A 144179-nucleotide genomic window follows, 5' to 3' on the forward strand; every position below is an offset into this window, starting at 1 on the left:
TTATTATCATGAGGATCAGATTTTAGAAAAGGCGTACATCAAAAATTGTACAACAAGAACCTTCTGAGAAATGCAGCAAAGTTAAAGGTACAGCATTAGTCTATTCGGTGTAGTGAAGTAAATGTACTTTGCCTATCGCTATCACTGATTAGTTTTATAAACAGCATCATGTAACTGCAGCTTTGTGTCTGTTAGCTGCATCTTCACAGCTTGTCTTTGAAAGATAAATGGTTTATAATTAAATCAGGATTTCCCAAACTGTGTGAACTCTCCTCCTCATACTATCTGATTCTGACTACCGCTGATAAAAAGACATGCTGCTAGGAAGAAAGTTCTTCACGCTGTTGATCTTCTGCAAAGGCTGCTCAGATTAGTGCAGCACTGAAGCAATCATCCACAATATTCAGCTCGTATGGCGAGAACACGCTGGATGATGAATGTTTGGAGCTGGTTCAGATCCTGCTATCTGTAGAAGAAAACAACGATTGATTCTCAGTTTGTACAAGTGGTCGACACACTCAAAGGAAACTAATTTTAAGAGGAGACTGTTGCCCTTTTGTTGCTGTCAACAAAGGTGTAGGAATGTACATTAGATAATACTGTATGAGTCACAAACTTACAAACATCTGCTGTGGAGCACAGTGGGCTCATATATCAGGTCAGGAAGAGGCTTTTATTAAAAAATGGGGGTTCCATGGGACTATAAGAGAAAAGGGCAGCAGCTCATTCATTTTCTGTAACAGATCTTTCAGAATACAGAGAACTTTTTGTAAAGAATAAAACACAAAACAATCCTTTCATATAACTATGATGTATCTTTAAATATTATCTCTACTACTACTGAGCCCCAAAAACATCATCAGCACCAGCCCTCAGAGATCTACCAGCTATTTAGAAATCATTGTAATTATAATTCACTAACCGTCACAACAGACAGCCCTGAAGGAGAAAGCAGGAGCTCCACAGTGACACTTATTTTCCATGTAAGTCAACAGCTGCAGACTCAATCAACAAACCGGTTTGAATGTGATTACAGAGACGTATGAGGGTTAAAAATAATTAGCAGTAAAATTCAAGTCGTGCAGCTTAAATAAAGTCTTTGGTAGATTCACAAAGAGTAAACAACACAAGAAAACTCAATATGGTAAGTTTTTAAAGGACTGTGTGCCTGGAATAATAAGTGGAGAGTGAAGATGTCCAACCTTCAGTTACTCTTATTTATTTAAAAAAGAAAAAAAAAGGTTGTACTTTCTTGTGATCTCAGGTTCTTATTAAATACAGAAAAAGGAACAGCAAGTAAGTGCACCACGTGGCACTCCAAAATTTTTGAATGATGTCTTGTAAAAAAAGAAAGAAAATATTAGCAGCACAAATGTTCTCCTCTGTAATAAAGTTTATTTCTCTGAAGGATTTAGTGCTTCAGAGCATATTCAATGAAAAAAACATGAAGACCAAGGACAGAAACATAAAGACCAAAGACAAAAATCATTGAAGACTGAGAACAAAAACATGAAGATGAGGAACAAAAATATAAAGAGACTAAGGAATGCATTTTCTAAGCACAAAGAAGAAATGTTTCTGCACAAACAGGTAAGAAATGTAATTGAATTTGATTAAAACTGTACACTGACTGAATATAATAACTCATATATGTTTTTTGTTTTTTTTTTAAATTATGGAAGAAAGCAACTTTGATTGATCTTAATGAGTACCCATTAACAACAAAGGCAGTCCTCATTCAACCTGGAGAATAAGGGATTTGTAAAGAATATCTATGTCTATATCTATATCTATATCTATATCTATATCTATATCTATATCTATATCTATATCTATATCTATATCTATATCTATATCTCAAGTTTAATTAGCCCACTACCCTTCTGTGCTTTGTGCCAGGGGTTCTTGAACCACTCAAGGATTAAAACAGGACACAGTGTTTTGCGCATGCGCACTGCTTCAAAATAAGGAAGTTGACGTCTTTTGAAACTACTTTGTAGATGTGGCACCGTAGATGAGCAGGCTACGCGACATTAAAACACATTCTATACCTCATTTTAAGGTAAGAGGGAAACGAGGAGAAAATACGAGTCTGTATTTACTGGAGATGAAAGTCTGACGTTATTTCGAGAAGCTTTTTTTTAAAGAGGCGAGTGCTCCGGCTAATTATACAGAGGAGTTATTAGCTAGTCATGAGCAACCAAAGCAGACTGTTTACTCAGCAGCAGACGAGTCATGTAAATGCGTGTTTGCAATGCGAAATCCACAACTAATATCGTGTATTCATGCACAACAGCTATTTTTGCACTGTTATAACGTTTGTTAATACAACTGAATGTTATCGTCAGTGGGTTAAATCCCTGCCAGACATGGCTCTTTGCTGCTCACGTATTTAATAAACAGGCAAAGTGGAGGGCACGCTGCTTGGGAGGATGCAAGCTGTGTTTTTAAATGTTAATGTCTTGACAGTTCATATTTTTTTTTACTAATATATACTGTTTAAACTGAAAGAGTTACGGTAATTGAAGCATAACCCAGATTCAAGCTTTTTCAGGGGAGCCATTGTAGTCAGGAGTTTGGATTAAACATTAGTGCATCATAAGACCAAATTCCCTCAGTAACCCTGCCCTCTACTTTCCAAGTTGTAATCCTCTGTTTCTTTAAAGGGGACATATCATGCTGATCCCTGATTTAATACTTACATATAATATAATACATTTGAAAACAAGACCTTTCACCCCCTGAATTTTCAAAAAATGAGATATTGTATTTTTTCTGATATCCTAGAACGAGATTTGATGCCTCTAATAATAGGTCATTGCCATTTGGCCGCGAGATTTCGACCTTCGTGACGACACGAGGATCCTTTCTTTTTATTGGAGTGATCTGATAAAGCAGCTCCTCCTCTGTGATGTCAGTTAGTCACACAACGGCCACCGAGGGATACACCCACCAAGAGTATCACCACAGAGTATCCCCCCTCAGATGCTGGATGCAGGGACTCTGCTCTGCTGAGCAGCTCGGCTTTACATGGTGAATTAGCAGTTAAAACACTGTCGTTTTAGCAGACATTGTAATACTTGTGAGACTGTGATATTTGCATGCTTGTTCTGACATGCACTGTAAACCTGGACCACAATAATGCTGCGGTAATAACATAGTGAGGAACTGACGGTAGAGGCGATCTTTAGACTACACTTTCAGCATGATGGATAAAACAGACAGAGAAAAGTGAAGGAGCAGGATGGAACCCTGTGATAGAAATAGTTTATTGGTGAAGTCTGCCTATATTTCCACGTATAAACTATACATGTTACAGTACCGGTTTGACACTACACTGAAGCGTCCTGAGATGATCTGTGTCGAGGTGGATTTTCTTCCTCCTGAGCTGCAGAACCGTCCGGGTCTGACTTGGGGTCCAATACAAAAGGATGTATCCTACACTCTGCCATTTTATTACTGCTATCAATGCCTTACGCGGAAGTTTTGGCAAACAGCAAACTCGCTCGGTCTGCTCCATTCAATGTGGCGATTTTGTAAATACTGCTGTGCTGCGAAAACCGCCCCCTGGCTCTACCCCCTCCGCCCCTCTGATAGAACTGACCAATCAGAGCACAAAGGGCTGTGACGTTGCGAGGTTACTGGAGGTCATTCTCAAAACAGAGCGTTTCAATGAGATCTGAAAAGGAGAAACAAGCATAATATGTCCCCTTTAAGACATTTTTAAGTGTAAAAAAAATGCTGGATTAAATTGATTTTGCAGAAAATACAAAGTCAAGAATACATTTTATCTGCATTGTAGAGCAAAAATATAGGAACTATACTAGAGATATCTCCACAGTGTTATCCTTGGTAGTTGCAGCTCTGAGAGGAAACCAAGTTAAATGAAAACTTATTTCTTTATGTTGGCTTACCAGGGATATCAAGTGTAGATTTATCCCTGAAAACAGGAATTCTTGCAACAAAACCAAAACCACTCCAGACAAATAATATCAGTCCCTCCCACACATTTGTTTATAATCCTGCATATGTTCCTCTGAAATACCAAGAGGACATCCCTTTCAATGCGTTTCTCCATATTTGCTTGCTCTGCAGAATTCCCTTGCTGTATTGCAACATTACAATAACTGTAACGCGGAGCTCTCCTCATCACTTCGGCTTTGTGGGAAGTTGATGTGACAACTGCCAGCAAAATACTTATTTCTGAGAGCGCCTTCATCCTCCTTTCTAACGCGAACAAATGTTTTTATTCATGGATCCAGTCCTCCGTGGGGGGCTGTTGTACGCAAATGCGTCAAGCCAAAACTAAGGAAGATCATATCACACCATCCAGCTGTCGTGCTTCTCTTTACTGCAGATCGATGTTGTGGTGCTTTATTACACCTTCCCTGTTAGTGTGTGTATTGGCACACCAGATAAGGCTGTGATAATCTGTTAAACAACATATCTGTATTCATGCTGGCTGAGGAAATGTTAGACGCTGTCCTCTGTGGCTTAAAAAAAGAGTAGGAGATAATTACTGATTTCACTCAATCAGAATTTAATTTGCAAATATCTTCCCCTGCAGTGTGCACACAGGTTGCTTGAAGAGAGGGAAAACATATCTTTAATTTCCATCAAGACTTTTACAAGGAAAGTTACATGCAAAAACAAGTCTCAAAGAAAAAAGATAAACTTTATCCGAATTTTGGAGAAGGGTTGTTGATGATTTGACTTTAAAATACCTGGGTGATGATTAGGGCCCGAGCCTGCCATCCACAGGTTGGGCGAGAGCCCTACTGAAACCCTTGTGATTATTATTCCGCGGCTTTCTTTATTATTTGTTTCCGCCAAAACAACCCCAAATTGCATGCCTTTCGCTTGGAAAAAACGTGAACGCGCCTAGCCCCAAAATTCGCATGCCTGTGAAAATTTATAAATCTGCAACTTGCACAAAAATGAATGCCCCATAGCGCCCCCTAGGAGCTTTAAACTGCAGCCCCTCTGGCTACTTTCTGCTACAACCCTGAAATTTAGTGTGCATGCCCAGCCCTACAAGAAAGTCTCGTACGACTATTGTGATTTCTGAACACGGGCTTCGCTATTTGGCCCTAAACATCGTAATTTAGCGATTTTGGGCTACGTATTTGAACTAACTAGTCCTAGGTTTTTTCACTTATCAACTCCAAACTTGGCCTGAGTATACTACACATACTGAAGATCAATAATCATAATTACATTTTTATAATTATTTGCGGTGTGGCTACGACATGGGCTAAAAGTTTGGAAATTTTAAACTTTGTCTGTTCTGCATGAAAACAGACACACATTTTCAGTGTTGCACCCCGGACGCAGCCATGTCATTACTTTTCCCAGAAAGTATAGCGCCCCCTAATGGCAATGGCCTGAAATTGCCAAAAAATGTGTTCATAGAGTATGTATTTGAACAAACTAGTCCTAGGTTTTTTCTCAGATCAACTCAAAACTTGCTGTGTGTATACAAGACACATTGAAGATTAATAATCATAATTGGATCGTTATCATTTTTTGGGGGGGGGGGCGTGGCCACAAATGACCGCCAAAGTTGACCAGTTTGCCGCTTTTTGAAAATTTTAATAGCTCTCCTGTACAATGTTGGATCAGGACCAAAATTCACACACAAGTTCACTGTCACATTCTGATTCCAATTCAACCACTGGGTGTGCAAACAGTAATGCTCCATAGCGCCACCAAGGGGCTCAAAATTTTAGCCCCTTCGGCTACTTTGAGCTACAGGCCTGAAATTTGGTGGGCATAACAATCATGCCAAGACCTACAAAAAAGTCTATAATGACCATAGTAAATTCTGAACAGGAAGTTCACTATTTGGACGTAAACGTCGGATTTTGAAGATTTTTAGCCGCAGATTAAATAGATCAATTCATAGGCTTTTCATTCGATCAACTTGTAAGTTGGTTAAAGCATGCTACTCGCATTGACAGTAAATACTGCCAAAAGGATTTTTGCTATCTCAATGGGCGTGGTCACAAATGTATGTCAAAGTTCACCATTTTGGCTGCTTCATGAAAACCTTAATAGCTCTCCAGTGCAGAGTTGGATCAAGACCAAAATGCACACAGAGGTTCAGTGTCACAGCCTCAGTGCATTTCTATCACTGGTTGCCATAACATAAATGCTCTGCAGCGCCACCCAGGGGTGCAAAACTGCAGCCTCTCCAGCTATGACCTGCACGCATGAAATGTGTTTTAGCCATAAGCCTCACCCCCATAGACCTATGGCTTTTGGCTGAGCCACATTTTACTGCTTATGCTGCTTGCAGCTTTAATTATCTTTGTCTCTTTTTTTCCTCCACACAGCTCCTATGCCATAATGAAAGCAGCCAGAACCAACATGTTGGCTGCAGGAGCTTCCAACAACAAGGTCAAGTATTCGAGGCTGGCTGCCGACGATGATGGTTACATCGACTTACAGGTGAGAAACTTGCTCTGCAGTTTGGTAAACCTGATAGTATCTCTAATGTCTCGTGATGCTGCTCAGGAGGCAATTAGTGAACCCAATTAATTTTAGTGGAAATCCCTGGGAAGATGCAATATGTTACTTTGTGTGTGTGTAACAGAGCTGTAGCAGTTTGCAGAAGAACATTAACATCTTGCTTTTGTTTAGCTCTGTTAATTTGTTAAAACAAGGCTCGTTAAACTTGAATATGAGCTTAAATAGTCTAAAAGAGTTAACTTCTTTAATGATACGTAACAAAAAGGTAATGATTTGTATTCTGTCTAAATGATGTCACCTTTTACAGTTCAAGAAAAGCCCACCAAAGGTCCCCTACAAGGCTATCGCTTTGGCCATATTCCTGTTTCTGATTGGCTCCTTACTAATAATCTTCGGGGCTCTCCTCCTGTCAGGAACGATTGAGGTTGAGGTGAGTTTGATCAGCTAATGTTAACACATTTGTTTAGACATCCACATGAGGTGGATCCCCCCCTCAGGCTTCTTGTTTTGGTGCTTGTATTAATATTCATATGACTTTTTTGTTCTGTTGCACAAAAGCTTATTGTGAAGCCACTCACATTTTACTGTGTGTTTGTGTTTGTGTTACAAAGACGTGACAGTAAAAACCCTGTCAGGCCTGTTCCCACAACGCACATCTCCTGAAAATCCATTTGTGACAGATATGTCTCTGTCTAAGCTGCCTGCCTCCTGTCTGTCCTCAGTGGAAATCCTGTTCGGAGCATTTTCTATGTCTTCTTTTTTGTTTTGCTTCATTCTATATGGAAACCAAAGAAGCTGTACGTTGTTCTCCATCACCACAGTGAAATTTAATTAGTCTTGTTTACAAGACACTGAGATTGAGATGTTGGAAGTTAATTAGTTTTATCTTTTTATTTTGAGTTAGATGAGAAGAGCTTGTATGGTCTTTACAAGAATTGAATGCTAACAGCTAGTTAGCTCACTCTAGCTTAGTGTACAGCTGTACCTCTTTTATATATTTACACCCCTGCAACATTTCACCACAGTAGGTTTGTCACAGTGACACAACTGTGGATCCAAGTTGTCCCACCTCTGTGCCAGCAGGGGAGGAAGTCACAGAGGGGTTATGGGGTGGTGTAATAGCACTGTGTATAGCCCCGTTTCCACCCCGTTTCAGTTCTGTTCATCTCGGTTCAGCACGCATTTTGTGGCGTTTCCACTGACTAATCCCTGGACGGGTCCCCAGATAGACAAAAAGAACTGGTCCCTTCTGTTGGGGTGAAAACTAAACCAATCCAATCTCAGAACATGGAGCGGCTACGCTGCAGACTGTTTAATCGAAAGAAAAATCTAAAGGATGATGTATTTCTGGATGTCTTTCATCGTTGGTCTTTGTTTATTTTTCCAGTTTTTCTTCTTCGTTGGATTTATTAGTAGATTATGCTGTGTCTAGCTGCTATGCTGTAACGGTATTACGTAACTGACTTGACTACCAGCATCCGGCTTACCGAGACGGGGCATCGTGGCTGTGGAAACGTAAACAGAATCAGGCTTAGGCCCCGTTTACACGACAACCTTTCACCCCAAAATGCTGAGGGACTAAAAATGCCGTAGTAAGCATCCCAAGCCTGTAGTTGGCGCTATAACTGTCTTGTCCAGAAGCAGCTTTTGGTAGATCTCCACTGAAGTAGAGTTGGGCTGATCATCTGGTGTATTGGTGAATGCTTAGAGCAGAAGTGGAGCAACGGATGCTCATTTTGTTGAAAGACAGTCAGCAGATTGAGCAGCACAAGCACAACACAGTAGTCCGTGATGATCTTAACAAAGATATTGTTGGACTGTTGTATGCACATGCACGTGATGTTGGCATTTCTACCAAAAACCCTTGCTTGCTGTTTACGCTGCACAGAGGCGGCAGCATTTCAGGAAGAATCCAGTCTGAAGGCTGTTTTTAAAAGTTTGCATTTTGGGTCGGCTAAAATGTTCTTTCTATGTAAACGCAAATACTTTGCGTTTCATCCTAAAACCGTTGTTGTGTAAATGGCCCCTTAACCAATCCATCCTGTAACAAACTGTACTGATCTAAACCAGACTGCTAGGTGGAAACAGGGCTTAAGTATTCATGTCTGACGCCTGAAATACGCCAGCTGCGTGTTCAGTCCGTCAAGCCACATGACTGACAGACAGCTGGGGTCACATACCGAGGAGTTCTCGTGCTTCCCTTTCCATTGATAAGTCTCTCTTCATTCATGTTGGGCTGTAAAACCTCAAATCTGTTGACTACTGATCTGGCTCCGCTCCTAATGTCCATTTATCATCATAGTCAAGCTAAACACAAACTGATTTTGACACAGTTTGTTTTAGTTTGAAAGCCACTGGGTGTTTTTAGGTAGTTCCTAGTCACAAATTCCTGTCCTGCTTGATCTTCCCTGTGCTAAATTTATGTGTTGTAGCTTAGCATCCGTCAAAAATAGGCCGGCTGTGCATTACCTGCAACATGACACAGCTAGACACAAATATTTGGGTATCACTGTAAAAGCAGAAAGGCATGATGAAGCCAGAAGCCATCCCAGCTCAGGTAAAAGTTAAAAAACTATTTGTAATAGGTAGTTACCATGCAGCGGTTTTGTTACATTATCAGTAAAGGAAGATGTTGAAGTCTCTTGTCTAGTATACATAAAATAATGGTATGATGATGGTCAAAGTGCTGGCATCCAAAAATCAAATACTTTCCTCCATAAGTTTTATGGAAACAACACACTTTATTGTGATACAGATTCTCTGGACGAATTCTTGCCCTCACATAAACACCCGTCACACTACCGTCATGTTTTGAAGCTTTGGGGCCTCACACAGCAACAGACTGGAAAGAAAGAGTCATGTTTCCCCTCTCCCTCTTGCAAAGCTAAGCGTGGTCTAAAACCTAACAAGCAAATAAAGCCGAGCCAGCCTTCTGCTCCACTGGTGGCTTAATTTTCTCCATACAAACATGATGATGGATTCGATTTTCTCATCTAACTTGAGGCAAGATTGGGCAAATTTACAAAACTGTGCTGTCTAAACATAAGCAGTGATCAAAGAACAGGCCTCCAGTGAATATCCTGCAAAATATCCTGCAAAATCCTGCAGTCTGGATCAAGCTGATGTAGGAATAAGTGAACGTGACAGCTCATCTGAGCTGACAGTTACTGCCAGTTTCTGATACTTGGCAGTATCGGGACACTTGATGATACAGTATGAAAATATTTCAGTCAGTACCAAAAAAGTGTTGCAGTGTGATATCAGCCTCTAATTCTGCTCACACCCGGAGCCAAAAAAGCCTCCAAAATCTCAACTAAAGCAGTATTTAAAACACTCACTCTCCTGTGAAACGTATCTTTAAATATCTGTAAATGAACACTCGTCCTGACATTACATCGCTTTGCTGCCAATTCTCACTGCGCACTTGTGTTTTCTGGCCAAGAAGGTGTCTGTGTGTGTTCAGATCCCACTAAGGATTTTGATATTCCATACCTTGGAGTGCCAATTTGATGGATCCTCTGCTATGGTTTCTGCTTCCTCAACTCATGACTGTGCGTGGGTGATGATGAAGTTGACGTATATTTTATATGTATATTTAAGTTTGCAGAAAATTTGATCTGACATAAAGGCAGCATTGGAGCATCCAAGCCCTTTTCTTGCCAATTAGCCCACGTTCGTCAAAATAGCATATTTAACACTTCAAATTACACAAGCTTCAAGACATGAATAATGGAAGGATGGGCTACAGGTAGGTTTATGCAAGAATTATGCTTCTAAAAAATGTGGTGTCATTATTCTTCTGACTCATCTTTTCTCTCACAGAAGTTTTTTTTGGGTAAACTCAGGATAAGTCAAAGTCTTCAGCAGACAAAGTTTGTCAAACTTTACTGTCAAACTTTACTGAAACTGCTGGTAGTGATTTTTTTATTTATGCATCTGTGATAACTTTAAACTTGTGTCAGTCTTAAACCTTATAAAATTTGCAATCACATGCTTCGGTTTTGGAACTTTTAGTTTTTGTTTTTTTTGCAAAGCTGACTTAAGTCTGCAGCTTAATATTTTTTTTCCTGTTTATTCAAGGATTTGTATGAAATTGATGCTGTTTGCCACAAAAAGGTATCTAGGGATGGTTACCAAAGTAGGTACTTTTATAGGTACGGACCAAAATCCATCTGTAGTACCAAGTACCGATTCATGTAAAATCAAGCACTACCATGTTTGGGTACCTAACACATCCTTGTGACTGTGAGGGAGTGATAGAGTAGGCAGTTTTCAATACTGGACATGAACACAGCATTGCAAATTTCTATAATGAAGAAGAAATTTGTTAAATTGAAAAACTTTTAGATTTGAGCAAATTAATATTTATTACCACACAAAAGTACCGAAAATTGGTACCGTTAAGTACTGACACCGATTGCCAGGCACCATGCATCTGTACTGTATCATTTCAAATGTGAAAGATACCCATCCCTGAAGGCATCCAATGCATTTCAGTCCCCTAATATGATTCCATGCACATTTTAAAAACTGAACTATCTTCAACTGATGAAATTTCAATGCTAAAGAAATCTGTTGTTAAACCATTTAAAACTCCTCTGATGGCTAAAAATGACAACACTTTGCACATTAAAATTGGGGTAAGGACGCAGGAATAGTGATTTCAGTGGAATTTTGGGAGGAAATTTGCAGTTTTCAGTGTTCCTCAACAAGCTGTAATTTGGAGAGAGCATTGCTGGAAAAATATTAGTAGATACTTGAAGACGCCATATCAAGAAAAATATGAGAAACCAAGTCCAACATATTGGGGACCGTGTGGTTCTGGGGCTGCCCCAAACTGACCTCGGATTGGGAGAAAAATCCATAAAACACTTGGAAAAATTATTTAACACTCAAACACTACTATATTTTAAAGGTCTTTATCCAGGTAATATAGTTTCCATAAAAGAGAGGAGTGGAAAACAAAGTTATTGAAGACCCTCTTGGCAGCTAGCAACCCAAAAACGGCTCAATCTTCTACCACCTACAAGAGACCACTGGTTCGAAATAATCTTCAAAATCTTTAAAATGGAGAAGCTGACCTCCAACCTAAGGATTCAAAACGACAAATTTTATCCCATCTGGAACAAGTGGGTTGAATCTATTACCCCATCAAGAACAGACTTAACTTGACTCCACTATCAGTCACTCTCCTTCAACCTCTGAAGAGACATTTCATTCATTTAATGAGTGATGTAACATATGTGGTTGTTATATGAAGATTTCAAATGTCAACAGCAACAATGAATGCATAAAATGTATATATGTGAAAATTTAAAAGATTGGAAAAGGACTTTGTATAAGAAACATCTAATTATATATTGATAAAAATTTATTTAAAAAAAACAAACAAAAAACCCCAAAACAAACAAAAAAACCCCAACAACCTTCATTTTCTGTTGGTGAAGATAATGAGATATGGTCTGAAAGTTATCTTATCTCCTTAGACACACATTCTGGCTTTATATACACTTAAAGACATCCTTGCATAAATTCCTGTAGATATGTTGCAGCTATTCGGTTTAAAGTTTGAATTACTGGATGAAGATGAAAGCCAAAGCACATTGAGGGGGCTACAGTAACTTAGTGCACAAGGCTGCCATCTGGTGTTGAAACCAAGCACTCCACTTGGCACAGAGTGAGCCTGCACCTCCTGGTTGTTCCCCGCTGTGGATGACATGGCTTATGATTTACATGTAACCAGATCTCCGACAGATGAGGTCATTATGTCTGAGCGCCTCTTGCACAGCCTTTCACTCGCAGAGGGTTGTGTGGGGTTGACAGGCGACAGGGAGATAAGTATGTTAAAGCCTGATGAGCACATTAAAGACCCTGTTCCACTCCTCGCAGCAAGTTGTTACTGAGTAAAACTCTGATATGTGCCGTCTGTGAGTGAATCGTGGGTGTGACACAGACCCTGAGAAGATCAAAGACTGTGAACATGATGACACGTCTTCTTGTAACTCGTTCTCACATGAATCATTTTTGTGTTCTCAGCACCCAGACCGCACTATCCCTGTCATCATCATAGGACTGCTGGTTTTCCTTCCTGGATTTTACCATCTGAGAATCGCCTACTTCGCTGCTAAGGGTTACCGTGGTTACTCCTATGAAGATATCCCAGATTTTGGTGACTGAGCCAAACGTCAGCTGCTGATTGGTGGAGAATTCCTCCTCTTTTGTTGCTTTTGTACTTTGAACCTTCGAATGTATGTAGCAAATAAGGCAAAACTCAATCACTGAAGCGATCCTGCCTTAGAGACTTTGTGTTTGTTCACACGTGCACTGCTGCAGGATCGAACATGTTCAGCTCAGATTTTATAATCTGTGTTTTATTATTGTGCTCCTAGAGGCTTTAAGAAACCTTAGAGGTTGTTTTTTTATTGTATTCAGCTTATTAGCAGTGACTCAAACACTGAATGACTGGAGGATGACAAACTGTTTGCAGGAGGTCAGGAAGTGTTGCTCTTGAACACTGAGTTCCCATTCAAGACTGCAAGAAACTAAAATCTTGCCAGTCGTTTTTGACTCATTTGCAGTAGAAAATGTATTTTTAGACTTAACATGAGTCACATTCACCTGACCAGAACAGACACATGTTTTATTTCAATGTATTTAAAAGATGGAACAAGAGAAAAGTTAAGACATTATTATAAGTTCAAGCAAGTTCTTGAGAAAATTTTTCTTGTTCCATTGGCAGATTTTTTTTTACTTGTTACAAGCAATTCAGACCTCATTTTTATCTTTAAATAACTTGAAATAAGACCTTTGTCTGGGCTGGTCAAGTAAATATGGCTCATATTAAGTCTAATAAGACATTTTTCTCTGAAATAAGACAAAAAAAAACTTGGTAAGATTTCATTTTTTTCAGTGTAATGAGTGGCGAACATTTTCTCGAGTCCACACAGAGCACTTTTACAAACTTCTAAGTCTGTACAATATAAGAGTGAGAATCTCTGTGTTTATTTGCACAGCTATTTTGTAGTTTACCTTAAACAAGTATGACAGTGTTACTGTAGTTTAAATGAAATATTGAAGAGCTTGGGGACGGGGGTGGGGTATTAATCACCATCATCATACATGATGCAGATTTTACTGTCAAAGATTGATTACTTTGTCGAAGTAAAGTTTTTAATGCTTATTACTTATTGTATGAAGTACTGCTGTTTGTGCATATTCAAGAAGTTTCTGAAAATTCAGAAAATATGTATTTTTTACATACATTTGTTTGGTTTAAATGAATGAAATAAAAGTAGGAATTTGATTTGGAATTTAATGATCTGAGTTTGTCTGCTTCATTTGAGTCCTTTGAGGCATGATTGTGATGGCAGAAACAGTTGAAGGCCCATGTCCTGATGAAGAAATAGAAAAAAGACTGAGCCATCTTTGTAAGCTTAGAAACAACTTTTTTTTCTTTTTCAAATTTCTTTATTGATTTTTTTATATGATATACAAAAGGTTTATATTCACACACCTATATCCACATACACACACCTAAATATACATGCGTAACTGGTGTGACTGTTGCGTTTTTAATTTGCCAAAGATGACCGACACAGGATCCGGCGTTCTCCGTCAGCATTTAATCTGCATACAAAGAAAGAGTCTCTCTCAACTTTAAAGAACGCAAATGTAGCTCGTCTCCACTTCATTCCCCAAGCACGACACAGAAAAGGTGAGAGGGCAGGGGTCAAACCAAATATGAAAGACAAGACACCAACGAAGAAGAAACTGACAGGAAAACGAGGCTGTGCATAGAAACACTTAATACAGAACGTACAGAGACTATAACACAGAAACACAAGTACACAGGCATATTTTTTGTTCTTATATTATTGAGAATTGTAATTATTATCATCACGACTTCAACCCTGTTACACTTGCATACATATATGAATGAATGAATGAATGAATGAATGAATTTTATCTCAAACATGCAAAGAAAACGGAAAATAGGTCGTCACCATTAACAAACACATGCATACTAAAATTAAAAAAAAAAACGAAGACTGCAGCAACAACCTGCATGTGTTACAGATCTACATGCTCGAAAAGGAGTCGGACGAAGTTAAACTTATTTAATCCTACCCCTTTTATCCACACCTCCTACAGTGATATTTTAACTTTTACATATTCATACTTTTCATACACAGTCACAACATAACATTTCCCTTATATAATACTTCATTTCTGTATATGTTTTGTTTGTTTGTTTGTTTGTTTATTTTTAAAAGACTCTGTCATTACTGCCCTGGGTCAAACTGCTGTTCTTCATCCCGATATTTATGTAAAAGTTGTGTTTTAAATATTCTTTTAAATATGCCTTTGGTTTTACTTTTCTTTAATTCATCTGTTAAACTGTTCCATAATTTAACCCCTGATATTGACCAGCACATACTTTTTAATGTTGTTCTAGCATGGTGTATTTTAAAGTTCAGCTCCCCTCTTAAACTATAACCTCCTTCTCTTTCTGCAAACAGTTTTCTTATGTTGTCTGGAAGTAAAACATTTCTTGCTTTTAACATTATTTGTGCAGTTTTAAGCTGGATCATATATACATACATTTATACATGCACATATGTTGAATTGTATAAATACAAATATATACACATAGATTCCAATAACAAATTACACAACAGTTGTAGTAGAACTACAGATTTAACAAAAAAATAAAATAAAATAAAAAGGAAAGAAAAGAAAAGGGGAGCCCTGTTACACTTCAAAAATGGAAAATTACAAAAAAAATAAAAAATAAAAAAAACTAAATCAGAGACAGCATCCAAACTTCAAAATTCTGAATGTGGTGTGTGCCTTATAACACACCATCTAGTATCATAGTGTGTTAAACTTTATAGAGCCAGTCACAAACTCCTATGGTCTATCAGCTCTTTCATTACAATGCTTGTAAGTCTAGAACCAATATATTTAAAAAATGGGGAAATATATAGATATTTTTTTATGCCACAGTTGGCATACTTAATTTTCCAGCAAGAGTAAGTTTTGCAACTTTTTCTCCTGGTTTGGCCTCAAACATCAGGTAAAGGACACCCTCTTGTGGTTAGCATTAGCTGGATATCATCAGGGATCAGGGGGAGAAAAAAACAGCTTTTCATCCTGTGCCTGCACAAACAAACTCTTTCATTAAAGCTGCATTGGCTTAAAACATTAAAGAGCTTAAAGGGCTGTGGCACTGACTTCAATTAATGTGGTTTGAGTCTTTTGAACACAGTTGAGCAGCGGGGGGAGGTGTGGGTGTGGGTGTGGGTGTGCGTGGAGGAGGGGGGAGGGGGTTGGACAGCTCTGAGTGGGAGCAGCGTAGTGCACCGATGCTTCACTGTCACCTGTACGTGAATTGAACACCTGTTGCCGGCGGGGGTTTGCTACAGAGAGGCGCTCACATTTCATGTAGCTTGAAACGCCAAAAAGGAGAAAAAAGAGCTGCTTCACACAGAGTTCAGCACAGTGACCTGGTCCCCACACGGAGAAAAAGTAACGCACAGGTTGGATCTAAGAGAAGCTTACGAAGGATGTGTTTTTAAAAGAGGAAGTGCCAGAGCCGCTGACAGTCTCCAAGCTTCAGGCACAGGTAGGATAAGTTACAATTAGGACCAAAGCAAACTCAGAATTCATCCGTTAATGACTCTGAAATTGTTTCTGACTTCCAGCCGCTTTGGATAGAAGAGAAATTACAACTCGCTCGCTGAATTTCCTCCCAATCCTCTGAACTGTGTCATGCATTTAAACGTCAGTAATGAAGTTTCTGTGGAGGCTTTTTTCATTATAATGGGAAATGTAAAACTTGGCAGGAAGTTTGTGGAGCATGAATGCAGCAGCAGCAGCAGTCTGTACTTTCCAAGGCCAGCTAAAGCCACTAAATGCAAACCAGCTCTGAGTTAATCATTAGCTCAACCTATGTTGTTCTTTTTAATCTAATGCTGCTGTGATCATGTTGTAAAGATATGACCCATATAAAAATATGTTTCAAGAGCCTCTGACCCCTTTCTATCTGGGTCACGACAAGTCAAATGAATATCTCAAAAAGCTTGCTAGGTTTTGTGAAGTTGCACACACTACTACTAACAATTATCCACATTTAGCCCTAAAAATAAAATTCCATGTAGATTTAGAGAAATATATGCGAAATATATATTTGTCAAATATAATATATGAATGTTGAGTGTTTTATCTAAATGTTAAATGTTATGTCTAAGCGTTATAAATAAATGTCTTGAATCTAAACATTTAACTATGTTTCATTTATATTTAGAAATTTTAGAGAAATATTTGGCTAAGATTTCTAAATATTTAGCTAACACTAAAAATTTCTCTAAGATTTCTAAATATTTATTAAAAAACCCTAAACATTTCTCAAAGATTTCTTAAAATTTAGCTAACAATTAATATTTAGCAATGATTTCTAAATATTAAGTTTAGGCAAAAAAAATCTCTAAGATATCTAAACATTTAGCTAAGACTAAAATTTCTGAAAGATTTCTACATATTTAGCTAGCACTCAATATTTAGCTAAGATTTCTAAATATTAAGCTTAGGCAAAAAAAAAAAATCCCTAAGGTATCTTTAGCTAAGACTTAAAATTTCTAAAATATTTCTACATATGTAGCTAGCACTCAATATATAGCTAAGATTTTTAAATATTTAGCTAAGATTTCTAACTATTCATAAAAAACTAAAAATTGTTCAAAGATTTCTACATATTTCGCTAGCACTCAATATTTAGCTAAGATTTCTAAATAGTATAGCTAAGACTAGAAAATTCTCAAAGATTTCTAAATAGTTAGCTAAGACTTAACATTTATGGAAGATTTCTACATGTTTAGCTAACACTTAATTTTGAGCTAAGGTTTCTTAATATTTAGCTCATACTACAATTTTTTCAAAGATTTCCAAGTATTTAGCTAACACTAAATGTTAAGCTAGGATTTTTTAAAAAAATATTTAGCTTTGATATCCTAATATTATACGATGACTTCTAAACATTTAGCCAATATTTGCAAATCCTAAGCAAAGATTTCCAATATTTGCTAAGATTTTTTTTAATATGAAGTCAAGATTTCTAAATCTTCATACAATTTCTCAATTTTTAGCAACATTTTCTAAATATTAAGTTAATATGCAAATTCATACTTTCGCCCGCCAAAAGAAAAGCACCAAAAGAAAAGTTGGAAGAAGTCAAGTGGGATTTTGAGAATTTCAAACACAGTAGGCTAAATCAGCTGTTAGAAAAGAAATGTACCAAGTGCTGTGATGGCTCTGTTGAAGATCCTGTGGCTAAAATTGAAGAATTAGAGCTTGACCTTCTCATCAACCCGCTTGGCTGAATCACTTCCTTGAACTTTCATTTTGGTGCTTCCAGCAGGCGGGAGCGTAAATTTGCATATTTTCTAAATATTTAGAAACCGTAACTTAGGATTTAGAAATCTTGACTTCATATTTAGAAATCATTGTCAACTAGTAAAGCACTCAGAGAGCGCAGACCTCCGCCAAGCATATTGCATTTTATATTCCAGAATATTGCCAGGATTTTTTTTACATCTGTCAGAAATTATAGTGACCTTGTCTTGTATTGTTTTGCAAAGCAATCTGACCATTTATGGTGGAGTTATATATACATATGGTGAAAACGACCCTATCTCACAATGATAAAGAATCCTTTAAAAAAGTCCTGGATCCAGGCGGTAATCCGGATCACCTCCAATGTTTAATCAGTTCTTCCTTATCCCATTTTGAAAATTTGCTGAAAATTTCATCAAGATCCATTTTTTAGTTTTTGAGTTATGTTGTTCACAGACAAACTCCCCCAAAACATAACCTCCTTGGCGGAGGTAAATATTTGGATAAAGCTGAATATTTAGAATCACATTTATATTTATCATTTAGATAAAACATTCAACATTAATATATAATATCTGACAAATATATATTCACAATTTTTTCTCTAAATCTGCATAAAAAGTGATGTTTTAGAGCTCAATGTGGAGAAATGTTGTTATTTGTAGTGTGTGCAACTTTACAATCAGCGCCCCATATTTGTATTCATCACTTTTAAGGCTGCAGAATATTGTTATCAACAATTTCGTTTTGTTTCATGAAATTCACTGAGGTAGAAAATTAAATTAGTTTTACCTTGGATAAGCACACTTTTAATCATTTGTGGTTCAAATCAAGGTAAACCAGGCTGGCTGTCTTTGGTGTCTGTCCTATTACATGAATCACAAATCTGAATCTTACAATTAATAACAGCAAGAACCAGCAAGAATATGATTCCCCTCCTTTTGTGTTATTGATGTTACACTGAGGCCAATTTCTATTTTTATTATATATTCTCATGGCTCCCCCCAGACTGGGCCCATTTAATCATTTCACAGTCTATTTCTGATTGAGTCTGTTAAGGTGCCAGATGGGCACCGCTTCCTATAATATAATACTCCCCATCATCACTGGATGGTTGAGTGGAAATAAATTCCTGTACTTGTCTTTTTGAAGGACAAGGACTTGTCTGGCACAGTATGAGTGAAGCCTACACACTTTAGATCTGATAGTTAAATCAGCCAAGTCGACGCAAATGAGTCTGTGGAAAACACGATTGAGCCCATACCAGTGTTTTTGCATGTTTACACCATTCCATTACCGATGAGTCATATCTGCTGCGATGTTGACGTCGTTCGCAAGGGGAGATTCATTTAGACTTCACCTGACAATGATGCTACTTTTGACAAGGACTAAAGAAGACGTGATGATAACTGAGATGAATTATCCATGTCCAAAAAGCCTCCAATGTGCTGTGATGACGTGGAGAGAAGGAGACAGCTGACAGATTGTGGGGAAATCACAATTAAAAGTGGCAGTAATGTAAAAAGCGACGTGTATCGTCAGAACTCTTGAAAAGCTTGGCCTCAATATTTCAAGCTCTGTGTACAAAGACGGTGAGGACGAGTCAACAACTGCTTTATCAGGACTCTTTGGGAGGAGTTTGAGCAGATTAAGCCCCAGAAGGTGCTTGTTCAAATGATGCTTGATGCTGATTGGTTGAAGATATATGACCTCACTTGAGCTCAGTTTACTTTGTGCTGATAAGAAAAGACAGGGAAGGAAAGAAAAGGGGTTCTCCAGGTGAAATAATCGAAACCTTTGCAGATTTTTACTAGGTTTTCAGAAGGAAGAATCTGATTAAGAAAACATTTAAAGGCCTTTAAGATTAAAATAAAAACTGAATGTACAGGCGTGGCTGGCTGTGAGGTGTTTAACCCTCTATGGTACCAACACACCCATTTTTGGCTTTTAACACTCACATTATACATCCCAGTTGTCATGAAATACTTTTAAAAAAGAGAAAAGACCTTAAGGAACCAATAACAGTGTTTGAATTTGTCATGTGACCCTCTGGAGGTCGTAGAGAATCTCTTTCTTGCAGACTTTCTTGCAAGGACCACCTCAGCCAATTTTCTCCTCAAAACTGTCCCATAACTTTTTTACCATGTCTTTCTTAGTCTGGAAAAAATAGCTCGTATTTAAAGACAAGTAAAGCTTAAAGAGTTTAATTTACTTGATTTGATTATTAATTTAAGGAAACATGTGAAAATGCAAATCCATGACAGCAATTTGGTAAACTGTCTTTGGGTTTACAAGCTGTTCAAAAACAACTGGTCAGTATTTTTTTTTGACCTCTCCAGTTTTCACCTGGATAAATTTGATATTGTAAAGTTCAGACTAAAACTGTAGGCTTTGGTCTACATGAGTGAACTTTGTGAGCCTCCTTTACAGAGCACAGGCTTCTGTTCGTCACACATTTTTCCCCACAATAAATTTTTTCCTGAAGCCACGGAAGTGAAGTCTTAGTTAAATTGTTCATGTAAAGTTTGATAAAATATGTTGAGACTCCTTGACCCATTCATTCAATGGTACAGTGTTGCCTTTTGGCAACGTTTAGACATGAAATCTGATAAAAAGATTTTTTTTTTTTTAAGTTTTAACACTTTTAATGGCATGCATTGTAAACTGTTAAGGCCACCGAGTAATATCCAGGTGTTTTTGAAACAAATGTGTTGAAATATATATAAATAACGCTTTTTTTTTTCATGTCTGATCATTATAGCACAGTGTTGCCTTAAGGCATAACCCCCCCCAAAAAATATCTATATAACTATTTTGTTTACAAAATTTCTTTAAAGTATGTTTGTTTGATCTATTTTAAGACCAAATGAAAAAAAGAAAAGAAAAAAAAAACAGTAAAAAAAGAAAAAATTTAAGAAAGAAAAAAAGAGAAAAAAAAAAGTAAAAAACAAACAAACAAAACAAACAAACAAACAAAAAAACAAACAAAAAAAACCCCTCAAAACATTTATTTTCTAACTGGCATCTCTATGCGTACCATAGAGGGTTGACATTTTGTGATTGAATCCTTAACATAAAATGATCCTGTGTTTAGACTCAGGAAGGCACCTTCTCATATCCCTGACAGAAGACATACTTTGAATCATCTTGACAGGGATCAATCACATTGATGGAGCTGCAGGGAAAAAAGACTCTTTATGTTGTCAGAAAATATCAGATGACATGCAAAACATTTGGCTTAGGAACAAAGAATTGTTGCGCTGAATGGTTCAGTCACTCTCAGTTACACCTGGATCTTAGGGTTTAGTTTCCTGATGACCTGAACCACACAGTCAAGGACTTGGACTTCAGAACTTTGTATTGTTGAAAACAGACTTTATCTCATCTACACTGCATCTCTTTTATTTTCTGAAGTGTAAACTGTGTATTAGACCAAAAAGAAAGAGATTGCTTCTTTTCATCTGTATTTTTTGACTGCTCTCTGATTCACTGAAAAGTTACCTTACGTGTGAACTCAGAAGCATAGACATGTATACCCACACAGCAAAACCTCGTTACAGTTTCTTTTTTCTCTTCTTTTCAGCCCGTCCCATTTTCTCTTTAAGTGCACATCAAACAGAACCGCACGGAGGGTCTCTTTTGTGATCAGAAGCCAGTTTCCGAAAATGAAAATTGGCTGTTTTTTTTTTTTTCTAAAGCCATGTGTGAGTTGTTGAAACTGGAAGTTGTTATAAGAGGAAGGTGCAGGAAAAAATAATGTAAGTACCTTGTGGAGAAGAGCTTAAGCTCTGCAGTTGAAAAAATCACAATGACATCACTGGTGCAGAGGTGGGTTACAGCAGCTTGACTGTCAATAAGCGGAATTTTTAAGCTGTGAGAAGCATCTGGCAGGCATCAGTCTGATGTGAGGGTTTAAAGCACATCAGCCCACAGAGAAAACCTCCAAAGCTTGCAGAGGAAAAAGCAGTGAGAGTTACAAGTTGTAATGTCAGATTGGATTGGAGTTTGCAGAAATGGGAGTATTTGATATCAAACTAAAAATTACTCCGCCCTCCTGTCAGTGAAGCGGCAGTGGCCTCAGAGGATACGAAGCTAATGTGATGTTTGATGAGAACAGTTTTTTAATTTGTTAAGATTCTCCTTCAAAAAAGTTTAGTTAAATCCTCTTTTGCACAAAACACACTCTTTTCTTCTTCATCCCTGTGACTGGTGCATGTTTCTTTTACTGCAACTCACTGACAATAATGTATCTGTTTCTAGCATAGACTGTATAGAGCATGAACCTAGTCTTGACACGGCACCAATGCGGTGCCCGGTACCTGGCAATCAGTATTGGTACTCAACGGTACCAATTTTTGGTACTTTTTTGTGTGTTTGTAGTAAAAAATATCAATTTGTTTAACTATAAATTTTTTTTTTTTCCCCAAAATATTAATTCTTCAATATATATATCCTTTAAATGCTATGTTTATGTCCAGCATGGAAAATCTCCTACTCTTCCACTCCTTCACAGCCACAAGGATGCATTTAAGTACCTAAACATGGTACCTTTTGATTTTACCTGATCAGTACTCAGTACTTTTGACAGAATTCGGTCGCATACATCTTGACTTCAGAAGCAGCGTTTAGCTCCATTCATTCTGACAATTTAGCGTTTATTAAACACTAAATTCAACCTGTTAGCAGCATCAAAATGTATGATTGTTCTGTAGTCAGTTTTCAGAAATGATACTATAAAACAGAGGCAACGTCTATCAAGTTTGGACTGTCACAGAGCAACCGGTGTTTTGTAGTTAATAGCGACCATGCTAACTGATGACTCTCAGCAAAACCATGCCAAACCGTACTGAACTCAACCGGACTGCTTGGTGGAAACGCAGCTTATCAGTCACACTTTACATTGAAACACCATCGACGTCTGCGGGTGATTAATTAAATGTGCTGTCTTTATCTGATTTGGTGCAGTTCTCTGGACGTAGTTTTCTGGTGCTTTTATTATGAACCGGGTCTCAGACTCAACAGTCTGTGTGCTTTTTTTGGTTTTAGAGGGTTTCTGATTTATTGGCACATGTTTTCAACCTGGTCTGTCACAGTCTGGTAAGCGTCCACGGATAATACAGTCATGAGCATCGAGTGACAGTTGTATGTTTACATTGCTCTCTGTCCACCTAATATCTGTCCACTTTCTGATCTCTTGTGTCCTCTCACTGCTATTTCAAAAACCTGGGGGCCATTTACGATCTGTAAAAGTGATTATATTTAGTTTCAAAAAGCATTTATTGTTGGTTAGCTCCGCCACGTCAGTTGACAAACCCTTATACTCAGCAGTGCTTCTGTACCCAAGTTGCACACTCATCTGGCATCGCTGAAAAACAAATAATCCCTCTATTAAAGTACCTAATTGGGTACCCATCCTTACATTGGCTGTGACACCGGCTTTGAATTGAGAGCTTTGTAGGTGGTGAGCAGGATCTTGAAGATGATTCGGTGTGATGTGGGAATGTAATCGAGCGGCTGAGTTTTGAACATACTGTAGTTTTTGAAGGTCTGTGGAGAGGAGGCCATAAAGGATGCTGTTACAATAGTCCAGCCTTGAGGGTATTAAACCATGAACCTATGATGTGGGTCTCTGTAATCCTTTCGTGGTGCAGAGGCTTTTGCACATTTAGCCTGAGGTGCTCCAGTGAAACAAACGTTGTGTTTGACCTGCTGAGTGTGATTGTGTTCCCAGTACTTCAAGCGTTTCTGTACATTGACCACACATTGACTGTACATTTAATCTCTTCTGATGTCTCATCTCTATCCTTACAACAGTTACTGTATGACTGCACCATGTAAGGCAACATAACAGGCCCAAAATTGAGTTGGCGACATCATAGGGTAGGCACAGACGTGTAAACCAGGCTTCAGTCAACTTAACTTTTTATTCCTTATGTGATTAATACGGTGTTGACTTAAACATTTAATTAATAAATTCTATTTTTAACAAACTTTTGCAATGCAGAGGGCCTATTTCTGAATATCATGACTTAAAAGGAAGCTGTCTCACTATGCAGATTCTTTATGTCACAGCCTTAATTGCTTTTTTTATTTATTTACTTATTCAGAGTTGTTGAACTCTCACACTTTTGGCTCGACAATTTTTATACCAAGTCTCAATTTGAGTCTTATATTCAGATTTTTGTGACTTGTGGCCTCTACACGGGAACAATAGCAAAAATAATAAGTCTAACAGAGTCTTGAATTAACCAGCAGAAATAATTGGTTGATGAAGCTACAGAAAACGAATGGGTACGTATTTTGACATTTTGATTTTTTAGGCAATGGTGCAAACAAGTAAATTTGCCTCTTTTGTTGTAAAATATATATGCAGGAACAGATTGGTCATCTCCTAGCACAGTTTGTCCCTGGCATATATCTTCCTATATGTACTTATGATTTCCTCTTGACAGATATTCTTTGTCATTTCTACATTTCTGGGTGAGTTGCAGCTATGAGTCACATAAAACCACCGCTTTGTCATTATCTAAACGTAACTTTTAGACTGCTGAAGTTTGAGTAGAGACAGCATGAGTCAAAGGTCTACCAGAGAGCGGGTGGGCTTGTCTTTTTAGAATAAGGACTCAAATATTGTAAATATTCCTCTCACAGTTTGTCAGCTGTGCTTTGGGTCCATTCAGTCTGACAGCAAAGAGGCCTCAGGTCCACATCCGCTGCTCTGTGGGAAGTTACAGGGTTACTGTGACATGAAAAAAATGCACTTTAGATACAGCTTACAGATCTCAGGGAGGATCACTGCGTGGGTGAATTTGAATAAATCATTTTGTCTTTTCATATCTGAAACATGACTCGAGTGAGGTCAAATAAGGTTGGTTGAGACTGCAGAGATTGGTTGTGTAGTCAAAAGTAAGGTAAGACTTTATTTTGATTGTCCGCCTGTTGACACCTAACAAGCTATCGGTGGATATTCAACAAAACATTTTCAACAGACAAGTAAGATGCATTCATGTAACTATTAGTAGATTATGAGGTGTATTTCAAGGTGCTACATTATTTTACAGAAACTGACTTATACATAATATAGACTTATATTTTTTTAACAGGTTTGACATTTGACTAACTTTGTGTGGAGTGTCAAATTCTTGTAAGTTGACACTCTACTACTCTGAATTGATCTATCAGTTCAAAGTCAACAGTATAATGTCAACATTAGGGGTGCCCAGATCACAATTTTCTGGCTGATCACCAATCATCGATCTTTAAAAAGCCTGACCTGCTGATACCAGTTTAGGATGATACCGATTTTAGTTTTATTTTTTATAACTGACAGTGTATACCTTCAATGTTCCAATCTTATTTGATTGAAAATCATTGAACAATACCTGTGAAACAACAAAATCTTCATGTTTTAACTTAAACAACCAATAAAGTGTCCTGAGTTTTAGGTCTCAGAGGAAAAAGCAACAATGGCTGTCAGACCTTCCTGGAAGTAAGTAAGATCAGTTTCATATGTGAGGATAAGTCGGTCACCGATCACCGATCTGAGATCCCCCAAAATTAAGGAAGTCGGCACTGATCGATTGGCAGACCGATTGATCAGTGCATGTCTAGTCAACATATCTCAAACGGTTCTCACCCATCAAATGACATTGTTGATACTCTATTTGTTGTCAACTACTGATTAGATTAATTTACTAACATTAGATAAGATTGAAAATCACATCTTTTGAGAGATAGATAAGATAGATAAAAAGAAAATTAATAATTAGTCGACTACATGTTGATTGTCAACATATATAAAGATAAGGATCAACATACTATCACATGGCGTTCTTGACTAAACATTTGTAGAACTTGGTCAGGACTAGTGCTGTCAGGCATTAAAAAAGAAATCTGATTAATCACAGGATTTGGAATTGATTAATCTAATTAATCCTATTTTAATCACATATCTGCTTATGGTCCCCATGTAAAAAATCTAAAAATTGTAGTGCATGACCAATCAAATGAATACATGAAGAAGATATGTGTAAATCCACACTTTTTCAACTGGCCAATATTAAAATGTCCATCAGTTCGATTGCAACCATTTACTGCGTCTAAAGAAGTAAATTGTGTTTTTCAGCAGGGGGAGGCGGGATCTGGAGGAGCTTGTCAATCAAAATCCTGCTCGTAAACTACTGTGGGTGAGAGCGGTGCGCTCTTTGGATGAGAGCTCAGCATGGATATGAGGAGAAGATGTGAGATGACAGAGACATAGCCAGACGCTGCGAGTCAGAAAAATTTAGGCATCTTATGCTCCAACTGAGGATAAGTCGCGGTAGTTCAGAGAGAAAGAGCGGTGTGATCGTGAGAAAAGACGACGGAGAAACATAAAAGAGGAGAGTCCACTCATCTTAGGTAGTTTTGGTGTTTACATAGGACTATCCAATTAAAGTGAACAAGAGTTGACAACAGTACAAACTCACAGCAAGTTTGCACAACTACATATCAGAGAAGGAAAGCTTGTTTATTTGAATTACAAAACAAACTCAGTAAAATTACAGTAAAATTTCAGTAAACTAATTCTTTCACCAAAACAACTGTATGGTTGTTTTCTGAAAAAGATCCCATGAAAAAAAACCCAACAGAGGCAGCTTGACTTTGTCTTATCTTTGGTAAGTGATTCAACTGACAGATTGCTGAGTGTCATTAAATATAAACAGATAAACTGTTGACATGAAACTATACAGCTACTAATAATGCACCTTATAGGCTACTAATTGTTGGTTGACTGTATTTGATTTGTCTGTTGACCAGGGTTTCTATCAGAATAACACGTGATCTAAAGGGATGATAAAATACATCTAAAAAAGAAGTTAACAGACCTGCTTTTGCCAGCCACTGCAGCTACACTTGGTTTTGAAGCTGTCGTCTTCTTTTATTATTATTTTGTGGTAGTCAACAAGCAGCTTTGGGCTGTAGCTGCCATTTGTCAGTTGTACTACTATTCAAATATTTATGTTAAATCATGACTCATCCCCGGCTCGAAGACTGTATAAATAATGAGCATAGTCACCATTATGTCTCCCATTACTTTCTGAAGCCAGAAGTAACCACGTCTGGATGAGCTTACTCACTCAGGATGTAGCTAACTGAGTGAGTGGTTGAGCTAATCTGTCAACACTCATGGGTCATTTATTACTGGCTGAGCCAGATTAACATTTATCATATTAGAAAGATGCTCTGGTGTTTATTAGAGTGGCTCTCCACAGCTGTTTGTTTACCGAGTAAAGTCATAGAGTCTTGTTAATGTAACAAATCTGTTGTTGTTTTCTTTAATTCTTGAGTGAACGAATGGCAGGTGTCCTGAGCCAACAAACCCTGTTTGGTTAGTGAAACACTCAAGACTTTTATTGTGAAAACATCAACACAAAAACACTTGAATTTTAATTGCTATTTTGCAAAACAGCTTGAGCTAATAAGCATCCATTTTGTGCCAAAACACACAGGAAAAACAACCAGTAGACTTTTTCTGAGTGGAAAAGAAAACAGTTGCAACCAAACCTTGTTGAATCAGTGGGCAAACATGTTTATCTGCAGTAAAAGAAAAAGCAAAGTGAGGATTTTTCAGCTCTTGGTTCAGAAGCCAAGTGGTTACTGGAAAAACACAAGTTTTGTTTTTTTCACTTGCAGAAGTATTTGGTCAAATCCTGGTGGTTAATTTGCTTCGCGCAGTTGTTGCAGATTTGTCGGCTGAACATCCATGATGAGAATCTCCTGTTCCACCACATCCCAAAGGTGCTCTATTGGATTGAGATCTGGGGACTGTGGAGGACATTTGAGTGCAGGGAACTCATTGTTATGTTGAAGAAAGCAGTCTGAGATGATTCCAGCTTTATGACATGGAGCGTTATCCTGCTGGAAGTAGCCATCAGAAGATGGGTACACTGTGCTCATAAAGGGATGGACATGGTCAGCAACAATACTCAGGTAGGCTGTGGACTTTAAACCATGCTCAGTTGGTACTAAGGGGCCCAAAGTGAGCCAAGAAAATATCCCCCACACCATTACACCAGCAGCAGCAGCCTGAACCTTTGATACAAGGCAGGATGGATCCATGCTTTCGTGTTGTTGAGGCCAAATTCTGACCCTACCATCTGAATGTGGAGCAGAAATCCAGGCTCATCAGACCAGGCAACATTTTTCCAATCTTCTATTGTCCAGTTTTGGTGTTGCTGTGTGAATTGTAGCCTCAGTTTCCTGTTCTTAGCTGACAGGAGGGTCACTCGGTGTGGTCTTCTGCTGCTGTAGACCATCTGCCTCAAGGTTGGACGTGTTGTGTGTTCAGAGATGCTCTTCTGCAGACCTCAGTTGTAACCAGTGGTTATTTGAGTTACTGTTGCCTTTCTATCAGCTCCAACCAGTTTGTCCATTCTCCTCTGACCTCTGGCATCATCAAGGCCCACAGAACTGCTGCTCACTGGATATTTTCTCTTTTTGGGACCATTCTCTGTAAACCCTAGAGATGGTTGTGGGTTAAAATCCCAGTAGATCAGCAGTTTCTGAAATACTCAGACCAGCCCGTCAAAGTCACTCAAATCACCTTTCTTCCTCATTCTAATGCTTGGTTTGAACTGCAGCAGATCGTCTTGACCATGTCTACATGCCTAAATGCATTGAGTTGCTGCCATGTGATTGTCTGGTTAGAAATGTGCGGCAAGCAGAGAGAAGTATCCTTGAAACCAATCCAAACAACTCAACAAATATCCTGTGTTTCACATTTCCTTACGGTGTGAGAATCAGTGTCGGTCTGTGCACATGTGCTCTGTAAACAATACTCATGCGAGAAATGAAATGACCAGGAAACAAACACGTTGAAACCTTTTTTATCTTCAGTTTGCCGCTGTGCTGGGGTGAGAGGATGCAGCTCTGCTGATAAATCTGTTACTGTGGCTCGGTCATGATTAAGCAGTGGGTGCCTGTTCCTTTCCATGTGTAGATTAAAACAACAACACAGAAATTCAGCAGCATGCCTGTCACTGACATTTCTATTTCTGTCAGCTGATAAATCTGCGTGGCACAGAGCGCTTTCTTTTGAGAGCTACTGGCTCATTTATTTTAGCTTTAACGCTTTTCTGAGTGCCATGCTGTCAGGGTCCTTATGTTTATGCATGTCCTCGGTGTTAGCAGATGAGGGAACACGTCTGAGGGGAACTGTCTGGAGACCATCTGTGTTACCACGGTGGAGGGTTTCACCTGCGCAGGCCACTCTGTCTGGCTGCTCTGTGTGACTTTAGCTCAGATTTAATGACAGAAAATGTCCTGCAGTTTAACAAGACTCTCTTTTTTTGCCAGTCATCTTGTCCCTTGTTGTTTCTCTGCTCTATTTCTCTCCATAACAGTTTTTTTTTTACCACTCCTTTTCTGCTTTATTGCTTCACCATTTTGCCTGACTCAAATAAGTTGCACCTTGTTAGAGCAATAAAACCATAAGCAGTGAATACTTTTCAGTCGAGAAGAAGTGTCTGCTTATATATCTCCATCAGTGACATGATGAATGCTATTATTGGATACGCGCTCCTTATTATCCACATTTTTCTGAGTTAACAAGAGACGGATGATGAAGAATAAGAAGAAGCTCTGCATCTTTTCATATTATGTCAAACAGAAAAGAGCCACTGCTGCCTTCTTATGTGAACAGTCTAAATAAGTGCTTGTGTGTAGCTGTTTCCAGACTTTCATGTTTTGTGAAGTCTAGAAATAAAAGAATCATAATGCGCAAGTTTTACCTTGAGACATTCTCAGCACACAGTCAACACTAATTCAAATGTGGAAAGCCCAGGATCAAGCCTCTGTTGTGCTGATTTGCATAAAGCCAGCAGGGTGAAGGGCAGAGGATGGAGGCAGGCAGAGGTCCGCAGCTACGCAGCAGATTGAGAATTTATTTTTCTTTTTTTTGTCTCTCGCTTTGATTTGAGGCATTTGTGTTTGCTGTGCTGTTTGCTGAAGCAAGGGAGTGTTGTTGGAACAGAGGCAGCAGCTGGGGACAGGCTGCTTGATAGTTTTCACCACTTTAGACTTTGTCCCCACTATCACATGAAAAAAGCAGATAAAGTGTGATGGTGAGAGACGGTTGATATGCACATGTGTGTCATACTGGATGAGGTGCCAGCTCATACCCAGGATCAAGGACATTTTCTGAAGGAGCACCTTAAATCTTATTAATCATTATTGACGGTTTGTTATTTACACTGATGATGACAGAGACATGAAACTGGGTGAATTGAACTTGTGCACAATAAACTTCAAATACCTTCCTATGACCTAAGCTCTCATAAAAACTAGTGATACTGAACACCGATACCACTAGTACTATTACAAATGGCTCTCTCTGAGTTCACGATTTGTTTTTTCAACTTCTAAATCACCAAGTTAGAAAAAATTCACCCCCGCGAAGGGTTGTGCCATTAGCAAAATCAGTGTTTCAGACCCAAGCTGTTTTTTGAACCAGGCTGTAAGTGTGCTTTTTATTAATAATTTTTTAAGTCTTTTTTTGGGGCTAGGTGTGTGATTAGCAGTCTTTCTGAAACTTTTAGCACTTCTGCAAAGACTTCATTTTTCTAAACCAGATGTTGCCCCTTGGTCTGAACAAGACCTGATGCAGTATCAGCTGCTGAAATCAGTAGCCTTTGCAAGTATCAGTACCTTAAGGTCAGGCTGGTATTGGCCAGATAACAGATACCGATACCAGATTTTTTTTCCTTGTTGCTAGGTGCCGCGCAAGTGGCTGTCTGTTTCGGCAGCTCTCTCTTCCTTGTACGTTTCTTGCAATTTTTTCATCATCTTTGTATGGCTCATTCATTGGTCATGGACACCAAGCTGGTTGTGTCTTCGGCAATATTTACAATTTTTGCTCCTGTGTTTGTCTGGAGATACTACATGTAACCATGGCAGCATTGTTTACATGTGAGATCAGCTGTTAGCAGCCTGTAGCATGTCAATGCTAACTGGTGCAAGGTCAGATGTTTCCCACAAGGTGTGGAGAAGGAGGTGAAGACGACGTGCTTGTTCTCAGGTGTGAGCTAAGAAGTGTCGACATCAACCTGTCTACCCATCCATCGTTACTGGGAACGTAAGATCTATCTCCAATAAGATGGACAAGCTAGCCGTGCTAACCCAGCAACAGAGGGGGCCAGAAGCATCATGCTATTCACAGACATGGCTAATGGAGCTAGCACCAGACACCAACACCACATTGGAAGAGCTTCACCTGCTGTGAGCAGACAGGATCCAGGAGACAGAGACTGAACAGACTGCTGAAGAAGCTCAGTCCTGGACCCTGTGGAGGTGGAGGCTGGCTGAACTGGACAATGATGGACAAACTGTCAGCATCTATTTTCTTATGGAGCTTTTTGCACTTTCTATACACTTTCTTACTTTGTTTTCTTGATTGCTGCTGTGACTCCTTCCAAAGCAGACAGTATTCACTGCTTTGCATATGTACATATCATTTTCACTGGTTGCGTTCATACTTTAAGTTTTACAATACATGCTTCACATCTATGACTCAGCTGTATTGATTCACAACAGTAAAAGCAATTAGATATTTGGATTGAAAAACAGGTTTTTGCACAGCCTGAACCATTTCCTGTATTAGTGACTCAGTCAAGTCTATGCATAATATAAACTATTAATCTAAAATATATTCATAGTTTTTTGAATAACTCCTTCTTCAGACTCGCGCTCATTCTTCACCTTTTCTTTCATCTCAGCGAGTCGGAGGAGCTTTTTACTTTCTTGTGTTTGGTTTTGAAGTCGCGCGAGTATCTCTTAACATCTTTTCACTGCTGTGTGATGTCCTGCCATGCTCGTCTGGTACAATGATACAGATCATGTCGTCCCCTCAAAGGTCATTAGGCCACTGCTCAGTGTCATGAAAAAGTGATGTGCCCATGATATGTGTTTGCATATTATAAGGATGTATAATCTTGGTATATTTTGACTCTTTTTTTTGATATTTTTTCTTCAAATGTGACCATGCAACTTTTATAAAATGATAAAAAGAAAAACAAAAACAACATGAAACGTTGACCTGATAAGCATTGCAGCAGCATTGCCCTCATCTGGCCCGTGTTTTGATGGTTGTTATTGTGAGTGGACGGACTCACACACGTGCCTGGAGTATGAGTTAAGGGTGCTGCCACCCAAAATTAGTTTCAGCTTTTCATACCATGGAACCAGGATAATTAATCTTCATTTAATATATTTACGAATGGGGGGCCCAACTGTCAGCCCATTTCCTGTCAAACGTGACCTTATAACCTGGAGCAACAGCGGACGACTGCACATGACCTCGGTGAAACACGGTCAAACGCGTTGGAAAGATGTCCTTACATGACTTGTTTGTGGAGCAATTTTTGAAAAATATCACATTGTTAACGATGTTGATTGACAGAAAAGTATCAAGGTTTGTTTATTAACTCTTGTTTTTTCCTGTCTTAACTTTACCCTGTCGCTAAAATGAAGGTAAAGATGTTGTTTTGACTCCACTGAAGCGGTCACCATGTCTTGACATTTACTTGCGCTCCATGATGCCTTATGCTCCCATCAGCTCAGCTTATCTCTGTCCTTGAGTGCTGAGCCTCCTGGCTGCTCCAGCCAACCATCTCTATTGATGTGCTCCGAATAAAACACTTAGATGTCACTCTACACGTGACACTCAGAAGATTTATGTGACATTTATGACATTTACTTTCAGGAAAGGATATAGGGCCGTGAAGTTTTCTGGCAGCAGGGGCAGCTCTGCCCATTTGTGTAATGATATGGGATGAATTCCAGTTATTGGAAAGCTGTATAAAAATCTGAGAGCTCCTCTCCCCCTGTCTTTGAAATTATGACAGAAGCGACAGCTCGGCTGTAGCCTTTTAAGTTTGGAAATCTGTCACAGATGGCTGTCTCTTTGCATGCAGCCAAGGAAGTAATGTGATTGTGACAATTGTATCTCCTTTGCCAACAGATTGAACATGCTGCAGGTTGTATGAGTGACAGATATGGGATCAGCAGGATCATACATGCAGACTTTCGCTCTGGTGGCCATTTCTTGCCTGTTTTGTAAGTATCTGATAATTGACATGCCTCTCTTTTTAAGCTGAAATATTCACCTGACGTTTTGCTTCTCACACACTTGTCAGTCACCAGTGAAGGAGGAAGCCCGGAGGTGAAGGGGAAAGCAGGTGGTGCAGTGGAGTTGGAGTGCAGTTTCCCTCCATCAGGTCCCCCTACTGTGTCCTTGGCATCCTTGCATGTGGTGGAATGGGTTCGGCAGGGGCTGGACATCCCCGTCCTGATTAAATTCGGATCATACGCCCCTCGAGTGCATCCACAATATGAGGGTGAGTGTCTGTGGGAATGATCACATACACACAAGACATGACTCAATTAAAGACTATGTTACAGGAATCCCTTGTGATTAATTAGCATTGGTACAATATGTATGCTCTCCATGTAAAGTACTTCTGCTCTTTCTTTTTACATTTTAAATTTTTGACCTTCACCTCGTTTTTGTGTTGCTGCATAATAATTCGTGCTTATGCTCAAACTTGTAAACTTTTCTCACTTCGATATTGTCTCACAATGAGGGAGGAGAAAAGGGATTCTATTGTTTCAACGATCTTTAAAAAGCCTGACCATTTATTTAAATAACTGACAGCATATACCTTCAATGTTCTGATCTTATTTTATTGAAAATCATTGAACAATACCTGTCAAACAATAAAGTCTTTATGTTTTAAGTTAAACAACCAATTAAGTGTCCTGAGTTTTCGGTCTCACAGCAAAAAGTGACAATAGCTAGCTGTCAGACCTTCCCGGAGGTTTACAAGATCAGTTTCATATGTTAGGTTGGGCCAATCACGGATCCCCAAAAATTAAGGATATCAGCACCGATCGATTGGTGCATGTCTTAATTCATTATCACTCATTTATAATCATACCCAGTTTTTCAGTTAATTAAAGATAAAACCGTATAATTTTCATAGAGGTACGTACAAAGAGACTGCAGAACAGGAAGTCAGTAGGAAATTTAAGTCCACTGATTTTTGTTAAGTAAATGTTTTTTTTTTTTTTTTTTTTTTACAAATATCTGTATTGATTTTTTATATGTGTTATATAAGGTATATATTTACACACATACACGTGAAACATGATACATGATACATATATACCCATAACAAATTACACAACAGTTATAGTAGAACAACAGGTATAACAAAAACAAAACAAAGCAAAACAAAACAAAACAGAGGGGCCATGTTGCAAATCAATTGATCCTTTCAACTTGAATGATTTTATGCTAGTTTAACCAAACACAGCCTACATGCCACCAGCTATAAAGGAGGATCTGTTTTAATTGGGCTCCCTCGCCACCTTCTGGCCCGGGGTCTCACAGACACTGTTGTAAATCACTTTTAGTGAGGCGTGTGTTTGTTTTGGAATTAAATGGAGATTGGATCGAAACAAATTTTCTTTGTCCAAGACAACTTTTACTTGATACACCGTGCCGAGGTAAGGTATTTATACAGTACAGTTATGTAGCACTATGGTTTGAAACATGACATCAAGCAAACTAGTAGTAGCTGGCTATATGTAGTGCTATTGGCAGCCTGGTGCTCCGATGTATCTGTAGGCTAATGTGACAACAAGTTAACACTGTCAGTTTGTGTGTAGTTTAGCAGCTGTCTATATTTAGCACAGCTGACAGCCCGAATCCTGTTTAGCTATGTCCTGCCAGTCATCTACCAATCAGAGCTAACGTAACCTCACTCTTCTTTTTATTGATAGACTCTCAAGTTTGAACAGACCACTGCAGAATAACTGCTGACTGGAATCAACATTAGCACAAACAGTTTAGCCCCTGTGTTAGCCTTTAGCTCGTGGTCTATCTCTCTCCTGTTTATCTTTCTTCTGCTCTTCTGTCCTTTTTCTGTCTGACAGTTAGGCTCCAGTGTCCATCACTACAAAAATAATCACAGAAATAGTTTTCAACATAGAAAAACACAGGTCTCTCTTCTCACTACTAAACCTAGTCAGCCGGCGTGGTGTTGTCATAGAGAACTGGATGTGCTGTCAGTCAATCTGGTCTTGGTCGACCCGACCTGGAAGCTAAAAATTAGCAATTTAAAATAACCTGTAACTTGTTATATTGGTGCTCCTCTTTGAAAACTGAAGCTAGTAGCAGATGACTTTACCACATTTGAAACCTAATGTATGAAGTGTAGTTAAGGCCTATATATAAAAATTCTGTGTAATAAAAAAAGATAGATTATCCATTTTAATGACTTGTGAGGGTGGTAACACCTCTATTGTAAACATGCTGTAAAAGTTCAACCTCCGCGTGATTTCAGTTGTGTTACAACTCCAGTGGAAAACGACATCAGCAGCAACATCCAGTATCAAAGGGATGCAATCCTGAACTATAGATCAGAGGAAATTTTATTGCGGTCCTTCTTCTTTCTTTGTGACCAAAAGACAGTTAGTTTTGGTGATATTTCTGTGAACCTGTGTCTCAGAGATTCTTTCCCTTTTTTTTTAAGAATAGAAACAATTGACCGTCAAAACTGCAAGAAAAAAGTGATTAAGCCCCAGGATATAAAAGGAGCAGTATAAATAGAAAAAAGGACTTTGTTGGAAGAGTGAGTCTGTTTTTTCCAACTGAAAGAATGTAACCAGTATCTGGGTCTGGGCGTGTTTTCAGCACCACACCTTGATAGCCTTTCAAATCAGTCTCAGTGGGAGCTACTTTTTCTGTGGCTGAAACTCTCACATTGCATCACGGCCCATTGTGCTCTTTCTGCCCACAGCGCTGGGAACAAAGAACATCTGTGGGGAAAAATATCCTCAATGGACCAAGAAAACCTGTGTGTAGCTCCTGTTATCCTTTAAAGCCACAAACAATGGGACTGGTGTGGACAAAAGGAGAGCATGTCTGGGTGGCTCAGATCTTCCTTTTGTCAGAGGAGTTCGACAGCATAGAATTTTACCCTGTCCACTTTTCCAAAGGCCATTTTAACTCCAGCAAGAGGGCCATGCTGGGTTTTGACTAAGGGGTACTTGAAGAGAGAAACTATTTGAACAAGCTTTTCGACGTCTCCTTAAAGTATAGCATTCATCTTTATGTTTAGTATTCAGGGGACAGCACACAGGTAACCTCTATTTGTCATTTCCTTTTAACGTAAACGCTCATAGATGGTAGATAACAACACTTCATATTAAAACGGCTCAAACATTAGACATTCAACCCCTTAAACACATCTTACTCACTGTTGCATCAGTTAGTACAAAGTCATACTGCGCAGCAAAATATTGTTCAAACCCACCAAACTTAATTTGGAATTCTGGTGGAGATCCGAAACATTTTTAAAGATATCAAATATCTCAGGCTGGTTTTTTGGGGGAAGGTGGATCCACAGAATATATCATATTTTAAAGTATTTGACAGAGGGAGGAATATATCTCCCTGGGTTAATTTAACCAGCTTCAATGAAAATCTGGAACAAGATGATAAAGTAGAAGTGACTATCAGCAGTGTGGAGTGGGAGGAATTTCTCATTTGTCAAGAGTAAATAAAGCGGGGTCAAAAAGCAAAGAATTAGTTCAGGACATAAATGGTAATTTGTGGAATCTGATAAATAAAAGATGCGGCACATTTTTAGATAAAAGCATCACCACTGGGAATATTTAAAACTGATTTCACTCACACATCATTATCACCTCACTGCCTTTGTATTATTTCAAGCTTTTTGAGGACAAAGTAGCAATTTAATCCGACACCTTTTGGCTCTGCAAACACGAGACGGGCATGCAACTTTATGTATGTCAGCAGTTCATCACCCTCTTACCATAAAGGTATCCACGGGCTACAAACACATTGGATGTGTTAAACTGTAGGAATGTACGTGTTTTAAAGTCCTAATACGGACATTTCATCTTTGAGTCAGAGAATGCACAGTTTGGGGTCACTGAAAAGAGCACACTATAAATAGCTGCAACAAAGACCATGTCATGTGACAAATAACTGATAATGTTTGTTGCCTTAAACAGTCAATACTCCAATCAGACTAAGTCACTTCCAGTTCTGAGTTAGAGCCTAAATTATTGACACCAATGTAGATTTTTTTTTAAGCTCTGACTATAAATATATATATTTTTTATATTTCTTTAAGTGATGCAAGTACAATACAAGTGGTCTCTCTCTCTCTCTCTCTCTCGCTGTATATATATATATATATATATATATATATATATATATATATATATATATATATATATATATATATATATATATATATATATATATGAAAATTTAGGGAAATGAGAACAAAACTAATAAAACAAAAACTAAACAGTCAAAAACAACGTCAGCAGACTAGCACAAATTGCGTGTTTCAATTGTGTGTGTGCGTTTGTGTACATGCGTATATGTTAAGGGCGCACAGACATTTTTGAGAAAAAAAAAAAGAATAAAAATAGTTAATGAAATATTGAAATAATTCATGGCCCTGAGGGATGGCAGTAGCAATAGTTATTACAATTACAATATTTGTAATTATAGTAAAGAATTCAAGATTATCTAGCTTTAGTAATAATACTTTGCAAACAAACCAAAAAAATAATTATATTAAAATGGATTTTAGAGCAAAATCCAACAACACACAATATACAAAAAAATGAAAATAATGCTGATAATAATAGCAATAATAAAAATAATAATAATAATAATAATAATAATAATAATAATAATAATAATAATAATAATAATAATAATAATAATAATCAAACAATGAGTAAATAGATCAAATAAAAGTTGAAAAAGAAGGGAGGAAAAAAAAGAAAAGAAAATCTTGAATATATACATTTGCAGAAATTGATAATAACAAAGGAGAAAACCAATGTTGGTTATTGTTTCATGGCAGATATATAGAGGGATTATTTGTTTATCAACAAAAGCAGATGTGCACGCAACTTAATGGCAGAAGCACTGCAGAGTATAACGGTTTGTCAACTGACTTGGAGGAGCAGACCACCAGAAAGCACTTTTGATGGTTGTGTGTTTCAGGGTTAATTGACTGGTTAATGATTTCATAATGTGTAATTTTACTTTAATCATAAATGATCTGTTTCCGTCAATCGTAGTTAATAGGTTCACTTAATATTTATCTCTATATTGAGTTCATGTTTGGTCATAACCTCGGCCCCAAACCAAGTTTTTCATTAAATAAGCAAAGTAAAATCTGTATTCTGAATATCAGCAGTTTGTATTGCCTGTTTGTGGTCAAACCTGGTTAACAGAAGTTGGATAAAGTCGGCACATCATATTACACACTGGTAGACGTTGCCGGTGTTTCAGTGTAAAGTAATACTCTTGGCTGTTAATTCACTTATACTCTCAGGTGAGAGTCACCAGTTAGCATGGTTGCTATTAACTCCAAACCACTGGTTGCTCTGTAACCATCCAAACTCGATAGACATTGCCTCTGTTTTATAGTATTGTTTCTGGCAACTAACCACAGAACAACCGTAAAGTTTTATGCTGTTAACAGCTTTAATACAGTGTTTAAAGTAATGTAGCTAAACGCTGCTTCGTCTGGACTGATAATCCCTCTATGAGACACACTTCTAATACATTTTTTTGTCATCAAATGTGTGCTAGGTCCTTTTTGGTGTTACGTTTGTTTATTTGCAGACAGTGGGTTGAAACATACCTCACTACAAGTAAAGATAGCTGGCAGGTTGAATATAACAGACACTGGACAGAGCTGCTCATCTGCACAGAAACTGCTTATTGCTGAATGCATTCTACGTGAAGGGTTTTCTACTTTTCCAGATTCTATGGTGATACTTGAAAAATATGGCTTAGCCTGAAGTCTGCTACTTTTAAATTAAACCTGAGGATGGTCTATGTAAAGGCTGGAAATAAACAACTGTGCACATGCTCAAGGTAATGAAGCAGCAGGTCTCCTGGTAAAATGGTGTGACACAGTGACATGTTTTAAATAGCTTCCAAGCTAAATGTCAGAGAAAAAAATCAATACTTCTGGCTCTGCCTGAGCTGAAAATACTTGTTAGCGGGATCAATTCATTGTTTGTTTTTTGGATTTGTCGACAGCAAGACAAGCAGGGAATATTGCCAGCCTTATCCTTTGCTCCTCTATTTAAACACAACCTGAAGAAGTCATTGGTTGCACAGATTCATTGGTTGTTCTGACACATTAAAGAGCAGTAATTGTTGCATTTAGGTATTTGTTTGCCAAAGGATCAGAACCTGCTTTTAACTGAGCCAAGGCCTTTCTCATTTGAGTTGAATGCCACTCCCTCGGCCGACACAAGGAAATACGATACAGACATTTACATAGCAATAAAGTCAGGCTGAACCTTGGCTGATGAATTATTGGAAGTGGGAGCGGGGCAGACTTTAATTCCAGCCCGGGCTCATAAAAGACAGTAGCCTTTTGTAGCTGACTCTGAAGACGATCCTTCAACGCACGCTGATGTCACACTTCATTACACTGGATGTTAGCTGAAGAAGAAGCGAGGCAATATACTGGCAGTAAAACTCTAAAGTTTGCCTACCCTTTGGCCTGTGAATCACACTTATTGTACACTGAACCCAACCGTAAAGCTTCCTGCATAGAAAAACACCTTCTTTTATAGAGACAGGTATGTTAATCACATGCCTCTCAAGTAACAAACAGAAAGCTGCTGTTCTACACAAAAGGTTTGAATAAAGATGCTTTGTCCAATCTGATGCTGGGCTTTCCCACAGGCACAGGCTGGTGTGGAGGTAACAGGTGCAACATTGGAAGCTAACACTTTAGAAATGGAAGGACAGGTGTGGGTTTCACCTCCTCAGGCCATGAATGTTCTCAGGTGTCTCAACAGTTTGGTTTCAAGAGCTGGAGCCCAACTGTTGCTTTGGTGTAGTGATCCTTGCAGCCATACAAGTGATTCATTCTGCTGAGGTTCAGTTTTTTGTCCCACTGTTCTTCCCTCTTTGCCAACTTAAAAGGATAAAAACTGACCTTTCGTGATTGCAGGCCATCTCTCCCATCAATACTCTTTGTGGCTGACCTTGCGTGGAGCTTCACAGTGTGTAAGATACATTAGATTTTGGTCAGATTGCTCCCCTGAGAGTGTTAAGAGCTAAAAGGGTTTAAATGTATTTGTTGTAATAGAGCAGTTAAGATCAGAGGATTAGTGTCTGATCTGTGAAGAGGACAGAGAGTCCCTCTGTGCCCCTACAGTTGCTGACTGTATTAAAAACACAGCTGTATGAGTCAAGCGACACCCTCCAGTCTCAAATAATGAGGCTAATTTTGAAGCGCTAAAAACTGAAGTTTCTTTGGTGCACACGGGGCCACTTCACACACATTCAGTCTAAAGGCAGTGAGTTTTTTTGTAACTCATTACTTTTGCATGGTTTCAGGCCTAGCTGAATTGACTGACAGTTGAGCAAACTGCAGCGGTTAGCCAGGACACTAAAGCCTCGTCTCCACCAAGCGGTTCAGTTCGGTTCGTCTTGGCATGGCACACATTTTATGCAGTTTCCACTGACTAACCCTGAGACAGATCCCCAAATGACAAAGATAAGCTATGCCATTTTGGGACCTTTCCATAGGGGTACCAGGCTTAACCAATGTGATCCCAGAAGAGTGAGCTACAACATTGTAGACCGTTAATTAGTTGAAGGAATCGTTGTTTACTGTGCGACAGTGGTTGTATTTTTCCTTGAAGCACACAGCCTTTTCTGAATAAAACAAAAACAAAACTTAATTGCGCTTTGTATCCAACAGCCACATGGAAATCACAAAGGTAGCAAACTGCCAGATGTCTCCCATAACTGATCTTTTTTTACTCTGTCATCTTTTTCTTCTTCATTGGATTTATTACTGGAATACACTGCGTTGCGCTGCTATGGTGTCACGCTATAATGTTACTGATGCAGCCATCGGTATCCGGCTTACATGCTTAGAATATAATTAAAATATAATTTTATGTAATATAATAGAATTTAATGTAATAGAATTTAATATAATGGAATAGAATGGATTTTTTTTTTTACCACAGGAGCTCACAGAAAAAGTGCTATAATGCAATAACAATAATAAAGAATAATGATAATACAAATATGAAATAAGAAATTTAAATAAATATAGAAAAAAAGAAAAATGAGAAGTTACTAAAACAAAAATATAAATATCAAATATATAAAAATAAGAAATATATATAAAAAGAAAAAAAAATAGGAAAAATAGAAAAATAAGAAAAATAAAAAAACAAAAATATAGAAATAAGAAAAATATAAAAATAAGAAAAACAGAAAAATAAAGGAAATACTAAAATAAAAAGAATACATTAAATTGAAAAATAGAAAAATAAAGAAAATGGAAAATCACATAAATAGAAAAATAAGAAAAATGAGAAAAAATCGAGAAAAATAGGTGGGGGCATGGTTGGCTGTGTAGACGCAAACAGGATCAGGCTTATGGAGCACACCTGTACCAAACTGTACTGATCTAGTTTGGTGGAAATGGGGCTTAAAGGCCTCAACTGAAAATGACCCAACTTTTCCAACATGGCAACACCCATCAACAGGCGTCAAAACACAGCTTTAGGACACAATGAGTGACATCGCTGAGACTATGTCTGTGTATTGTACCGTCTATGGGATGAATACTGCAAAAGTTCTTTATGAGTAAAATCTCAATACATCTGTGCAGGAACACAGTACATACAGCCAATATACCTACTGTACTTACCTTTCCCCACACGGACAAACATGAAGGTTTGCTCTGAAATTGCTCATCTCTCTTCCAACAGCAAGCTGATCCCAATTCAAATTCCAAACCATCACACACTCAAGTATAATGGAGCAGCAAGCTGCGACCTCATGTGAAACCTTATCTGTGCTCGAACCTGAATGTCTCTGCGAGGTTTGTCAAAAGCTGACGACATCCTTGAAGATGCTGTGGGCGCTCTGCCTGTAAATATCACATTCTCAGGGACACGAAGGTCCGTGTCGTGAAGAGCAGTTTTGAATTTTTCATACAGAATCCTGTGGCTGAACCAGAAGCTCAGTAGGAAATCCCCCAAAAGACTTTTTTTATCATTTAAAAACTTCATTTCTGAAATGTTACACGTCCATTTTTGGAGGACAGAAAATCAATATCTCTGGGGCCTCTTTCACTCTGAATGCAACAGAAAAACAAACACACTGGGTGGCCTTTGAAGTCTTTTTTTGGCGGCTAAAGGCCTGCTTTGTTGTGAATTAATCAACTTCCTGATCCTGATTCACATCCTATTCCTTTGTCCTTTACAGACAAACAAAAACCAAGTGCTTATGAAGTGCCATTAGTCTACTAAGTGATTAGGTGTCATTATATCATCAAATGACAAATTTTGTTGTTGGCACCAGAATTACTAGCTTTACAGATAAGTTCCCTGATATCTCTGTCACTGCAGCAGGTTGCTTGTAGCAAAGCAGCGTTTGCCAATATCTGGAACAAAATAAAGAAATAGATAAAGCTGTTTGTAAAGCAATCTTACATCGTTTAGACAAGTGGTTCTCAAAGTGGGGTCCTAGGACCCCTAGTAGTCCCCGAGTACTCCCCGAACCATATCTTGGGGGTCCACAGGATAATTCAAAATTGATAGTAAAAGCATGCTGTATCACTAAAAAACAAAACAAAACTGTGATGCACCAATAAAATCAGCTATACCCCTGCTCATTTTTTTCTCTCCATGAGATCAATTCTGATATGACAGTGGTGTCTATCACTTAATAGTGTGCAACAACAGAAATGAAAAACACCTTGGAGCCAACATTTTCTCAAAAATTAAAAAACAAATGACTTAAGAAGTATGAATTTAGCCTAATTCTATCGTTGCAAAGTACTACATAGTTCATAGCTACATAGTATTATATTATGCTAATCAGTGTTATGCTAATGGGATCATCCTTTGAAAAGCGCCACAACTGAAAGGGGTCTGCGGTCTAAAAATGCTTGAGAACCCCTGGTCTAGATTGTTGAAACATCCCTAAGAACTATTTTAAAGGTAGAGACTGCAGGATTTTCCTTAAAAATAGGTTAAAGTCAACTTCAACAGGAATAATCCTGCTCAGTCGTCTCCTACGGGCGCTTATACATGTGTGTTAGTGTCTGTGTCTGCCTCAAACCCTCTCTTCTGCCTGTGTGTTGATGTTCTGGTTGTTACGGGACGTTTCTGGGTGGAGAGTGGACATGGCCACCTCAGCCAATCACAGGGGGCCTAGTATGCAGGTGACTTTGCGTGGCGATTAGCTAGTTGAAGAAGCTTTCCAAAGCGGCTAGGATAGCAGATGTAGCACTGAAAAAAGGAAACACAATCCAAGCTAAGCAGATAACAGCCAACTAGATGAAGCTTTTTCCTGTGCGAGGGTGATGCTTGGCTTGATTTTCACTCGCTTTAACACTAGAAGTCCCAGGGTTTTCTTACCCCTGCTGCAATGCCCAGAGGACAGCCAAAAGGCTGCTCAGTTAGAATGTACAACTGAACGGCCTTCAATTAGCCACCATTGTTTTGCAAATGCAGCCATTACCTGACAGATTGGCAGTCCACAGATGTGATACATGATCAGGGGGGAGGGGTGTGCCTGAAAAGAGCCTGGAAGCTTCCAACATCTACAGAAACTTTTTGCATCGGGCTGATGGGAGTGTGAGGCAAGTGTAGCTGTAAATATCTCTGATATAATTAGAAAAAAATATTTCTTCCATAACCCATATTAGAGTGCCCTTGTCCAAAACAGCTGTTGACTGTTTAGTTTAAGTTTACTATATTTATTTTGAAGTTTTTTTTATAGCTATACTATCTCTATATTCTTCTTGATAGAACTTTGTTTATGTGTGTACAGTCTTTTGTGCAACTGTGAACATTGTAAGCTGCTACATAAAAGAAACCTAAACTGAACTGACTGCCTCTGTCACAAGCTCCCATCAGGTCCACTGTTAGCATGGCTGCTATTTTTTTTGACAATATATCTGCTTGTATAACTGTTGGTTCACATTTCACAAATGCACACACACACACACACACACACACACACACACACACACACACACACACACACACACACACACACACACACACACACACACACACACACACTGGTGCCACCCAAAGATCTAACTTTGAAGACATAGAAAAAGATCCAGTGTTTTTTTCCACTATAATAGAGTGTTGAGTCTCAAGCATGCAAAGTTGACATGGGGTGCTTTGAGTAGCCTGGATAAAGGTTATCTTCATCTACCCATATTTGACATTTACTCCTGAGAGACACAGAAAATCCTAGTTAAAACAATAGAATAAGAAAATAAATAGTTAGAAAGATGGATGGAAAATGTAAAAGCAGGCCAACTGGATGTAAGGTGGAAGGGTGGGTGTGGCTGTGACCGATGGCTAAACTAGGGACCCGAGGTGGATAAAAATCTCACTCACGGCCCATGATAGTTCATTTACTCAACCTGTGCATCAGCAATAAATCTCAGAAAGAAATAAAAATCATAAACTGTGTTGACCTCATACTGAGAAGGGAGGGGAAAATAACTTTCTGTCGTGATCACAAAAGTGGACTAATTATAGCTTGTTGAACATAAAATGAAGTCATTAACATTTTATACTAAACCTCTACCTCTCTCTCATAACATTACAACACATTGGTTTATTCAGGTAAAGGCATAGCAACATCTTTTCCTTTTTCAGTAGTTCAGGAGAAAGTAATTGCCTCATTTACAAAACAATAGTGATCCGATGGCTGTTCACACCTAAAGTAGAGATGTTGATTCCAGACTAATCCAGCCACTTGGCTGCCCCTTGGGCATGGAAGGTAGAAAAGCCAAATGGCTGGGCTGTGGGACTTCTAGTGTTAAGGCACTTGGAGAGCAGCAAGGGATGAAGAGTGACGTAAGTTAGCTTTCTACTGAGCAGGTATGTGTCAAACACCAGTGATTAGCTTGTGCTAACATGCCAAGTCTCTTGAGTCTCTCCCACGCAGAAACGCGATGCTGCAGCTGGTTGCTGTACTAGTTAGTGTGTTCAAGTAGTCGCAGTTAGAGGCTGTGGGTGTGGGCTGCTGCTGGCATTGAGCCAAGGAGGAGGAGGCCAGTTTGAATGTGGTGTTTACTAACAGGTAAAGAAAATTCCTGCAGATGCTACCTCTTGGTACCCTTAACCACAAATCAAAACTTTCCTAAGAAATAAAAAGTCAATAGCTTAGTCTTGTCATTTTTTCTCTAAGTTTCCCAAAGCTGGTGGACTAATCATCAAAACACTTCTTGATCTGACTCAGATGTCATTCCACCTTGAAATTCTTGCAGTAACTCAGAGTAAATGCTGATTATTTTTTCTTTTTCTCCTTAGAAAGCATTTTTTTTTAAAGAAAACAAATGACACAAATCAACCAACCCTGTTGTAAATCCAGCCAAGTCTGCAAACCTTTCTATCCAGACAAGACCTTTTCATTTGTAAAGTGTTGTATTTCATTACACTGCACTGAAGGGTTTTGTGTTTCTGTGTCACCTGAGAGCCTTTTGAGGAGGAGGGGTATGAGCCTGGGTTGTACCAGTCGGGCGAATAAATACATTATGTGTGTGTGAGCGAGTGTATCCCTGTGGGTGTGTCTGTTAGTGAGCGCATGAATTGAACCGATCATGGTTATTGTTTGGCCTGGAGGAGTCAAAAATCCACGCTTTGCTTGATTTCATCTGGCGGATTCACTGAGCAGAGAGGAGCAAAGCAGAGAACCTGAAGAGGAGGAGAAGGAGGAGGTGATGTTGTTGGTGGGGGATGGAGCATCGACCTGTTGTCAGTATCGTTATCATTCCCTGCTGTAGCATGGGTGTTGGGTTACTTGCATTGTGATCCATGGATTCACTTAAGTCCCTGGCTTAGAGAAACTATCATTATTCCTCACATTCAGATGTTTAGAAGAAAATAAGTTGCCTCTCTGAAAAGTGTAGGTTTCCTTTTTAACTAAATCTTTCAACAACAAAGCAGCTTATCTTACATACAGTCCATCCATACATGCAATAACATTCCACGTCTTTTAGCTTGTAGACACTCGATTTTCACTCCTCACACTGGAAGCTGGAAGCCTCACTTGAACTCAATGCTTTAACTCAATGCTTTAACAGCCTCAGAAATAGTTGTAAACCTTGCTGCAGGGCTCGCTCATATTAGAGCATCATGCAGGTCTGACACTGATGATAACTGATAAGGTCTGGTTTAAAGTTGGTGCTCCAGTTCACCCTAAAGGTGTTGGATAGGGTTGAGGTCAGGACTCTGTGCATGCGCCGCACGTGTTTCACACCAAAGTGGGAAAACACCTTATGGGAGCAGAACTGAGCACAGACAACACATTCTCACATCCAGCTTATTCCCTTAAAAGCCTATCAGGGGCTGAAAGCTTCAGAATAGGTCATCCAGGGTACTTGAGTAACCCTGTTGTGCAAATGCAGGTCAGGGCTTAAAGGGGCTGTATAGAGTTTAAAAGTGATCTTGTGTTTTTCTCTGCTGAAAACTACTTATTGGAATAATTTTGTAGTAATGTTGCCTAACTGTCAGACAGAAAAAGGACAATCGAGCAGTAGACAGCTAAATAAGAGAGTGATAGAGCACAAGCTAAAGGCTAAACAGGCTAATGTGTTTGTGCTAATTTTCATTCCAACCCATATGCAGCAGTTATTCTGCAATAGTCTGTTCAATCTTGAGAGTCTTTCAATAAAATAAAGATAGAGGTTACGTTAGTTCTGATTGGTAGCAAAGCTAACCAGGATTCGCTAACATTACACATTGTGGACACATCTCACAGCACCAGGCTGTTGGTAGCGCTATATATAGACAGCTACTGAACTACTGTATGAACTGACAGTTAGCTTGTTGTCACGTTAGCCTACAGATACGTGTAGCACCAGGCTGCTGTTAGCGCTACATATAGCTGGCTACTGACGTACGGTACAAACCTATAACGTTTTCATGTTGTCAGGCTTTTAACAACAGCGCTACGTATCTGTACTGATGAATACCTTACCTCATTGCGTTGTATCCGGTAAAAAGTTGTAGCAGCAGTCCAATTAAAACAGATCCTCCTCATAGCATCTCTAAGGTAGCAACAGTACATATCCAACAGCCAATTAGAATTTCAAAAGAAACGAGTTCAGTAAAAAATAAGGAATAGGAGACGAAGGAATTCAAAAGAGAGCCGACAAAAATAAAATCAAAAGGAACGACCTTAACATGTGGGAATCATTATCATTTTTATACATCAAAACAGAAGAAATGTCTTGGTTTAAAATAAGATAGAGATCATGGGTCGGGCCAGTAAGTGCAAATCTGTATATTCTTGCAATGAAAGGCACCTTACATATTTTTCATAAAACAGCCTTTAATTATCAGGGATAAAACGGTTTAAAAGCGAATGTATTCAACGATGCTAATTCAACACATTTGTAAAGGCTTTAGTTCACGGTCAACTCTGCTTCTGCTACATGAACACATAAATTGATGGTGGTTCTCAAGCTTTATTACACTAGAGGTTGAAATAATTGTTGAAGTGAGAAGGGCAAGATTTGAACTCATACATGAAAGTCTCGCACTCATCGTCAGCCACTGAGCGCTGTTGACTATCAGTTATTGTTTTAAATCAATCATATATATCTGAGTGTCCTTATAACCGGGGCCGCACCACTTCTTTTCTATGCAACTATTTCAACCTATACATACAGACGTTGTGCTTTGGATGGAAAATAAATTACATTGAAATATTTTCATTGTATACATGAGATTTCATTAACTGCTGAATACATCCTTTGCAGGAAGGACAAAAATATTTCAAGGGGACATTTTCTGTCCTTTAATGTTGGGATGAACAGGCTGTGTCATGACATTAAGATTGTAGTAATGTATTTTTAATTAAAAGTAGTTTGAAGTATATGTTTGACATTTGGACCTGATCTGAAACTTTATTATGCCCAATTTCAATGCTGAAAATTTTGTCTATTAAGATGTGAAGTTATTCAAAAATCCATCTGAATAAAAATACTTTATTTAAGGTTTGTTATAATGTGGAAGTTAGAGCTTTGAAATAAGCACAGAAAATGTAACAATCCATCTTAAGCATTTGTTTTTATATTTATACAATAAACCAAGCTTTGTTGTTTCAGAAAGACATTCTAATTGCAGTGGTGTGAAGGTTTTAGCACACCCCACAAATGCACCCTCACAAATACACCAAATGCGTCTGCGGTCCGGCTCTGCCCTGTCACGGCACAGGACCAGAACGGTTTTCTATAATACTCAATGTGTTAACTCACATTGGATCCACTTCGTTGCTGCTCCCCTGCTCCGGCAGGTTGCAGCAGATACAAAAGTTGTATTTTTGCTGAATGAGAGGGACAGGAAGTGCCATTGGATTTCAAAATAAAAACCATGTCCGAACAAAATTTTATTTAACTGGACTGTAACAACAACCACAGACAAAATGAGCACAGCCAGGACAGGAGTCAACAGGTTTGAGGTTTTAAAGCTCAACATGAATGAAGAGAGGTTCATTAATGGAGTGGAAAGTGTGGAACCCTTTGGTCGTCCACTGTCTTATGCTAGCTCGTGGGTCTGCAACCTGTAGCTCTGGAGCCTCATAGGGTTCTTTGACTCCTTTGCAGTGGCTCCTTGTAACTTTAGAAAAATATGATTTATTTTATTTTTTTCTCACAGAGGGTATTGATGGAAAAAAAACATTCACATTAAATGAAATCATATGCATAATCTCCTGCAATGAAGTTTTCAGTTTTTTAATTTAATTTTGGAAAAGTTTTTTAAACTTTTTGCAATTTTTTTTCAATTTCAATTCTTTTTTTTGTTTTTTTAAAAATCTAAATTCCTTGAAGATTTTACAAAATTGTGGAAATTTTAATTTAAATAACTAAATTACTAAGTTAAATTATTTTTTTTAATATAAAATACATTTTTTTTATTTTAAAAACTTTTTGAAAATTTAGCAATTTTTTTTAACTGCAATTTTTTTCCAATTTCTAAAATTTTGGCATATTTTTTAAATTTCAAAATTTTGGGAATTTGTTTTTCATTTTTTGCACATTTTTTTAATTAAAAAATTTGCAAATTTTTGAATTTTAAAATTTTTATTTAAAAATTTTGAAACCGACATGACTTAATTTTCTTTTTTTTAAATTTTGCAACTTTATTCAAAAGGAAATCACTCAGACATCACATGTACAGTTTTATAAAAACAAATACCTTCTTAGATAATTTTTCACCAGATTTTTTCCAAGTATAGAATTTTAATACAAAGTTTTGTCTGAAATGTGAAGATAAAGTAGATTTTGTGGCTCCTGAATGACTTGAATCCAGGTGAGCTCAGGCAAAATGGCTCAATGAATGTTACAGGTTGCAGACTCCTTTTCTAGCTGAAAATGCAGCCGGTGTTCGGTGACGTTCCCAGCCTACATGCAACTGAGCTGAGACACATCTGGTGTATTCCTGGTGATCATCAGCTGCTAACAAGAACACCATGCAAAAAATGCAAATTATATTACTAAAGTTAAAATAAACTAAAGCTGTCCTCGAGAACAACAGTTCTCTTTGGTGTCCGGAGTGTTTGAAGTGTAAGAAAAAAAGGGAAATACTGTTGTTTTAGTTCCTTCAACTGTTAAAAGTTAAGCATACCTGATTTGACTACTTTTTTTTTTTTTTTCCTTTTTTTTCCTTCTGATTTGACTACTTTTACCATCTGTTCTCACACGGACTTCTCACTTTTTCTTTTCTTCTGTTTGATTCATACCCACTCTTGTCTTGCCACTCTTAAACTTAAATATTGCCGACATACAAAAAGGCTTGGGGTTCCTTCACCTGTTTCTTTCCTTCCCTCTTACCCTGCTCTCCTTCTCTCCACTGGCCTTACAGTCCATTTCCCTCACTTTTAAATCCTTTGCAGTCATACATTTTTTAGATGGTAACAGCGCTGCCATCAGGTCATGCTCCCACCTCACCTCCACCCTTCCCTTCTGACAACTCCCAGTCACGATGGCACAAACCTCCCCGCCTCAGCACAGCCTTCCCCTCTGAGGTGCTTTAGTGACCTATATCTAAGCTGGTAAACATGAGGGGAAAAAGCTGCCAGGGGTCAAAGGGTAGGGTTTTGAAACGCTCTAATCCCCTGAGTGTATTCTGTTGTGTGTTTTGCTCAGCATTACCCCTCCCCGCCTGCTTCTCCCCCTGCGGATTCAGTCACCTCTGGCAGCTAGGAAAAGTAAATAAGGTGTGTTATCTCTGCCAACATACCTTACTCCTACTTCCTGCTTCTCTTTGACTGTCCCACCCTGCTATAGTGGCCAGAAATCAGAGCTCCTGTTAATAATTGCCCTCACTACACGGTCATTCTTGTCGCGCTGACGTTTACACGCTGCAGCCTGAGTGCTGTGTAGATGTTTTTATTTCAAATGGTGCAGAGAGTGACAGTGCATCTCACATAATGCTGTCATTGGCAGTGTCTCCTCAGCCACGCTGTTCCAGGCTGTTAGGTCACTGGGCAATTGTCTGTCAGACAAACTGTGATAGTTGATGGACACAAAAAGACGTGGGCTGCAGCCTGGAAAAGATAAAGGGGGTGATGTGGCAAGCTGTGCTCCGGCTCAAGGGAGCCGTCACCTGGCAACCGGGGGATCACATTTCCAAGTTTGCGTGTTAGCTGTTGTTTGTGCATGTGTTTGTGTGAGGCTGTTTCATTCGAGGACAATGTTGTGGGGTTTTTTTTTCTCCACATCACAGCAAAGCTTCACACTCCAGCAGTTTCACTCAGGTCAGACCGAGAGGATGTCAAATAAAATCAGCGTCATGCAAAGCTAGCCATCTCATGCACCCCTACCTGAGCCCCCCTCACCTGTCTAACCTCAATCTGTTTCTGCAGGGCGAGTGTCTCTGGTGAGAATCACTGCCCTGAGGCTGGAGGGCCTGCAGCTGGACGACCAGGGCCTGTATGAGTGTCGAATCCTCTTACTGGATGAACCCCCGGATGAGCTGCAGAATGGCACCTGGACTCTGCTGTCTGTAACCGGTGAGACTTTCGGATGAGTGGATGTTGTTTGTGTGAGTTTTGGCTTCGGGCCTGTAAAGCTCAAAGCTGAAAGTAGATTATGTTTGACTTCATAAGGCAAAATCCATGCGTCAAATGTAAACAGAGTACAGGGCTGGAGCGTGTTTGAACAGTAAGCAACCTTTAGACGGAAGATATGAGATCGCTCCCGCTGTGGGTGGGTCTGTCAAAACACAGAAAGTCAGAAAAGATAAAGCCAGCCTTGGTCGGCGCAAAATCCACGGCATACTGTGTATCCTCATAAAGTCAGTTGAAAAGAAGGGTGTTCAATAAAAAATACAATAAAAAACCTTAGTGATGAAAAAATGAGTCAGTTTCCAACAGATGGATGTTGAATGGCTGCTGGTGTGCAGATACTCTGATAACACTTTTTTTCAAAGTTATTATTCGTTTTGATTTTGTAACTAAACTTATTTTGAAAAGAGTTATCAAGATCTGCTGGTTTCCAGACAGACCCAGAATTCAGTACCAGAGAAAAGAGAGAACTGCTTTCAAAAAGAGATACTGGCTTTCACAAAATGTGCTTGAAAAGAAATTGTCAAGCTATAAAGATGAAGTTGAAACTTGAGTTTTCAAAAAAAGATGAGACTTTTTTAAACCCTCTTTGTGGCCGTTTCTACACCACGGACTGAGCCAGGGTTCTAGGTTTGGGCGGGCTTAACTAATTTTAACTGGGCCTTAAATTACAAAAGTTAGTGTATCACTGATCAAACTAATAAAGGGAGTTACTATTTGAAAGATCTTTCAAGACCATAGACTGTATAATTAATGGACTTAGTCTCCTTGACGTCACTCTTCCATTTCTGAAACAGACTTTTGAAGCAGATCGGCTATCCCTGCCGTATTGGAAGTGACGGGGGCTTCAGGTTCAGCTATAGGGCACTAGTCAATTACAAGAGCTGAGCTGTGCCTCTTATTGGGCGAGCTCACAATCTCAGTGTCCTCTGAACCACTTAGGTAGAAAAAAAATTAATGCCCTGTTAAGTGTGTGCGGATAATAAAATTAGCGATTCAGACAGGAGACGTTTTTTGAACCAGGCCTTCTGCTGTGAAAACGGCCTTTTTGGCTTGGTGTGTATGTGAGTTCTGGTACCTCTGGAGCCAGCCTCAAGTGGACACTTGAGAAACAGCAGATTTTATGCAATATCCCATATTCAGGGTTCCTGCAGATCCTTAAAAACTCTCAAAAGACAGTGAATTCATGAATCCAAAAACAAAGCCTTAAAATGTCTTAAATTAATTTTTGAAAGTCTTAAAAATGTTAACACGTTAGTATGATTGTCGTGAATTGTCTCATGGAAACATCACACTGTCATGATTACGCAACCAACAAACCTTGATTTGGTTGCAGCTGGGACTCTATTAATTATCCCTGACCCTATGTGATTGATGTGGTGTTTTTTCCTTTTGTTTTTATTGTGAAGTTGGTCTTAAATTTAATTTCAAATGGCACTAAAACATCTTAAAAAGTCTTGAATTTAACTTGCCTTAAGCTGTAGGAACTCTGATATTTTTAGACTGGAGGTTGCGCTTGTTCAAGACCCAAGTAATATTTTTTTTCTATGACTATGTAAACACCAAAACTACCTCCTCATCCATTCCCAGTTCCAGAGTGAGCTGCCTGAACTTTTCTGACTCGCAGCGTCTCGCTATGCCTCTGTCATCTCACATCTTCTCCTCATATCCATGCTGAGCTCTCATCGAAAGAGTGCACCGCTCTCACCCACAGTAGTTTACGAGCAGGATTTTGATCGACAGGTTCCTCCAGACCCTGCCTCTCCCTGCTGAAAATCATACTTTATTTCTACAGAAGTTGAAGTTAACAGTTGTTATCAAATTGATTTCTATAGATCCCCCTTGTAAGACAGTATATGATGGTTTCCTCCCAAATATGCAACCAAATCTAAAAGTACAGAGCAAATGTGAGCTAACTTGTTGCCAGCCTGTGTTGTATGCCCGGTTCCCCTCAGACAAAACATGAAGGTCAGGGTCGCTGTGTGGAAAATGACTCAAACTGCACCTAATATCAAATTACAGAAAAATGTGACTTTGTTTTTTCTGAAGGGTGTTGTAGAAAGACTCCCTTCAGACAACCACTTATTAAATCAAAGACCAGAAAAGCAAATGAACTCAGCCCATCACAGAAAAAAATTGGAATCATTGATCAAAGAAAGCCAACTGATTGGGATGACCTTCAGTGAGCAAAAACACAACAGAGAAACTTGGATCTCTTTCCAAACAAAACGCTTTTGTCAAATCTGAAAGGCACCAGATCGCTTAGCATTCCCCAAAACTTAAGCTTCTCTGTTTAAAGTTTTCAAAGCTCTCCTCCTTGTGTGTGTTTTTTTTTAAACATCTATTTTTAGTTATCTGAACCCCTGTTTAAGTATAGCCATTGTGTGTGAGAGTAAAAAGTCAAAAATATCCACTTACCCTATGACGAGGCCTGAGCCTCATGCCTCCGGGTGGGCGTCTCCCATGGTAATATTTGCTAACTTCTCAGGGCCGTTGTTGCTCTGAGATGCACTGTCAGCCAAAGTGCCATAGCCCACAAAGTGATTTAAGACATCTGTTCCCTTACAACATTTAACATTTGGGAGGACAAACATTCATATTTCATCGAGGAAATGGGAGCTGAGCTGGCTAAAACTTGCTGAGTGGAACAAGATACACCAAGTGTGATATCACTGGCACGTCATGTGCCTTTGTCAGTCAGGTTCTGGGACACAAATAAAGCCAAACAAAAAAGGAAAATGGTATCGATTCATAATTGGGAATTTGATTTTCTAACCACCTTGTTTTCTTGTGTCAGTCTGACTTTTTCCCCACACGACCTTATCATGTCTCTATTATCCAGATGTCAGTTTTTTATTGGTCATGCTGACTTGCAGGCATGGTATTGATTCAAGAAAACACTTGGCAGTGCTCATTTTTTAACCTTTTAAACGTAAGTCCCTGTGGACGGTGTAGTTATTGATCTTATTTCAGTTTGCCACGTTATGAAAATGATGGGATACCTTTACTTGGCAAATATTGCAGGTGCATGTGAATATTCTGTTTTACAGTTTGATGAGGCACCTAAGTCATGCTTTTTTACTTTGTTGATTATTCCCTAAGTTTTCATGTCCTGAGCATAAGCTGTAAAAAAAAAATTAACGTCGTCTCTCTTGGCTCAATGTGAGGTCACCACAAAAACTGCTCTTCCTGGTGGCTGGCTGCAGTACACGTCAAAATATCCATCCCCCAAATCATTCCAGATGGGCGTGGTCAAACTTTAACAAAACTATAATTATAAATGCTCCAATACCAATACACACCAATTGGTGGTATCGGTGCCCCTCAAGGCTCGATCAGTATTGGTGGGAAGAGATCAACGTTGCCGATCCAGGCAAACAGCTTCCTGCCTTTTTGTTTTTTTGTTTTTTTGTGCTCCTTGCTCCTTGTTTGAAATGTTGCCTCTGATGCACTTTCTTTGTTTGTTTGTTTTTGCTGCATTACCAGTCAACAGGGTACAAAAGTTTACATCTGAGGCAAGGCAAGGCAAGTTTATTTACATAGCACATTTCAGCAAGGCATTCAAAGTGCTTTACAGACAGATAAAAAACAAAACAAAAAAACAATTAAGATTCAATCAAAAGCAGATTAAAAATAATAAGATACAATAAAACAAAAAAGAAAGAGAAAAAATTTAAAAGATTTCAAACAAACTTTAAGATTTTGAGATAAGAGTGGCTAAAAAAGTTGTGTACATTCTGGAGAATTGTTTTGATGGTAAACATTTAAATATTTCATAGTTTAGATGAATATTAACTTCAGTAATTCCATCCACTCTTTTTTTGCCCTTTACCCGAAACACTACCAATCTTGTCCCACAGTAATATTGAACATTGGTGTCGGACTGGTATTGGTCATTACCAAAGCCCAAGTATCAGTCTCGGTATCAGAACCAGAAAAGTAGGGATAAACCGATTACCGGGGCCCATATTTGGCATTTTGAGGTAGATCGGCATCGACCTTTTTTTAATGAAATGGCTCATAAGAAACAAATTTGAAACTGAGCTATTTAATAAAGTCATGCTTGAAAGCATTTGAATGCAGTTAAGTGTTGGAGTTTGTATAATTCAAAATTTTGACACCAATATTTTCACTTTGACTGAAAATAAATATCAGCTTCAAATATCGGCAATTGGCTTCCTTGACTACAAATAATTGATATCGGCTCTGAAAAATCCATATCGGTCTATCTCTACAGAGAAGTTGGATCGAGGCACCCCTAGTTATAATATATCTTGTAGAGATGTTTTGCACTTCTAATTGTTGTGGTGATTTGAAGATATTATTTGGCTGCCTTGTAAGTCCTCTTTTTTTCTGAAATGTTTCATTTTTATTAGTTATAAGAGGTTAGAGACAGGGCTTTACGACATGTTTGACGATGATTGACAGCTGCTGTTCTTGTGTATTTTTTCAGGGATTGTAAAATATGTTTGGAGGGAGAGCCAAGAAGAGAAAAATGATATTTTTTTGTCACCAGCTCCACTCAGATTCACTCCTAGCCAATAGCGGCGCCTGTGATGGGGGTATTTTGGCTTTAAAACTATACAATGGTAAATGGCGGAGCCACGCTGTCCACTCTATGTACAGTCTATTGTTCGGGGTCATCCTTGCGCCACAGATATCTCTGTGAATGGATCAAAAATTGATTTAAATTGGTTCGAATGACAACTCATTATTTGACCTCTTCCAAGTTCAAAAAATTTCCATAACTTTGCACCTCACATTTTATCCACAGTGACTATTTTTTTACTGTTTGTTGACTGCTGCTTTAAATATAATAATATTTTAGAGTTCAACTTTATACAAAGTTTAGATGAAGACAACTTTTTCTTCAACTTCCCTTCTAAAGACTTTTTTAAAAAAAACCCTCAACAGATCAAATAACTTAACTTTTGACTTCTTGACGCTGGTTTTGTGAGACTCATTCCTGACTTGAGCTATCATCATTATTATTGATATATCTAAATAATATATCCAAATCTAAAATATGCATCATTATTTTTTTGTGCTTTGAAGTCTTTCTGTACCTGGGAACCTTTGCTATGACTCCACACAAACATAAAGAATAGCAGATCAAAGCGGGGTGAGACGGTTTCACCGAGTTGGTCTGTGCAAGCGTCAGGTTAGAGCGGAGAATTATAATAGATTATGTCTGTGTGCTCAAAGCTTTAGATGTAGCTTCACTGACATGCCCTGCAGGTTTTTATCTTTCGAGCCTTATTGTTTTCACTCCGACTTAACATTTGAGATTGACACTGGCTGAAAATGTAACAAAGAAAAGGTAAAAGGAGACAAAAGCCTGAAGTTTCCCACATTTTTCTCGTGTTTCTGCAGCAATGTGCAAAAGATTTTCTCAGCGATTACTTCCTGTAATTTAAGCTCACATTTTCATCAGGTGGCTCATGGTTGTGGATAATGAAACAAGTATTCCAACCTTTGATTCAGATGAAAAAAAGAGAAATTCTAACTCTTTCAAAGCAGTAGTGAAGCTGATTCATATGAAATGTGATGATTTGTCAGAGATCCAGGTGCTTCATCTGTACTTAATGTGTGTTTGCAAGCGATAAAAGAAGTTTCTATGAGTCCTCTAATGAGATCTGAGGTCTAAAGTGGCTGGATACGTTCCCGTTTACAGATCTAAAAGGCAGCGTCACCAGCACTTTCACTCTGGTGCCTGAAATAATAATGTTACCTGATGTCAGTAAACGGCACCCAGGCTGCTGCTGTTTAACAAACAAGGCCCAGCTACTGCCATGCTGTGCATGACAGATAAAAAAGAATGAGGAGACATGAGATTTATTGTCTGCTTGCCCGGCGTTTTTCTTTGTAGTTTCTCTTTCATGTGTCAGTTCAGAACAAACCATGATAATGCTGCGAGTTTGTCTGCTGCTTCAGAAACAAAGTTTCATTCATCTAAAAAGAGTAAATCAAAGTTAAGAACAACTAATCACTTCACACAGCTTCACAGTGATATCCTGTGTTTTTTAAATGTTCGTTTCCTCGGTTTTAATCTTAATACTGTGTCCCATAGCTCCGCCCTCCTTCACTGAAGCCCCACCCCCTGTGGTTGAGGCCATGGTTGGCAGTCGGCTGTCTCTTACCTGTGCTGCTGAAGGCAATCCTGCACCGAGCATCACCTGGGTAAAAGATGGCGGCGTGATTCAGAGGAACAAGTATCAGGTATGTTCACATGGTGCATTTCTGTGCATTGATAGACACAAACATCCCTTGAGAATATGTTGAAAATTATACTACTAGTGTCTCTCAGTCTTGCTCTTTCTTCTGTCTAGAGTATCTATCTGTGTTGTAGGAAAACATTTTACCTCACTAGCTCAGAACATGAGTAAAGCACTTTGTTACAATCAAATGTGGATATTAAATCTAAGAGGGAGAGAGGAAGAAAATTTCCTCTGGTAAAAATCCCAGCCCTGAAGGAACACAGTTCCTGTGACTGATTTATCTTATCATCGGGTACATCAGCCCTCTCCATTAGATGATTCTTGGAACTCACGTCTGAGTAAAACCAGAGAGTGCTGCAGGTTTGTTGGATTTAAGACCAGGATAAAATCATGTAGTGAACTGCTTTCAGGTCATCACATTCTGATGTTAAACAGCTCATCACACTGTGAAAGTAACTCATTTAACTGCACAGTGGTTTTGTTTTGTCGGGGAGCTGCCTGGATGGTGAACTGTTTTATTTTTAACAGAGGCATTGTTTCCGTCTCATGCCAAGGGGCTACAGATGAGTGACCTTAATGCAGCTAAATGTAAACTGTACCAGTTAAAATAACCTATATATATAGAGAGAGATAGATGTGTATGTATGTAGTTGACTGCCAAAACTCTTTTTTTATCTCTCTGTAATGATCAATCCACCAGCATGTGCAAGCTCTTTAAAGTGGCTGTGAGGTCTATCTGGAGAAGCTAGTGTTTTTATTTAACAAAGACTCCATTTCCCATAAGCGCTTGCACTCAATGTTGCAATGTTGTGAATCTTACCAAGGCGTGTTTGTTTTTAAGCAAATTCATGGAGATCAGATCTTTTTAACACTTGGGTGTAAGGATGGGTACCTTTCACATTTGAAACCATGTGATACCTATGCCTGGTACCTGACAATTGGTACTGATACTCAGCAGTAACAATTTTTGGTACTTTTTTGTGTTTACATTGTAATTTATTTGTTTTGTTATAATTTAATATATTTTTTTCAATTTAACATACTAATTCTTCAATATATAACCGTGCAATACTGTGTTCATGTCCAGCATGGAAAATTGCCTACTCTTCCACTCTCACAGTCGCAAGGATGCGTTTAGGTACCCAAACGTGAGACCTTTTGATTTTTCATGAATTGGTACCTGGTACTTTTGACAGAATTCAGTCGGTACCTATCAAAGTACCAAATTCAGTACCCATCCCTACTTGGGCTGTGTAGAGTCATCCAATAAGACAAATACATTTGACTTAAAGGTGTAAATAGGAAGAACTTCTTTGACGTGTATACCAGAAAATAGAAAAATAAGATCCATGCTCCAAATAAAGTGTCTTTAAGTCCTGTTATTCCTTTTATTTTTTTACTTTTAAGTCCTTTTATTGCAGTACACACTTTTTTCTCAAACAGATGTTGAAGTCCATAAATCCAAATGAAACATTTTAATTCAACATTGATGAACCCACGCTGCCACTCTGCCACACACACCTGGCTCATTAACCTGAGCTTCCCTAAATACCTTCACTGGTGTCAAGCACCACCCCTTGTTGAAACAAAAAAATAAAATATGCTGAAAGTTTTGCCTTAAAATAGAGAAACAAAAAAATAGAAACAGAAAAATGAAACTAACAGAAAACTATATCATGGCTCCAACAGGCTGTTTTCCAAACCACCTGGTCAGTATATGAAAAGTTGCAAAATCTGCAGTATGCCAAAAATCCTGCTAATCCGGGGAAATTTTTCAGTATACAACCGGTCTGCCTGGCATATTGTTTCCCACAATGCATGGCGCTAACGCTGTTCGTCTATGCGGGTGGCAGGTTTTGGTGAATTACCACCATCTACTGTAATGAGTCACCATTACAACTACAGTACAACAACACAAACATTATTCTGAGAGATAGAAAGGAAGTGATGCAAAAGAAACACAGGTAAATCTGGTCAGTTTTAGTATATATATAATTACCTTTTTTTGATCCATATGTGGATTATATGGAAGTGTTTTTCCATCAGCTGGAAAACAAAAAGTCAGTCCCTTCCAGATTTAAAAAAACAAAACAAAACAAAACAATAGGACTTTTGGTGTAAGATTAAAATTCAAATTTGACATTTCTGTTGTGACATGATTAACAAAAAAACAAAAATGTCAAGGTCTACCCATAGTTAGTTTGTTATGTATATTTATAATAAAGGCAAAAAATCTTTCACTTGTAGATCTGCTTTCTGAAACTGCAACTTTTGCATGAAACAACATGCAAAAGTAGTAGGCAGAATACAGTGCCTACTATATGCTACATTCACATGTATGCAATTTGGAAACAGCCTTGGTTCAAGATAACTTGTCACAAGATACAAAGCAACAAGGTAATGCATTTGTCGACAGTTATGTAGAGCTATTGTTTGAAAAGTGACAATAAGTTAGCCTTGAAAACTTTGTTTGCAATGTAATTAAGTAGCCAGCTATATTCAGTGACAGCCCGGTGCTCTGAGACCAGTCTGTAGCTTTCTTCTGCTCTGTTGTCATGGAGTCTTTGACGTGCTTTAAATCAGTCCTGTTTAATCCAGTGTTCATGATAATCTCATTTGAAAGTGTGGATTATGATGAAGCATATATTTAAAAGTGAGACTTTTTTAATATCACTTAGAAACTTATCACAGCCCCATAAATATATATCTAGAGAAAGAGAGAAAATGTTACTGAAGCCAAGAAAAGACTTAACTGGGGAAAAAAAGTGTTTCTCTCACTCCACAGGCCATTCACCAATTTTCAATCGCCCCAGACTCCTTTGTTATAACTATGACGGAGTCAAGTGGTTTGAGGCTGAATATGTTAGGAGAAATGAGTTAACTAGTGTCCCAGTGAGCTAGCAATTATGACAAGCACAGTGGAGTGAGGCTGCTCACTGAGCTGAAGTGTGCCAGAACATTTCAAATACCAATAAAAGAGGAAAAATGAAAAGTCTTTGCAAAACTCAAAACATTTCTGAGGTGTATTAGGTGTCTTTTACTTTCACCATTTTTTAAGAATGAAGTCATTGTTACACAAACTTCTTAGGAATGAAACATTTGCATAAAAATCAACACAGATCTACTCTTTAAACTAACCTGAACCTTCTAGTATTGATGTCAAAACATTCAGGAGGAGGATGAGGTATAAAGTAGTTTCTATCCAAAGACACCATTATTCGGCGTCTTCTGCCTCACATAGAAAACAAGTAACCAAACAGTATGGAGCTAATATTGTAGCAATTTTTTTGTGTGTAAATCCATCCATAAATGCGTGAGTCAACCCACAAGTGTATAAACTGATTTGCAAGTGTATTGTAGATACACATTTGTAAATATCATCACCCTATTAAAATAATGGCCTGAGTCATATTTCATGAAAATGAGTTTTTGGCTTAAATCATCTCGTGATCATGCTGACCATCTCTGGTAAAATCTCTTAAATCCTTAGCTTAAAGGATCACTGACTTTATGCCCTGTAGGAGAATGGCCTATGTCAAGAGGGTGACTTAGGCCATTTTATTTCTAGCCTAAGTCAAAATTTTGGATTATTTAGGATAAAATGTGTGACTTGGGCAATTTAACAAGCTTCCATGATGGCAGCTTCTTCAAGAAGAAACCGAAACTTAAGTGCAGAAGAAGCTGTAAACATGATTCTTGAACCAGTTTCTACTGGTGAGTGATTTGGTTCACTATCATAAAGGCTAGGGTATAATGTTGTGTAGTAATTTAGTCTAAATTTCACAAGTTAAAGTTAAACTACAAATTTAGCTCCTTCTAGCTAGCTACCTATTCCCAGCTAGCCCACTTGTTCCTGTAACCAAACATAAATGAGCACAGGCAATAATACCCCTCAAAGTATTTTTGCTTTTTGGGCGGATATGTAATGAGTATGCCTACTCAGCGTAGGATTGACCTGACATTTGTTCAGTTTAGGTTGGAGCTATTACGTTTTGAGTTTGTTTTATGGAATTAAAGGACAGTTAATGGTCAGGGTTCAAAAAGTTGTCAAAACTGGTTGTAGGAAATGGGTTAAGTTCAATAAAAAAAACTAGCAAAGGAGACCTAAGCCAGACTACAATGATAGAAAAATAGGCCTAAGTCACTTCTTTAATGTTACATGATTGCCACACAATGTTCTCTGCATGCCAACAGCCATCCACTGTGAAGGCCTCTTATATTGAAATGATTCATAAATATCATATGCAAATCTGTTTACACATGTGTGGATTGACTCACATATTGCTGCAGTAATAGCTCCATTAACCAGTAAGTGCATTTGATGTTGCGCTATAAAAAAGAGTATTTATTTTGTATTTAAAGTATTACTTTATTTTATACACAGTTTCATTGTCAGTACTTCAAAATTGTCCATAGGGACCATCCATGAATCATAGTATTGTAAGTTTCACATCTATTCAGCCTGTCACGCATGTTTACCTTCCTTCCTGCCTTCCCATCAATCACATGTTCACTACCTGTGCATCAGTCTGTTTATTGTATGTACAGCATCTCTATATGTACCGCAGCAAACATCAATCTCCCTGTTTATCTGTCACATCGTATTTGCCAGGCCGGAGCGTTATCTCTGCAAGCAGTGAGCATGCAGTCAGCAGGACTGTATTCCTGCCACGCCTCCAACTCTGAGGGAAACGTGACTCGTGTGACGAGAGTGAAGATCAAAGGTCAGTGGTTGCTTGACATCCTGTCTGTCTGCCTGTCTGCCTTCTTGCTGCCTGTCTGTCTGCCAGTTTCTTCACTCCCTGTGATGTTTGTCTGACTGGCTGGGAGCCACCACAATTTACATCGCTGTTTCCCTCTCTTGCATCATATGACAGAGTGGCAGCAGAATCTCAAACTGAGTTTAACTCCTATTTGGTGCCTGTGAAGGTATTATTGATATCATGGTATTTGACAGGATTTCATCCCGGGTCTGGGGCATTGCTTTATTGTGATAAAACCTTGTGTTTAGCTCAATTTTGAGGCGTCATTTCAGAGAGATGACAGTTTTCTGGAATTGTACGGCTGCTATGGCTGAGTGAAATGGTTTTATATCTCTATTCGGCTGCCAAATTTACACAAATTACCATATTTTTAATGAAAGTTCATGTCTGGGGGAAAATGTGAATGAATGCCTGTGAGGTGTGAGGTTAGTTGAAATGTTTCAGCTTTTCCAGGTACCATCACACCTCTCTCAGATAAACATTCATTTTCAGGTTACAGCTCTCCAAATTATAAATCAATGCAAGAACTAATATCTGTAGAATATGTTCAGCTGTGCATCACTAGATTACACCAACACATCTCTGCATAATACTTTGAGGAATTAATTTCTGACTTTTTCCTGCACTCCTACTCCAACTCCTACTGCCGATTTTCTCCAGAGAGTCAGGACTCATCTTGAGTGTTGTGGAGGGGGAAATATTTTGTTTTCTCATTATGTCTGGATGAGGTTTCTCTAAATTATGGAACATTTGTAGTGGTCACATTTTTGAATAAACATCCTCATGAGCCAAATGCTGTTGAGTCGTCACATTATCTGAGCTTTGGCTGCGTTTCCCTGCGGCGTTGCCACATGGATGGATTACAGTAGACTAATGGCTGTCGATGTTAAAGCCTTAAGTAACCTCTAAACTGTCATCCATGCATATATTCGGTGAGCATTAAAGGTTACAGACCAATCAGGAGTCACTGCTGTGGAGATCATCTGTTTATTTATACATGAGGGATGTGCCAAATAAAGCCCACGTTATTAGCTCTTTGCAGTCAGCACATGTGATGGAGGTGGGCATGGTACAGGGAAGAGATAAATGTGACAGTGACTGCACAACAGGAGCTGGCCATGATTGGTTTCCTAGGAAATTAGCCTGCTATATTTGACAGTGCTGTGTCTCAGAAATATTGACAGCTTCACTCAGATGCTTAAATGAAACTAGTGCAGCGCTTGGGTTCTTGTTACTTTGCTCAGTGAAGCGTCAGAGTCTTATTGAGTTGTGTTTCTCTCAATTAACCTTTCCAACACAGATGTTTCCTATTTCCAGGCATGAAGCGCAATCTGAAAGGCAACGGGGTCTCATGACAGATGAATCCTTGGCCTATCTTGCTTTAAATACCAGCATGTTTATCCTCAATCTGAGGTGGTACCTTAACAGCTAAAGGGCAAACTGAGATTTTTACAGGATCTAAGGGAACATTTGAGCCAGCTAGAGCCTGCCATTTAGTAAGAAATAAAATGACTGTAATGTGTGAGGGATAGATGTGTCATGTATAAGATTTAAGTATTTTCTTGGAGTGTCTAGTGTCTAATAAACCCTTAATGACTTCGACTTTTCAGTCAGTTCTTTATAAGCTGCTGTTTCTGTTGAATACAAGTTCTGCATGCAGAAAAATACACTTCAACGCAGCGTTAAGACTACAGACAGACCTATATGGATTTTTTTGGCTGGATACGGATACTGGTTATTTGTAGGCAAGGAGGTTAATTACTGATATTTGAAGCAAATATTCATTTGCAGTGAAAGTGAAAATATTGGCGTAAAAAATTTGAATAATACAAACTCCAACACTTGCAATCAAATGCCTTCAAGCATATGTTTATTAAACAGCTCCCAGGCTCAGCAGAATGAGTTATAAAGTTAAATGAAAACTTAAAGAAATAAAAGCTAAAGTTTTCTACACTAAATAAAGTTTTCCAAAATGTCTATGTCACTACAACAAAACTGGACAAAATTGAGTTTGTGCCGCCTTTCACAGGCATGTAATACAGTTGAATTGATTTTCTGTTTGGTTTTACATGACTGATTTTAAATTACCATCTAGAGCCAAAACAACACAGTTTTGAATGGGTTTCATATCAGATGTTGAATAAAAAAAACGCCGATGCCGATATGCCCCAAAATGCCAAATATCGGCCCCGATAATCGGCCCGGCCGATAATCGGTCCATCCCTAGTTAAGACATGACTGGCCACAACTGTTGATGTCTTAAATTTAATTTCATCCACATGTCTGTAGTAATGCCTTCAGTCACTAAAACTTGTCAACTTTAAGCATGCATTTTTTAACTTTTATTTACTTTTCAATACTTATTAACTTGTATAGAACAGGAAATTATTAACAAACAAAAGCCAGACTCCCACAAGTAGGGCTCTGTCAGCCAAGGTGGGATTCTCCTTTTTGATGTGGAGTCAGTAGTTAGACAGGGGAAGAGCTTTAAAGTGTAGTATAAAATTTTAGATCGCTTTATAACAGGCAAAAACCTCCAGGCAGACATGGATCATGACATCATCATGCTGAAGTTGCGGCTGTCACATGAGTTGCGGTGAGGTTCAGTCAGGAACTGGAGAATCTGATGATTATAGCACTTTATGTGTTGTATGTTCTGGACTAATGGTTATAAAAAATGAAATAAAATCAAATTAAATAACAATGATAATTATGATTAGATCCTATTTTACTGCTTCCCTCCAAATTTTTGAGGCCCCCCTGGTGTCTCCTGTCAGCCCCCACTTTGAAAACCACTGCCCCAGACAAGAGGTTTGTAACGCCAACAATGTGTCCTTGAGCAATTAAAGTGTCATTTAACCCTTTTTAGGGTCTGCAGGATGTTACCCAGTAGTCAACACAACATTCAAACTGGGCTCCTCCTCCTTGGCTCAGTGCCAGCGGCAGCCCACACCCACAGCCGCCAACCATGACTACGTGAACACAACCACCTGCAGCATTGCGTTTCTTCGTGGGAGAGACTCAAGAGCCGTGCATCTGACTTGGCATGTTAGCATAGGCTAATCACAGGGTTATTTGACACATACCTGGTTAGCAGGAAGCTAACTTGCGTCGCTCTTTGGTTGAGCTGCTCCTAAAAGCGAGTGAAAGTCGAAGCAAGTTTCACCCTCGTTTAGTAAAAAGCTATGTGTTGGGCCTTTTGTTTCACTTTGGTTGTTTTTCATACTCCTTGCTATGTCTACTATCCTAGTCGCTTGGGGTAGCTTCTACTACTCGCTAATCAACACGCAAAGTCACTTGTGCACTGGGCGGGCTGTGATTGGCTGACCAAACCATGCTTACTCTCCGCCCAGAAACATCCTGAAACATCTAAAACATCCTCATACAGGCAGAGGAGAGGGTTTGAGGCAGATACAGACACTGACACACGTATAGAGGCCCAGAAGTGGAAATCCTGCAGACTCTATCTTTAAGCTCTGCTAGAAAATGACATACCCAAATTGAAAAGAGTATACCTCTGCATTTAGAAATACTCTGTATGTCTTTTATTGCAGAGTGACCTCAAAGTCCCCCAGTTGGGGGACCTTGGGATTTAAAGGGGTTGAAATGCTTTAGAAACATACAGTTGTTCCATCTGTCTATGTTGTTTCATAATTATAGTGGACCTTGTTTCAGTGTTTTTCCTTTTGTTCACCTTATTTTTGATTTATGAAACTTCTGTGACTCAGCCTCTTGCGCCTGATCTTTCAAAGCTCACACTGATTTTATGGTTCTTCTGATTAAAAGCAACTTAAAATATCCACGGGTGTGAGTCACCACCTCCAAGCCAAGCATACAGGTGCATCTAATTAGACTGATGTCAGCAGGCAACCACGTCAGATAAGTCAACAGAGCTCTATTTAAGAGTGAAGGGAACACAACGGACCTGTGGCTGAGACTAAATTAAAGTTTTCAACAGTTGTCATGAGTCATGCCTCACTATCACAGAGAACACGCCTGCGGGACATGTATGTAACAGACACAGCAACCAAACTGGAGTTCCTGAAAAGCAGCCACATTAACTAGGGGGGGTCATTGGACGTCATTGAGGAATGTTCTCAGAACAACCACTCATCACATGGACACAAATTGGACATTCTATATCTGCAAATCAGCGTAGTTCTGCTAATGCTGCAATTTAACTTGCCAGATTTGTTTGTCCAAAGTGATATACAACACAAGGAAGAATTTAGACTTGAGGGAAAACTGTAGTTAGTGTGATGAAGTGCTTCAAGTTTTTTGGCTGCAGGTGGTGCCATCTAGTGCCACAAGAAGTTTCTTTTTTTTTTTTTTTTGTACTAAGTTATTCTTTGAAAAAGTTAACCATACTCTGTATGTAACAGTATCAACTCCATGGAAAAGTATCCCAGTTAAAAGTCATTGTCGCCCTGCTATTTTAATTGTTTTAATCTTTTAATGTTTTTATTTTGACAGATGTTTTCCGTTCCTGTATTTGGTGGTGGTTTTTTTAGTCTTTTATATATTTCTATATTTTTCCTCACTTTTCTCTTTTACTTCTTCTCCTCTATACTTTTTTACTGATTATTGTTTTTCTGTTTCTGTAATGTAAAGCACTTTTTAACTCTGTTTTGAAAAGTACTATATAAATACAGTTTATCATTATTATTATTAGCTTATTATTATTATATCAGCTTATAAGCTCCAACTGAATTTTAAATCCTACAGCTCCAGCTGTGTGTGTGTGTGTGTGTGTGTGTGTAAATATATATATATATATATATATATATATATATATATATATATATATATATATATATATATATATATATGTGTGTACTTTTTTATCATTATTATTTTTCTCTATATATGTTTGCATATTTCTATATCTTGTTTCTTAACTTTTTCTGTATTCTATCTGCATTTTCATTATTATCTTGTTAAGTGTTTGCACCAACACACCAAGACAAATTCCTTGTATGTGCAAATGTACTTGGCAATAAAACTTGAGTATGATTATAATTATTAATTAGTATAAGATTCATATCATTGCCTAAATAAAGAAACTTATTGGAAAGGCATTACATCACTAATGATCTTAAGAATTGTGAATGTTAGTCATGTTGTGGAAAATACAAGTTATTGTAATTGGAGTACAGCACTCTGTCAAATTTTAAAAAGTTTATCACTTTTCAGCCCTATTTCCTGTAAATAACTCTTAAACTGTACTTTAATTTTATCTTTCACATCTAGCTGACATTAGTTTTAAAACATTTTTTATGGAGGACCATGAATAAGATTCAGTAGGCCAAAAAAAAATTAACAAAGGATTACATCATGGTCTCAGTGTTTAGTGGGGAAGTCTTCCATTTGATAACATGTTTTTAAAATATGTAGTCACAGCAAGTTAGAAGTTGTTGATTTTTTAAGTTGCATTTTTGGGGCTTTAATAGCTTAACCAATAGGGGATAGAATTGGAGATTAAGCAGAAACAGGGAGAGAAAGTTGAAAGAAAGGTGCTGGATTAAAACTCAGACTGTGCTCTTGAGAACTAAAGCTTTTGTACACGGAGAGTGTCTTTACCCACAAGGCCAAACCAGTGCTTCAGATTCTTGTATTTGAAGTCAGATTGAATCACACCAAAACAGCTTTAATGAGGTTAATTTGAGAGTTTTGTGCACAGTTTTAAAGATCTCCTAGCTCACATAGAAGCAGCTATACAGAAATTTCACATTTGGATGATAAACATATAATAATGTACTTAGAAGGAGGGCTAACTTTACTTTGTTAGAATTTAAAATGAAGTATGGAAACTGTGTTTTTGATAAGCTATAGTGCCTTTTTTCATTATCCTTACTCCTCTAGGAATTATTAACAGCAGGATGTACCAGGCAATTTTCACGAAGGCTGATTTGATTTTGACCTTTCAATAAAAAAATGACACACAGTGGGGAAAGAAACTACAGGGGCATTCTCGACTGCGTCACTCACGATCAGAAGTGCAGAAATTCATTATAACCAGAAGAAGAATGAAGTGGAAGTACAAGTATCAGAAAGCTTACAACAATGGAGTGAGAGAAGCAGGAGCACTCAGAAATCAGTCCTATATGGCGTTACGTTCAGTATCTTTTAACATATCAGCAGTATCTGAATTGTAATATAACCTCTAGATATTTGAGGAATACAAAACTTCTCTGAAGGCTAAAGTGCAGGATTAACATCACTATAGGATGGCTTACAGGTGTGCTGAGAAACCCTAAACTGTGTGCATTTTCAATTGTAGTGGGGATAGACCGATTTTTGGCGCCAGTATTTAGCATTTTGAAGCATATCGGCAGCAGCCTTTTCTTGTTTATCCAGCGGCCGATAAGAAATTCAATTTAAGACTGTGTTATTTTGGCTCCAATACAGCTGCACCTCTCTGTCTGCAGTCACTACTCTGTCTCTAGCATTGTCCACCCAAAGTAACATCTGATTGTTGACACACAGAGCCATTTTTGGAAAACTTGACGTATTGTAGAAAACTTTAGGGAGCTTATTTATTTATTTATTTAATTATCTTGTCAAAATTTTTTTTTATTAGATTTTCTGTTATTGAGCTGTATACACAAAAGGAAACGATATTTTAGATACACAAAGCAGTAAAACTTCCAAACAATGACAACATAGTCATTCACACTCTTTCACACTACAAGAACAAAAAAATCAGGACAATACACTCAATTGTCAAGAGGGTATCAACAAGTAGACAAGTGGTTTCACAGGTAGGAAAAGAAAAGGAAAGGAAAGAAAAGGGAAAAGAAAGGAGAAAAACACCTATCTTTCCAGTAATATTCAAATATTGAAAATGAATAAATATGTAAATCAGTATTTCATTGGTTTTCAGCTTTTTACTTTTTAAGGTTTTCATTTAACTTTATTAATCAGCTGCTGAGCCTGAGAGCTGTTTAATAAACATATGCTTAAATATAATGAATATCGGCTTGGGTATTGGTTTCCTTGACTAATTATCGGTATTGGTATCGGCCTCGATAAACACATATCAGCGTATCCCTTATTCTTAGCATCTACTGCTTCATTAGGACAACGGATGAAATTTAGCTATTGTGCTAATTCCGGCATATTTACAATGACGTGTTTATCAAAATTGTTGATTGATGTGCACTGTCCTAATCAAATAAATGAGAAAATAAATAAAATAAATAGAATAAATAAAATTAACACAGAACATGCCACTGCGCTGGCTCAAATAGATTAATCAACAGCACGCAAAAAAACTCCATTTAGTGCTTTTCTTTCAGCACCAGGGCTGTGAACATGTTTGAGTGTGTGAAGTACACAGGTAAAGTAATGCAGAGAGAACTGCTGCTCTGTACAAAGGAACTCTCATTTCTTTCAGCCGATGCAGAGCCCTGTATGGATACATTTACCTCAGAAGAAACTACATATTCACATCAGTTGTGCTGAAAAAAGCAAACTGCAGAGCTTTTTAAAGGACGTTGTGTACTCTAAGATGAATGGTAATTAGACTTTCTGCCCTCACTATTCAAAGTGCTTCTCAGTCTTCCTGCTCGTCGCTCTCAGAGGCTGCTATAGGAAGGAGCCGTCCATATACGCTGATTTGAAGCAGTCACACAATGCTGGGGTAAAGTTTCTTTCTCATTCAATGTGAATGACAGATTTTTAACCTTCTTCTCCCCAGGTCCACCTGTCATTATCATCCCTCCCAAAAGCACCTCCCTCAACATGTCCCAGAATGCTTTTCTCCGGTGCCAGGCAGTGGCGGACCCGCCCAACATGACCTATGTGTGGCTGAAAGGGGGTGACAACGTCTATCACATCGAGTGAGTAAAGAGCAAATATGACCTTTATTTCTGTCAGCAGCAGGTGGTGTAAAACATTTCTGAAGAGGTTTTGTGATTTAAAATATTTTAGGAATCAAAGAGGTTCTAGGATGTCTCAACAAAAGCTGCTGTGATCATTTTTGCAGAAGAATTCATTGTTTACAAAAATGTTCTAAGAAGATGTGAATCACAGCAGTGTGGATGTGGGTAGGGATGGGTACCTTTCACATTTAATGCCTGGTACTTGGTAATGAGTTCTGGGACTCAACGGTACCAATTGTATGATAGATAGAATCTCAATTTTACTTAAATCACATTTATTTCTCAATATACAAACTTGCAATGCTGTGTTCATGTCCAGCATGGACGATTACCTACTCTTCCACTCTTTTGCAGCCACAAGGATGCGTTTAGATACCCAAACATGGTACAGTTGATTTTACATGAATTGGTTCTCACAGTGGCGTAGGTTTGGTTTTTGGCATAGTTGGGAAATAACCAACCCCCCCGGCCACACCAACAACTTTTTTTTTTTTTTTTTTTTAAATGACAGATAAAGCTGTGTAACAATGATGTCCAAACTTTACCAGTACTGCATAACATTGGATTATGGTGCAAATAACTGCAGTAAACTTTGCATCATACATAGATTAACGTTAAAGGGGACATATGCTTGTTTCTCCTTTTCACTATGCCAGACTAGGATGCCTGTAAAGCATTTCTGCCCTCAGTACAAGTCATTTAGTTCCTTCATTGCCCCACAATAGTGTTCTCAATGTCCTCATTTTAGGCCATTCTGAAGATCTCGTTGAAACGCTCCGTTTCCAGAATGACCTCTAGTAACCCCGCAACGTGACAGCCCTTTGTGCTCTGATTGGTCAGTTCTATCAGAGGGGCGGAGGGGGTGGAGCCAGGGGGCGGTTTTTGCAACATGGCAGTATTTACAAAATCTCCATTGATAGCACTAATAAAATGGCAGAGTGTAGGATACGTCCTTTTGTATTGGACCTCGAGTCAGACCCGGACGGTTCTGCAGCTCAGGAGGAAGAAAATCCACCTGGACACAGATCATCTCAGGACGCTTCATCACAGAGGAGGAGCTGCTTTATCAGATTACTCCAATAATAAGAAAGGATCCTTGTGTCGTCACGAAGGTCAAAATCTCGGGGCCAAATGGCAATGACCTATTTTCAGGGGCATCAAATCTCGTTCTAGGATACCAGAAAAAATATAATATCTCATTTTTTGAAAATTCAGGGGTTGAAAGGTCTTGTTTTCAAATTTATTATATTATATGTAAGTATTAAATCAGCGATCAGCATGATAAGTCCCCTTTAAAACACAAGCATATGGGCTGCTCATATACACTATCCTGGCTTTGGAGCATATAGGAGCTGAACCTGGTGTTAAAACCAGTCCACCAGGCTATGACAAAAAAAAAAACCCACTGCACCAATGAAAGGTTTCTTAAAGTAAAAAGTTATTTGGTCAAGACAAAACCTTTGAATCATGTTCACTAAATCAGAACTACAACTGAAAATCCCAGTTTATAAAAACATGTTGTCTGCTTGCTCCTTATATCGATATAAAAATTCACAGCTCTACCACAAAGTGCCTCAGTTGTTGTTTTTTTATTTATTTACATGTATATATATTTTTTATTTTTCATTGTTCCATTTTTAAATTAACCACCATTTCCTAATTCAAGATTACCTGTTACTGTAACCCTGCCACTCCACTGCTGTCTGACAAACAGGACAATTCTGCTGCTTCTGTCAACAGAGAAAAGTGAAAGTAACAAATTGATTGTTATAAAGTGTGAGAAAATGGCTGGAAATTATGTTTTGCATTCATTAGCAGTTGCCTAAAAGGAGGGACTGTTTTACTTGGGCATCTTTCTCTTCTTGCCTTCTTCATCCAGACTGGTCTCAAAGATGTATTTGATTGGTGGGGACATTTCAGCCATCGTTTGAGATTGCTGTGTATGGTCCGTACGCACTTCTACGCCCTTGGGTATGTAGTACTACAGATGGAATTCAGTCTGTGTCTATAGAAGTACCTATTTTGGTACCCATCCTTAGCTGTGGCACAGCAAGAAAACAAACAAACAAAAAATACAAACAGCCTCCTTCTCTCCAACATCTGGTAAGCTTTCTCACAGCCAGAGGTGACATATATGACAATCAAAGCTCCCCTGTATCCACAGACAGGGTCATCCACCTTTCTGTCAGTAGAAACTACAATCTTATCCCCCCAAGGGTTCAAGTTCTGGCCCGAGGAGCTGTAATACATGGAAGCCAGCCTGTGAGCACAGGACAAATTCAGCCACAACATTCCTTAAGAGCCAGTCTGACATGTACTCAGGTGTCCCCTGTTGTTTGGATCCTGCAGGTGCATGGGGATGTGCTTCACATTCTTGTTCCTGGTTTTAGACTTTCCAGCTGAATGACAAACAACAAATAACAAAAAATCTAGTTCATAGTTCAAGCACTAACAAAAAAGACCACGACTTAAGAGAAGAGAGTCTGTGCAGAGTCTGTGGAAAGGGGATGGATATTCAACACTCGGTACAAAGCAGAGTTTTTGTAGCTCTACCTGAAAGAACTCTGAGTACACATTTACATCACTAAAGTGAGTTTCTGCTCCCAGGAAAGAGTCGAAAGCATGTGTAACATCAGAGGGTTTCTGTTTAAGTGTGTGCTTGTATAAAGCGCAGTAAAGCAGATTAATGAACAAAGGTTTTTATTGCTCTCTTACTAATCGTCATGTTGGGTAATTGCTTCTGATTAATCAAAACCACAATACAACAGTGATTAATACCAGATTAAATATGTGTGTTGAAATCATTCAAAGAACTCTGGCAGGTTTATAAAGTTTATGGCTCCATCTCTTATTGAATCTCTGAGGTGACATCAAACAAACGTGTCGGACATTTTATTCACAAAAACTCAACTCTACCTCACCAGGGTCTTACTTGTGGTCTATGGGAGCCAGTCCCAGGGTTCAGGAGGAATTCAGCTGTGACATTGAAAGGCTCTCTGACATGCACTCTTGTGCCAGTCCACTGAATTTTGAAATTTCATCTGGAGCCGCCAGAGGTTCGGGAATAATAGAAAAGAGATGCTTTAATGCTTCATGCCTGCGTCACGTGCTATACCTATTAATTTTGCAGTAGGAACAAATACGTCAGTTTTATATTCATCAATACTCAGTCATGAACTGCATATGCTCCAAAGTTAGCTAAAGGAAACTCTCAGCATGTTTGTTTTTTTCTCTGTGCATGTTTTTGTCCACTGCAACTCTGTTAACCAACTTAAGCCGAAACTGAAAAAGTAGCACGTAGCTAGCAGCTTATAAGACTTGACAGTGTTACATTAATGCCAAAGATAGCTCAGTAAAGGAGTGTGCACCACTCAACATGTCTTTCTTTCAAAGCATTGATTTCTAGTCTTGGAAAATAAACAGGGCTCCTGATCCACCCAAGAACAAAGAAGAAAGTTTTCCATATGCATGTTTCTGAGATGATATAACAGAAAATTATATTTCCTTTTCTGGTATCGAACTTTATACAGCGCAAAAACACAACAAGGTTTCCCTCCAAGGCTTGACATTTTGCACCCGGGATTTGAGTGTATCAGAGCCACTTCCTAAATTTTTGTATTTCTTATTTTGCTCAGGGTGAATCTGTTCAGCTGCAGGAGAAAAATATTACCTACATAATAAATGCACATCATATTGTATAGAACTGCTGTTGCCAAGGCAACAAGAAGGCCAGATATACCAGTTGCCAGGATAAAGCTTTGAGGAGCACATAATTTTGGATGAGCAATATGGATAAAAACATGGTGTTTGCTATTCTATAATTACCACATGACTGAATTTAGCTATTAAACCCTTAATGCAGCTCTGATGTGCTAGTCTTTAATTTTTTTAAAAGAAACCAAATTATATATTTTTTTGTCATCCGTACATTTCTGCAAAGTTATATGAGAACAGAGAACAGCACCGAATACTACCCTGAGATAATTCTGCTTTTTACTCTGAAACTTCATCCAAAGTACAGCTGTAGATTTTAAACCTCTTTATAACCAGCAACTCTCTCTAAATGTCAAACATAATATGTGCTAAATAACACCGTGCCAGGACAAAAGTGATGTTGAGGACGGTCAATGCTTCAATCAGGGGAGTTTTTAGCTCAGAGTTTAAGATGCATCGTGAAGTCTAACTGTACAATCTCTATTCCCAAAGCGCAGAAGTTTGTTTAAAAAGTGAATTAAGACACATTTTGATGGATTGCAAATTATTCAAACCATGTATTGGATTGGAAATGGTACGAAAAGGACAAATCAAATGTGCTTATTTTATCTTAGGGAGGTAACAAAACACTAAAAGCTGAGCAACAGAAAAAAAAAGAGCAAGACTTTGATGAATATCTGTCAACAGTGAAGGTTAATTTGAGACAGTTTAGTAATGACTGAAGTACATAACACCATTAAAGGGTTCAGGGATCCATGTATAAAAGGCACAAGACTTAATACCAAGACTTTAAACCCTTGGTTGGCGCTGCATCAATATAAAAACTAGCTTGTGGAAATAACTGCATGGACTTAAAATTCACATCAAAAAGAACACTGCCTGCAGAGGTGTTGTTTTCCCCTGATGCACAGATACAAACTTTCATGCAAAGAGAACTGGCCTGTCTGCAGCATAGCCTTATCATCCCTGGACAACATTTCACATTCAAAACTGTATTTAAGAAATATTGAACTTGAGGTTTTATGACTTAATATCCATTTACTTTAGCAAATACAAGTGGGGTGTAAACCCAACCTGGACCCACTTCTCGAAACATGCCTTGGCATCAAAAACTCGCATACAGTCACACACACACCAAGCCAAAGAAAGCTGTTTTTAAAGCAAAAATTAACCTACTTACAGCCTGGTACAAAAAACATCTTCTGTCTGAATCGTTAATTTCACTATAGACACACACTGTACAGGGGGGGATTTTTTTTCTAATTCGGCAGTTTAGAGGATATTAAGAGTGAGCTTGCCCACTCAGAGGCACAGCTCAGGTCATGTGAACAACAGGCGTCCTATAGCTGTACTCCCACTTCCAATATGGCTGCCATAGCGGAATTGCTTCAAAAATCTTTTTCCGAAACAGACAGGGAGACTACGTCCATAGGGCAGAACGATTTTTGAAAATAATCTAATTGCAATTTTTCGGACCAATATTGCAATTGCGATTTAGCATTTATCATCTACATTATTCATTTAACACAAGAAATAAACAGTTCTATAGTATGACTAACACAACAAATGATACTGTCAAAATATAAACAATTCTTTCCTGTTGGCCAGGCCTACATGTTATGATGAAATGAGATTAATTGATGCATGAATTGATATGACTATCTCATCTTTAACTTTTACAATCACAGCAGAATGTTGACTAATTAATTGAACTTCCAGCCTTGTAGACATAATATAATATTATCAATTCCCTTAAATAAAATCAGAGAAAGAAAAAAAGTATTGCAGAGCAAGAGGCCTAGTATAAACAATAATCTAAAAAGTAAATATGAATCCTCTCTTTTATAAATCTCACACTAAATGAAGAGCAGAAATGTAAACAAGACCAAATCTCTGGCTTATCCATTGAAATATGTCAACACGTGGAGTGCACTTTTTTTATAAAATGAAAAAGAAACGCTGTGTGAACATAAGTATCAAATGTATTAAAATCTTACTGACCTCTTTTGGTTTAACTACTGAAATATATAAGCCTTTGGATTGCACTTAAATGCACTAAAAAACTTTTTTGTAATGCAGCCTTTGTGATTTAAAAAAAATGCATTCTATTACATTACGATGTTGGTTTAAATTCAATTAATTGTTCAGCCCTGTACATCCATTAATTATAGAGTCCATGAAGCAAACACAAAGATGGATCATTTCCTTCTACTCCACTGTCAACCAGAGTGTGTGTATGTGCGTGTGGGTGGTTTCCCAACTTCAGTGTCTATTATCTGATCAGCCTTGTTTGCCATGTATCTATTTATCCTACATCACATGGCCAACCAGTCAGAGACCAAGAGCCACAAAAAATACCGTGGTACCACAAAGAGCCACATCACAAATGCATTTCCTCTCAGACATAAACAAAAGGACATAAGATGAAAATCAATACACTTCCAAATTCTGTAGTGACATTTATTGCGTTTATAAGAGTGTTCACATTTGTACTTGGAGCCGTGTCTAAGACAAACTTTAGTTTTTACTGCAGGAGAGATTAAGTTCCATCTATCGATTAAGATGGCTATGAGCACATGTGCGATGTCGAGAAAAGAAACTGAAACTTAAGCATCAATCTCATCACCCAAGTATTGATCAATACTGATCACACTAGCATCAAAAATTGGCACACCACTACTCATAACAATGTAATACTTTTTTTTTATGAATGGATCAAAGAGCCGCATGGTGAAAGACAAAGAGCCACATGTGGCTCACGAGCCGCAGGTTGGCCACCCCTGTCCTACATGGATATGTTACAGACATGTGTACAACACTGAAAATGTTGCTTTGTGCTTGCTCAGTGTTTAAGGCAACAGAAAGAGGAGTAACTTCACCAGCTGAAAGATGTTTGTCTGCATTTCTTTGAGTTCTTAATCCTCTAAGTAGATAAAAACAAACAAAAAACAACCCATATAACACATATTTAATGTACATTTAAAAAGTACCCATTTGATCCCAACAATGACCATGAGTTGAATTAAAGAAAGGACACAAAGCTTAGGGGTTGTTGCTTTAAAAAGCAAAACTATGCCTGAAACTGTTAAGTGCTGATAGAGCTTTCCTACAAAGAGCTTTCAGAAGATCAGAGTGAGTAGAGAACAGTTCATGATTTTCAGCTCATCCCCAGCAGACTATCGAACGCTCTTAAAAACCAGCGGCTGGTGAAGCGTCAGTTGAGCAGTTTGAGGGCTTATTCACATATTTCACTCAGTCACACATATCATTATTCAGTAGAATTACTCTCAGGTTAATACTCAGCCTGATTTTGATGGTAGGAAAAGTTTCAGAGAGGCTTTTTAGAGTTGATGTTTAATGCAGTTAACAGCTGAGTAGACCACATAAGGATTATTCCCATTATCTGCCCCTCATTTCAGTGGAATAAGCTCTTCTGTAATCATGTGTTAAAAATAGGTGGAGAGTCTTTTGAAAAACACAGAAACAGGAGTTCTTGGTTTTACTTTGAAGAATTTATTACATTTATGAGGCCCTCATTCAAGGTGATTAATAATCAAAGGAAAAGGGAGGAATATGAATCACAAACTCAAAGTTCAACCAAATTTTTTTAACATAGCTGTTACTGCCGCTATGTTTGGTGATTACAAGGTTTGTCATTAATTCAACCTGCTGTTCTGGATGAAATGTTTGACAGTTCAGATGAAAATTAGTGGTCAGGGTTTGGTGGTAATGGTCAATTTAAAAGCAATAAGCCTGAGTGCTGAGGCCCTTTCTTTCTGCTCGGGGTAAGTGAAAATTTAAACGCTTGGTCCCTCAACATCTGGTGAGCACATTAGAGACTAAAACGCTATAAAACATGTTGTTAAAACAAATTTGGGATGGTTTGTGAATCCTTTAGACCTTTTATTACGGTGAAGAGACCGCATGTTACACTGAGGCGAAAACTTGATGCCAGCAAAAAAAAAAAAAAAGTTGTAACATTGGCATTCATGAACCCAACAGACCAGTTTCTGGGTTTTATCAGTGAACCATGGTCCCATGCAGAATTTCAGCTGCTCAACAGTCCAGGGTCCAGTTTGTTACATTTCTCATTTCCTGCAGTGTTGGATGTTTTATGACAGGCAGGCTGTTTAAGCCTCTGCAGACTGGGGGTTGGCGGGTTTGGCATTGTCTTACTGAAATATGTCTTCTGCAAAAAGGCACGGTCTGGATAACAGAGAACATGGTGAAAACTGTGTATATTTTTCAGCATGGTGCCTTCCTTGATGTTTCGCTACCAATGCATTAGGCAGCGACACATCCCCCCAATAATAAAGATACTGACTAATGATATGTACACAATAACATAAAAACCCATCTTGAATTCATTACATAGCATTTTTAGATGATCTGTGTATGAAATCCCCTTTACATGGTATAGTTTAACCAATATTTGTTGATGCAGCAACAAACTATGTTCACAGACCAGGGTTTTGAATGTGGTATTGAGCCCATGCAGTGATCTCCACTACAGAGTCATGTTTGTTTTTACCAAAGTGCCAAAGAGGCCTGAAGATCATAACCAGTGGATCATTTGGTATTGGTTTTCAGACTTTCTTCACTTGTACAGAGAGTTCTCTCATAGATGGGTATGACCAAGAGAATCACCATTTTTCTAAATAAAACATTGTTTTGAATCAGATAACTGAAATAATGTAAACTAAGTGTATTTTATTTGCGGCCCAGTACCAATTGACCCATGGACTGGTACCGTTCCACGGCCCAGGGGTTGGGGACTGGTCTTGGTCGATTACTCTGACAATTATATTTACATTTATTGATGAATCTGGGGGGATTGTTGTTTTAGATAATGACTAATTTTTGCTTAAGATATATAAAAAGAAACAACATATCTGTACATAGTTTAAGCTGCTCAGATGCTACATTTATAAAGTACAACAAATGACATGAATCTATTGCCACTTAAAGAATCAACAGTATGGGCAAAATTATAGAAAATGCATTGTTCTGTCATCAGATTAAGAACTTGGTGGGCCAAAAAGGTAAATAAATAAAAATGTGTCCTCAATCTTTTCACCTGCAGGTCAAACAGTTCACCCCCTCTGCCCTACCACTATAGGTAGCAGCTAACGCCAATGCTAATGTTAGTTTAATGAGCTCCTCGTAGTTTTCAAATGGGCTGACGATTTAATAAAAAGACTAAATGAGTCCTTATAGACATACCATGCATTTCTCAACATATGAAGGAGTGTATGTGGGATTTGGTAGCTACTCGCCTCGCTGTTAAGCTCCCAGGGTCATCATCGATGAGCCTGACATGTTTGCGTTTTAAGTGCAAGATCATTGCAGTTGCACTGCCCTGCCATGCGAGGACTTTTTTGCAAATGTTGCAATAAACACGCTGTGTGCTTTTACCTTGCGGGTAATACTCCCAAACTCTGGAAGTTTTTTTGGACAAACATCTTTCTCCGGCTCTGCCATTATTCACATGAGCTTATCCTCCGCCACGCTGGTCTGTCTACATTTGACACATACAGCATGTCCAAGTAATCTACACTCCAGTCAAGTAGGTGGCAGTAATGCACCTTCAGCTAGTTGCCAACGGCTAAATATCCAACAAAAAGAAAAAAGACAAAAAATCAATTTTATCAATTCATCGTTGCAGTCCTGATAGATTCTGAAAAAAAAGGTACTTAGTTCCAAACCAGTTACAGAGTAACTTAATCACGTTGGAAGATTTTGTCTCTGCTTCAACTGTTTTGGTTTGTTGCTGTCATTAAATTTAAATTGAGCCTTGTTTTGCTTAAAATATACATTTTTTTAAATTTCAGTGTCAGCATATGATTTGCTGTCTTTGGGATGCATCTGTGAGGTCCCCAGGAGCGTCCCCAGGGTTTTCTTAAAACAGGGTTTCGGGTCCAAATTTTGGAAAAACCCAGTTTTTTTGCGGGCCTTTTTTCTGGGCAAATTAGACCTGTTTTTAGCCTTTCACCAAATGGGCTGTAACGCCACAAAACGTGACCCGAGGGTTCCGAATCTTCTAGGGTGCGTCCGTGAGGTCCCTAGGAGCGTCCCCAGTGGGTTTTCTAAAAACTGAGTTTTGGGTCCAATTTTCGGAAAACACAGTCTTTTGCGGGCTAATTTTCAGGGCAAATTAGGCCTGGTTTTTGTCAACATTTACCAAGCATCCCAACTTTTTAAAATTCTGTTTGTACAAGATCCTCAAGGTTTTTTTTATTGTTATTATTGGAAGTGATTGACTTTAACATATAAAACCAAAGTTAGGAGTGTCTATTATGGCTAGAGCTAGTGTGCCGTCCATCTCTGGAACAAAAAAAAAAATGGATACTGAATGTCTGCTGTATGATTTATTTTTACTACCATTTTCACTTTGAGTGTTACTTTGTGCTGGGCATTTAATGTCGATTGGCCATGTCAGATGTGCTACAATGCTTTAAATGTATGGTTCAAAAGAGCCTTAGTGCCGTTAGTACTCTGTAGGGTTTGCCATTGAAAGCAGACCCTTTAAGAGCAGACGCCTCCTTCTTTGTTGGATGAAAGACTGTGTATAAGTGAAGGAGAATAAAGCAGCATTCAGTCACACACATTGTTTGTGAAAGGTCCCTTGAGTACATACTGACAGCTTATGTGACCTGTTCATAAGAGGCTGCATCCTAGCATCCTCACTTACCTTCTATCTAAATGTAAGTATGTTTACATGAGTGGGTACCTCTCTTCCTACTGTAAACAAAGTGAAATGGACTATCAACCTCCATCTGCACAGAGTGATGAATAACAGAAAAAAAACCCTTCCTACACCGTCAGAGCTCTGAGATGCTGTTTAACAGGACCAGAATGGAGGAGCTGAATTACCTCTCAGTGTTTTTCTCCTTTTGTTTATTCTCCAGTTCCCTGAAGTCTCGAGTGAAGATCATGGTGGATGGAACTCTACTCATCTCCAGGCTCATCCCAGAGGATTCTGGGAACTACACCTGCATGCCTACTAATGGCCTCTTGACCCCGCCCACTGCCTCCGCCATCCTCACAGTGATGCGTAAGTGTCTGTGTATAGCTTCTGTTTGTGTTTTTGGCCTGTGCATCAAACGCCTTATTTCTCTGAGTTAGATAATAGAATATAAGTTAAATCACACAGAGCTGACTTAAATGTCTGTACCTCCTACATCACTGCTGCCATCAGTGGTCAGTCGGGAACAGATGTGACGCTACAGTCAGCACCTCTCATCACAGGCATTCAGGGAGGTTTAACGGTTAGCTCACACATCCCAGGACCCGCTCCCATCACGTCCCCCAACCCATAAAGCATCACCACATTTAGCTGACCCAGGCTGTGGAACGTCAGGAGGAAGCTGTTGAGGAAATGTCAGCTCTGATACCATCTACCCTTCAACATGGACTGCAAAGGCTGCCACAACCTAAAATTTTAAGACAGACGCACATCAGTGTTTTTTAAATTGTCAAAGGCCAAGAACCTCTTATTCCCACAAAAAATCTTACTGACTCAACTCACTCCTTCTATATATTTTTTTTAACCCATAATTAAAAAAACCCCTAATCTACTCGAAGTCTTGGCCGACCACTAGAGGGCACACAATTTGAGAAACTCTGCTGCACATCACCAATCGAGTGCACATCAAAAGGATGAAATCCAAGCAAGTGCTTCTATCTTATTCCTAGTGGAAACATCTTATTTGACTCCACATGAAACACATTTGCCAGACAATGCCAGAAAAAAATGTCTCAGTTTAAGATGTTAAAAGACAAAAATGATGCTTGAACTACTTAAAGCAAGTAAAAAGTAACCGCCAATGGAGAAAGAAAGACACTGAACCAGAAGATTTTTCACTCACTTCAAGAATTCTATGGAGCAAAAACACTGACTCTAATGTTTAGTATTGAAAATAACATTTGGCAAAAAAGTATAATAGGATCAAAAGTAGAGGTGTCCCAGTCTGATATTGATATCGGATATCGGTCTGATATTAGCAAAAAACAAGTATCGGTATCGGAATGCATCTAAAATATAAGCAGTTTCTGTTCATTGGTTAATAAATGGGTCAGTTTTTTTCTCATACCTACTGTTGCTGACTACTGTTCTTTTTTTGAATAATATCACTTAATCAAGCCTTTTCTAACAAGACAGTCATACTACAAAATAAGTAATAAAAGTATGCACGTTTAATGCTGATATAGCATCGGATCATATTGGTATGGGTATATTGGTATCGGCCAATACTCAATGCTGCAGTAAAGGTATCGTATCAGAAGTGAAAATGTAATATCCGGACATCCCTAATCAGAATGGCATTGAAATCATGACAAAAATGTTTTATATTATTTTAATTTTATAAACTTTTGCTTTCTGATGTTGTTAAATTCAAATCATTTTATTTACTTGATGTCGCTAAAATATTATCAATGCCCTAACCTGTTTTGATGCCATTATTCGTTTTTTCAGTTTCAGGATACGTTTTTTTAATGCAAAATTTTATTTTCAATACTAAACATTAGTAAGTCAATATTTTGGCTCCATAGAATTCAGGCCTCATTTTGTGTTTTAATCGAGACATTGTAATGTGGTTCATATTAAAAGGGCTGTGGGGACTATCTGAAAACATTCAGTGTTTTGTCCAGGAAAAAGACTCTATTTCCCATGAGCCCTTGCACCCACTGTCGTGAAGACGTGACTCTTACCAAGGCATGGGTTTGTTTTGAAGCAAACGAATGAAGAGCAGATCTTCTCTCTAACTCTACTTTTCTTTGTTTAAGACAACTTTTAACCAGATAAAAAGCAACAAGGTAATGTATTTATTTGTAGTTATATAGCGCTGTTTTTGAAAACTTTGTAAACTCAGTTTGTACCGTAGTTTATTAGCCAGCTATATTCAGTGCTACACACAGCCTAGTGCTCTGTGATGTGTCCATGTGTAATTGTAGTGAATCCTGACTTATATATATATGTGACTCTATATACATATATATTTATGTGTGTGTGTTTTTCTTATAATTTTGAGCAACTTACCACTGACAGCATAAAATGGCGTTTGAAACTGTGGGTATGATTTTTCTGCTCTTGGTTGTTCTAGGATGCGATTGTTAGATGTTGGACATGACCCTCTCTATGAACTTCTGCTGCTGTATATAGACCTGTGAAACCAATCAGACACATTCAGTGAGCTGTAAACACAAACGCCTGGTTGAACAAGCCCTTACTGATTGATTCGTTTGAGGCTCACTGAAATCAGAGAACGTGTTCTGAGAAAAAAAACAAGAATGAATAAGACATTATGGATTATTGACAGGTTTTTGTCCAGGCATGTTGTCATCAAGAGCTTGATAGTCTTGTCTCCAGCATCAAATGGCACAGAACATTCGGGATGTGGTGCAACACTCAGGATAATCAGTAAGGTCCTGAAATCAAATCCAAATTGTGGGAAAAAAAATCAAAAAAGCTAGCTGTTGGATTTACTTCCTTTTTTTGATGGGTTAGTTGAGCCTTGGAAGAGGACATCGTGTACTGATGTTTCAACGTGAGAAAGATTTGACATCTTTTTTTTTTTTAAATGCAATTTTTCTAAAGGAATCTAACTAAAAAGGAACATTGAACAAGCCACAACTTGAACACTAAATGACTCTCAAAGTTTGTATTTCAGGCTCAGGAATTTATTTAAACTTGAATCATAAAAGTTTTAGAGCAAAGTCAAACTTCTCTTTATATAACTGAGCCATTACTCAACATTTGTCTTTTCTTAGCAGCAGGGTAATGTGAACTTCCGCTCCTTCTGGTTGTTCTTTAGAGCTTTTGTGGCTTGAGTGGTTTCTTTTGCACTTCTAGAGATGAGTCATTCATCATTATCTTTAGATACGAAGGTGGGAAATTATTCCAAAGCGCAAGGTTTTTTTTGTTTTTTTTTTTTAACTTGTTTGAATCTGTTCAGACATAAGAACCATGACTCTGTGAACAAAGAAAATTCACCATGAACAGTTTTTAATGTGGAAATGTGTGGTCACACATACAACTGTGACTGTGGTTCATTATGAACAAGGGGTCCAAACACCCTGCTCTCTCCTAATGGGTTCAACAAAATCAACAGCCTTGAAACAGCTCTGCTTTTTTCTCTAACAGACCCGGCCCAGGCTCTTCAAATGCCCCTGAAAACCTACCTTCCCACTGGTATGGACGGTCTAGTCACCTGTCCGGCGGCAGCTCAGCCTCCTCTTCTGCGTGTGCATTGGACCAAAGATGGAGAACCTCTTGACTTGTCTTTGGTGAGAAATAAAATGATGTCAACATAAAAATACTGTAGCTGTAAAACTTCCCCAGCTGTACTGCGTACCAGAACTCAAACTTCAGTTCCTGCCTTTGTCTGATGAATGCTTTTATCAACTGACTCCTGATGCTTTGCACATCACAGGAGAGTGGTGGCAAAATGCATTGTCTTTCAGGAGAGAAGTGTCAGACACACTGCTCACCACAGGCATGAAGCACCAGTCTCCAGCCACCCATCATGCAAACACTTTTCTATCTATCAGCCCACTCATCCTGCCTACAGAACACTAGAGCAACAATTCTCATGCTATTACAGCGTGAATGCTGCAGGAGACAAAGTGATTTTTTAAAGTATTTAAAAAGGACCATTTACCTTGTCCATCATTGGAAATGTCCTGTCAATTTTTCAACCGCAGAGTTATTCAATCACATTCATCTTAATGGACAGGGATGATGTGTCACCTTAAAAGCTTTGAAGCAATCCCCAAGGAACTCCTGACCGCCCCTTGCTCTTTCCATCTCTTTTCTTCTTCTACCTTTCAAACTAAGAGCCCCCGTTTGAGCTCACAAAAGACCAAGCCCTTCCTCCTCCTGACCTGTCACACGCTGAGTGGCCCCTCCCCCACAACACTTTGGAGATGAACATGACACACGCTGTAGGAAATGTGATAGATTCCTGTAGAGTTAGGGAATATCTTTGGAGTCAGGCTGTTATTCTGCCAATTATTCCAAATTTACCCTGGATGTTAGGAGCTCTTACACGCGCTGAAGTACTTTCTCACAGCCTCATCCCAGGGAGGATAATGGTAATCTTGACTTCATTAAACTGAGTGGAAACCTTTTCGCGTGAAAACCCAACAGGAGGCTTTCACAATGGCTTAATGGGAAAAAATACTAGTAAATACACCTTCTTGTTAAAAATTTGAAGCACGCTTTTGTTGTGCGTTGGGGTTTACAAAATACATTATAACAGGAATATCTTAAAAGGGTTTGAAATTGGAGGATAGAAAATATCACCTTCTGAAAACTGAAAAATAAATAAATATCAATAATCTGCCCAATGGGGATTTAAGTACTTAACTCTTGCAGGACTCTGACAGGCAGGCACTTATTAAAAAACATTTCAGTAAATCATTCAATCACTGCTGGAGAGCTCATGAGTAGCTTTGCAGTAGTTTCAGATTTTCTTACCTTTTAGCTCTCGAAGCTCTTTGCAAACTCCTCACTTTACATTTTATGCAAATAACCAGAGGTTTCAAAAGTGTTCACAGTCACGATTTAAGTAAAAGTATAGATAGTCAGGTTTAAAACATAGACTGAATTGGTAGCAGCAAGGGCTTTGAGTACAGCTATAGGGCGCCTGTCGGTCATCTGACCTGAGCTGTGCCTCTGATTGGGCAAGCTTGCAATCTTAACATTCCACGAACTGCAAAGTTAAAAAAAAATTCACCCCCCGTACTAGGGATGGGTAGCTTTCACATTTGAAACTGTATGATACCAATGCCTGGTACATGGAAATTAGTACCAGTATTCAACGATACCAATTTTCAGTACTTTTTTGTTTTTATGTGTTAAAATATATCAATTTGTTTAATAATAAAGTATACATACTTTCTTACATATTTATTCTTCTATATATAAATTTGCAATGCTGTGTTTATGTCCAGTGTAGGTACCTAAACATGGGACCTTTTGATTTTAAGTGAATCGGTTCCCCAGTGCTTTTGACAGAATTCTGTCAGTACCTACAAAAGTATCTAATTTGGTAACCATCCCTACCCCATACAGTGTGTCGCAATAGTACAATTAGCGACTCAGACAGGAGAAGTTTTTTTTTTTAAACCAGGCTGTAAATAGGTTAATTTCTGTTTTGGAAACTTTTTTTTTTTATTTTTGGCTTGGTGTGTATGTGACCTTCGGTACTTCTGCAACCATCCTCAAGAAACAGCGGATTTTAGCACTTCCACATTGTCTCAATTTGTTAGACCAGAGGTCTAACAAACCAAGGTTGCTTGGTTTAAAAAGAATTTTATAGAAGTTGAAGTATCTGGTTTAAAAAAAGTAAAAGTAAAAATAATGTTAGGGGAAAAAATGCCATTAAGGATAAAAGTGTAGGCTTCGCCACAGGGGTCTAAAGTGCACTCTATAGGCCAGAATAACAATAAAGTTTGGTTAAAATGTTAATTTTGGAAATTTTGGAGCAGCTGGTGCTGACCAATACTCAACACAAAAGCTTGATTGCTTCAAACTAATCTAGTCTACACGCATTTGCAGTGTTTCCCCTATGATTATAATGGGGAATGCCCAGCCACCCGATGTAAGCCAAATTAATTTTATTTTCCATGCAGTGCCAAACCAAAGCACAAGTAATTTAAGATTACTGTAGATAATTTGACGAATAATTATAATCTGTGTCCCATAAGAGCCACCGTACTTAGAAGATGCTATTTTCTGTGTTGTGCCAGGAGAGCTCGGCACTGGGTCTTCTTCATATAATATGACTTTCATGATGCAGTGTGTTCACCTTCTGATGGTTAAATAGATGTAAAGTGAGAACTTCACTCTCACTTGACTCTATGCAAATGGCGCAATTTATTTGGATAGGTTGTTATTTTTTTGTGTTTTTTTGTGTGTTTTTTGTGTTTTTTCCAAGCCAAAAGGAAACAGGAGTAACAAGGCTATTTTTAAAAATGTAGGGAGTAAAAAGTACAGATATTTGTCTGAGATGTTAAGAGCACAAGTAAAAAGTCAGCTGAAAAGTAACTACTCCAGCTAAGTATAAATACCCAAAATTTCCACTAATGTAAGGCAATGAAGTATTTTTACATTGTTACATGTTCTGTTGTACTTGTTGTCATCTCTTTTCTTTTGTATCCATCAACATTTTGTGAGCATTGCTTGTTTCTCTCAGTACCCAGGATGGACTCTGACACAAGAGGGCTCTTTGTTCATGGCAACAGTGAATGACGACACAGCAGGGGTGTACACGTGTACTCCATACAACAGCTACGGCACTATGGGATCATCCGGGCAAACGACTGTTATTCTCCAGGTCAGTGTTGTGATTAATTTGTGGGAAATAGAAAAATTGAGTGTATAATTAAAGGACTAAATGTGAGAAAGACCTGCACCATGAGCCACAAACCACTGGTCAATCATGCCATTAAAGATCAGAACCCTTCACATAATCCGCCCTAGTTTTTTGTTGAACTATCCATCCACCCCACTGTGCTTGTGTTTTAATTACCCCAAACGACGTCTGTCACAGCGCATTAAAAACTTAACAGAAACGACATTTTAATGACCTTTTCGCAGCGACGCGTGAGCCCTCTGGCATTAATAGAAGTCAACCCAGACTGACTATAATAGCTGCACTGTTAGGGAGTTAATTGTGTGGCTAATCCTTTTGTTATTAAGATAATCTTGTCCAAAGCGGCAGTAATCCAGTCTTGAAAATCCATTGTTGGCAATGCTGCAATCTCCTTGATTCAGTCTTATTGCACTGGCAATTTGCAGGACCCCCCATCCTTCAGCATCACTCCTGAGAGGCAGTACAAACAGGAAGCTGGAAGGACCTTGCTCATCCCCTGTCAAGGGAATGATGACCCGACTATAAAAGTGTCATGGAGTAAGGTAAATAACCCAGTAAAGCTCTTTGAGAAGTAATCCTGTGTGATGAGTGGGGCTGGGGATGTGTCTTATTGTTCTTGTTTCTGAAGATAGTTCTGAACTTTGTGCAAAAAAGCTGTGATGTGTTTGTTTTATCCAACAAAAATACTGGCAAAAAATTAAAAATGTACTGTCCGGACCCCAGCCTAGCAGCACGACACAGTGGCTGCGGTTACATGCAGTATATATCTGAGTTAAGGTCATTATTTTGGCTTCTGAAACATTCAGAATAACCCATTTACATGTGTGAGCAAACAGGGTTGTTCCTTGTTACATGGTATCCCAAGCAAGACACCAACGCACAGACAATATCTCAACACACAGAGAATATTATGACTTGATGTTGTTTCCACTTACTTTCTGTACTCAAAGGACCAAAATTCCTAGCGGACAGAACATGCGCAGAACACAAATTAATGTTCTGATCCAATACATTGATCAATATTGGCGCCAAATATGGCTATTTTTGGAGGATCAGATAGCATCAGATTTTGTTACATGATCAGGACCGAACTAGTTTACACCTGTTTTTAGCACTGTCCCGCTTTTACGGCTGCTGTACATCAAACCACGTTGCAAACATGTCTGCTGTGTGGGACTGCTTCTCTGTGGAAAGTAATGATAGAAAAACAGCGTCTTGCCACATTTTTAAAGTGAGTGTTCCCCCAGGAGGTACCAACAGGGCTCTCTTTAATACAACAAATGATTTTTCATTTGTTGTATTAAAGGGAATCACTCAACTAGGGATGGGTACTGAATTAGGTACTTTTATGGGTACCGACCAAATTCTGTCAAAAGTACCGAGTACCCATTCATGTAAAATCAAAAGGCACCATGTTAAGGTACCTGAATGCATCCTTTTGACAATGAGGGAGTGGAAGAGTAGGCGATTTTCTATGCTGGACATGAACACAGCATTGCAAGTTTATATATTGAAGAATGAATATGTTAAATTGAAAAGTTAATATTTTATAATTAAACAAACTGATATTTTTTTACCACATGAACACACAAAAGTACCGAAAATTGGTACAATTGAGTTCCATACTGTACCGATTGCCAAGTACCGGGAATTGGTACCGTATTGTTTAAAATGTGAAAGGTACCAATCCCTACACCCAATGGAATACGGGATTTATCAGAGAAAGGTATTGGTATCAGATTGTTATCGTCAAAACGATGAAAAGTTGGATCGGATCAGAGGTAAAAGAATCTGTATTGGGACATTCCTTTACATGACAATGTGATTTTCGGGCTTCAGAAGTCCAGTTTTTCAAAAGGGTCATTGGTGTTACATGGCCATGGACAACCAGGCTACTGCTAATATTTAGAATATGAAAAGGTTACTGACTGCAGGTAGACTAAGCCAGTGTACCCTGCTAATAAATCGAACAAAGTAGAAAAATGCAACACAGAAAACAAAGGAATACAGTTTTTGTGATGCCATTCGCTGAACAAAAACAATCTTCACGGTCGACTGGAATTAAACATGGCAGGGTTATGTTTTTGTCTTTGTTATTGCTGTCGCACTGGGAGTGACGATGCTTTCAATTCATCAAACTGCAGTGTTTCTAGCTCCACCTTCTGGGGTCTGATTGGTATGTCTGGCACCTCAACAGAAGGGTACCAAAAAAGGAAATGCCACAAAATATGTGCCATACCGAGATGAACCGAAGGGTATCGCCTGGTGGAAACGGGGCTAGACTCTCACAACTTGAAATGCACAGCTACACTCATAAACACATGAAGAGGTGGAGGAGTCTCCTGTAATAATACTCTAGAGTCATTTCCCTGCAGGTTATTTCTCCAGCCTAAGGAAAACAATGTACAGTCAACCGAGGCAGGGGGTAGAGAGTCTCAAGGAAAAGAAATATAACTGCTCAACATGGATGAAATCCTTCCCCTCACTCACATGTGAAATTGTTCCAGGCTATTACCTGTTGTAATGTGCTCACCTTGTTCCACGCTGTCAATTTACCAGAGAGGCTGGCAGGACAGAGTCCAGATAGATTTACACATGAACTCCCCACCGACAAATGAAAACTTCACAAGTGCAGCTCATGTGGGGAAAGGAGTCTGTCTTTGACATATACTACTGCTCCCCTCCAATAGGATTCCTGTTGCATTATTCATAAAATGAGAGATTGTATTAACACGAACGGTCTCAACATTCAAATATTTTCTTATCATTTCAACCACTATCTTTCTTTCAACACCAATCACTTCATCAGACAATTTTATGTTAACACCCATCTCTTTTCTTGACTTGAGGAGATAAGTGTGTTTTAAATCACTACAACTTTTGTTGGCTGTAAGTATTCCAAAAAATGTTGGACACTTAAATTTGAAAACAGAATGTGAAGGTTTCCAGAAATAAAAGTTGCCTTTGATTGAAAAGGTTGCCATTAAATTTTAATTTAGTGCAGATAATAAATGTAGTTGTTCTAACACCAACAGAAGTTACCCATTAATAGACACTAAAGGTCATTCACTCAAATGAAATTCACTGACAATAGTTAATGACACAAATAACCTTCAATCTTTAAAATAAAACGAAAAAAAAAGAAAGATTAACGCAAAAAATGTCCACAATGCACCTTGGTAACACATGCGGACGTAGATTATCAAGTTGAAATGCCAGCTCATAATTATGTGTTATCACATCAACTCGGGGCCTTGTTCACGAGTTAGGGGAAAATGGAGCAAGAGATTGACAGACCAATCAGGGCAGCGTAGGCAGTGATAGGGCCGCTATGCCGGTAGGTAGTCAGGTCAAAGCCAAGGCTCTCAATTTACTGGTCAGTCTATGTCCCGACCTTCACCTATGGCCACAAGCTGTGGGTAGTGACCAAAAGAACAAGATCGCGGATACAAGCAGCTGAAATGAGCTTTCTCCACAGGATGTCTAGGCTCAGCCTCAGAGATAGAGCTTGGACATCCAGGAGAGGCTCAGAGTAGAGCCGCTGCCCCTCCACATCGAGAAGGGCCAGATGAGGTGGATCTGGTGAGGATGCCTCCTTGACACCTCCATGGGGGGGTGTTTCAGGCGTGTCCTGCTTGGAGGAGACCCAGGGGTAGACCCAGGACATGGTGGAGAAATTATATTTCTTGACTGACCTGGGAATACCTTGGTATTCCCCACAGACTGTAGAAAAATGGACGTCATCTTGCTCGGCTCAAAGCGAGGTCGCCTTAATTGTTCCTATTTTGACAATAAGACTTGATACCTCAACAAAAATATAAAAAAGTTTTTTTTATATGCAACTTCTCGAACTACAAGGTACCTACACTCAGCAAAAGTTTTTTTATTATCTGTTTGAGTCAACATTATACACTGCCTGGCTGAAAAAAAAGTCGCCACCAAAAAAAAGGTCAAACACTCTAATATTTGGTTGAAACCAAAGCTGAGGGCTAGAATCAAACATGTAAGAGGAAATAAGACAGAGGTGAGCTCCTTGGACTCTAGTATCCGAACACCTCAGGGGGTCATGGACCGTACTGAGAAAGAGGACATGACTTCATGTATTGGTTTGTGGATTTCAAGCATCATAGTGGTCTTATCATCTTGATTTTAGAGCCACAAAAACTGCTCCCCCTGGTGACTGGTATAGGTCAAAAAAATCTGTCTCCCCAGTCATTCCAGATGGGCTGTGGTCAAACTTTAAAAAATTAATACACCTCGTTGATATGTTCCTCACGTCCGATTGTTGTGGTGATTTGAAGATATTGTTTGGCTGTCTTGTATTCAAGTCCTTCTTTTTCTGAAAAGTTTCATTTTAATTAGTTATTAAAAATGAGGTTTTACTCACGTTTAACAATGATTGACAGCTGATATTCTTGTGTATTTTTTCTGGGGTTGTAAAATATTTCAGGACGTAGAGTCAATAAGCGATTAGACGTGAAAGAAAAAAAGAAAAAAAAAAGAAAAGAAAAGAAAAAAAAAAATATAAATATATATATATATATATATAAATATATATATATATATATATATATATATATATATATATATATATATATATATATATATATATATATATATATATATATATATATATATATATATATATTTTTTTTTTTTCTTTTCTTTTTTTTTTTTCACAAATATATATATTTATATATTTGTGTTGCCCGGCTCCACTCTTTACTGCTCAGACTCTGGCTGCACAACCGCTTCAGTGGCGGCGTCTGTGATGGGGGTTGTTTGGCTTCAAAACCGTACTATGGTAAATGGTGGAGCCACACTGTCCACTCTATATACAGTCTATGGTATCTTCTTGGTCTTCCCTGATGGCACTGCTGCTGGATAAGGGATGGAAGATGACACATAGAATTATAAGTTAGAATATGTTATACTTTAGGATTGCTGGAAGGCCATTTTGGCATCCTGACGGTTTTGCCGAGCCATGCTGTAATCATGCATGCAGAGTGTGAATTGGTGTTGTCTTGCTAACATAAACTAGTCCTTCCCTGATAAACTTGTCCACAAAAGAGGAAGCCTCCCATTCTGCATGCACTGCTGCACCTTCATGCTATCACAGACACTGGCTTTGAACTCTGAGCTGATAACGAGCTAAACGGTGCCACTTCTCTGTAGCCCAGAGGAAAGAGCATCCATGATTTCTGAACAGAATGTCAAGTTCTTACTCATCAGACCACAACTTCCACTTCATGTCAGTCCATCTGGAATGATGAATACAGAGACCAACTCTGTTTACAGAAAATATTTCAGGAGCACTCTGACCTCATGCGGTGATTTCCACTACAGAGTCACATCTGTTTGTAGTATATATCACCACCTGAGGACCCAGAGATCAGGCATCAAGTGTCTACTTTTTCTCTTGTTCCTTGCATACAAAGATTTCTTCAGACTTTCTGATCTTAATGATACTGCGATGATGAAATCCACTGAGTCTTCCAGTTTCTTTTTTTGAGAAACATCATTTTTGAAGTGTTGCGTTTTTTGTCAGCACAGTCCTTCACAGAGCATCTAAAATCTTCCCTTCTTCACTTTAGAAAAACTGTTTTACTGGGATGCTGTGATCAAACTTTATCATGTTACAAACCTGTTGCCAGTCAAACTGATTGAGTGTGAGAATTGCACCATGTGTTGTCTTTTGTAGCTTTTCAGAACTATTCTCAGCTTTTGTTTTCACTGTCTCAACCTTTTTCAAACATAGAGCTAGCCTTGATTTCAAAATAGGCCTGAAAATATCTATTAGACTCAGCTTTGGCACTTTGATTTCTTGCCTTTTCACTCGTTGCAGTTATTTGTGAAAACAGGTATGCAGTCAGCAGAGCAGTGTCATTCAGGCATCTCATACTTTATTCAATTTCCCTGTTTTGAAAGGTTGAGTTCTAATTTCTTTATCTCTACGAAATGCTCTGCCTCCTAACCTTGAAACATTAAAGCATGTACTTGAAAAATACGAACTTAACCACTTCACTGTTTTGACCCCATCTGCCCACAGTGTGTCACAGCACTTTGTGGAAGCAAAAGACACATGATTAATTGAATTTACTGCAACTTTAAATGAGTAATTCAGACATATGACTCTGCTACTGCTACTGCTGCCATTGAGTGGTGGATAAATGCTCTGTTCTCTATGCAGAACAACACTTGGCACTGTGATGATTAACAAACTTTTCACCTTGTGAGACAACTTCATCAATGCCTTCCCTTCATGGAGACTAAATGTGCGTTTGATTTGGAAGTCTGTAACACCTTAAGAACCCAGATGCCAACCTTCTTAATTAAAAAAATGCATTTGAATTCAGACACGCAGACCTGGGATCAGAACCAGTTGCCAGAATCAATAATATAACAAAGTGATTGTGCAAACTGTATAATTTATTAACTGAAATTCAGAGGTAAGATACTCTTTAACCTCATCCATTATTTTATTTAAAAATCCAATCTGCTGGAGTAGAGAGCCCCAAGAGCCCAAAATACATCAATGTCCAAAGACTTTGTGACTGTAATGCATATTAGGACGGGACACTGACCTAAATCTACATCGTGATACTTTTCAGATTTACCCTTAAAGCAGTTAATGGAATGAAAACCTTTTACAATACAAATCTTTTTTATTCCCTTTCAGCTTTTTTCCCATTGTTTGTTGTTTTTTGTTTTGTTTTTTTGTTTTCAATAAAAGTTTTATTGAAACTTTTAAACAATATTACAATTAAAAGGCATGTACACAGACATAACTAAAAGGAATAAAATCATCCTTAACAATATTAAAAAAAAAAAAAAAAATTCTCATCAGCTCACTTCAATGTTTATTAAACTGCCATAGTCCATGACATTTAAATCTGGCCTTAGCCTGGATGGGACTGTCCAGTGCCCGTATCCTTTGGGCAATACGTCATGGATTTCTGCAGGGAGGTGGTCCATGAGTGGTGTCTTTGTAGCATGTAGTAACAGTGGGAGGTTTGTCCTTGATCCATCTCAACACTAGACATTTTCTTGCCAAAAGTAACTATTTAAATCTAAGAGAACTTGGATGGCAGTGCCAAGTAACAAAAACTACTAGGATCCTTGCTTACTTAAGTTTTGAAAATGCTACTAAGCTCTTTTGCTGTGCAGGACCAGAACTGTGGTATGCATTTACACTTCCAAAAAAGATGAATGTTGTTGTGGTGACAGGCCTGGGTCAAACTTATTCTAGATAGAAGGTGTTATATGTAATCTATGGGGAATCTTTTATTGAGTTTCCCTTGAGATTCAAGCGAGAGAATGTTAGAGGCTTTTATGCTTTTTAACACCTTGCGCCGCGTTCATTGATGTCCATTCCAAAACTGCAGGGGGTTGTACTAAACGAGAGTTAAAGAAGTTTGCCTTTGTTTACAACATACATATCTGTCCGGGACATTTTCCAGGTTCCTTTATCTGATTCCTCTTCTCTGCCGAGAGTGGCCGTAATTACACGCCATGTGTACCATTATTTACCACTGGATTATTACAGTGATCTCTATGTGAAGAGTCATACAAAGGCCTGTATTTCTGCACTTTGACCACTAGGAGATCCTGTTCTTCAGCCATCTTTTCTGCATGTCTCTGTCCTGCTGGTGAAAACTTTTTTAGTGTGGGCAGCGCAGAAATTTTCCCCCAAAAAAGGGGAGGCCCAGGGGCGAAAATGACTTCATGCACCCATGAACCCCCCAGCCCATCAAGCTTTAATCAGCCTTCAATCTGTTGCAACCCCCCCCCCCCCACACACACACACACACACACACACACACACACAAACATTTTTGATACACATTTTTGATACAATTCAGGACTTCTTGCCAGCCGTCTTCTTTGTACTCTTTATCTAGATCCCCTTTGCCAATTACACTAGACATTAAACAAGCTTACTAGACAGGTATGATGCAACAAGTGGTAAAAAGGGGAATTAAAATGGGAGGAGTTCTTGTCGTTAATGAGAAAGAATTCTGGGCACTTAATTTGGGATAGGAGACACAGCTGTCTTATAAAGTGATGAATCTGCAGGTACCCCAAAAAAATACTTCTCGGAAGGCCATACTGAATTTTAAGATGCTGAAAAGACATGAGAATCCCATCATTAAATACATTTTCAATAATCCTAATGCCTCTGGACTTCCAAAACTGAAAAATCAGAATCATGTTTTGTTGCCCAGTACATTTGCACATACAAGGAATTCGACTCAGTGTTTCGGTGCTAACAATTAACAAGGAACAAAGAAATAATGTGAACACTTGAATACAGACTGTACACTCTGTAAAATGGAAAATAGAAAAAGTTAAGATATGAGATGTACAAAAATTAAAGATCATTAATAAAAAAAGATAAAATAATCATAAGAACCTAGAAAAGCACTCAGAGAGTGCAGACCTCCACCAAGCATATTGTGATTGTCACCAACACTTCAGTCCGACTTTAATGTTATACTTCCTTTCAGCAGACTGTCTGCTACAATTTTGTGTTAGTTGCAGGTTTGTACGATAATTTGTTTCCTGACAGTGTTGAAAATTATGATGACCCAGTATATATTTCATATTCCAGGTCTTGGTATCCAGAATATTGCCAGGATCTGGATCGTACTTTTACATCTGTCAGAAATTATGGTGACCTTGTCTTGTATTGTTTTGCAAATACACATATGGTGAAAACAGCCCTATCTCACAATGATAAAGAATCCTTTAAAAAAATCCTGGATCCAGACGGTAATCCGGATCGACTCCAAAATGTAATCATTTCTTTATTATCCCATTTTCTTGAAAAATTTCATCAAGATCAGTTTGTTCAACAAACTCTCATAAAAACATAACCTCCTTGGCAGAGGTAATGATAATGATGATGATATGTGTGTAAAATGTGTGATCTGTTTGCCTGTTGGATGATTTGTGAGTTTGAGGAAGCCTCAGTTTTGTCTGACGCTGAGTGTTTGATGATCTTTGTTTTCTCCGCGGTAGGTCGACTTGGCTCGTCAGACTTCCTACTCCATCGAGTCCAATGGCTCTCTGCTCCTGCAGCCTCTCACCAAGGAGCACCAGGGGTGGTGGGAGTGCAGCGCTGCTAACCGTGTAGCCTCAGTCAAAGCCAGCACTCAGGTCTTTGTCTTGGGTGAGTGCGAACAACACTCTCATCTTATCCTGGATCACGACAGAAGTTTTCGTTTCGTTGTTTTCTCTGTACCTGTTTAAACTTCCTTTACACCCAGCATGGGATGGATTCTTGTGCCTCCAACACGCCTCCAACAGATAAATGTGGCACATCCAGAGATGGCCTCTAAACTTGTGCAGATTCAGGTAGTTGAAGTGCTGGCTGATTTCCACCAACTCCTCTCTTCTCCTTCCATTATAGGAACGAGTCCCCATGCAGCTACCTCTCTGTCAGTCTCTCCAGGGGTGAAGCAGGCCAACATATCCTGGGAGGCAGGCTTTGATGGAGGATCAGCACAGACATTTTCAGTTTGGTGGGTGTAAAGCCTCCCACTTTCTTCTTGGGCTGTAACCATGGCAGCCATCGACAGCGCTGGTATTACTCTATTGATCTTGAGGATGAGGAATTCATTTATGTGTTATCACTTCTTGGCAGCTACAATAAAAAACGCTGGTGCAGAGCAAAGCTGTGTATCACAGCGGGCATGCTAGCTACAATAGGAGGTAACCTAGAAAATACAGCGTCATGCATTTGTTTGTGGTGAATCAGCGCTTCTGTATCAGCTTACAAATCACAGATCAAGGTCTCGTGTTCACTTGAGAGCTTCTTGTTGGAAATATGTCTGTGTTTTTATGAAAAGAGAGTGATAAAAGGGATGAAAACTGCAGCCAGTTATGACTCAGAGCATTTCTATTTGGAGTGTGCTCTCTTAAAAAATCACGAGTCAGGTAGACAGTCTTTATATCGATGCTACGATGAACAAGCATGTCTTCCACAAAGGTCATGTCAGTCCATGGAGGTAAGTGTTTTTTTTTCCATCACAAGAACAAGACTCACATTTTTCTTTTTTTCTTTTTTTTTTTGGTAACATCCGGGGAACGATGATAACACAAAGCTTCTCTTAATGCTCATCTTAATCACATTGTAACCCGCGAGCGCTACATCAGATGAAGATGAGATGAGTTATCTTAATCCCCGAGAGGGAACTGGGTCATTGCTGCATTAAAGAGGAGCACAGAACTAAACATAAGTCACATCAAAAAATCCTAAAATAGATCTGCCAATCATCAAGGAAAAAAAAACACTTCAAGTCTTGTCACAGCTTGCTCTGACTGCCTTACATCTTGTGACCACGGCGGAGGAGGAACAGGGGAAATGGTGAAAGATGACTTGACCTTTAAAACACTTTGAAGGTCCTGATCTTCTATCACGAAAGCTATAAATGATAAAAGATCAGTCTTCTTGGTATGCTATGGCCTCCGCTGAGTGTGATTTTAATAATGAAAGGTCTTAGACGGCTTTGACAGCACGCTAAATATTCCCTCATATAGCTGTCAAATTAATTTCTTTACACAGAAAATGTTGAAAGTATAACACAGTGCTTTAACGATGTGATATAACAAGTTTACCTAGCTTATACAGCACAACACAGGCTAATTCAGTCCCCCCTTTGGGTGTGTGTGTTGTTATTTCCTCATTATTTCCTCAAGTCGTATTCCATATTCTTTCCATTTTCTTGTGAACGACCACTTCTATCGAGTAGGAGCCTTCCTCTTCAAGAGGAAAACCTCAATGTCAGACAGACATTAATAATTTTCAAAAGCTCATGTACTTTGAATAGGTGAAAGGGTTTTCTGCCCGGGGTCAAGTAATTTGCTCTGTATGAGATAGATGTGTAGGAACCTCAGCACAAGTAAGAACATGAAAATCCTCCTAATTGGAGTGGCAAGCACTCAGTGCAATTGCAAGGATACATCAGTGCTGTCTCTGCCACAAAATCTGCTGCTGATGAGTATAAATGATTGATGAAACCTACTTTTCTGTCATGTTTCATAAAACCAGACTCACAGCATTCCAGCCGCTCTTTTGTTCTCACTTCTCTTCTCTCTGCCGCTCTCTCGTTTTATTTCTCTGCAGGGTGAAAAAGATTTCAGGACGCGATAATGACGACAGGAAGGAATGGTTTTCTGTGCCCGTTCCCCCCTCCTCTGGAACCAGGCTGCAGGTGACAGGCCTGTCTCCTGCCACGGACTACCAGTTCAGCATCCTGTCTCAGAACAAAGTGGGCTCAGGACCCTTCAGTGATATTGTCACTGCCAGGACGTCAGGTCAGCACCACGAGCAATGATGCTTTAATTGGATCACTACGCAGGCATAATGATAACAGAAATAATCATGACAGTCCAATTTGCAAAGTACTTTTCAAGCTACATTAAGATTTCATAAGATAAATGGAAAAGTTGATTTGATCCTGACATTAAACTGAACAAAAAAAATGCACAGAAACATGTTATGTTGAAGAAAAACTAAACACTACAGTGTCTTTCAGTAAAAAGACCTAACTGTGGAAGCCCATTTCTGCCTGTCAATAAAAACAAAAATGATCACAAAAAGTTGAAAATATGAGATAACAGTTGAAATGATGTGATAGAAATTGATAATTATGAGAGAAAAAAAGTCAAAATTATGAGATAAAAGTTGAAATTTTAAGAAAAATGTAAGTATGATGAAAAGATAGTAATTATGAGATAAGCAAAGTTGAAATCATAAGATAAAAGTTGAAATTAGTAATAAATTCAGTATTATGACAGAAAAAGGCAAAATTATATTATAACAAATTGAAATTATGATATTTAAAAAATTGTTATTACAGGTAGTGGTTGAAATAATGAGAAAAAATTATAATTAAAAGAGAAAAAAGTAAAAATTATGAGATAAAACTTGAAATTTTGAGAAAAAAAACAATTTTGATAAAAAAAGTCATAACAATGAGATAAAAAGTTTAAATTTTAAGATAAAGGTTAAAATGATGATAAAAATTCATTATGACAGAAAAAAAATCTAAATTTTGAGCTTAAAGTAAGTAAAGAAAAAAATAATTATAATGAAAAAAATCACATTTATGAGATAAAATGTCAAAATTATGAGATTAAAACGAAGTTCAAAGATAAAAGTTGAAATGATGAAGTAAAAAAAAAGTCAAAACTTTTTAGATAAAAGTTGAAATTTTCTAGGAAAAAAATATTATAAAAAAAATCATAATAATGAGATTAAGAGTTAAAATTATGAGTCAAAAAATATGCAATAAATATCCATAAATATGACAGTAAAAAGTCCCAACTATAGGATAAAAATTCAAAATCGTGACATAAATGTTGAACTTATAAGGAAACAATAAAACTTTGAGAAAAGAAAGTCAAGATTATGAAAATAAAAGTTCATTCTGACAGAAAAAAGTCACAATTATGAGATAAAAAGTTGAATTTATGAGGTAAGCAACTCATAATTGGTAGATACTAGAGAGGAAGAAACCTTACCAAAGACAAAGCAGTAGCTTTGCTCTAGACTTTGCCCACAATCAATTTCTCTATCATGTTAAACAGCAGCTAGAGTAAACTCCAGAGTAAAGAAACTGCTGTATTCAAGGTTTCTTCTTTTTATTATCTCATAATTATGACTTTTGTCATGTCAGCATCATGGGAAATCCTGTTTTACGAAATAGAATATCATAAAAACAGGAAAATCAAAACAAATAAATTACGGTTTTTATGAGATAATGAGATAAGTGAATCCAATAGGCCACCATACCTTGGCACACAATCCCCAAACAAGACTAAGTAAGACTAGTTGAGGCTAAAATGCTCAGATTCACAGAGCTCCAAAGCCAACAGTCCTCTTTGCATGAGTTGTTTTTCTCCTCAGCCTTTGTGTTTTTATCAATGAACAGCAAACAAAGCATTCAGCAGGCTGGCTTTCATTGTAAGCCTCTACTGTCCATCATGTTTTGAAAAGGGAAATCCTGCCTGCTTGAGATCATATCAACTGTAACTAATTAAAGTCAGCTCCAGTTGATATGAGTAACTTTCCCAGAGGCCAAACTGATGTTTGTCTTCAGTATGCTGGAGTGTGTTGTTGATGACAGCAAATACTTAATCAACACTCTGCCATTCTCATCAGTTGTTTTCTTTATTTCAAGCAGCTCGTAATTACCTCAGAATCCCTTTATATTACACAGTTAGTTCATTGGCCTGAAGGAATTTTAAAACTTTGAGCCAAACCTGCAGCTTTGGACTGGATTGTTAAATCATTATAGTCCTAACTGGGAAGATTAAGTAAAAAAAAAAAAGGTGGATGAAGCCACAGTAATTTATTTTTAACCATTCTGAGCTGTTGTGCAGGTTAGATGAGGAGTTTAACAAGTCACTGTGGAAGCCATCTGTCAACCACAGGTAGCCTTGATAAACTTAAGAGTCTATGCTTCAAATAAGATCATCATTTATATACAGTACATCATGCAGCAATTAAAAATCTGTCATCGAGTTTACAAATCAACTGAAAAGGTGATTTTTTTTCACAGTATGTCACCATAAAGAAGAGCATCACTTGCAGTGTGACACCTCGTGTTAAATTTAAACTACTTAATCTGGTGTTGTGAGTGTTTCTTTGTGCAGCTTGTAGGTGTGGGTGTAATTCTCTCTCATGACAAGCCTGCGGACGTGAGGCTCACCTGCTGTGAGAACAGAATCACGTGTGAATCATCTTAAAACAGAAGTTGTTTTGTTAGGGGGACTTTACTTTTCACTGAAGATTGACAGAGGAGTAGACACGTACGTGGTGCATGCTACCAAAGAAGCAAATTACTGTAGTTACTTGGATATGGTGTCTGTCTATAAAACATTGTCTTTCTGACCCCTCTCTTAATTGAAATCATGACACCAGCGCCCTGAAAATAAATAAAAGGAACTTTGTCTGTGCAAAGCCAGGTGTCAAAAATATCAGTCATATTCTAAGAGAAGTTTTATTGTTCACCAATTAAACAACTGCATAAATGAAAATAGAGTAAGTCCAGAAGTAACTTCTGCAGAGCTAAAATTATTCAAAAGGCTTATTATACCCCACATGCTTGTGAATGTATTCAAAATAATAAATAAATCATATGTTTGAGGGCGATTAAAGGATAAAAGAGTTTAAAACAACAAGAAAAAAAGACTCATGCTCGGCTTATTTTTTGGAGTTTTTTTTCAAATAGCGCTGTGCTCCCGCATAAACTATTTAAGAGCATAAATAAACATGAATGAATTGAACACATTCACCTTATAATGACGTAGCTTACATTGTCTTGATTTTTGTTTTCAGCTGTCAACAAGTAACACTTTAGTCCTACTTTAATGTTATACTCCCTTACAGCAGACTGTCTGCTACAATTTGGTGTTGGTTGCAGGTTTGTACGATAATTTGTTACCTGACAGTGTTGAAAATGACGATGACACAGTACATATTTCATATTCCGGATCTTAGTATCTAGAATATTGCCAGGATCTGGATTGCACTTCTACATCAGTCAGAAATTATGGTGACCTTGTCTTGTATTTTCTTGCAAAGCAAACCGACCATTTATGGTGGAGTTATATACACATATGGTGAAATTGGGCTCATCTCACAATGAGAAAGAATCCTTTAAAAAAGACCTAGATCCAGATGGTGATCCAGATCACCTCCAAAGTTTAATCATTTCTTCCTTATCTGGTTTTGAACACTTCCTGAAAATTTCATCAAGATCCGTTTGTTACTTTTTTAGTTATGGTGTTCACAGAAAAACAAACTCTATCATAAACACAACATCCTTGGCGAAGGTAACTACAAACTCTAATGAGGTAGAACAGAGTGAAATGTATCCGTGCTTTTTGAGCTTTTAACACAATCTGATCAAAATACAAATTTTCCCTGTACAGGACACTTAGTCCCAATTAACAGGTTTCTATTGGACAATTTCAGCTGTCAGCTCGCAGTGGAAGCATCAGTGTTGTGCTCACATTCGTGCTTGCAGATATTTTGCGAAACTTTGAGACTTTATTAAAACGAAACGCCCAGAAAAAGTTGCAACTTGCCGTACAATGGCACTATTTAATGACTCTCGCTTAACTCATTTTGAAATTCTGAAGGAAGGAAGCAGACTTTGTTGGCCAGGTTTTAACTGAAAACACCTGCAGATCACAGTGAAGAAAGCATGGAGAAAAAAGCAAAAATCAGCAAATGAGATTCAGTTATTGAGTTTAGTAATTGTCAAGTCATCTGATGTTGTACAGTATAGAGGGATTATCATTCTACGTCATCATAAAGAAGCACACGCATCTTGACCACAGAAGAAGCGTTTAGCTCCATCCATTCAGACCAGTAAGCGTTTTTTAAAAACTAAATTTAACATGTCGTCAGCATAAAAATGTACGGTTGTTCTGTGGTCAGTTTCTAGAAACAATACGATACAACAAAAACAACGTCTATCAAGTTTTGACCGTCACAGAGCAACCAGTGTTTTGGATTCAATAGCGACCATGCCAACTGGTGACTCTCAGCCGACAGTATCAGTGATGACCAAGTGTCACCAGTTAACAGGGTCACACTTTACACTGAAACACCAGCGACGTCTGCGGGTAAATAATTAACTCTGGACGTAGTTTTCTGGTTCTTTTATTACGAACCGGGTCTCAGACTCAGCAGTCTGTGTGCTGTTTTTGCTCTGGGAGGGTTTCTGATTTATTGACACATGTTTACGTCCTGGTCTGTCACAGTCTGGTAAGTGTACATGGATAATGCAGTCATGAGCATCAAGTGACAGTTGTGTGTTTAAATTGCTCACAGGGTACATGCTGGATTTCTCCTCTAAAAACATCTGTCCACTTGCTGATCTCTTCTACTCACTCACTGCTATTTCACAAACCTTGGAGCTGTTATAGTTCAAAAACCTGTTTTTTGTTGGTAAGCTCCTCCACGTCAGTTGAAAAACCATTTTGCGCTTCTGCACCCAAGTTGCTCATGCATACGTCGTCGTTGATAAACGAACAATCCCTCTGTACTTTAGCATTAAAAAAGAACAGTTTGATTTAGTTCATTCTATGTTTTTGTGTGTTTTATTATAATATCTGTGACTTAGAAGTACAAATCTCTTATTTAAAAACATACAACAAAAAATTGCTGTGTTTTTGAAGGGTCCAGAATGGATTGGTGGCATTTCAATTCATTTCAATGGGGACAAATGATTCAACATATGAGAACAATACGAGTTTGTGTTATGAGCACCTTCACATCAAGGCACCACTGTAACTTTGGTGTAAGAAACTTCAGCTTTATTGTATTTTTATAGATTACAAGCAATGGTGATACTACAAAAAGGTAAACACATTAACTGCCAAAGGTCAGTGTGAGTGATGTAGACAACAAGACTGACCTTGCAGTATTGTTTAGCAGCTATACAGGCTTACAGTTTCTAGTGTGACCTTGAAATAGATTGGTTTTTTTATCATTTCTTTATTCCTTTCTGTCATTTTAGAAATGTTTTATGTTCAGTAACATGTAGTCAGGTATTTTTGAAAAAAAGAAAATGATTCTCCGCGGTTTCTGTTTCATTCACATGCAAACAGAGTTTTGGCTCACCAAGATTGTAAGGTTTGAAAAGTGCCTTTCAAGATGAAATGCTTTCAAAACTGTGTTTTGTATGAGTTTGTGTGGAGAGCAGGGAATTCTTCATATGTGCTGTGCATGTGTTGAGATGGCAGGCTGCCAACGTACGTCCTCTCAGTGCTCTGTTTAACAGGCTGTTTACTGGGGAAACAGGCTGATTTTTAATCATTATGTTATGTCTGTGGCTGAATAAAGATGTCAAGCTCAATTATATTGAATTAACCTATCTCCACACATCTTTAAGAAGACTGTTCACAGCCCCTGTTTATGCAAGAAGACACTGAGAACAGTCAAATTTTATGTTTTTATCTAATGTGCTGCTTTTCTCCTCTTCTTCTTGGAAAGTTTAGTGGATTTAAGTATGTCAAGTAGTCCTTTCTAGCCCACGGCAGACCAGGTCTGAAGATGACTCAGTCTTTAGAAAAGTTGTGAATTAAATGTTGATGTTGCCCCTGGAAACACATTATCGTTTCTGGCAGGGGGTAGTCATCCTGGCTGCATCTTAGAGATCACAAAAATATCTTTGAAGATGCAGACCTGCAGCTGCATAGGGAAAAGAAACTTGTGAATTTATTTTTTCTTTTATTTTTCCGCCAAAGGTCAGTGTGTGGAGCGGGCTGATGGGAAGTGACTAATTCTGACAAGTTTAGTCACCTAAGACTCCCAACTCAGTTTATTTAGCATTATCAGCCATAGACTGTATAAAAAAAAAAAAAAAAGAATGACATCATCTTGATTGGCTCAAGTGAGCTCTTCACAAAAACTGCTCCCCTGGTGGCTGGCTGCTGTATAAGTCGAAAAATCCATCTCTCCAGTCATTCCAGATGGGGTGTGGTGTTTATTGTTGTGGTGATTTGAAGTTATCATTTGGCTGCTTTGTATTCAAGTCCTTTTTTTTTTTTTTTGAAAAGTTCATTTTCATTAGTTATAAGAGGTGAAAAACAAGGCTTTACATCACGTTTAACGATGATTGACAGCTGCCATTCTTGTGTATTTTTTTCAGGGATTGTAAAAAATGTCAGGAGGGAGAGTCAAGAAGAGATAAGACTTTAAAAAAATTATAATAATTGACCTATGGCTAAGCCACGCCCCCTAAATATACTCAAATAATGAACATTCAGTAACAGGCACTAAGGCAGGTGTCACAGTAGGAGACATTTCACAGGATACAAATGATCATTTTTGAAGACAGAAAGATCACATTTTAGAAGTCACCAGGGGTATATATTAATTATCTTATTGTTGAGAAGGTTGAAAAAAAGCTTCAGTTACAGACTAAATTTACAGCGTCCCTTGCAAACTGATAAACATCATCTGGTTAGCATCAACATCTCAGACAAGATGCAGGATAAGAATTGGTCACGACAAAAATATAACGTCCTTTTCATGATATTTACCAAGAGTGTGTCTCTGCAAGTTTGGCGCTACGGTATTTACACTGAATCATTCAGCAAAACATTTACCAACCTTTGTTATCTCAGGTATTACAGATGAGCTAATGAGGCTAAGCTCCAGAAGCTAACGTCAGTTTTACTAGAGCCCTTTGGACAACAGCTAACAATGATGTACGATTACTGAAATAGAAAAAGTAGAACAAAATAGGACATCAAACTCCCAACAAACGAAGAGACATGATGAACAAAGCAGCTAGGAGCTAACAGTGGGTTAACTTAAGCTAATGCTGAAGGGAATCCTAAACAGTCTGCAAGACTGCATTGGCAGTTTAAGTGTGAAAGATAACTTCATACAATACAACTCAAAAACAATGTCAGCTTACCTTAGACATCCTGGAGACATCCTTGTTAATGTCATTCATGATGAGTTGATGTTGTGATCTACCGCACAACTTTATCCAAAGAAAACACTTTTCTCTGTTGAGATGTTGCTTATAAAAGGGTAAAAAAGTACATCCCATTGCCAAGCCTCTTAGGATACTTTGTATCAGAGTTGCATGTACCTTATGAACACAGTTTGACTATTCTTAAACTCAAAATCTCAGAAAGACTTTATAAAACTGAACGCAAGCTGACTCTCAGCTATAGGTACTGTGATTGGCTCATCAGGTTTTAGGGCGAGACTTAGCCATTTGTCAGTTATTTATGCTATTTGTGTAATACGGCTCCACTCAGATTCTCTATGAGCCCCTCATAGCCTCTACTGCACAGACTCTGGCTCCACAAAGGGTGCCCGCTCTATATACAGTCAATGCCATCAACCATCATCAATCATTTCATGCTAATCATCTTACAGCTGAGAATTAGGATCTCCAGCATTATGAAGGTTTTCATTTGTAGGAGACAGAGATGAAAGTGTCAGTTTTTCTTTTTTTATTTTGTTCAAACACCTCAACACAAACAGGGTCTGAAAATCTGTTAGACTGAGAAAAATAAACTAATTTACCTCATGCTATGTTTATCAAATGTTTGATCAAAACCAAACAAACTCTACTCTTTCATGGCCAGCAGAAGTACCAACAACCACAAAACTTTCCACTCACACTCTCAAGGTTGAACATCTGTGGCAAAAGCAATTTCCTGTGCTGTAATTTAATTTTTCAGCCAGCGTGTAACTGGCCGATCGACTGAAGGTCTTTTCTGTTCCCCCTTTACAACAGATCCTCCGCTGAGGAGAAGTAAACTGAAGCCCCCTGTGTCGCTCTCAGCTGATCAGGGCTCAGCAGGTGTTATTCTGCAGTGGTCCCCTCCAGAAGCTCAGCATCCTCCCATCACGGGCTTTGTTCTTCAGTCCCGCACCGAACAAGGGGATTGGTTGAATTTGGATGAGGACATCAGTGCCAACAGTAGTGAGATAGTCGTTCCAGGTCTGCGCAAGGTAACAAGCCAGTCACTCTGCTCCCTCTGAGACTAATCAGTCCACGCTGCTGTTGAATGCCTTAGAGATTTTTATCTGGGCTACACCTCAGTGATTTTACTTTTGAAGACTCTCAATTATGCACACGACATGGCTTTTCTGCCATCTCTCAATCTGAGAGCTCTTGCCTCCCCCCATCCTTGGTTTTCTCTCCTGTATAGGCCTACACAAATTCAAATCAACCTCATTAGCATTGCAGGCACAGTCCTGTGTTGACAAAGTGTGGTTTCATCCTCTGTCCTCCCTGGTGTGTGCGTGTGCGTGTGTATGTGTGGGTGCGTGCCTGTGTGTATGCCTGCCTGTCCCAGGACTGCGTGTACGAGCTGCGGCTGCTATCTCGACGCGGGGAGTTGCTGAGCGAGCCCAGTCCATCAGTCAATGTCTCAACAGCGGGTAGGTGTTTCGAGAGCAACCTTGCCCCCTCTGCAATCTGGCCCCGCCCTCTGTTACAACCCGTCCTCCTCTATCAAGCCTCTTTTTCTGTCTCTTTTTCTTCCTGTTCCTCTGTTCCCAGCGTCAGACCCAAATTAGAGCAGGGCTCCAGGGAACGCTGTCCATTAGAAGCCTGAGTGATTGAAATAGCTCCACTAATAACTTCTCACAAGAGTTAGTGCACAAATTTCTCCTGGTCTTTTCTGATTCCATGTGAATGGGACATGAATTTTTCATTAGATATGGTACGGATACATCAAACAGACACATCCAACCCTAAACGGTATCACTCGAGGATTGTATATTGTTCAGTGTAGCTCTGCTGATAATATCACATTTAGCGACTGACTGAGTAAATTATGCAAAACACTCAAGTTTATGATCCACTGAAAATGCTCATCAGGGACGCTGATCATAGATTAGACCCACTTAAAACTGATTAAACAAAATCTCACAGCAATCTAGGATCATGTTTATGAGATTCTTCGTCAGCGGTGTGAATTAATTTGCATACATTTATGTCTGTGTCTTGAAATGTGTATGTGACTGGGGACAGCTAGCATGATCTGATAAAGTATTGTGAAATTAGTGGATTATAAATCATTTGTGCTAAAGTATGTATTTAAAGCCCATGTGAGGAGTTTTAGCTTGTTATAGATCAGAGTGACATTAAAAGTGACGGTCTTGTTATAACTCACCAAAGCAAAGAGAACATCAGCGTACAGATGAACCAATTTACATTTTTCTTTTTAATGTCTGAATCCAAAAGTTGGGGATAGGCTTCGTACAGAGTGATTGACAGCAAGTTGCTGAAACAGGCTTTTTGTCACACTTTCCACAGTGCCCATTCACAGTAAGTCATACATTTGATGGCTAAATTAGAGCATGTTAGAATATATTTTGTCGCCTACACTTGAACAAGGAAAGAGTACTTTGTCCACGAGGCACTGTGAGAGATTTCAAGAGGGGTTGTTACAATTTTCCATATTTCAAACATGGATATGAAGTAACAATGCTCTATATTAAAAGTCCCCAAATCTGATAGTCTGTTGTATAATAGCATGATATCTTCATGACACATGCAATCTTAATGTGATTTGCTGAAATTATGAGGTCTTCACTTCTGGTCCAAAATATAAGACAATAATGTGGGAGTGCTAAAATCTTCAGTTTGTCTAGTGGCGGCTTGAGGCTGGCTTCAGAGGCACCTGAAGATTTCTCTAACCCATCAGTTTAGAAGATTTTAAGATGATATACATAGATCACTATAGATTTTAGTGAGGAGGCTCCAAGCCCGCACCATTTCCAGAATGGCCTCTGGCAACGATCTGCTTCAAAACTGTTTATCAGAAACAGATGGGTGATGTCACAGGGACTCTGTCCATTTATTATAGTCTATGAGCTTCAGGTAAAGATCTCGTAACTAGTTCATGACATGTTAAAAACATGACCCTCAAACACCAACTTTTGTCTATAACTATTGCTGCGTTCCACTTGTACTCAGAACTGGGAAGGTGGAAGTTGGAGTGATGTCATCTCCGAGTTCAGCGCTCCAGTTCCCAAGTCAGTAAAACTTGCCTTAACAGCAGTTTTTCTGTGTATAAACATCAAATCATACTTACAAGTCGAAAATTCTGACATCGGAGGGAGTTCCAGCTGGGCATTCCCTCTCAGACCTCGGGAAATTCCAACTTCTTAGTTCAAATGGAACGTAGCATTTGTCCTCTGATCTGCTGACTTTGAGAGGGCTAACCAATCAGAGAGAAGAGGGTTGTGGAGCAGGGAGCCTTAAAGAGACAGCAGCTGAAATATGGGTTTTGTAAATTGACAGTGAGAGAAAAAAGGGGATTTTTTTTTGAGCTGCAAACCATGTGAAGCCATGACAGGGTACTAGAGCGACAATACAAAGTAACACTAAACCTTCTTTAATTGTAACTTAAAGGTAGGGTCTGCAGAAATTTCTGTAACTTTTTACTAAACACAACATTCAAACTGGGCTCCTCCTTGACTTGGCATGCTAGCACAAGCTAATCATGGGTATTTGACACATTCCTGGTTAGCAGAAGGCTTACTTGTATCACTCTTCATCCCTTGCTGTTCTCCAAGTTCCCAAATGGGAGTGAAAGTCAAATCAAATCAAGCCCCACCCTCGTTTATAAAACAGTTTCATCTGTTCGGTGTTTTGTTTCACTTTGGATGTGTCTTTCTTTGCTACATGCTACATGCTAGCTGCTCTGATTAGCTCCTTCCAGTCACTAATCAACTTGTAAAGTCACTTGGGCACTGGGCGCTCTGTGATTGGCTGATGTAACCACGCCCACTCTCCGCCCAGAAATATCCCAATACCATCAAAACATCAACATACAGGCAGAGGAGAGGGTTTGAGGCAGACACAGATGCTGACACCGGATATCGGATAGGAGACAATTAAGCAGAATTATTCCTGTGAAAGTTGTGATTTTATTTCTTAGGGAAATCCTGCAGACTCTACCTTTAAGGTGACACTTCAACATTTAACATCAGGCTTAATATCTTAACTTAAGTTACAATAGAAGGTGTCACTATTCATTCATAAAAGCATTTCTGGGATTCTGAAATAATTCTGTATCAAGATTTAACCCTTCCATTTAAAGCCCCTGTGTGGACTCTTTTATCAGAAAGTGCCACTTACACATTTACAGGACAAAATGGCAGACTAAGAGAGACTGCCCTGTTCACTAGGGATGCAAAAATCAACACAAACAGAAAGCTCCTCACAAGAGCTTTAAGATAAAAATAAGGCAAAGTGGAGGTTTGAGGTTTGTATTTCCAACTCTCTTCTGTCTGAAAGTCATGTTGTTTCAATCATTTCCAAAGGTTTTAGTACAGAAATATTTCACTGTGTGTTGTTTTGGTTTTTACTGCAGCCCCTTTCTTTTATTCTTATCATAAAAACCTTCTGCTGAAACAGGGATGGAGATTTACCCTGCCACGTCTCGTCTCCTGGAGTTCGTCCCTGAGCCGTTACTAGCAGGTGTGCTGGGCGGACTGGGGTTCATGTGTTTGGCACTGGTGGTGCTGCTGGGGTCTGCCTGTATCATCAACCACAAGAGAGATCAGCGTCGCAGAAGGAAGAAGGATGGTAAAAGGCCCATCACTCCAGAGACACAGCAGACACTCACTTTGATGAACTGCATCATGAATATCATCATTTATTCAATAAAATATTGAAGGCACTTTCAGCCCATTATATAAATCATACCTCATTGCATAGATCTGGTCCTCGTGTAGCTCTGCTCGTCCATTCAGTTGTAAAAGTTATTGATGTCATTTACATTACTTGCTAATTAGGGTAATTTCTCATTAGTGACTAATAAATGTAAGTGTAATTAACTTTTTGGACAAGGCTGGGTGCCTCGGGCCCTTTAATGGGTTCTTATAAGGGTTGATTATGTTTTTACTTCCTGGTCAGTGGCTGTTTCCTAATGAGTCAGAACCCATTTTGCCCCTCTCCCTCCATTCCAGAGCCCCCTCCTGCCATCTATAAACGCTCCTCATCAATGTAAGTACCCCTTCATCATTTCATCTTATATTCCTCTCGCTGACCTTTCCCTCTGCTTCCCTTACAAACGGAAATTCATGGAAAATGCCAACGTTGTGGTTATTTTTTGTGACATATCCTCATACTCTGCCTCATCTTCATCTATCGCTGCTGCTGCTGCTGCTGCGTTTGGTCTCTTTCTGTCTGCATTGCTCCCGCCCCCACTTTCACTCTTACTCAATCTTATTTTCTCGGTCTTATTTTCACTGCCTCTTACACCTCCGGTTTTTCTTACAATTTTCTTCTCTCTCCCCTCCCTTCCCCTCTCCTCTTCTCTCTCTCATACACACACACACACTCAGTAAGACTTCAGGCACCGGCAGTCCAGACAGTGTGTTGAAGAAAAGCCTTCTTCAAGCCAGCATCCTCTATCCCACCACTTCCTCTACCACCACCACCTCCTCCTCGCAGACAGACTGTTCCTCCCTGAGCACTGAGAACCATCAACGGCGCAAGCAGCCTCTGTCCAACGCCCGTCTTACGAGGACGACTTCATCCCCTGCCTCTCCTTCGATAGAATTAATCTCAAGAGGCCCCGATGGGCGATTTATACACCCACAATACGACACATTGAGTGTAAACAGCAGGAGAAGTGTAAAGTATGGCCAACCAGCACGAGTTCGTCGATCTGTGTCGCTGCACTCTGAGAGGGAAGACAGGAAAGAGCCTCCGTTTGTGCTCTCTGTTGATCTCCCACCTTGCACACCAGCAGTGTCTGATTCAATGAGCCAAATTTGTGGCCCGGCCCGGCCTCTTTCCCATCACGGACCTTACATTTTGGAGCCGAAATCAAGCTTCGATGGCTTTCCTGACCTGGGCAGCGTGTGCTCCAATAGCAGCTTGGCGACCGGGCCTTGTCAAGACAGAGCGTTTTCCCCAACGTTCCCCGTGCTTCCACATATCAGATCAGGCTTAGGGCAGCCATCTACGACTGCCAGCGCTCTTGTTCTTCAGATGGAACATGAGCGGGAGACAGGAAACCTTAGTCACTGCCTGAAACTGGCTCACGAAAGGGAGAAACTGGAGAGGGAGCTCCGCAAGTATACGCTTGAGAGGAGCTCTTTGAGGGAATCCAGGAGGGAGCAATTAGGCTTTAAGGGGAGTGAGGCTGATGTCTATGATCATACGTGGAAATATAAGAGCAGCACATTGCCTCACAGATTGCCCAAAGGTAGCGAGGAGAGCTTTGCTCTGACACAGAGTCCTTTTTCTTCATCATCCGTGTACTGGGATGCCCGCTCTCACGTCTCCCCTTCGACTCTGATCCCTACTCGGACTCATTTCAATCAGTCTTCCCCTCCCAGTCCCTCTTGTTATCAGCATTACAACAGTTATCCCACCCCATCGTTCACCCAACAGACCGCCCCCCAATCTGAAGACTTGGGCAACCTTCCCAAAGACCAATTAACACTCCCACATATGTCCTCAAAGCATCAGGGACATGAAAGGGTACAGGCAGCACCAGAGGGCTGCGATAATTCACCACAATCCACGCAATTAGAAATGCAAACATATGATTCATTTTCTGAGGCAAAGACACAGAACAGCCTCAGCCGTGGCAGCCTCTCAACGTTGTCTTTCCATAGCAATAATCACACAGGAAGATTTCATTTGAATGTCGGTGCGGTGCCAGATTCCTCAGATGTGGAGGTAGTCCTCCAGGAGCCCACTCATGAACACGTGTATGTCGAGATGAGTGTGGACGAGCCGGAGTTGGATGTATGTATAATGGCGCCTAAAAAGCCAATGCTGCACCACAGAATCGCCTCTCATGTGCAAAGAGGGCGCTCACTTTCTCCCGGAGGTCAATTTGGAAATACAAGTTGGGATTCAAGCTCAAAATGCCGCATTCCTGCTCCCCAGGCTGATGCTGTGAGTGCCTTTTCTTCACATCCAGAACCTGGACTCTGTAAAGATGTGACCCCAGGTCCCAACATCTGGGACTCCAAGAGGCGAAGTCGCAGCCTTGACTCAAGGAGAAGAAGAGAAAGCAGTTTCCTGACTCCTGACGCGTGGATAGACTCTCTCAGTCAGGAGAACTGCTCCGTCACTTCTCCCTCTCGACCACACTCTCTATTTTTGGATCCCTTGAGCTCTCCGGCCAAAAAGATCTCCAAATCTCCTGCAAGTTTTCCGTCTGCTGCCCAAGCTGCCTCCTGTTTACCCCCCGCTGTGAATGTTTTATCTCCAAGGCCCAGTTCAAATCTCGATGAGCCTTGTCACTTTGAGCCAAGAGCAGAGGCGTCCATCTTTGCCAAAGCTGCCAAATGGACGGCGTCCTACCAGGAGACCGCGAAACAGGCTGAAGGTTCCTTGGAAGCTTTGAAGGGAGCTTACACGGACCATCCTCAGGACATCAATGACCACGAGGCCCTTGAACTCGAGGCGGGAGTGCCAGAGTCAGGGAGCAACTACAGCAGTTACGCCAGCAGCGGTCGAGGAAGTATGGAGCCAGCTAATGGGCGTTTATCCGTGTGTCAACTTTCTCCAACTCTCACCAGCTCACCTGAGACTATAGAGGAGAGCCAGGGGGGCACGGAGGACAAAAACAGCCTCCACACTGACCAAGGCCAAAGGTAAGAAGGAGATTTTGCTTGGGTTGAGAGTCTGACAAATTACTGTACTCCTTTAAGAAAGTGATTTACAGTGTCGCCTCAATGTTGCAGTGTGTGGTAAACAATTTGGAAAGTAAACAAACTGTTTAACTGTGCAAAGCAACAGATGTTTCAGAAATTATGCAGATTAGACTGATGTAATCACTTTTTAAAAAACCCTGTAGAGCAAAATGTCATAAAGAGGTATTAGCAGGATCTGAACATGTGATGGAAACAGAAAACAGTTTGGCAGAAATAAATCGATGAACCCTGAAAAACGGTGTCTACTGGAGCTGATGGATAGTTTATTTTAGGTAGTTTATTCTAAGTGCTTTTAATGTTGTTGACACTATCAGTGTATGTATGTCTGCATTAAATATTCAAACTGTGTTTGAAACTGAGTGCTGCTTTGTGACCTCCCCAGGAGAAAGGCCTCGGTTGATGAGAATTATGAGTGGGATGCTGCTGATTTCTGTGCACAGCCTGGAGATCACCATGGTAAGGGCTTTTTATTTTTCACCAACAACATGCAGGAAAACTGAAAAGTGATTTGTCTGTTTAGAATCATTACTCTGTGTGACATGATACACGGTACAACTTAATGGTCATGTTCTCTTTTTATAAAAGGGAAATTTCCACGTTTTAATGATATAAATGGTTATTTCTAATTACTCCTAGGCTTTGAAATGTGTATGATATGAGTTCATAGACTGGCTGATGCACATTTACACAGAACGCACCTTTGCGATAGAATAATCAGTGTGTGATTTGTTGTGGGGGATGGTAGGTATCAACCCCACTTCTGGGTTTTACATCCCTACCTCTGCTGAATGAAGTTCATCATCAGACACCCTGTCAATGATTGAAAACTGATTGAAATAACAGGCAGGTTGTGACAGTTTTCTTACACATACAGCCAGAGTGTGAACAAGAATTTTTGAAGTCACATCTTCACTGATGGGCATACCAGAATGATCGTGTCCTCTCTGAACAGTCTTCACAAGATCATTTAAGAGAGGGTCTCAAACATGGATATAAAGTAACAATACTAGGTGTTAAAATTAACTTACAGACTTCTGTCCCAAATAACTTGACTGCAGGGCAGAATCACAACATATGAATCAAATTCCCAGCTTGTCCACATTCATGCCAATAAATATTTGTCTAGAGCAAGGGTCTGCAACCTGCGGCGCTGGAGCCTCATGAAGCTCTTTGACTCCTTTGCAGTGGCTCCTTGTAGCTTTTTTAAAAGAAAAAATAAAGAATTTTTGTTTTTCTTACAGAGGATATTGATGATTAAAGACACTGGCACTAAATACAATTAGGCGTTCATATTTTGGTGAACGAAATAAGAATCACATTTTGCAATAAAGCTTTCCAAATTCTTTTTTTTTAATTTTGCAAATTTTTTGAGGTTCCAAGTTTTTGACATTTCTGCAAATTTAGACACAAAATTCAAGAGTTTTAAGGATTTTGTAAATTTTTGCGCCTTTCAAAAATCTTGAAATTCTACACATTTTGCCACTTATATAAATTCCGTTTTTTTTTCCAATGTTTTTTTTTTTTTTTTTTTTATTTTTGCAAATTTTGAACATTACAATTTCTTTTTTTTTTTTTTTTTTTTTTTTTTGCAAATTTCTGAAATTTGGGCATTTTTTTTAAATTTCAAAATTGGTTTAATTTTTGCAATTGTTTTGAATATTTCTTACATTTTCATTTTAACAAGAATTTGGAAACTAATCGATTTTTTCCTTTTTTTTTTTTTTTTGAATTTATGAAATTTATAACATTTGAAATTTTTTAACCTTTTTGAATATTGGCAAATTTATATGAAATAAAAAATGAAGACATCACATGTTCTGTTTTGTTAAACCAAAAAACTTATTGTTCAGATAATTATTCACTGAAATTTTATAGAATTGAAATGTATAGAATCTAAACACTTTTTTGTCTTGATTGTGAAGATGGAGTAGATTTTGAGGAACCCTAATGACTTTTATCCAGATGAGCTGAGGCAAAATGGTTTTTATGAAAGTAAAGGTTGTAGACCTCTGGTCTAGAGGGAGTAATATAAGCTCGATGAAGAATTTTTAGCATTGTTACTCTACCACTGACTGATTTGGAAGTTCTTTTAACGTCACACATGAGTTCATCCACTAAGGATCTACAAACTGGTTCATGACATGTTGGAAGGGTGGGCCTAAAACACTAAGGTCTGTGTTTAGCTCCCCCGCTGAGAGCTGACCAGTCAAAGGAAAGGGAGCCTAACAGAGTAAGGAGCCAAAACAAAGTGTGAGACAGAAGCTGAAATAAGGGTTTCCTAAAACAAAATTGTGAGGTCAAAAAAAGAGATTTTCCTACATGTGAGTAATGCAAAGTTACTGTGGGGTATAAAAGGGACAGTATAAAGCCTAAAAACTAGGCACTGACATCTGCTTGATCAAAACTAAAACTTAAATAATTCACCACGATGCTTTTTAAAGATCAGTTTCCTCAGTTGAGTCGATGAGCTCTTTCAGCCTGACACTGTGTAATGTTAAGAGGTTAATAACTACTACACCATGCACTGTCAGATGCAGACTATGAAAATCATGAACATTTTACCAGTTCCAATGCCCTCAGTGCCCCCTGAATGGTAAATTAAGTCGGATAATATATTTTTGAAAAATTGTCACAGGGCCGTGCCACTGGTGTTTAGGGGTCATTTCAGGGTGATGACAGGAAATGAAATAGTCGTTGAAGTAGGGAAGGATTCTTTTTTTGGTGGAGAAAAGAAGAGAGGAGGACACACTTCTGAATCCCCGAGGGGGGACCTTGTTTTTTTCCACCCTGTTGTTCAGCGTGCCACACTCACAGGCTGAAAATACAGGGATCAGAGTGAGGGGGCTGCACACGACAGAAAATCCTGAGCTGTGAGGGGTTTCGATGCCCTCCTAAAGGGCACCATGGCAGTGCCCAGGAAATGAAGTCCCAAATTGAATCTTGAACTATGAACCCTTCGCTTTCCAAGCCAAATCCCTACTGTAGGAGTCACTGCCTGCCTGTTTGTTGGATAAGATGATTCTTCAACAGCAGAGGGAGATCACACTGCTGTCGGATAAGCCTGCTTTTTCTCAAAACACCTTCCCTTTAAAAAAGAAAAAAAAAAGATGAGGTATGTTATAAAGAAAAAAAAAAGATAGAAGAGTTCCACACCACACTGTTTGCAGGGACGTGTCTAGGCTTTCAGACTGGGGTGGCACAATGAGGGCAGTGATGTAAGTAGGGGTGGCCAGGGTAAATATATGTATAACTTATTAGCATTTATCCTCTTTTAATTCACTCCTTACTTTCACAAATATAAAAACTATGACTGTAAGGTATTATATTCAGGTGTATGATTTTGGTATAGAAATTTGTTTAACATAAATGTGCATCAGCAAGTCTATGGCTAAATTATCTTCGTGTTAAATAGATCCTTTATTTATAAAAGTTTGAAGCTTAATTTTTTTTCCGTCTGTTAAAAAAATTGTGAGAATCTCGCATCGTTAACCCTGTATTGGAAATCGTATCAGTCACTCGGCATTTCCATGTTTATGCAGATTTTGGGGGTGAAATGTTGTCGTGTTGATGGGGCCTTAATCAAACTTGGACAGAGTACTTTGCAGCATTAGTGAGTCACAAAAATGGGAAGAAACGTCAATATCCATGTTTAACCGCCTTCTGCAGAGATCATGGCCTGTATGCATGACAAGCCATTAGTGGGGAAAACAGAACGTTTGTACCAACAGTGAAAAAAAAAGTTGATTAGTGGTATGCATTAGCCAGGGAAACAGCCCAAAAAGAGGGTTAAATGTAATGGTGGTATACCCCACCATCACAGGTGCTAACGGCAGGATTACAGCGCCTGTTTAACTATTCAAAGGCCAACATCGCGCAATATGTTACGTTTGAGATGAAATATATGAAATACAGCAACTTTAGATTTGAGAGACACATTCTTTCAGTTGAACAGATGAGATAAGGGAGACAAACCGACGAGGCTTGCTGCTGTCAGTTTTATAAGTTTGATTCGCTTTTAGATTTAATGCGTCTGGGTCCTTCCAAGATGCGTGTGCTGAAATGTTGAAGTTCATAAACTGCTTTAAAAGTTATTCATCGAGGTGAAGGGGCATTGCTGTGGCGCTTCTTTCACAAAGCAGCTTTCATATTACTGATTTTATTATTGAGGCTTTCTACTGCTCAGAAACACAACACGCATTTACTCTGTTCAAAATCACCTAACTTTCTCTTTCTCTTTGTTTACCTGATTGACTCACTGATAACAGCTGTTTGTGTATTGTTGTAATGAAATCTCTATTTCTTCGGCTGAAAAATGTTTTTCTTGATCTTCTCTCAGTCACACTGTTACTGCTCGCCAGGTTTCTTGCTGTTTTCAAGTGGTAGTAACACGCAGTTTGAGTGTGTTTGGTGGGGTTATCCAGGAGTGTTACCGCCATTTTCCATTTACTGTCTGTCGGGTGGTATGTGGTAGTTGTGTTTATGGCTTGCATTCAATTCATATTTCTTAAAGCTAAATTGGTGTTAAAAAAGTTAACTTAAATCTGGTGTCTTAGTTGACATGCGTCAGTTGTGAGTGATGACGTAATTTTCTTTGATTGAATGAGAGACGCTGTATTGCTTTCAGTTTTGGTTTTCTGTTTATTAAAGGACGGAGGCGACACACTGTTTCTACCATCGTTTAACTGTAAACACGCATAGTCTTGTTTTTTTCTGTCCAGAAGTGGTTTTAGGAACATGACAACTAAGTAAAAATCTGAAAACTTTAGCCACTACAAGGAGGTTCCCCTTATGTTATGACATAATCTGCACCTGTGTTTCTTTCATGGTGTAATTCATTAACTGGCTGATTATTTGCAGTCATGCATGTGGCTAACTCTGCAGCCAAACGGGCCATTCCATAACAGATCGTTGCGACTGATGGTCCCATTTGTTTAAGGACTGAACATGCATACGGGCCCGGGTCAAGACTGGGAAAGCCTTAACACCACCACCACCAACAACAACAGCAGCACTGTCACATAGAGCGTCTTTTGTAGATTCCTGTTTGTGTTTGACATCCAAGGACTGACTTAATAATCGATCAAACAGGACTTAAAGTTTTCCACTGACGCATTAAAAGATATCAAAAACAAAAGCCATGTCACAGAAATATCCCACCAGTCCCTTTTTTTATTTAAAGCAGACAGTTTTGTGATTTATTAAATGTTTTATGGATATCCGTCTACTTTGGAACGTCACCTTAACAAAACAGATTTGCATGTGAGCGCTCTTTGTGTCTGCTGAAAGGTTTTTTTTTGGCACCAATGAGCAGAATTAAACAGAACATCTGTTCCATCATCAGAAGAGAGCTGAGTCATTTTCTACACCAGCAGTTACAGCTGTAAATTAAACTTAATGGGACCTTATTTATCGCTGATTTGTCTGATGGTGTCTGGAACTCATATTGAATTCTAGATACAACTTTTTTGCAGAGGTTTAAGTTCTACAGTGTGTTTCTTTTCACATCAGTGGTCTTGGATGTCTTGCTATTGTTGTTAGATTTGACCTAATCAACATTTGTTTCATCCATTTTCTTTCCTAATTAACTTTCTTATTAATTTAATAACTTTCCAAAGTGTTTTAATGAAAAAATGTCTGCTGGAAAATACCAAAAAACACAAAGATAATTACGCAACGTTCTTCTTCTACCCACAGGCTTGCTGTCTCCATTGAATCTTCTGAAAGCTTGTCGGTCCCACAGCCTTCCCAGCATGCAATGCTCCACTAAGGCACTGAAAAATTACACTGGGCTCTCTTTTCTCCCAGGGCATCAAAGCAGCTGCTCTGCTGAGCCAGAACCAGACACCGTGCTGTTCTGACAGCACCCGCCTTTGGCTCATCTCACCTCGTGTGTCCTTTTGCTTTATTGACTTCCATCACAAGGCGACAAAAGTGCATGTGGCAAAAAAAGTGGATTTATTGTTTGATCAATCTTGTTCCCTTCATTTAATCCAACAAAAGGCCAAAAAGCTTTTTTTTTAAGGGTATTCTTCTTTGTTAAAAATCACTTGAAAGATATACTTTCAACTAGAAAATTTCAGTTAAAGAACATGACGCACAGAATCACCTTTACCCCAGCGCAGAGCTTCAGAAGTCTGGTCTTTGTCCAATCACGATCACACTTGACTTTTTTTGTTTGGATTTTTTTCTTCAGCCGGCCGATCTGTCGATATCAGAGCATTTCAGTGTGCTGATGGTCTCACCACACTCTGTGTGTGTGCTGTGTGAAGCATTCATCATCCAGGGATGACTCACTGGCCACACAAGGGAGGGACAAAGCGATCCTAGTCATCATGCAGTGACTGCATTAAGCCGGGGACGATGAAGTTTTTAGATATAATCCATCACCCTCCAGTTCAACAGAAAGGGTGTTTATGAAATGTCAATATAAGGAAGATAAATAGAACATCCTGCTACACTGATTTCATCCTGCTTTAGTCGAACACTGTTTTTAAATGTGTTATTTCTCAACAGAGGTCATTACTTTATTTTTTGCCCTTTAAATAATGTGAATTTTTGCATCTGAAAAACCTTCAATTAGGATAAAAGCTTTGCTTTCTCTGCAGGCTGTCTCATTGTTCAGCAAAGCCAAATTTAGTTTGGTAATTGACTGGGGTCAAATCAGTTTGAAATGCTTGTACTTGTTTATATTTTCACAAACACAAAGAAAAATTAGCTTTTAGTTTAAAAAAAACACCACGAGTCAACTCACTGAATGATGACTGCCTTATCCTTTAAGAAACACCTGCTTTGTTCTCATACACTTATTCACTTTGATGCTCTGGAGCCAAGGTTCGTGATAAGTGGCACCAGATGAGTGTTTAAGTGCTTTGCTTGAGGGTATGTTGTCAGCATAGAGTGAAGATATATGCAGTTTTTTGTGGCATGCTGGAGTCCAAATGAAGTATGAAAAAAAACTGTTGGTTAAACTTTACCGAAATAAGTTTCTTAACTTAAGTAATGAAACCACATCATTATTCTTAGGCATCTTCGATCCTATATAAATTATTTAAAAATAAACCATGTAATGAGTGTATTTATAGGGAAAAAGTGATAGTATATTTTTGATGTTAAGATTATTGCCTTCAAAAAATGTACTCTGAGAAACTGTGCAGTCAGGATGATCTGAAGAGACTCATTTCCTTGTCAATAAATCCAATCATAGTGTCCGCCAGCGGCCTTGCATAAAAGTATGAAAAAACAGATAAAACATAAAAGGAAATAGCAAAACTAATGCAACATGGCCAAACATAGGAGTCTGAGGGTAATTGTTGGGAAATGGTTTGTAGCAAATGTTGGCTAGCTAGTAGCACTAGCCTTAAGTTGTCCTGCATATGCTGCTTTTTATGAGATCAAACCATCTGTGATCTGCTTGTTTACATCCAGGTAGTAGAGGATTACAGCATGAAGGTAATACCTACAAGGGACCTACATGTGATGACTGTGCTACAGCTTAGACAGAATAGAATAGAATAGAATAGAATAGAATAGAATAGAATAGAATAGAATAGAATAGAAAATACTTTATTTATCCCTGGAGGGAAATTCAGGAGGAGTCACAGCAGCATTAATAATAATAAAAAAAAGTAAGAAAGTGTAGAAAAAGTGCAAAAAGGACCATAACAAGATAGATGATGACAGCTTTTCCATCATTCTCCAGTCAGCCTGTTAACTCCGTTAACCATGTCTGTGAATAGCATGATGCTACTCTGCCGTCTGGTATTCCCTCTGTTGCTGGGTTAGCATGGCTAGCTTGTCCATCGTATTGGAGATAGCTCTTATGTTCCCAATAACGATGGATAGAAGGACAGGTCCATGTCGTCACCTCTTAGCTCACACATCAGTCCCAGCACGTTGTCTTCACGTCCTTCTCTTCACCTTGTGGGGAAAAATCAGGCCTTGCACCAGTTAGCATTGACATGCTACAGGCTGCTAACTGCTGATTTCACATGTAAACACTGGTTACATGTAGGATCTCCAGACAAACACATGAGTAAAAATAGTAAAGAGAGTAAAGAAGAGAGAGATAAGATAACAATAATTTATTGTTCTGTCAATGAAAACACACAAGTTGCTGCCCAGAGCACAAAACAGGATTTTTGTTAATGAATGGAGAGGCAGGCACTGGTTTCCACTCACAAGAGTCTGATGCATGCCCAAATCTGGACCAGGATCTATTTAAGTACAGTATCTGAGTACAAATAATGTATTACCTACCACCTATTTTGGGGTCTAAGGCTTCAATTAAAGTTAAGTAAAAAAGCATGCACATATTTTTGGAGGTAGCGCAGCGCAAGTATGGAACGGAGATGCAGCACCACACTTACTATTCTGAGTGCATACGTGTGCACACTGACAGTATGGAAACACTTGTGCACTGTGGTTGATGGATATGATTAAAGTGCAGCACACTTCATGTGGGTGTACAGATGAAAGTATGTGATTTGAGACACAGCAGCAGTCTCAGTTGAGTGCTGAGCAGTAATGGGCGGAGCGGCCACTCCACTCCGCTCACATGCACACTCACTGAAATAAACTTCTTTAAAGTCTACCACCGTCTCCAGCACAACTGCTTATACAACAAATGAAGCAAAAACGAACTGTGCCACATCATGATTTTGTGGAATAACTAAAATCAGTTTGAACATTGTGAGAGGGTAGAAAAATTTTATATCTAATATCTCATAGTTGATTTAAATTAGGGATGTCCCAATACAGATTTTTTGACTTCTGATCTGACCCAATCCGGCTTTTTTTTAATGATGTGTTTTGCTAATACCAATCTGATACTGATACTAGGGGTGGGGAAAAAAAAAAAATCAATACATCAGGATTTTTTGTTTGACAATATCAAAATTGGGATTCTTTGTCAATAAATCTTTTTTTGTTTATTTATTATTTTCAAATTTAAATTCTCAATTTCAGTCTTTGTCTATAAACTGGATTGGAAAAAAGGTACCACTTTTCTCCAGCAGAGGGTGTAATGTTTCTCTCTGACTCCGATTCTTTAATATTTACCATATTTGCGATTTTTAATCGAATCGGCACCCCAAAAATTGTAACAGAATCGAATCACGGGAATAGAATATTGCCCCAGCCATAACTGATACCTTAATCTGATAAATCCAACTTCTTTTGTAAATGCCGAATCATATTTGTTGTATTAAAGTGAGCCCTGTTGGTTCCTCCTCATGGAACACTCACTTTACAAATGTTGCAAGACGCTGTTTTTCTATCATTGCTTTCCAAAGAGAAGTAGTCTCACACAGCGGACATGTTTGCAATGTGGTTTGATTTACAGCAGCTGTAAAGTGTGGTGGTGCTGAAAACAGGTGAAAACTGGATCTGATGCCAATCAGTGTGTCGGATCAGGACATCTCTAATTCAGATTTTATACCGCAGTAAATAGATCATTGAAAAATGAAAGAAAACATCTCCATACATGATCCAAGAAAGTGACGTGTTGGAACATTATGTCGAACAGCATCACAAACAAGAACACAAGGTAGGATTCTTCCCAAAACACCTCAGTGAGTCTTTCCTGAAAGTTTCCCCCTCTGTTTATATATATGGAAAAACCTAATGACAAAATCCCTTTGCTAAGCAGGCTTTTATGTCCAAAGATTTGGTCGTTTCCTGTTTCAAAGCAGCAACTTGCCGTGGTGGCCCAAGCCTCTGCAGAGAAACATGCTTATTCCTTCATGCCCCCTTTTCTTCATGAAGGATGGTGAAAGAGGGAAAATTGGGTTTTTTGCTTTCTGCTGTAGCTTAAGGCCTTCACATTAGTCAACCAAATAATTAACTCAGAGCTGCACGGTGTAACAGAGCATTGTGGGGTATCCATCCTATAATTGAAATTCACTCATTGAGGCTGCATTTACTGCAAATCAATGTTTCACTTCTGACGAACATTTTCATTTTCTGCTGTACACATATTGTACCTCGGGTCCATAAATGATCAAACCCAATGTGCTGCTTGGGGGTTTTGTGGTCAGCACTATTTTTTTGTCTTTGACAATGCTTTTAAATTGAGTTCAAATATTATGGTTCCCATACATCAAATAAGAAAAATGTAAACAAAAGTTATTTTTTCACATGATAGATTTGAAGGAGAAAGTGCCTGCTTTTGATTTTCAGGGCTAAAAGCTCAACAGGGGTATTGCACAGGGGAAGTCTTTGTGTTGTGTGGAAGCTCCCTGGAGAATTCAGCCACATAATACACAAACAGTGGAAAAAGCATGCCATGCACATAGCTATTTTTTTAGCAATATATGAAAACAATACTTTAGACTACAACTGCACACAAAAGCAATAAAGCCACAAAGGAAATCTGTTTCCATAGAGACGAGAGCAGCAATGCACATAAACCTGATTGTATTATTGCTGTTTTTTTTAGTAATGTGGCATACTGAGCGGGATTAGCTTTAAAGCAAGCTCCTCTTTGAAATTTCCATCGAGCAGCTATGGAAATCCTGGCAAATGCCATGAAGTGGCTCTTGAGGCAAACTAATCAGAGTAAAATGTCATATAGAAATTACATAGAAGGAAATTGTGCTCATTACGTGGCAATTTTATATTTGCATTCATTAGCGTGCAACTCAAGCGCAGTTAACATGCTACAAACTTTCAAGAATGGGTTAAAAAAAGGAAAAAAATACATCAGCTATGACTAAATTCACACAAATTGCACAATCAAAACAGCAAAAACTCTACTTTGATGTCCTGTTAATTTCTGTTGCAGAGTTTTATGTTTGTAGTCCACGCCTGGGAAGAATTTCAGTGATTAAATTAAAAACAGCTCAACCAAGAATGACTCAGCTTCTGAGAGTCTTAACAGAACCAGCCAGACTTTAGAAGACAATATTAGTCACAGTCGTCATTATCAAAAGACAGTTTGACTGACAGCGAGCGAAAAAGAAAAGAAGAAGAAGCAGCAACGACTGTCTTCACAGAAGTGATGTGTTGTTTGGAAATGACTTGGCAGTAAGAGCTTACTCATGTAAGGGAGTGATATGTGGATGCCCTCGTTCAAGAGCTGTTTGATGCTGTTTGATAGAAGATGGAATAAAAGGAAGATATTATCTACACTCCACTTGGTCACAGGAACACCACACACTGACTGGAAGCTGGGTCAGAGTGTTCACTGTACTAAACCATGTAAAAAAAAAAGTGAATTTTTATTTTTGTCTCAGTTTGTAATAATTCAGAAGTGTACTGCTGCCACGGCAGAAATAAAAAAATATCTTACATTATTTCATGACTCTGAATCATCACATTATAACGTGATTACCTTATTGTTAAACTTATATAATTGATTTGATTAAATTCTACTTCATGCTTGGGCTAAGACAGAAAGAGATTCTGCTGTTATTGAAATCTGTGGATGATATAATGACACATACACTAAGTCTGATTTTGAAAGTATGAATAAGTCCGAGCCTCTGGAGGTAGTTTCGTTTATCATTGATGATCTGGAGGGGCAAAGTAGGCTGCACTAGTCCAATGTTGCTAAATACTAGTGTTGTTATTACTGTTGCATTTTTTGATTTGTAGCATAGAAGTACATTCTCCAGCAAGAGCCACACATCAATGTACCATCTGAACGGTTTATTGACGTAAACATGAATAAAGTGAGCGCAAACAGGACGTAATGGGTTGACAAAGGGATGAGGTTGAGGTGTGGTTCTGCTCCTGAAACTGTACTACAAGCTCCACTTGGAGGCTCAAAATATGAATGGATGACAGACCATAGCAACAGTTAACTTGGTCTTCATTAACAGGCCCCCAAACAACTTCTAACATACAAAGTTTCATACATAGATTTGTCTTGATTTTCAATTTATTTAACCTTAATTTAACCAGGAGAAAACCTCACTGATATTTAAAAAAAAAAAAAAAAAATTCAAGATTTTTCTTCGCCAAAACAGCAGCAGAATCTGTAACGGTTTTTGCTTTTTACCACATTGTCATATATAAGCATCTTAAGGTTAAGGTTCATTGTCATGAAATAACGTGCTAACTGGGGCTGAACGATTTTGGAAAATACTCTAATTACGATTTTTTTTTTTTTTTTTTTTTTTTATACCAGTATTGTGATTGTGATTCAGCATGCAAATTCATTTATCTATTTATTATTCTGCATTGTTCACTAAACAGAAGCACTAAGTCATTTTATAGTATTACAAACACAACTGAGGATACTGTCAACATATTTATTTCATTCACTTTTTATTTAAAAAAAAAAAAAAAAAAAACTGAAATTTTACTGATCTTAGATTGTCACAGTAAGAGTAACCAACTATACAAAATAAAGGGAACGGGGGGTATGGCTCTGCAAGCTACAATCTTTCTACTGTGGATCTCTTTAGCTCACAGGTTTTTTGTCAAAAAAAAAAAAGCATATTGACTTTTGCTAGTTTTAACAAGTTACTGTATTCCCTCCAGCTCTGTTTACGTAAAACTTTTATTTCTTCTTTTTTTTATTGCAGCCTTTGCCATTTGAAAATTGCATTCTGTCATATTGCGATGTCGGTTTCAATTCGATTGCTTGATTAATTCAGCCTTAGTGATGATTTAGTACCACCTTAAAACTCAAAAACTAACATATTATAATGTGAGTCTTCTTTTTTCTTTTTTTTGTTTTTCTCTCTTTTTTTCTGGTGTGGCAGCAATACACTTCCGTAATAATATCACCATTAAAGTAAAATTGATGCTAATATACTTCTACAGGAGGCTAGTTGAATAAAAGTCAAATTAAATGGATCAGACAAAACAGGTGAAATTCCCTGGTTTTCAAGCCTTAAAACTAAAACACCACCAATTTCTTGTACATACATGTAACTTTTTTTTTTTTATTTGTGCGTATGATGTAAGTCAAAAAGCACCTTCTTTTTGTTTTGTGCTCTATAAGTTTTTTTATGTATCATACAGTAAGAGGATCTCTTATAATGTAGTCATGAATTGTTTGGGATGATCTATGTTCCTTTTAAACACTGTAAATGTATACATGATAATAAGCAACTATTAAAGATATATGTTATTGTAAATATAATGTATGAAGCGCGTTTTATTCCTAGCTGAAAGCAGGCACTGAGTTGGTGTCAGATATACTGCTCCACTCTGCTCTTTAACACCCAGCAGGCCGACTTCCCTGACTGATAAAACTCTGGTCTAACACATGAACAGGCGTCTAATTAAACTAATGGTATTTGCACTGTAGCGGCCCTCTTTTCGAGGGAATGATGGGACGTAGTGTCATAGTTGTCTTTTCTAATCCTGCAAAGGGACTTTTATTTTACTTTGACATCAGAGAATATGAGCTAGGACAAAGGCACATTTCTTTTCTGTGGCTGCCAAGCAGAGTTTTGACAACACTGAGAGCCAACAAAGTAATGGGAATGAGTGTGATTGAGTGTAGCCCGAGCAGGGGTACTTCAACAGCTTATTTCAAAAGGGAACACTCATAGCATCCACGCGACAAAACAACAATTCACACTGACAGGTAACATTTCGGTTTTTCAGTACTCGTATGTGGTGTGAATTTACCACCTTTGTATTCACTGGCTTTCAGGCTTTTTTTAAAGGTTCAATCCCTAGCTGTCAGCCAAGCTCTTGACGGGTTGTTTTTGAAGTTGTATTTTTCATTGAAGAGGTTTTTTGGGGGGATTTTTTCTAAGCTTTCCAAGTGACGCACTGACAGTCAGTTATGGGATTCATACAGCAGGGAAGGGTTACACTGGAGGTATGGAATAATAAAAAAAATCTTTATTCTTTTTGTTTCCTGTTGAGCCTTCACTCTAATGCTTCAAAATGTGAATTTAGGTTTGATAACCTTTTATGGCAATTCTGCAAAAAGAAGTATTTTGAGTTTATTATGCACAAAAAAAAACGACCCCAGGCAGAAAATTTTACTCTAAAAAGTTGTTTTTCTGTTTGATTTGTATGACCACTGTGGTTTGTTGCAGAACAAACACATCAAGTGCTACAGTTTAAGAAAAGAAGACAACAGCACAGGGTTGCACTAGCTTCGTTTTAAAACAAAATGTAGTTGGGGAGGTATTTTAAGCTCTGCTAACATTAACAGGGTTGCACCAGCTGTAATAATTACATCAAAAAAGTGATTTTCAGTGATTGGTCAAGTAAGGTAAAAATTAAACCAGGCACTCACACACAGCAATTTGAAGGCAGGATTTTTACACCCATGTTACACCTCATCCTCAATGTCTAATGCAGGGGAGCATGATGCCAAAGTAAAGTTTTTTGCAAGAGGCCAATATGTTAGCTAGTTTGGATTATAGACTGTATAGAGTGGACAGTGTGGCTTCGCCTTTTACCATTTGCACCACTAATGTTGAGTCAGAGTGTCCGTTGTAGGGGCAGCTGTCAGTCATTGTTAAAAGTGACGTAAAGCCTCATTTGTAAACTCCTACAACTGACGAAAATGAAACTTTTGAGGAAAAAAGCAAACTTGAACACATGCATCCCAATAATATCTTAAAATCACCACAATATTTACGTGTGAGAAACATTTCTAGTAGGTGTATTAATTTTTTTGAGTTTGAGCCCATCTGGAATGACTGGGGAGATGGATTTTTAGACTTATACTGCAGCCAGCCACCAGAGGGAGCAGTTGTTGTGCTATTCTCACTTTTCCCTCCTGCCTTCCAAAAAGTCTGTTCACACCATTGTAAATGAACCTTACATTTCTCTGCCTCAAACATACACTCTGTGTTAAAACAGATGTTAGAAAGCTTCACAGACTGTAAATCCATATTTTTTAGAGCTCCCCCCTCTGGCTTGCTGCAGCACTGATCACAAAGACAAGTTGCATCATGCTATCACAGGTAGTGCTATCAGTCTGATTCATGTTTACATCTTTGTTTCAGTGACAGGTTGACTTTTAGTGAGTTATTTGACATCAGATGGATGAATGATTGACAGCTCCTGACAAATGCAGCTCCTGCAGCACTGAAGAGGAATAGAGAGAAAAATGAATATGACACAGACACAAGAGTCACTGAACTTTCTAAACCAAAGTGTCTGCTTCAAGCCAAAACTAGAATCACATCCAATAATGGGAGCCAAGAGTGAGCCCAACCATTCAATACTATCTAACAGATGTATGTTATAAACTAGTTTACTAACTAGTCTCAGAGTATGGTTCAAAGACAGAATGTAAATAGAGCTGGTGCAACAGGTCACAGAGAAACAACTGCTGGATTATTTTCTGTGCAGATTCACAAACTGATGTTGTTTTAGCAAAGGAGTATTTTATCAGACCATTAGTGACATGATTCAGAGCAGCACAAGTACTTTTCTGTCCCGATCCATTACTGCCTGCATCATTTTAGCATGATCTGATAGTGGAAATAGTTCTGAATGGATTTGGTGGATGATTCTTAATGGACAACAACAGTTTGCACAAATATCACGGAGGATTCACTGGGTTTTGGATAGCATAAGTCTGCAGCAAGGAAAACTGGAAACATCAAGCTAAGAGCAGTGAAATACAATTAAGTGCAATTACTCTGACTTGCATTGTTTCCTGTTCATCTGTGTTGTTTATGAAGGCACTTTAATGACCAAATGCTTCTATTACTGTAAAATAAAGTTAAGTTTTACATGGTTTGACCTTCTTTTTGAACAAAACTAGGTTTCACAGAGAGATGTGAAACTTTAAAGGAAACTTTTGGAAGTCATTTTGTCCGTCAGACCCGTTTCATTTCACATCATTTCCCCATGCTGATTCCAGTGTGATGTTGAAAGTGTTCCTCAGATGTTGCACCTGAGGGCTCAGGCTTGTGCTCAGTTATGTGTGGACAACCTGTTCCTGCTGAGTTTATTGACAGAAAAAGTGAATTGGGTTGTATGAGTTTAAAGAGGCTGTGAGGAGTTTGAAAGTGATCTTGAAAAAGTCTCCCTTCTAGATATATTCTCGATAGTAATCCACACTTTGAAATGAAAATATCAGTTCCAATGTCAGTTATTTTGAAATGCTACTTTGTAGCTTCTTCGTAGCTGCCCGAGACCAAACTGATTTACGGCACGACCAAGTTTCTATGACAACACCACACCGGTGGTGAAATGATTTCTGTGATCAATTTTGTAGTGATGGTGGACACTGGAGCCTAACTGTCAGACAGAAAAAGGACAGAAGAGCAGGAGAAAGCTAAACAGGAGAGAGATACAGCCCGAGCTAAAGGCTAACACAGTAGCTAAGCTGTTTGTGCTAATGTTCATTCCAACCCACAGTCAGCAGTTATTCTGCAGTGGTCTGTTCAAACTTGAGAGTCTATCAATAAAATGAAAAGTGAGGTTACGTTAGCTCTGATTGGTAGATGACTGGCAGGACATAACCAGACATAACCTTTTGAACCATGACAAGCTTGAATGAAACAGCAGTGGCGCAGCTGTTTTTGAAGCATGCAAAATAGAAAGTACAGATATTTGCCTGAAAATTTAAGAAGCAGAAGTAAAAAGTCAGCTAAATAATAACTACTCAAGTATAGATACCTAAAATTTTCACTTCAGTAAGGTAACAAAGTATTTTTACTTTGTTACTTGACACCTCTGGCACTATGTATGGAAAGTACTGTACCGACAATTAGCTTGTTGTCACGTTAGCCTACAGATACGTCATAGCACCAGGCTGCCAGTAGCACTGCATATAGCCGGCTACTGACGTACAGTATGAACTGACAACATGTCATGTTGCAAACATAGACTGTAAAAAAAATGGACGTCATCTTACTCAGCTAGAAGTGAGGAAAAACAAAAACTGCTCCTCCTGGTGAGTGGCTGCAGGTCAAGAAATCTGGCTTTCCAGTCATTCCAGATGGGCTGTGGTCCAACTTTAAAAAATTAATATGCCTCGTAGAAATGTTTCTCATGTCCCATTGTTGTGGTGATTTGAAGATATCATTTGGCTGTCTTGAATTCAAAATCCTCTTTTTTCTGAAAAGTTTTGTTTTCATTAGTTATAAAAGGTTAAAAACAAGGCATGTAGGCACGTAAGGTTTAACGATGATTTACAGCTGCCGTTCTTGTGTAATTTTTTCAGGAATTGTAAAATATGTAAGGAAGTAGAGTCAAGAAGTGATTAGACTCTGGAAAGAAAAAAATGTATTATTTTTGTCACCCGGCTCCACTCAGATTCTCCCAGAATCCCTTGCAGTCTCGGCTGCGCAGACTCTGGCAGCACAACTGCTTCAATGGCTGCGCCTATGAACATACAGTGGTAAATGACAAAGCCACACTCTACATACAGTCTATGGTTGCCAATAACAGCACTACGTAACAGTACTGATAAATACCTTACCTAGTCTTGTTGTATCTGGTAAAAAGTTGTCTTGAACAAAGAAAATTAGTTCCAAAACAAACACACACCTGGTTAAAAGTCACATTTTTACCACACAGTGCTAAAAAATGGATCCTCTTCATAGCATCTGTAATCAGAAAATTATAAGAAGAGCCAGACACAGGCTTCACCTCACCAAATATTGGGCCTGTGATTTTTTTGTAATTAGTTTCTTGATAAATTGACAGTCTAAGTCAATATTTAATGAAATATATGATTGAAAAACCTTCAGTAAATTATGAGTTGATTCCTCAATTTAATGCAATGAGACATCAAGAATTTAAAATCAAAATGTTGTTTTTGAGTTGACAAAAAAAAAAAGATGACTTTATTATCCTGCAGGTTAAAAACGCAGGAATTGAAAGTGAAAATTGTGCTCCATGGTCAAAGACATTTATCTTTCATTTAACCTTTAAGTGATGGTTTCATTTCTGTTTTTGTTTTTTTTCATCTTCAAGTGGACACCAGCAGGTATTTTGTTTTTGCATGGCAGAATGAGGAAGGCAATTAGCACATAATGCCGAGGACAAGCTGCAACTATTATCTCCTGCCAAGTGTAAAATTAGTGTGATTATCAGCAATATTACTGTAGAAATATGGTGGATAATTTAAAGACTGAGAGCTAAATGGGAGTTTTTCAATCAGTCTATCTGCACATCCAGCATTAAGTGGGAGAGGCGAGAATTCACAACATGTCAGGGAAGTTAATTACCTCAGTGAATGCCTCCTAGCAGAGTATGGAATAATAGCATCAGGGGAGGGACCGAGTTTTTCTCTGCTGTATTGGCTTCATGCTACAGCAGAATCCTTTCTCAACCCCTATTTCACTTTAATTAGGCGTCTGCCCCAGAGAGTTACTTTCACGAAAAACATCTGTGTTCTTGTTTTCCCAGGGGCAATGACCTCACATTAAGTGTTTCTTAGTCTCTCTTTGGTTACCACACATGTTCATCCACAACTGACGACCTTATTACAGCTGGTGCTTCAACTCTGTCTGAAAGAATTAAACGGTGTAAATACGATCACTGAACCCAATTTGTAACTGCAACTGTTGACTTTTTAAAGTTTTTTTTTTCTCAATATATAATTAACTGAGAGAGCTGTCCCACCATTTAAACTGGACTTATTTCAGATTTACGCTGATCTGACTAAAACATGACGAGTTGGACTCATGATCAGTTTTTTTTTTAAATAATCTGTGTGAAACGCTTGATTTTGTAAATGGGTTCAGATTTTATGTTATTATTTTTCTGTACATGTTTTTCTTGAGTCTGTATAAAAGTCAAATGATCTTTTTATTATTATTATCTCATGTTAATGTTGCTTTGCTAAGTAGAATACTGAAGTTGATATAATTTGTATAGTTTATTTGCCCATTAAATTATTCTTTCTTTACTATTTTAGAAGAAAGGATCCAGTAACTTAAAGTTTATATAATGAAATTTCTTAAATTTCTTTCATCATTTGTTTTTCACTTCATTCATTTTTATACTTAAAGCTGTAAACCCTAACATGGCAAAACTGTATTCAATTTATTGTTTGATCATTAAATCATTTTAATAAACTTTTTTGTGCTGTGCATCTTTTTTTTTTTAATTTCAGTTTTTCTTCTGTTGTCTAGATTTTGTAACATACAGAGCTTGAAAGTGTGCACAACCAGTTTCTCACCTCATACACAAAAAATGCGCAATTTTATTTATTTTATTATTTTTTTTTTTTATCAGATTGGTTATCCTCTTTTTCCATTTTGATTTATTTATAAACTCTTCCCAAGCCAGTGAATGTTACAAATGTTTCATTTCATGTCCATTATTGGTCAAACGTTTTAGAAAACCACATTGTTAATTAATAAATGAATTAATTAGTTAACTAATTAGTTAATTTTTAATTTGACATTTAAGCTGCTAAATTCCAATGAACAGTAGCTACTACTTTTTTTGTCTTTTTTTTTTTTTTGTAATGTTCGAGCCTGAAACATAGCAATGACCCACAATGTAATAAAACCTGAAATGTAAAAACTTGGGCCTGTACTACGAAGCTGGATTAGCTCTTGGAGAGATAGCTTCCTGGATAAAATTCGGGTTTTCCGTACTACGAACCTGGATCTCTTTTTATCCAGACACGTTGCCCCGGTAACTGATGCTGAACACCAAACCTGGTCCGGAGCAGGTTAAGTTCCAGGATAAGAGCTCACGGGGTGTGACAGACTGCCCGCTGACCAATCAGTTCTCTCGGGCTGGCATGAAAGACCGCTCAGTCACCAGTTTGCATTTCAGTCTCAACACTTTTGTTACATTTTAGATCATTGTTACATTTAGGATTGTTGTTACGTTTTGGGCTCTAACAGGGTAAACCTCATGAGGGGCATCCTAGACCACATAGCTATCTGTGCTCCAACAATCGACGTGTCTTTCTTAATGTACCCAGCTGTTACAACTTAACCTGCCTCCTGCTAACTAGGAATGATGTAGTTTCTGGTCAGTAAGAAGATATACAAAAAAAAAAAAAAGAAAAAACTTTGCATGACCTCTGTGGTCAGAGTGCAACAAATTGAACAGGTGGTAAATGGGTAAAATCAGTCTTTGATGATGTTTCTAGCTCTGCTGTAACAGCAAGCCCTCGCAATGTCCTCCAGGCAGGGCACAGAGCAGCCGGTAATCCTCTGGGCTGTGTCAATCAGCCTCTGCATGGGCTCCCCAATCTGCTGCTGTGCAGTCATTGTACCACACTGAGATACTGTATTCCAGTTCACCATGCACAGCCACCGAACAGAAAGCCACAAGCAGCTTCTTTGTCAACTTCTTTTTCCTGAGCGCTCTCAGAAACTGGAGTCTGCTGGGCCTCCTTTACCACTACTGTGGGGCTAACGGACCAAGAGAGGTCATCAAAGATGGTCACCCAGGAATCTGAATAAGTGGATTCTTTCCACTCGGTCCTCAATAAAGTAGAGTTTTAGCTTTTTACAACCTTGTGGGAGCTAGTGCTGAGTGTGAGTGTGGGCAGGAGGTGGGGGAAAGTGTGACAGCCATCTTCAAGTGGACACTCGAGGAAACGCAGTTTTGAGCACTTCAGCATTAGCTACATATCTCTGCTTGTCATGCAGACTGAAGGTCTTGAGAACTGGTCCTGTGACAATGTGACACTCTAAATGTGATATGGCATCTTTATGGCTTCACAATCAGAAAATGACTGAGTGGCTTTTACATGATCACAGACATTTGACATTACAGTGATGAACAACATGCCAAACTGCATCAGTCTCAACTGTTGGAGGGTTTTATGTGGAGCCACACAAAAACTCCCTGATGTTTTTGAATGACAGCGAAGCTCACGCAGACTTCTAAATAAGTCACGAGCTGAAAAGGCAAACTGTGAAAAGGATTATTTAACCTATAATTTTCTCATCAGAGTTTTGAAGTAAGAAGTTTCTTATGATTGACTCCCTCTTTAAACAGACAACTGCACACAATAATGAAACAAAACAAACAAGAACAAATTGAATTGCTCATAAAACCTACACTATCTGGGGAGTTGAGTGGGCATTTTTCACACTTCCTCAGTAATTACCACAGTTAACACTGCAAATGTGTGTTTGTAATTATAGCACTGTCACATCAGGACTATAAAGAGCAGTGACGAGCTGCTGTTCCATCAGGAAAAAAAAAGTGTGAAGTCTAAAGAAGTAATCTGAATAATGACTTAAATACTGAGCTAAATTTGACAAAACTCTTGTTTAGTTGATTATTTTGGCGTTGCTTTTTTTGTTTTTGAAAAGACATGTTTTAAAGCAACTAATTTCCTTATCAGTTGAAACAGAAATTAATGCATAACTGACACTAAAGGAAAAAAAATAGATACATAAATAAAAATTCAACCCATATGATGTCAAATTGGTTTTCCAAGTGTGGCTAATATACCAAAGCTAGCATCACTAGCCTGCCCCCCTGAGCTTCAAAATATCTGCCTAGGCTATTATTATCAGAATAGAATAGAATAGAATAGGGTAGAAAATACTTTATTTATCCCAGAGGGGAAATTCAGGAGGAGTCACAGCAGCAATACAAGTATCCTGTCCACTCAGAGCAGGTGAAGTTCTTCCAATGTGGTGTTCATGTCCAGTGTTTGCTCTGTTAGCCATGTCTGTTAATAGCATGATGCTACTCTGTCTTCTGGTGTTCATATTGGAGATAGATCTTACATTCACAAAAACAATGGATGGAAGGACAGGTTAATGTTGTCACTCCTCATCTTGTGGGGAACATCGGGCCTAGCACCAGTTAGCATTGACATGCTACAGGCTGCTAATAGCTGATCTCATATGTAAACAATGTGGCCATGGATACATGTAGGATCTCCAGACAAACACAGGAGTTAAAATAGAAAAAAATATCACTGAAAAAAACAAAAACAATTTAGTTTCCATGACCAACAAATGAACCACACAAAGTAATGATCCACTCAAAATATAATGATGATGAAAAAGAGATTTAAAAAAAAAACAATTACAAGAAACAGACAAAGAAAAAAGAGCTGCCGCAACAGGCAGCCACTTTGCGGCACCAAGCCAACACTATTATCATTATATATTTTTTTGTTGTTTTTATTTATAAGGTCAGAAAGCATCCCATGAGTAAGCGCTTTGGTGTATTTTCTGAATTACTTGAATCTTTCAAGTAGTGGGAGTTATAAACAATTTACTGCATGTTATATGAGAGAAAAACAGTTTTAACTGAAGAAAAACACAAACATCATTTTTGATTTTAAAGATGAAGTGAATGAAAAAACACTGTGAAACAGACATGCGATAACATTTATGAGTCTTTTATTTTGTAAAAATCACCAGAACCTCCAGCACTCACACAGCCTCTCCCTTTCTGAGCACACGAGCCACCTGTGTATGGCTGCTCCTCATCACGAGACAAACTGAAAGAAGAGGAGAAAAATATTTAGCTGTTGATGCTCACTGTTTAGTACAAACAAGGCATGGTACATTGCTTCAAGGTAAAAACCCAATACAAGCATCACAACATCACACAAAGAATTCTAAAGCAACAACAAAAAAAAAAAACCTTCACCATTTCACATGGTGCACGACACACACTTACACGTACAAAGTGCAAACACAGCATGAGACTCTGTTCTAAAAAGGTCAGTACAGCTTATAAACATTAAATTATGCACTTATTGTAAAAATAAGACTTGGCTCTAAAAGAAGTCAACACACAAAACAAGCATCAGTCTACCTGTACAACTACGTGTACAAAATGAAAAGTTCAACCCATCTAATGTTGCCTTTTTCCACATGTAGTTGCTCCATAAGATGCTCCTTCAGTCTCAAAATCATGCGTAAACTCAGTTGAGGTTTTATAACCTGAAAGGTTCTTCACTTCTGTTTTTCTGTGCTTTCCTTTTACCCATCTGCTCCACACTCAGTGTGTATTCACAGGCTTTCTTAAGTACCTGAGTGGAAATACCGTAATAATCACATATTGGCTGAAAGAGCAACATCTCAGCTTTTACAAACTGTTGGAAAATTTCTGGTGGGTAAACCATGGTTGGACAAGCGTGTCAGCAAACACATCCTGAATTAACGGGTTAATCATACATGTTAAGCTTTCTACTTGTTTACCTCAGGGTAGTAGAGAATCATTGCTACATGGTGGTAGCCACCAGCCAAAGGTAGGTAACAATACTTCAAATCAGGCAAAGTATCATTAAGACACTTTGAGCCTACACTTCAAAAAACTGAAATCTTATCAAGTTTTTTTAGTCTTATTTTGAGTCAAAATGGTCTCATTAAACCCAATTTTGAGCCACATTTAACTTATCAGTCAAGAAAATGTCTCGTTTCAAGTTATTTCAAGACAAAAATGAGGTCTGAATTGCTTCAAATACAATCTTACTTTATTTGTTAAGCACTTTAAAAATGGACACTGTTGGCCAAAGTGCTCTCCAAAGAAATTAAATAAATAAACTGAAATAAAATAAATTTAAATTAAATTAAATAAATTTAAATTAAATTAAATTAAATTAAATTAAATTAAATTAAATTAAATTAAATTAAATTAAATATATAGCTTGCAAGAGATCCTTAATGTGAAATACAAAAACAATTTAAAAACAATTAAAAACATAAAATATAATTAAAACACCATTAAAAGGCACGTAAAGAGTAATCAAATAATTAAATAAAATTAATAGAATCAGGGATAACTGTGTGTTAAAAGCCAGAGAAAAAATGTGGGTTCTAGTTTTAAGCAAATATTTTAGCAAATTTTTCTCTTTCATTTGGCACCTTTTCTTTTTTCTTTTATTTACTTATTCCAAGTATTCAGACCTAATTTTTGTCTTTAAACAATTTGAAACAAGACATTTTTCTGGACTGACCAGTTGAGTGTTGCTTATTTCAAGTATAACAAGACCATTTTTACTTGAAAATAGACAAAAACACTTGATAAGATTTCATTTGTTTCAGCGTACAATCGTGAAAATAATAATAATTTATTAAAATTACTTATTCATTTCAATGCTGACAAGCAGGGACAACAGTATCTTAACATTTAGTTCAATGCCGACAATTCCTGAGGCAGGTTTGCCCAAGTCTTGGCAGAGCAGATCTTAGATCTTCTTTCAAACCTGAAGCAAAGGATCCCATGATGCAGCCTTAATGTTTTTATTATTTATTAGAGGTCAGGCCCATTGTTGCCTCAAAATGAGGAAATCAAGCTAATGTGCTTTCTATGTTTACAAGCATATTGTTTTAATGAAACCTACCTCAAACATCAGAAATTTAATCAAAACAACAGCATTTTTCTGCTGAAGTGGTGACTAAAATATTTCATTTCATTCATTAAATTTCATTTCCCTGTTGCTCTCAATGACTGTTGCTCCTTTCTTTCCACTCGCCTGGTATTTTTAAAACTGCTAAACCCCATGTGACCCCAGTTGAGTCTGCTCCATCTCAGTCTTCTCTGTTTAGTTGGCCTCTCTTCATTCAGCATCTTGTGTATTTTGCTGTGTCTGCACTTTTTCCCTCCTCTCTTTGCTGAATTTTGTGCCGTCTGGGAGCAGGGGTTAAAATCCCCTGAGAAATTCTCTGAGTGCCCACAGAAAAATGCAATCAGGAGGCAAATATTTACTCCCGGGTCTGTAAATATTTATCTGTTAAAGAAAACATCTCAGTCATAAAGTAAGTTTTATAGAAGTCTCTGTTTTTATTTTATAGTTCACACTGGGACATTATTAGAAAGGGAGTAAGGGACAGAGGTAGCAGACGGGGACTCTGTTATTGTTTTGCTTGGTAAATCTGATTAAAGTATTCAATGCAGCCAGGAGAAAGGCTTCACTTGGTTTAGCAGCTTGAACCCCAATAAAGGGCACTGCTAGGGTTTTGGAGGACACACACTTTGCAAAGCACTCTTGGTCCTGGAGCAAGGAGCCACTGGCAGAAGAGGTGGGCATTATATTCCATTATGGATGCTGCAGAGGCAGCCAGAAAGTGGCTTCGAAGAAAAGAGAGGAGACTGGTTACTTGTTGCTGCGTGAGTGTGAGCATAGACAAGTTAATATTAGGTTGTCACCTCATAAAGGGCGAATGATGTTAGCGCTACAAGTGCTCTCTTTGTATCTGGTGTGAAGCAGCAGGCTGGGATTGCAACGTCGTGCAGTTTGAGAGGAGAAAGCAGGGAGCAGCTAAGAGTCACAGTTTTAATAGCAGACCGCACAGTTTTTAACATGATTGCCAAAAAATAATCTGTAAATCAATGAGGGCTACAATATTTCAGACTTTATTTCAGACCCATAAATCAATGACAGCAATAAACTGTATTCAAATAAGTAGATTAAACCATTCACAAGTACAATTTAGACAAAAAAAGATTTAGTAGCGACAGTTCACCAGGACTAAAACACAAAGAGACATTTTTTTCTGGTGACTTGTGTCACTTGATGTTGGAAGAGTCAGCTGCTTCATGATTAAGATATCATAAACAAACACAGGGCTTGTACTCATCTAATATGCTAATACGAGAAAGGTCCCACAGGCATCTGAAAGAGGAGGACTTGGCCACATAGTATGTTAATACGTAAAATTTTATTTTTTAAGGTAGAGTCTGCAAGATTTTCCTAAAATAATAAAATGTCAACTTTTAGTATAAAAAAGAGTAGAACTTTATTTGTCATTGCAACGAGTACAACGAAATTGCAAAAGCCCTTCAGTCATTGCAAAACAGTGTAAAGTGCAAAATAGCCGCCATGTTCAGGTGCATTGATGGCATAGAGGTAATTGTTAAATTGTAATTATATGACGACGAATGAATTTGTCAAATTAATTTACAGGAATAATCCTGCTCAATCTTCACTTCTCAGCCTCAATACATGCGTGTCAGTGTCTGTGTCTTCCTCGAACCCTCTCCTAAGCATGTATGTTGATGTTTTAATTAGTGCTGTAAGGCGATTAAAAAAAACTATCTAATTAATTACAGGATTTGTAATTAATTAATCTAATTAATCACATTTTAATCTCATATCTGCTTAAGGTCCCCAAACAAAGAATCTGAATTCTAGGACGTTACAAAATTGTAGTGTATGACTAATCAGATGAATACACAAAGAAGAGAAGATCTGTAAATCTACATATTTGTCAACTGGCCAATATTAAAATGTGGCGGTGGAGTCTGCAGGAGCTTGTCAATCAAAATCATGCTTGTAAACTACTGTGAGTGAGAGCAGTGCGCTCTTTGGATGAGAGATCAGCATGGATATGAGGAGAAGGTGTGAGATGACAGAGGCATAGCGAGACACTGCAAGTCAGAAGAGTTCAGGCAGCTCACGCTCCAACTGAGGATGTGTCGGGGTAGTTCAGAGAGAAAGAGCGGTGCGATTATGAGGAAAGATGACGGAGATCATGGAGAGGATCAAAGGATGGATCACCCGAGATGAGTGCAATCAAAAAAAGTATGTTTTTTCTTTTTTTTGGATCAAGAACAGGAAGAGAGACATAAAAGAAGAGAGTCCACTCTTCTTAGGTAGTTTTGGTGTTTACATAGTCAGAGAATATTATAATATTATTTGGGTCTTGAAAGATCACTCAAGAAGCTCTGAAAATGGCTGGCAGCTAATGAGTAAATTGTGCCTCAATTTTTATAAAGCATTAATTTGTAGTAAAACTAATTAGTCTAATTAACGTGTTGAAGTGACAGCCCTAGTTTAAATGTAAAGGGCACAGAGTAAGCATGGTTATCTCAGCCAATCACAGCACAGCCAGTGTGCAAAAACTACAAAATGACTCATAATAATAATCAAGGTATCAGACAGAGAGGAAATAAAGACACTACATGACAGATGTTGGCTCAGGATAAGTCAGGATCAGACGTCATACCCACCTTATCACATTCTTCAGTCATTTTAAAAGAACTGAATTGTTGTTGGGGTGAACTTTTCTTCTAATGGACGACTTTTTGAGAAAATTACCAAGAGTGTAAGTCTGGAGAGTATTTTTATGGCAAAATCACTTACCTCTATGATGGATGTGGTGTTGCGAAGGCAAAACAAAGTGAACAAATCAAAAGGTGGAGAACGGTAAATGTGTCAATAAAGAGCACTTGAGAATGCGCTTTTTCCCCCTCGCTGTCAGTGAAGTGACAGGAAGCTTCTGTGATTCATGTCGATTATAATCCTTCACTTGTCAAGTTTTTACCATCAAAAACAGTATCAAAATCAGTACAGATGTGTTTGAGCACAACAACCACTCTTCCTCATCTTTAAATCCATTTATTTCCTGCTCTGAATTGTCGACTCTTTATGGCAGACTGTTTAAAGCGTAGATGCCGTGTTGGTGTAATCGTCTACTTGGCTCTGAAGATGTATTCCAAAGAGCCACAACACGCCCACCTGTCATTCAATCAGTCATGTCCTAATTATGTCTAATCATGCTTATTTCTTAGCCTTTATGTTGTTATCACTGATGAGTTATAAAAACTTCACCAACACCCCTACAGTTTTCACAACTTCAGAAACAAAGTACCGAGACCTTACATGATTTTCTACACTGGTGGTTTGGACGTGCTGCAGGCTTTGGAGTCGGGCTCCTCCAATTTATGGATCTGAGAGTTTGTGCTCTGACCTAGGCGCTGCCTGTTATTCTCTGAAGTTTTTAGAATATGCCCACACAGACACAATTAACGCCAGCAGCACACTGGTAAGAAATAGTACCCTCTGCCTCCCAAGACAGAACCTCAGACTTTGACTTGGGAAGAATTCACCGGTATGTCAAAAACTGAGGGTTTAGAGGTTCAGGAATTTGCTTGTATATTCATCAAAGCACACAGACGTGCCTAAAAAAAACACAACCTTGATCATAAACTAAAGAAATGCCCACTTTTTGAATGTATCCTAAGCTCTGTTTCTATCAAACAGTCTAATGTGGATCAGTACAGGTCTGATTGGTAAATCCTGATCCTGTTCGCGTTCCCACACCCAACCATGCCCTTCTTGGCTGGTGGTGTGTAAACCAGATGCCTATAGCCCTGTCATCTATGTATTAGCATAACAGCATAGCAGCACGACACAGTGTACCCTGCTAAGAAACTCAACAGAGATAAACAAAGAAAGCCGTTTCATGACGCCAATTTCTAAACAAAAGGAAAAATTATCTTCATGAAATTGACTGGAGATTTAGGGCGTATTCAGACCTGGACTGTTTGGTCCACTTTAAACGGACCAGGGTTCGTTTCCCACGCTGGTGCGGACTTTTCATGCAGGTGTGAATAGACACAAATGAACCCTGCTGCGGACCAAACAACTGGACCGAGACCCACTTTTTGAGGTGGTCTCGTTCCGCTTCCAACCGAACTCTGGTGCGGTTCGTGGTTCTCTGGTGCAGGTCTGAATACAAACCAAGGTCCAGCCGAACTAACTACAGGATACATGCGCCTTTTGGGCCAATAAAGCCACCGTAACCTAACTGTCTTTGGTTCATACCTGATCCTCTGTCTTCTGTTTAGCCACGCTGTTGCTAGCATGTTGTGGGTCAGGACACACAGAGCATAGCGTCTCCTTGCTGCGCGCATTCGTCTTCGCTGTTACAAAATTTGAAGCGGTGTTGTTAAGCCTGCTTTGAAGGAGCTGCTCTTCGGTCAGTTTCAGTTTCTAGCTCCACCTTCTGGGGTCAGATCAGTCTGTCTGGCACCCCCACGAAAGAGCAACAAAGAGTGGGATAATACAAGATGGTAATTTGGGGAAAGGTCTCGGTTTTAGTCAAGGTACCGTACTGAGACGAACCAAACTGAATCACTTGGTGGAAATGGGACTTCAGATTTGAGCTAACACTGCATGCTCCTCCTGCTCATGTCTCATTTTGCTTGTCCTTGACAAAGGACAATGAACTGGATGCCTATAGCCCCTGTCAGCTACATATTACATGGCGCCATTTTCCAAACAAATCATCTTATCTTCACAAAGTCAACTGGAAATTTAAACATGGTGGGGTTATGCTGTGTTCTTTAGTACTGCTGTTGCATGGGAAGGGATTTTTCTTTCGACCAATCAATGGACTACAGTGTTTCTAGCTCCACCTTCCGGGGTCAGATCAGTGTCTTAACCAAGGGGAAACATCCTGTTTGTAAAAATGAAGCCAATGTGGAAGTGCTAAAAGTCGCTGTTCGTCAAGAATCCGCTTGAGTCTGGCTGCAGAAAGACCAGAAGTCATGTACGCACCCAGCCACAAAAACAGACTTTTATGGCATTAAAGTGATACTCCAGGATGGAACAAGTTAGGTTCTATCACAAGGTTTAGGGCAGAAATTACCCCTACAGCAGTGTTTTTGTGCAGCAGAAGCCCAGGGTGCATGCACCAAACACCCCCTCCCTGCTCCTCTGCAGGTTTCCTCTGCACTCAGATGGGGCCATATTTTACTTGACCAAAAACACAAATAAACGGACTCCCACTGAAAAAATCTGATATCTGTCTGCATTCACGCTTGACTCAAAGTGAACGACAGGTCGTCCTCACTCTCATAATCACTCATCTTTACATTGTTATTGCATAATCGTCCTGGCAGACTACCTGCGTTTGTTTATATCTGGCATGCCGCGCATACTGATACACTAAGTGGCGAGCGCTTCATAGTCAGCTGTGGCTCTGCAGCGGAGGTAGCGCAGTTATACGACACGATGAGAACTAGAGCCTTATTTAGTGGTGTTTTTGTGTGAAAGTAATGCGCTGAAAATTCTCTTAATAAAGCGTGAATGCAGACCGATATCAGATTTTTTCGGTGGGAGTCCGTTTGTTTGTGTTTTTGGTCAAGTAAAAAATGGCCCCGTCTGAGTGCAGAGGAAACCAGCAGAGGAGCAGGGAGGGGGTGTTTGGTACATGCGCTCTGGGCTTCTGCTGCACAAAAACACTGCTGTAGTGGTAATTTCTGCCCTAAACCTTGTGATAGGACCCAACTTGTTCCATCCCGGAGTATCACTTTGAAAAGCATATTTACAGCCTGGTTCAAAAAACAGCATCAAATGAATGAATAGCATTTGATGGCATCAAAACCCACACAATCAAGTTTCGGAGTAAAATATTTTGTATATACTCTGGGATTATATTTATCATAGAGTTAATGGGCAACATACAACAGAGTAGCTCTTTGGCGCCATCTACCTCAGTGGAGGTATGGAAGATGTATTGTACTTCCAACTCACCCAAAATATGAATTTTTATTTTCACAAAAATATCATTATAAGAAGTTAAAATATCAATATTTTATCACAGGTCAAAGTTTAGCAATGTACTGGGGTATCAATATTTATGAAACAGGCTTTAGTTTTCAGCTAATACTACAGGCTCCACTTCCTTTGGTCTCATACTCTTTGTCCTTGACGATGGACTCCTTTTCTAACACGATCCAACTGCTGCTCTTCTTCCTGTCACTCATTTTTATTACTAATCACTGTAAGTACTTAGTGAGTGGAAGGATTTTGTGTGAAATATTAAAGGTGATATCTCAAATTGTCGAAAGGGCAAGACTTGTTTTTTTTTCTGTCTTTTCTACTCTTTTTGGTCAAACTTTTCACTTTCTCAGACCTCTATTATCCTTTACATTTGATTTGATTATTATCTGCTTCACGTCTCCTCTCCAGTCATCACCAGGACACACACACAGCTGCTGCAATATGGGCCGCCTGTTGACAGTGCTCGGAGTACATAACCCTTTATCTGAATGAGCTGTTCAAACATGAAGTGGGCTGCATTTCACAGGCCTGTCTGGCATTTGCTTGAAATGCTTAATCGGCACTTTGATGGGCATTTCTGAGACATGAAGCTGCACGTCTGGCAGAATAAGTTGAATATTCACTGTTTTTGTCAGCTCTAACTTCTGGAGAATATGTGGATCATTAGCAGCTAAATGTTGCCATATGTTTACGAGTCGGTAGCTAATTGTGCCTGTCTGCTGACCTTTTTCTTTGACGCTCTGCTTTTGTCTTGCGAAATATGGCACACTTTCACCTTTTCACCTTTAAAGGTCTTGGAAAAAGAGAAAATACATTTGTTAGATGAACATGCTCACATTGAGGCATAAGCTTTGACATAAC

The 144179-nt window shown here is 38.6% G+C and overlaps 2 protein-coding genes across 2 annotated transcripts; both read left to right on the forward strand.

The window, feature by feature from the left end:
- Window positions 1-1924: 1924 nt before the first annotated feature.
- LOC141805027 (transmembrane protein 230-like) lies at window positions 1925-13781 on the forward strand. Its single transcript, XM_074689701.1, has 4 exons — window positions 1925-2062; window positions 6336-6450; window positions 6779-6901; window positions 12508-13781. Exons 2-4 carry the CDS (start codon window positions 6349-6351, stop codon window positions 12646-12648), a joined length of 366 nt encoding a protein of 121 aa, XP_074545802.1. The 5' UTR covers window positions 1925-2062; window positions 6336-6348; the 3' UTR covers window positions 12649-13781.
- Window positions 13782-15840: 2059 nt separating this feature from the next.
- Window positions 15841-120200, forward strand: igsf9a (immunoglobulin superfamily, member 9a). Its single transcript, XM_074689697.1, has 21 exons — window positions 15841-16096; window positions 32861-32955; window positions 33036-33236; window positions 50855-51001; window positions 57126-57274; window positions 61886-61997; window positions 69736-69877; window positions 80542-80687; window positions 83778-83920; window positions 86833-86973; window positions 87438-87554; window positions 96034-96184; window positions 96425-96536; window positions 98141-98331; window positions 106296-106513; window positions 106861-106945; window positions 109935-110105; window positions 110489-110525; window positions 110867-113140; window positions 113583-113656; window positions 118895-120200. The coding sequence occupies exons 2-21, from the start codon at window positions 32895-32897 to the stop codon at window positions 119056-119058; spliced, it is 4836 nt and encodes a 1611-aa protein (XP_074545798.1). The 5' UTR covers window positions 15841-16096; window positions 32861-32894; the 3' UTR covers window positions 119059-120200.
- Window positions 120201-144179: the final 23979 nt, after the last annotated feature.

This window comes from Halichoeres trimaculatus, unplaced genomic scaffold, assembly GCF_033239565.1.
Source record: "Halichoeres trimaculatus isolate MK-OKI-2021-1 unplaced genomic scaffold, fHalTri1.1 fHalTri1_scaffold_16, whole genome shotgun sequence".
NCBI lineage: Eukaryota > Metazoa > Chordata > Actinopteri > Labriformes > Labridae > Halichoeres > Halichoeres trimaculatus.

What these genes read in the sequence shown, in the direction of transcription:
- LOC141805027 (XM_074689701.1), top strand. Translation starts at nt 6,349, where the DNA reads ATGAAAGCAGCCAGAACCAACATGTTGGCTGCAGGAGCTTCCAACAAC. An exon ending in ATGGTTACATCGACTTACAG is followed by an intron (nt 6,451 to 6,778) that starts GTGAGAAACTTG and finishes CACCTTTTACAG; the next exon opens with TTCAAGAAAAGCCCACCAAA. An exon ending in CAGGAACGATTGAGGTTGAG is followed by an intron (nt 6,902 to 12,507) that starts GTGAGTTTGATC and finishes TTGTGTTCTCAG; the next exon opens with CACCCAGACCGCACTATCCC.
- igsf9a (XM_074689697.1), top strand. Translation starts at nt 32,895, where the DNA reads ATGGGATCAGCAGGATCATACATGCAGACTTTCGCTCTGGTGGCCATT. An exon ending in AGTCAATGTCTCAACAGCGG is followed by an intron (nt 106,946 to 109,934) that starts GTAGGTGTTTCG and finishes CTGCTGAAACAG; the next exon opens with GGATGGAGATTTACCCTGCC. An exon ending in TATAAACGCTCCTCATCAAT is followed by an intron (nt 110,526 to 110,866) that starts GTAAGTACCCCT and finishes ACACACACTCAG; the next exon opens with TAAGACTTCAGGCACCGGCA.